This window comes from Pristiophorus japonicus, chromosome 9 (assembly GCF_044704955.1).
Source record: "Pristiophorus japonicus isolate sPriJap1 chromosome 9, sPriJap1.hap1, whole genome shotgun sequence".
NCBI classification, from domain to species: domain Eukaryota; kingdom Metazoa; phylum Chordata; class Chondrichthyes; family Pristiophoridae; genus Pristiophorus; species Pristiophorus japonicus.
In genome coordinates, this window is record NC_091985.1 from 158,508,937 (window position 1) to 158,653,115 (window position 144,179).

At 47.8% G+C, this 144,179-nt stretch overlaps 1 protein-coding gene across 1 annotated transcript; it reads left to right on the forward strand.

The window, feature by feature from the left end:
- The first annotated feature begins 6,524 nt into the window (after nucleotides 1–6,524).
- nt5e (5'-nucleotidase, ecto (CD73)) lies at nucleotides 6,525–103,013 on the forward strand. Its single transcript, XM_070888831.1, has 9 exons — nucleotides 6,525–6,909; nucleotides 53,888–54,110; nucleotides 54,193–54,381; nucleotides 70,377–70,571; nucleotides 87,132–87,286; nucleotides 91,443–91,551; nucleotides 96,057–96,206; nucleotides 101,094–101,294; nucleotides 101,819–103,013. Exons 1-9 carry the CDS (start codon nucleotides 6,583–6,585, stop codon nucleotides 101,986–101,988), a joined length of 1,719 nt encoding a protein of 572 aa, XP_070744932.1. The 5' UTR covers nucleotides 6,525–6,582; the 3' UTR covers nucleotides 101,989–103,013.
- The last annotated feature ends 41,166 nt before the right edge of the window (nucleotides 103,014–144,179 follow it).

Sequence of the window (144,179 nt, forward strand, 5' to 3'; positions counted from 1 at the left end):
GATCACCGGTCATGACATCATCGAACACTGCACAACCTGGAAGAGGTTCGAAGTTGACTAGGCAGAGTGGGACTCAGGCTGAAACGATCGACGTGTGTTGTCCTGGTGCCAGAGGTCGAATTTTTGGGGAGCAAGATTGTGGCAGACAACATCAGACCCACGGATTCAAAGACAGAGGCCATCAAGAATGCACCCAGACCACAGAATGTGAAGGAGCTGCGTTCATTCCTGGGACTCCTCAACTATTTTGGTAACTTTCTACCTGGGTGAAGCACTTTCCTGGAACCATTGCACATGTTGCTACGTAAGGGTGATGACTGGGTTTGGGGTAAATCTCAAGAGGCAGCCTTTGAGAAGGCCAGAAACCTACTTTGTTCTAATAAGTTACTTGTACTGTATGACCCGTGTAAACGATTAGTGCTAGCTTGTGATGCATCTTCATACGGGGTCAGCTGTGTGTTACAGCAAACAATGTATTGGGCAAACTTCAACTAGTTGCATACGCATCTAGAAGTCTGTCTAAGGCTGAAAGAGCCTACAGTATGGTCAAGAAAGAGGCATTAGCATGTGTATATGGGATTAAGTAAAGGCATCAATACCTATTTGGACTTCGGTTTGAGCTTGAAACTGACCACAAACCGCTCATTTCGCTGTTTTGAGAAAGCAAAGGTATAAACACCAATGCTTGATCCCGCATCCAAAGATGGGCACTAACATTGTCCGCCTATGACTATGTTGCCCGCCACAGACTAGGCATGGAGAACTGTGCTGATGCCCTCAGTCGGCTACCATTACCCACCACCGGGGTGGAAATGGCGCAGCCCGCAGACTTGCTTCTGGTCATGGATGCTTTTGAGAGCGAGGGGTCACCCGTCACTGCTCGCCAGATCAGGACCTGGACCAGCCAGGATCCTGTGCTATCACTTGTAAAAAAGTTGCGTCCTAAATGGGAGCTGGTCGGCCATTTCCAGGGAAATGCAAGATGAAATTAAGCCGTTTCACCGACGCAAAGGTGAAATGTTCATCTGGTTGGATTGTCTCTTATGGGGTAATCGCGTGCTTTTGCCAAAAAAAGGCAGGGAAACGTTTATACGCGATTTATACAATACCCACCCAGGCATAGTCATGATGAAGGCTATAGCCAGGTTGCACGTTTGGTGGCCCGGCATTGACTCGGACGTAGAGTCATGCGTACACCAGTGCAACACGTGCTCACAATTGAACAATGCACCAAGGCAGGCTCCATTGAGTCTGTGGTCATAGCCCTCCAAACCATGGTCCATGATCCACATAGATTTTGCTGCCCCTTTCTCGGAAAGATGTTTTTAGTTGTAGTGGACGCTTACTCTAAATGAATTGAATGCGTAATCATGTCATCCAGCACATCCACTGCCACCATTGAAAGCCTCCGGGCCATGTTCACCACCCATGGCTTGCCCGACATCCCTGTCAGTGACAATGGACCGTGTTTCACCAGCTTGGAATTCAACGAGTTTATGACCCACAATGGCACCAAGCATGTCAGGTCTGCCCCATTTAAGCCCACATCCAACGGTGAAGCGGAGCGGGCAATCCAAACTGTCAAGCAGAGCTTGAAACGTATGACGGAAGGCTCCTTGCAGACCCGCTTATCTCGGGTTCTGCTCAGCTACTGGATGCGACCCCACTCGCTCTCTGGGGTTCCCCCGGCAGAATTGTTAATGAAGAGAGCACTCAAAACCAGGCTCTCCCTCGTCCACCCAGATCGAAATGATCATGTGGAAACCCGGCGTCATCAGCAAAACTTGTATCACGATCGCGCGGCTTTATCGCGTGACATTGATGTTAAGGACCCCGTGTTTGTCCTTAATTACGGTCATGGTCCTAAATGGGTTGCTGGCACTGTCTTGGCCAAGGGGGGGAATAGAGTGTTTATAGTCAAACTATTGAATGGACAAACGTGCAGAAAGCATTTGGATCAGACCAAACTGCGGTTCACCGACAACCAGGAACAACCTGAAGAGGACATCACCATCATCGATCCACCAACACACACCCAACCTGCAATCGACCTCGCTGTCAATCAAGAGGATGAACCCACCATTCCCAACAGTCCTGTCAGACCAGCCGTGCCACAGTGCAGCCATGGTCCGACCAACTCACCCATGCCAGAGTTTGAACTCAGACGATTAACCAGGGAGCGTAGGGCCCCGGATCGTCTCAACTTGTAAATCATTTGTACCAAAGACTTTGGGGGGGAGTGAAGTTATGTATGTAAACATTGTAACTGTGTAAGACTTGCCACCAGAGGGCACAACTGTTGGATCAAAGGGTCACCTGCACACCTCATGCAAGGGTGTATAAAAGGTTATCTGCCATGTTGCTTAGGCACTCTGGAGTTGTATTAAAGAGACTACGGTCACATCGGTTTTAGCTCACAGTACTCAGTCTTGTGGAGTTCTTCCATACTTAACAATTCCCACTCCAGCACATAGCTCTAGGCTGACACTACAGTGTAGTGCTGAGGGAGTGCCGTGTTTCTGATGGGGCATTAAACCGAGGTCCTGTCTGCCCTCTCGGGTGGATGTAAAAGATCCCATGGCATGATTTTGAAGAAGAGCAGGGGAGTTATCCTCGGTGTCTTGGCCAATATTTACCTCTCAATCAACATCACTAAAACAACACGATTATCTGGTCATTATCACATTGCTGTTTGTGGGAGCTTGCTGTGCGCAAATTAGCTGCTGGGTTTCACACAGTGGAACAGTGACCACGTTTCAAAAATTGGCTGTAAAGCACTTTGAGAGGACCTGAGGTTGTGAAAGGTGTTACATAAATGCAAGTATTTTTATTGTCGGTGTCGGTGAATGGGCATCGGGCTGGGACGGCCAAGGGATCAGCATGTGGCAGGGAGAGCTCGGCACCTAGGCTTTCTGCACAGGACATGTCTGGAGACCTTGAGGGCACAGCCTATAGAGGCTAATGGGTGACTATACAGCGGGACCTTCTAACTGCGCTGGGCGGCCTGACAGAAAGCTTATACACAAAATAGCACAGAGCATGGAGGAATAAGAACATAAGAACATCAGAAATAGGAGCAGGAGTTGGCCATTTGGCCCTTTGGTCATTCAACGAGATCATGGCTGATCTTTTGCTTCAACTCCACCTTCCCGCACTATCCCCAAGTCCCTTAATTCCCTTCATTCCCAAAAATTTATCGACCTCCATCTTGAATATACTCAACAACTGAGAATCCACAGCTCTCTGGGGTAGAAAATTCCAAAGATTCACAACCCTTTGAGTGAAGAAATTTCTCCTCATTTCAGTCCTAAATGGCCGACCCTTTATTCTGAGACTGTGACCCCTGGTTCTAGACTCCCCAGCCAGGGGAAACATCCTCCCTGAATCTACCCTGCATTAGATCACATCTCATTCTTCTAAACTCTAGAGACTATAGGCCTAGTGTACTCAATCTCTCGTCATAGGGCAATCCCCTTATCCCAGGAACCAGTCTAGTGAACCTTTGTTGCACTCCCTCTAGGATAAGTATATTCTTCCTTAGGTAAGGAGACCAGAACTGTATACAGGTGAGGCCTCACCAATGCCCTGTATAATTGTAGTAAGACTTATTTATGCTTATACTCTAATCCCGTTGTTACAAAAGCTAACATACCATTTGCTTTCCTAATTGCAAACTGTACCTGCATGTTAACTTTCTGTGATTCATGTACAAGGATACCCTCTTAATGCAAACATTTCTCAGCACTCAACAAGTATTCTGATTTGTTTGTTTTTCCTACTTCACACTTGCCCACGTTGTATTCCACTTGCCATGTCCTGCCCACTCAGTCACCCTGTCTGCATCTCTCTGCAGCCTCTTTGTGTCCTCCTCACTGCTTACTTCCAACTCTAGCTCATGTGGGGTCCTCCAACGTGACATTCAGACCATGCAGTCAATGTTTGACAGGAGTGGTCAGCTCCATGAACACTGCAGTGGGGCCCAATTCAAATTTGCCCCCCTTTGTCTGAAGGTGGGGCCCATAATCAATGTTTGTGTGGGGCATCAACAGGCCACGCCTCAGTGGTGACGGCACAGGTCTGCAGACATTGCCAACCCTCGCGGACTATCCTGGAGCATTCAAGAGATTTATGAGAATGGTTCCAGGGATGAGGGCCTTCAGTTACGTGGATAGACTGGAGAAGCTGGGGCTGTTCTCCTTAGAGCAGAGAAGGTTGAGAGGAGATTTGATAGAGGCGTTCAAAATCATGAGGGGTCTAGACAGAGTAGATCGAGAGAAACTGTTCCCATTGACGGAAGGGTCGAGAACCAGAGGACGCAGATTTAAGTGATTGGCAAAAGAACCAAAGGCGATATAAGAAAAAACTTTTTTACGCAGCGAGTGGTTAGGATCTGGAATGCACGGCCTGAGAGGGTGGTGGAAGCAGACTCAATCATAGCTGTCAAAAGGAAGTTGGATAAGTGCCTGAAGGAAAAAGAATTGCAGGGATACGGGGAAAGGGTGGGGGAGTGGGACTAGCTGAAGTGTTCTTGCAGAGAGCCGGCCCAATGATCTCCTTCAGTGCTGTAACCCTTCTATGATTCTAAGATTCAGCAATTAAAGATTAATCTCCCTCCTGCCAATAGCCTGGAATACTAAACCCTGAATCAGATTTATCCTGTTATCAGCTTCTGATCAGGTTCAAACATTCCTGGAAACACTTTGTCAAATGTCAAGGCAATGCCTGCTTGCCCACTCTCAGCTGATACGAGTATATCAGTGCTACGACTTACAATGTTATCGTCAGTGTCGTCTCACGTTACAGTTGTAACTCTGTCTCGTGATGAAGCCTCCAGGAACACGCTCGGCTGGAGCTAGCAACCTGAGCTTTCTCCTCCGGCTCACTGAGACTTCCATGCTCAGTTAAAGCTATCTGGCGCGGTTAAACAGAGGGACGGATGCCTCGCCCTTGCCGAGTGGCTTCACAAGACCATCAGAGAATGAGGATCAGAGTTTACCAGAAATTGCATTCCCATAGAGCCTTTCTTTTTTTATTCATTCGCAGGATATGGACATCGCTGGCAAGGCCGGCATTTTTTGCCCATCCCTAATTGCCCTCGAGAAGGTGGTGGTGAGCTGCCACCTTAAACCGCTGCAGTCCGAGTGGTGAAGGTGCTCCCACAGTGTTGACTTTGTGGTAATGGTTTGCTACAACTGAGTGCCATTTCAGAGGGCAGTTAAGATCCAACCACATTGCTGTGGGTCTGGAGTCACATATAGGTCAGACCGGGTAAGGACGGCAGATTTCCTTCCCTAAAGGGCATTAGTGAACCAGTTGGGTTTTTACGACAACCCGATAGTTTCATGGTCGCCATTACTGACACGAACTTTTTAATTCCAGATTTATTTAATTAACTGAATTTAAAATTTGAACTCTCTTCTCTGGATCATTAGTCCAGGCCTGTGGATTACTAGCCCAATAATATAACCACTATGCTGAACTAGTAATCCATACGTAATATCAGCTGTGCCTCAGTGTGTAGCATTCTCATCTCTGAATGAGAAGGTTGTTGGTTTAAGTCCCAATGCAGAGACTTGAGCACAAGAATCTAGGTTGACACTCCCACTGCAGTGCTGAGGGAGTGCTGCACTGTCAGAGGTGCTGTCTTTTGGATGAGATGTTAAACCAAGGCACCATCTGCTCTCTCAGGTGGATGTAAAAGATCCCAGGGCAGTATTTTGAAGAAGAGTAGGAGAGTTATCCCCGGTATCCTGGACAATATTTATCCCTTTATTATCATCATAGGCAGTCCCTCGGAATCGAGGAAGACTTGCTTCCACTCTTAACATGAGTCCTTAGGTGGCTGAACAGTCCAATACGAGAGCCACAGTCCCTGTCACGGGTGGGACAGATAGTCGTTGAGGGAAGGGGTGGGTGGGACTGGTTTGCCGCACGCTCTTTCCGCTGCCTGCACTTGATTTCTGCATGCTCTCGGCGACGAGACTCGAGGTGCTCAGCGCCCTCCCGGATGCACTTCCTCCACTTAGGGCGATCTATGGCCAGGGACTCCCAGGTGTCAGTGGGGATGTTGCACTTTTTTTTGTTATGTCAAGCAACATAAAAAAAAAAGATTATCTGGGTCATTATCACACTTTTGTGGGAGCTTGCTGCGCGCAAATTGGCTGGCGCGTTTCCCACATTACAACAGTGACTACGCTCCAAAAGTACTTCATTGGCTGTAAAGCGCTTTGGGACGTCCGGTGGTCGTGAACGGTGCTATATAAATGCAAGTTTTCATCTGTGGCTGGTGAAAAGTTCCAGCCACCTTTGGGGGAAATGTTGTCGTTTTTTTTTTAAACGGCAAAAAATGCTGACAGGAGAGTTGGGGCCATGGATGAGCTGCCGTGTGTCCTGAGTTTGAACGGAGCCAGTCGGTGCAAAAACAGGTGGCCAGCGAGCTCCTCCCACACCCTGTGTGTGTTATGTGTGTTTGGGGGAGAGTCTTAAGGCTCAGGTTCCTTTATAGCTGGAGGAGCGGCGGGTCAGCCTGTCTGTCTGTGTGTGTGTCTCTTTCTCTCTCTCTCCCTCCCTCCCTCGCTGGCCATGGGCTCTCTGTCCACATTGCTGCCCTGCCTGGCGGTGCTCAGCGCCCTGAGCCCCGGCAGCTCCGTGCCCTTCCAGCTCAGCATCTTGCACACCAACGACGTGCACGGCCGGGTGGAGGAAACCAGCAAGGACTCGAGCCAGTGCATGTCCGATTGCTACGCCGGGGTGGCCAGGAGATGGACTCAAATCTGCCGCATCCGACGCAGCGACACCAACGTGCTGCTCCTGGATGCCGGGGACCAGTACCAGGGCACCATCTGGTTCAGTTACTACAAGGGCGCCGAAGCTGCACACTTCATGCAAAAGCTGGGCTACGATGCAATGGTGAGTAACGATGAGAAGCAAGTGCTCTGTACTACGGTGCTCCGCTCTCTCCCCTCGCTCTCTGGGAAATGCCTGCTTTGGAAATTTCTAAATACAACTCGGATACAAAGTCATTGGTAGAGGGTGTAGAGGGGATTTAAAAAAGACTTGGATTCACTTCTTCAGAGAGTTGTTAACCTGTGGAATTCCCTACCACAGAGAGTTGTTGATGCCAGTTCGTTGGATATATTCAAGAGGGAGTTAGATGTGGCCCTTACGGCTAAAGGGATCAAGGGGTATGGAGAGAAAGCAGGACAGGGGTACTGAGGTGAATGATCAGCCATGATCTTATTGAATGGTGGTGCAGGCTCGAAGGGCCGAATGGCCTACTCCTGCACCTATTTTCTATGTTTCTATACAGCGCCTTTCACGACCACCAGACATCTCAAAGCGCTTTGCAGCCAATGAAGTACTTTTGGAGTTCAGCCACTGTTGTAATATACGAAGGAGCGTGCGGCAAACCAGTCCCACCCACCCCTTCCCTCAACGACTATCTGTCCCAGGGACTGTGGTTCTCGTATTGGACTGTTCAGCCACCAAAGAACTCACCTCAGGAATGGAAGCAAGTCTTCCTCGATTCCGAGGGACTGCCGATGATGATGAGTGTATGAAATGCAGCAAGCTCCCACAAACAGCAATGTGATAATGACCCAGATAATCTGTTTTTTTGTTACGTTGATTGAAGGATAAATATTGGCCAAGACTTCGGGGATAACTCCCCTGCTCCTTTTCAAAATAATGCCATGGAATCTTTTACGTCCACCTGAGAGAGCAGACAGTGCCTCAGTTTAACATCTCTTCCGAAAGGCAGCCCCTCCGACAGTGCAGCACTCCCTCAGCACTGCAGCGTCGGCCTAGATTTTTTTGTGTTCAAGTCCCTGGAGTGGGACTTGAACCCACAACTTCCTGACTCAGAGGCAAGGGTGCTACCCACTGAGCCATTGGCTGATTTGAGGAAAAATTTCTTCACCCAGAGGGAGGTGGGGTTCTGGAACTCACTGCCTGAAAGGGTGGGAGAGGCAGAAACCCTCACCACATTTTAAAAATACTTGGATGTGCACTTGAAGTGCTGTAACCTACAGGGCTACGGACTAAGAGCTGGAAAGTGGGATTAGACTGGATAGCTGTTTGTCGGCCAGCGCAGACACGCTGAGCCGAAATGGCCTCCTTCCGTGCTGTAAATTTCTATGTTTCTAGGAAACCATTGTAAGAGTATGTGCATGTTCCCCTTGGAAATCCTTTCTGTATTAAAGCCGGTCTGTCTGTCATGATCAAGTGATAAGCAAGCTTTACTTTCTCATTTCCTTTCCATACATGAAAGAAAGATTTGCAATAATATAGTGCTTTTCACAATCTCAGGATGTCCCAAAGCGCTTTACAGCCAATGAACTACTTTTGACGTGGGAAACATGGCAACCAATGTGCGCACAGCAAGCTCCGACAAACAGCAATGTGATAATGATCAGATAATCTGTTTTAGTGATGCGGCAAACCAGACTCCCCACCTAACCTTTCCCTCAAAGACTATCTGTCCCACCTGTGACAGGGACTGTGGCTCTTGTATTGGACTGTTCAGCCACCTAAGGACTCATGTTAAGAGTGGAAGCAAGTCTTCCTCAATTCCGAGGGACTGCCTATGATCATGATTGAGGGATAAATATATTCCAGGACACCAGGGATAACTCCCCTGCTCTTCTTCAAAATAGTGCCATGGGATCTTTTACGTCCACCTGAGAGGGCAGACGGGCCTTGGTTTAACGTCTCATCCGAAAGACGACACCTCTGACAGTGCAGCACTCCCTCAGCACTGCACTGGGACTGTCAGCCTGGATTTATGTGCTCAAGTCTCTGGAGTCACGGTTAACATCCAAGAGCCGAATTCCATCCCGCATTGGCAACCAGTCTGCACATCTGCAGCGCTCTTTTGATTTGACTTACTGCGCTAACAGCTGCAAGAAACTCAATAGAGCTTGTCATGCAAACCCACCTCCCCTTTCCAAAAGCATAATCACAGCCTGTGGCACAAGGAATACTGCGTGCAGATTTGGTTTCCATATTTACGAAAGGATATACTTGCTTTGGAGGCAGTTCAGAGAAGGTTCACTAGGTTGATTCCGGAGGTGAGGGGGTTGACTTATGAGGAAAGGTTGAGTAGGTTGGGCCTCTACTCATTGGAATTCAAAAGAATGAGAGTTGATCTTATCGAAACGTATAAGATTATGAGGGGGCTTGACAAGGTGGATGCAGAGAGGATGTTTCCACTGATGGGGGAGACTAGAACTAGGGGGCATAATCTTAGAATAAGGGGCCGCCCATTTAAAACAGAGATGAGGAGAAATTTCTTCTCTCAGAGGGTTGTAAATCTGTGGAATTCGCTGCTTCAGAGAGCTGTGGAAGCTGGGACGTTGAATAAATTTAAGACAGAAATAGACAGTTTCTTAAACGTTAAGGTTTTATGGCGAGCAGGCGGGGAAGTGAAACTGAGTCCATGATCAGATCAGCCATGATTTTATTGAATGGTGGAGCAGGCTCGAGGGGCCGTATGGCCTACTCCTGTTCCTATTTCTTATGTTCTTATGACTCTTTGTGGCAGTACACTCGGCTGTCCATTTGATCAGCTCCCAGATTCCCACCGGCCACCCATGCCACAGACCAGTAAAAGCTTTAGAAACGGTGAGTAGGAATCGAACAGCCACATGTAGGAAAACTTTACATGCAAAGAAAATGTATTGTGTTCCTAACACAGATGAGGCTGCACACAGGGAGGTTAAAGTAACAGTGACCTCAGTCTTTAATAAGACACTCCAGAGTGAGGAACAGGCCTTCGGGGTCGGCTTATATACAGTGCTCCCAAGGGATGCTGAGATCCCTTGGGACTTCAGGGGATGCGCTCCCTGGTGGTGGAACATGGGAGTGCATGCTTTACAGATACACAACATCACTCCCCCCGCCCCCGGCCCCAAAGTCAAAGTGAAAACTATTTACAAGGTGAGGCGGTCGGGAGCCTTTCTTTCCCTGGTGGACCACCTCGGTACAAATGTCTGTTCTGGTGTGTTGGCTGTGCCCTCGCTCGGCTGGCATAGAAACATAGAAAATAGGTGCAGGAGTAGGCCATTCGGCCATTCGAGCCTGCACCGCCATTCAATGAGTTCATGGCTGAACATGCAACTTCAGTACCCCATTCCTGCTTTCTCGCCATACCTCTTGATCCCCCTAGTAGTAAGGACTACATCCAACTCCTTTTTGAATATATTTAGTGAATTGGCCTCAACAACTTTCTGTGGTAGAGAATTCCACAGATTCACCACTCTCTGGGTGAAGAAGTTTCTCCTCATCTTGGTCCTAAATGGCTTACCCCTTATTCTTAAATTGTGACCCCTGGTTCTGGACTTCCCCAACAGGGCTGCTGGCCCTGCAGGGCTGCTAGGTGAGCCTGGCCTTGCTGGGCTGTTGGGCGTGATGGATTAGATTTTCTGGTCTTACGTGGTGTCGTTGATCCTTTGGGTGTGTGTTGTGTGCTCGAAAAAGGTGGTGCCTGCTGTGGGTTGTTCAGGGCAGTCTATGAACCGCAGCCTCATTTGGTCCAGGTGCTTTCTGCAAATTTGTCCATTGTCTAGTTTGACTACAAACACCGTGCCCGCGATCCACTTGGGACCATTTCCATAGTTTAGCACATACACAGGGTAATTCAGATCAATTTCCCGTGACACAGTGGCGCGACCATTGTTTACATTTTGTTGCTGCCGCCTGCTCTCTATCTGATCATGCAGGTTGGGGTGAACCAGCGAGAGTCTGGTTTTAAGTGTCCTTTTCATGAGTAGCTCAGCTGGGGGCACCCCTGTGAGCGAGTGGGGTCTCGTGCGGTAGCTGAGCAGTACTCGGGACAGGCGGGTTTGGAGTGAGCCTTCTGTGACTCGTTTAAGGCTCTGTTTGATGGTTTGTACTGCCCACTCTGCCTGCCCATTGGAGGCTGGTTTAAACGGGGCTGAGGTGACATGTTTGATCCCATTGCGGGTCATGAATTCTTTAAATTCGGCACTGGTGAAACATGGCCCGTTGTCACTGACCAGTATGTCAGGCAGGCCGTGGGTGACAAACATGGCCCTCAGGCTTTCAATGGTGGCGGTGGCGGTGCTTCCTGACATTATTTCACATTCAATCCATTTTGAAAAAGCATCCACCACCACCAGGAACATTTTACCGAGAAATGGGCCTGCATAGTCAACATGGATCCTCGACCATGGTCTGGACGGCCACGACCACAAACTTAGTGGTGCCTCTCGGGGCCCGTTGCTCAATTGAGCACATACGCTGCATTGCCGTAAGTCAGAGTCTATACCAGGCCACCACACATGGGATCAGGCTATCGCTTTCATTATTACTATACCCGGGTGTGTGCTGTGGAGATCCGATTTCAACGTCTCCCTGCCCTTTTTGGGTAGTACTACGCGGTTACCCCACAACAGGCAGTCTGCCTGAATGGACAGCTCGTCCTTTCGCCGCTGGAACGGCTTGATTGGCTCTTCCATTTCAACGGGGATGCTGTCCCAGCTCCCATGCAGTACACAATTCTTTACTAGGGACAGCAGAGGATCATCGCTGGTCCAAGTCCTAATCTGGCGGGCCATGACAGGTGATTTATCATTTTCAAACACTTCCATGACCATCAACAAGTTTGCGGGCTGCGCCACCATCAACAAGTTTGCAGGTTGCGCCATTTCCACCCCCGTGGTGGGCAATGGTAGCCGACTGAGAGCATCCGCACAGTTCTCGGTGCCTGGCCTGTGGTGGATGGTATAGTTATACGCTGATAGCGCGAATGCCCATCTTTGTATGCGGACTGAGGCATTAGTATTTATCCCCCTGTTTTCAGCAAACAGGGATGTAAGAGGCTTGTGATCGGTTTCCAGCTCAAATTCGAGGCCAAACAGGTACTGATGCATTTTCTTTACCCCGAACACAAACTGTCTACCTCTGTCTTAAATTTATTCAATGTCCCAGCTTCCATAGTTCTCTGAGGCAGCGAATTCACAGATTTACAACCCTCTGGGAGAAAACATTTCTCCTCGTCTCTGTTTTAAATGGGCGGCCCCTTATTCTAAGATTATGACCCCTAGTTCTAGTCTCCCCCATGAGTGGAAACATCCTCTCTGCAACCACCTTGTCAAGCCCCCTCATAGCCTTAAACGTTTCGATAAGATCACCTCTCATTTTTCTGAATTCCAATGAGTAGAGGCCCAACCTACTCAACCTTTCCTCATAAATCAACCCCCTCATCCCCGAAATCAACCGAGTGAACCTTCTCTGAACTGCTTCCAAAGCAAGTATATCCTTTCGTAAATATGGAAACCAAAACTGTACGCAGTATTCCAGCTGTGGCCTCACCAATACCTTATATAGCTGTAGCAAGACTTCCCTGCTTTTATACTCCATCCCCATTGCAGTAAAGGCCAAGATTCTATTGGTCTTCCTGATCACTTGCTGTACCTGCATACTATCCTTTTGTGTTTCATGCACAAGTACCCCCATGTCCCGCTGTACTGCAGCACTTTGCAATTTTTCTCCATTTAAATAATAACTTGCTCTTTGACTTTTTCTGCCAAAGTGCATAACCTCACATATTCCAACATTATACTCCATCTACCAAATTTTTGCCCACTCACTTAGTCTGTCTATGTCCTTTTGCAGGTTTCTCCTCCTCACACATTGCTTTTCCTCCCATCTTTGTATTGTCAGCAAACTTGGCTACGTTACACTCGGTCCCTTCTTCCAAGTCGTTAATATCGATTGTAAATAGTTGGGTTCCCAGCACTGATCCCTGCGGCACCCACTAGTTACTGATTGCCAACCCGAGAATGAACCATTTATCCCGACTCTCTGTTTTCTGTTAGTTAGCCAATCCTTTATCCATGCTAATATATTACCCCCAACCCCGTGATCTGGAGCTGTGAGTTCAAATCCCACCATGGCAGATGGGAAACTTAAATTCAGTTAATTAAATAAATATGGAATTAAAAGCTCGTATCAGTAATGTTGACGATTAAAGTACTGCGTTGTCGTTAAAAACTCACCTGGTTCACTAATGCCCTTTAGGGAAGGAAATCTGCCGCCCTTACCCGGTCTGGCCTATATGCGACTCCAGACCCACAGCAATGTGGTTGACTCTTGACTGACCTCTGTCGTATCAAAAAAAACCTGCTACAATGGACTGTAGTGGTTCAAGAAGGCGGCTCAGCCTCACTTTCTTAGGGGCAATTAGGGATGGGCAATAAATGCTGGCCTTGCCAGCGATGCCCACATCCCGAAAATGAACAAAACAAAGGAATCGGAAGTAAAATATTTTGAGGTCAGCTAATTATTTAAACCTGCCCCTCACCACATAGGCAGCCATGTGTTTGGAACTGGTTGACTGATAATTAGGTTTTAATTTAACAAGACAGTAGTTCAGTAATTCAGTAAAGCTACTTTCATCTTAGGACTGCCTAACAACCACCAAACAAGCTCAGTTGTAAGGTGTCAGCTGTGCCTCAATGGGTAGCACTCTCACCTCAGAGTCAGAGGGGCCAAAAGTGATCAAATTTCCCGGCCACTCCCGCCGACATTCCTTTGCAAGATCTGCCCGGCGCCACTTTCAACGTGGCCTGGAGCGGGCGGGAGGGGAGAGCCGCCGGGAAGCGCCCACAGATGTCAGCGGACGGGCCAAGTGGCGCAACTGAGCTCCCGCCCGCCGAGCTCCCAGATTCCTGCCGGCGGAAGTCGGCGGGACTCGGCGGCAGAACAGGGGTGGACCGCTGGCTGGAGGCTGGTCTGTCCCTGAATCCAAAGATCCTGAAAATAGGTTAGTGAACATTTTTTTTCCCCACAGCGATGTACCTGGATGGGGGTCCCCTGAAGGTCTTCCGATAGTTTTTTTTATTTTTTGCTGATGATTTTTATTTTCAGCTGTTCGACCCTCCGTGGGCCCGACTCCATCCTCGGTGGCATTGGGGAGGCAAGCACCTCTGCCACCAAGAATGAGATCTCCCGCCCACTGCCGCCCAGATTGGCGGCGTACGTCGTCCATTTGCCGCCCACTGACCTTCGAGGGACCTCGGCGTTGAAAACCCTGCCCAAAGTACCATCCAGTACCTCGGCGGCACTTTGGTCAGCACTTGGGCGGGTGGAGGCCTTCACCAAATTCGGCCCCAGAAGGTTCAAGTCCCACGCCAGAGACTTGAGCAGATATCCTAGGCTGAAACTTCAGTGCAGCGCTGAGGGAGTGCTGCACTGTCAGAGGTGCGCTCTTTCAGATGAAACGTTAAACCAAAGCCCAGTCCACTATCTCTTGCGTGGGCGTAAAAGATCCCATGGCACTGCTTCAAACAGCAGGGGAGTTCCCCCCAATATATATTCCTAAACCAACATCACCAAGAAGCAGATTATCTGGTCATTATCTCAATATTATTTGTGGGACCGTGTTTACAAATTCGTTCCTGCACTCCCTACATTACAACAGTGACTGCACTCCCTACCTAATAAGAACATAAGAAATAGGAGCAGGAGTAGGCCATACGGCCTCTCGAGCCTGCTCCGCCGTTTAATACGATCATGGCTGATCCGATCATGGACTCAGGTCCACTTCCCTGCCCACTCCCCATAACCCCTTAATCCCTTATCGGTTAAGAAACTGTCTCTCTCTGCCTTAAATTTATTCAATGTCCCAGCTTCCACAGTTCCCTGAGGCAACGAATTCCACAGATTTACAACGCTCTGAGAGAAGAAATTCCTCCTTATCTCAGTTTTAAATAGGCAGCCCCTTATTCTAAGATTATACACCCTAGTTCTAGGAACATCCTCTCTGCATCCACCTCGTCAAGCCCAATCATAATCTTATACGTTTCGATAAGATCACCTCTCATTCTTCTGAATTCCAATGAGTAGAGGCCCAACCTACTCGACCTTTCCTCAAGTCAACCCCCTCATCTCTGGAATCAACCTAGTAAGAACCTTCTCTGAACTGCCTCCAAAGCAAGTATATCCTTTCGTAAATATGGAAACCAAAACTGCACACAGTATTCCAGGTGTGGCCTCACCAATACCCTGTATAACTGTAACGGGACTTCCCTGCTTTTATACTCCATCCTCTTTACAATAAAGGCCAAGATACCATTGGCCTTCCTGATCACTTGCTGTGCCTGCATATTAACCTTTTGTGTTTCATGCACAAGTACCCCCAGGTCCCGCTGTACTGCAGCACTTTGCAATTTTTCTCCATTTAAATAATAATTTGCTCTTTGACTTTTTCTGCCAAAGTGCATAACCTCACATATTCCAACATTATACTCCATCTGCCAAATTTTTGCCCACTCACTTAGCCTGTCTGTCTTTTTTCAGGGTTTTTGTGTCCTCCTCACACATTGCTTTTCCTGCCATCTTTGTATCGTCAGCAAACTTGGCTACGTTACACTCGGTCCCATCATCCAAGTCGTTAATATAGATTGTAAATAGTTGGGGTCCCAGCACTGATCCCTGCAGCACCCCACTAGTTACTGATTGCCAACCTGAGAATGAACCATTTATCCCAACTCTTTGTTTTCTGTTAGTTAGCCAATCCTCTATACATGCTAATATATGACCCCCAACCCCGTGAAATGTTATCTTGTGCAGTAACCTTTTATGTGGAACCTTGTCAAATGCTTTCTGGAAGTCCAAATACACCACATCCACTGGTTCCCCTTTATCCATCCTGTTTGTTGCATCCTCAAAGAATTCAGGCAAATTTGTCAAACATGATTTCCCATTCATAAATCCATGCTGTCTTTGCCTGACCAAATTATGCTTTTCCAAATATCCTGCTACTGCTTCTTTAATAATGGACTCCAACATTTTCCCAACCACAGATGTTAGGCCAACTGGTCTATAGTTTCCTGTTGTCTGTCTGCCTCCTTTTTTAAATAGGAGTGTTACATTTGCAGTTTTCCAATCCCCAGAATCCAGGGAATTTTGGTAGATTACAACCAATGCATCCACTATCCCTGCCGCGACTTCTCTTAAGACCCTAGGACATAAGCCATCAGGTCCAAGGGATTTATCTGCCTTTAGTCCCATTATCTTACTGAGTACCACCTCCTTAGTGATTATGATTGTGTTAAGTTCCTCCCCCCCCCCCCCCCCCCCGCCATAGCCCCTTGACTATCTACTGTTGGGATATTTTTAGTGTCCTCTACCGTAAAGACTGATACAAAATATTTGTTCAGAATTTCTGCTATCTCCGTGTTCCCCATTACTAATTCCCCGGTCTCATCCTCTAAGGAACCAACATTTACTTTCGCCACTCATTTCCTTTTTATATACCTGCAGAAACTCCAGTTATCTGTTTTTATATTTCGTGCTAGTTTACTTTCATAGTCTATCTTCCCTTTCTTCATTTTTTTTGTCATTCTTTGCTGGCTTTTAAAAGCTTCCCAATTTTCTGTCCTCCCACTAGTTTTGGCCACTTTGTATACCCTTATTTTTTTATTGGATTCCTTCCTTTATTTCTTTAGTTAGCTACGAATGACTTCTTTTACACCCTGCAATCCAACAGTAACTGCACTTCCTGCATTACAACAGTAACTGCACTCCCGACATTCCAACAGTAACTGCACACCCTACATTACAACAGTAACTGCACTCCCTACATTATAACAGTAACTGCACTTCCTACATTACAACAGTAACTGCACTTCCTACATTACAACAGTGACTGCACTCCCTACATTATAACAGTAACTGCACTTCCTACATTACAACAGTGACTGCATGCCCTACATTACAACAGTAACTGCACTCCCTACAATCCAACAGTAACTGCACTCCCTACATTCCAACAGTAACTGCACTCCCTACATTATAACAGTAACTGCACTTCCTACATTCCAACAGTAACTGCACTCCCTACATTCCAACAGTAACTGCACTCCCTACATTATAACAGTAACTGCACTCCCTACATTCCAACAGTAACTGCACTCCCTACATTATAACAGTAACTGCACTCCCTACATTCCAACAGTAACTGCACTCCCTACATTCCAACAGTAACTGCACTCCCTACATTATAACAGTAACTGCACTTCCTACATTACAACAGTAACTGCACGCCCTACATTATAACAGTAACTGCACTTCCTACATTCCAACAGTAACTGCACTCCCTACATTATAACAGTAACTGCACTCCCTACATTATAACAGTAACTGCACTCCCTACATTCCAACAGTAACTGCACTCCCTACATTATAACAGTAACTGCACTCCCTACATTCCAACAGTAACTGCACGCCCTACATTATAACAGTAACTGCACTCCCTACATTACAACAGTGACTGCACTCCCTACACTATAACAGTAACTGCACTTCCTACATTACAACAGTGACTGCACTCCCAACATTCCAACAGTAACTGCACTCCCTACATTATAACAGTAACTGCACTTCCTACATTACAACAGTAACTGCACTCCCTACATTATAACAGTAACTGCACTCCCTACATTCCAACAGTAACTGCACTCCCTACATTCCAACAGTAACTGCACTCCCTACATTATAACAGTAACTGCACTCCCTACATTCCAACAGTAACTGCACTTCCTACATTCCAACAGTAACTGCACTCCCTACATTCCAACAGTAACTGCACTCCCTACATTATAACAGTAACTGCACTCCCTACATTCCAAAAGTAACTGCACTCCCTACATTATAACAGTAACTGCACTCCCTACATTATAACAGTAACTGCACTCCCTACATTCCAACAGGACCTGCACTCCCTACATTATAACAGTAACTGCACTCCCTACATTCCAACAGTAACTGCACTCCCTACATTATAACAGTAACTGCACTCCCTACATTCCAACAGTAACTGCACTCCCTACATTATAACAGTAACTGCACTTCCTACATTACAACAGTGACTGCACTCCCTACATTACAACAGTAACTGCACTCCCTACATTATAACAGTAACTGCACTCCCGACATTATAACAGTAACTGCACTCCCTACATTCCAACAGTAACTGCACTCCCTACATTATAACAGTAACTGCACTCCCTACATTCCAACAGTAACTGCACGCCCTACATTATAACAGTAACTGCACTCCCGACATTACAACAGTGACTGCACTCCCAACATTCCAATAGTAACTGCACTCCCTACACTATAACAGTAACTGCACTTCCTACATTACAACAGTGACTGCACTCCCAACATTCCAACAGTAACTGCACTCCCTACATTATAACAGTAACTGCACTTCCTACATTACAACAGTGACTGCACTCCCTACATTACAACAGTAACTGCACTCCCGACATTACAACAGTAACTGCACTCCCTACATTATAACAGTAACTGTACGCCTAAATTATAACAGTAACTGCACTCCCTACATTCCAACAGTAACTGCACGCCCTACATTATAACAGTAACTGCACTTCCTACATTACAACAGTAACTGCACTCCCTACATTATAACAGTAACTGCACTTCCTACATTATAACAGTAACTGCACTCCCTACATTATAACAGTAACTGCACTCCCGACATTCCAACAGTAACTGCACTCCCTACATTCCAACAGTAACTGCACTCCCTACATTATAACAGTAACTGCACTCCCTACATTCCAACAGTAACTGCACTCCCTACATTCCAACAGTAACTGCACTCCCTACATTATAACAGTAACTGCACTTCCTACATTACAACAGTAACTGCACGCCCTACATTATAACAGTAACTGCACTTCCTACATTCCAACAGTAACTGCACTCCCTACATTATAACAGTAACTGCACTCCCTACATTATAACAGTAACTGCACTCCCTACATTCCAACAGTAACTGCACTCCCTACATTATAACAGTAACTGCACTCCCTACATTCCAACAGTAACTGCACGCCCTACATTATAACAGTAACTGCATTCCCTACATTACAACAGTGACTGCACTCCCTACACTATAACAGTAACTGCACTTCCTACATTACAACAGTGACTGCACTCCCAACATTCCAACAGTAACTGCACTCCCTACATTATAACAGTAACTGCACTTCCTACATTACAACAGTAACTGCACTCCCTACATTATAACAGTAACTGCACTTCCTACATTACAACAGTAACTGCACTCCCTACATTCCAACAGTAACTGCACTCCCTACATTCCAACAGTAACTGCACGCCCTACATTATAACAGTAACTGCACTCCCGACATTACAACAGTGACTGCACTCCCAACATTCCAATAGTAACTGCACTCCCTACACTATAACAGTAACTGCACTTCCTACATTACAACAGTGACTGCACTCCCAACATTCCAACAGTAACTGCACTCCCTACATTATAACAGTAACTGCACTTCCTACATTACAACAGTGACTGCACTCCCTACATTACAACAGTAACTGCACTCCCGACATTACAACAGTAACTGCACTCCCTACATTATAACAGTAACTGTACGCCTAAATTATAACAGTAACTGCACTCCCTACATTCCAACAGTAACTGCACGCCCTACATTATAACAGTAACTGCACTTCCTACATTACAACAGTAACTGCACTCCCTACATTATAACAGTAACTGCACTTCCTACATTATAACAGTAACTGCACTCCCTACATTATAACAGTAACTGCACTCCCGACATTCCAACAGTAACTGCACTCCCTACATTCCAACAGTAACTGCACTCCCTACATTATAACAGTAACTGCACTCCCTACATTCCAACAGTAACTGCACTCCCTACATTCCAACAGTAACTGCACTCCCTACATTATAACAGTAACTGCACTTCCTACATTACAACAGTAACTGCACGCCCTACATTATAACAGTAACTGCACTTCCTACATTCCAACAGTAACTGCACTCCCTACATTATAACAGTAACTGCACTCCCTACATTATAACAGTAACTGCACTCCCTACATTCCAACAGTAACTGCACTCCCTACATTATAACAGTAACTGCACTCCCTACATTCCAACAGTAACTGCACGCCCTACATTATAACAGTAACTGCATTCCCTACATTACAACAGTGACTGCACTCCCTACACTATAACAGTAACTGCACTTCCTACATTACAACAGTGACTGCACTCCCAACATTCCAACAGTAACTGCACTCCCTACATTATAACAGTAACTGCACTTCCTACATTACAACAGTAACTGCACTCCCTACATTATAACAGTAACTGCACTTCCTACATTACAACAGTAACTGCACTCCCTACATTCCAACAGTAACTGCACTCCCTACATTCCAACAGTAACTGCACTCCCTACATTATAACAGTAACTGCACTCCCTACATTATAACAGTAACTGCACTTCCTACATTCCAACAGTAACTGCACTCCCTACATTCCAACAGTAACTGCACTCCCTACATTATAACAGTAACTGCACTCCCTACATTCCAAAAGTAACTGCACTCCCTACATTATAACAGTAACTGCACTCCCTACATTATAACAGTAACTGCACTCCCTACATTCCAACAGGACCTGCACTCCCTACATTATAACAGTAACTGCACTCCCTACATTCCAACAGTAACTGCACTCCCTACATTATAACAGTAACTGCACTCCCTACATTCCAACAGTAACTGCACTCCCTACATTATAACAGTAACTGCACTTCCTACATTACAACAGTGACTGCACTCCCTACATTACAACAGTAACTGCACTCCCTACATTATAACAGTAACTGCACTCCCTACATTATAACAGTAACTGCACTCCCTACATTCCAACAGTAACTGCACTCCCTACATTATAACAGTAACTGCACTCCCTACATTCCAACAGTAACTGCACGCCCTACATTATAACAGTAACTGCACTCCCGACATTACAACAGTGACTGCACTCCCAACATTCCAACAGTAACTGCACTCCCTACACTATAACAGTAACTGCACTTCCTACATTACAACAGTGACTGCACTCCCAACATTCCAACAGTAACTGCACTCCCTACATTATAACAGTAACTGCACTTCCTACATTCCAACAGTAACTGCACTCCCTACATTATAACAGTAACTGCACTTCCTACATTCCAACAGTAACTGCACTTCCTACATTACAACAGTAACTGCACTTCCTACATTATAACAGTAACTGCACTTCCTACATTCCAACGGTAACTGCACTCCCTACATTATAACAGTAACTGCACTTCCTACATTATAACAGTAACTGCACTCCCGACATTCCAACAGTAACTGCACGCCCTACATTATAACAGTAACTGCACTCCCTACATTACAACAGTGACTGCACTCCCAACATTCCAACAGTAACTGCACTCCCTACACTATAACAGTAACTGCACTTCCTACATTACAACAGTGACTGCACTCCCAACATTACAACAGTAACTGCACTCCCTACATTATAACAGTAACTGCACTTCCTACATTATAACAGTAACTGCACTTCCTACATTCCAACAGTAACTGCACTCCCTACATTATAACAGTGACTGCACACCCTACATTACAACAGTAACTGCACTCCCTACATTCCAACAGTAACTGCACTCCCTACATTATAACAGTAACTCCACTCCCTACATTATAACAGTGACTGCACACCCTACATTACAACAGTAACTGCACTCCCTACATTATAACAGTATCTGCACTTCCGAGATTACAACAGTAACTGCACTCCCTACATTCCAACAGTAACTGCACTCCCTACATTATAACAGTAACTGCACTCCCTACATTATAACAGTGACTGCACACCCTACATTCCAACAGTAACTGCACTCCCTACATTACAACAGTAACTGCACTTCCTACATTACAACAGTAACTGCACTTCCTACATTATAACAGTGACTGCACGCCCTGCATTACAACAGTAACTGCACGCCCTACATTATAACAGTAACTGCACTTCCTACATTACAACAGTCACTGCACTCCCTACATTCCAACAGTAACTGCACTTCCTACATTACAACAGTAACTGCACTTCCTACATTACAACAGTAACTGCACTCCCTACATTATAACAATAACTGCACACCCTGCATTACAACAGTAACTGCACTCCCTACATTACAACAGTAACTGCACTTCCTACATTACAACAGTAACTGCACTTCCTACATTCCAACAGTGACTGCACGCCCTGCATTACAACAGTAACTGCACTTCCTACATTCCAACAGTAACTGCACTCCCTACATTACAACAGTAACTGCACTCCCTACATTATAACAGTAACTGCTCTCCCTACATTACAACAGTACCTGCACTCCCTGCATTACAACAGTACCTGCACTCCCTACATTACAACACTAACTGCACTCCCTACATTATAACAGTAATTGCACTCCCTACATTACAACAGTAACTGCACTCCCTACATTCCAACAGTAACTGCACTCCCTACATTCCAACAGTAACTGCACGCCCTGCATTACAACAGTAACTGCACTCCCTACATTCCAACAGTAACTGCACTTCGAAGATACTTCATTGAATGGGCAGCACTTTGGCGCATCCTGAGGTGCTATATAAATAAAGTTCTTTCTTCTTTCGACTAGCATGGCTTTAATACTTGCCAGGGGATAACTATCCACTTGGGTGGGCACCCTGATACATAGAGCGGGACTTTCAATGGGGGCAGGGCAGAACCCCTACCCTCCAAACGATTAAATTGAGGTCATAGATTTCATAACGGGGAACAAAGAAATGGCAGACCAATTGAACAAGTACTTTGGTTCAGTATTCACTAAGGAGGACACAAGCAACCTTCCGGATATAAAAGTGGTCAGAGGGTCTAGTAAGGAGGAGGAACTGAGGGAAATCTTTATTAGTCGGGAAATTGTGTTGGGGAAATTGAAGGGAATGAAGGCCGATAAATCCCCAGGGCCTGATGGACTGCATCCCAGAGTACTTAAGGAGGTGGCCTTGACAGTCATTTTCCAACATTCCATTGACTCTGGATCAGTTCCTATCGAGTGGAGGGTAGCCAATGTAACCCCACTTTTTAAAAAAGGAGGGAGAGAGAAAGCAGGGAATTATAGACCGGTCAGCCTGACCTCAGTAGTGGGTAAAATGATGGAATCAATTATTAAGGATGTCATAGCAGCGCATTTGGAAAATGGTGACATGATAGGTCCAAGTCAGCATGGATTTGTGAAAGGGAGATCATGCTTGATAAATCTTCTGGAATTTTTTGAGGATGTTTCCAATAAAGTGGACAAAGGAGTACCAGTTGATGTGGTATATTTGGACTTTCAGAAGGCTTTCGACAAGGTCCCACACAGGAGATTAATGTGCAAAGTTAAAGCACATGGGATTGGGGGTAGTGTGCTGACGTGGATTGAGAACTGGTTGTCAGACAGGAAGCAAAGAGTAGGAGTAAATGGGTACTTTTTGGAATGGCAGGCAGTGACTAGTGGGGTACCGCAGGGTTCTGTGCTGGGGCCCCAGTTGTTTACATTGTACATTAATGATTTAGACGAGGGGATTAAATGTAGTATCTCCAAATTTGCGGATGACACTAAGTTGGGTGGCAGTGTGAGCTGCGAGGAGGATGCTATGAGGCTGCAGAGTGACTTGGATAGGTTAGGTGAGTGGGCAAATGCGTGGCAGATGAAGTATAATGTGGATAAATGTGAGGTTATCCACTTTGGTGGTAAAAACAGAGAGACAGACTATTATCTGAATGGTGACAGATTAGGAAAAGGGAAGGTGCAACGAGACCTGGGTGTCATGGTACATCAGTCATTGAAGGTTGGCATGCAGGTACAGCAGGCGGTTAAGAAAGCAAACGGCCTTCATAGCGAGGGGATTTGAGTACAGGGGCAGGGAGGTGTTGCTACAGTTTTACAGGGCCTTGGTGAGGCCACATCTGGAGTATTGTGTACAGTTTTGGTCTCCTAACTTGAGGAAGGACATTCTTGCTATTGAGAGAGTGCAGCGAAGATTCACCAGACTGATTCCCGGGATGGTGGGACTGACCTATCAAGAAAGACTGGATCAACTGGGCTTGTATTCACTGGAGTTCAGAAGAGTGAGAGGGGACCTCATAGAAACGTTTAAAATTCTGACGGGTTTGGACAGGTTGGATGCAGGAAGAATGTTCCCAATGTTGGCGAAGTCCAGAACCAGGGGTCACAGTCTAAGGATAAGGGGTAAGCCATTTAGGACCGAGATAAGGAGAAACTTCTTCACCCAGAGAGTGGTGAACCTGTGGAATTCTCTACCACAGAAAGTAGTTGAGGCCAATTCACTAAATATATTCAAAAGGGAGTTAGATGAAATCCTTACTACTCGGGGGATCAAGGGGTATGGCGTGAAAGCAGGAAGGGGGTACTGAAGTTTCATGTTCAGCCATGAACTCATTGAATGGCGGTGCAGGCTAGAAGGGCTGAATGGCCTGCTCCTGCACCTATTTTCTATGTTTCTATGTTTCTATAACAACAACAACTTGTATTTAAATAGCACCTTTAACATAGTGAAACGTCCCAAGGCACTTCGCAGGTGTATTATGCGATAGAAATTTGACACCGAGCCGCATAAGTAGAAAATAGCGCAGGTGTCAAAGAGTTAGGTTTTAAGGAGCATCTTGAAGGAGGAAAGTGAGGTAGGGAGGTGGAGAGGTTTAGGCAGGGAGTTCCAGAGCTTGGGGCCCAGGCAACAGAAGGCACGGCCACCAATGGTTGAGCGATTATAATCAGGGATGCTCAGGAGGGCAGAATTAAAGGAGTGCAGACATCTTGCGGGGGGTTGTGGGGCTGGAGGAGATTACCGAGAAAGAGAGGGGCAAGGCCATGGACTTGAAAATAAGGATGAGAATTTTGAAATCGAGGTATTGCTTAACCGGAAGCCAATGTAGGTCAGCGAGCACAGGGGTGATGGGTGAGCAGGACTTGGTGCAAGTTAGGACATGGGCTGCCAAGTTTTGGATCACCTCTCGTTTACGTAGGGTAGAATGTGGGAGGCCAGCCAGGAGTGCGTTGGAATAGTCAAGTCTAGAGGTAACAAAAGCACGGATGAGGGCTTCAGCAGCGGATGAATTGAGGCAACGGCGGAGACGGGCGATGTTACGGAGGTGGAAATAGTTATGCTGCGGATATGTGCCAACAGATCCCCTCGCAATTTTATAAACCAGGTGTGACACCTCACTGGATTTAAACTCGATGTGGTGTTGAACCAAAGTAATGTGAGAATCCCTCCCCTCCCCCACTCCCCACAAGGCTCAGGGTTCGGACCAGACTCCAGATTGGCGCTGCAAGTGTATTCTGGAATTTCTGGTACTGGTGCTGACCCTACAGTATCAAAGCGTCTTTCTGCAAGTAACACTTGCAGCAACCCCTGGGGTGTGACGAGGCGGGCAGAAGTTCCAATTCGTTTTGACGTCTTTACTTGTTTCTTTACAAATATATCTCCTCCTTTAACGTTTCACATCCCCCACACCCTCATTTTTGCTATCTTCCTTGTCATTATCGTTTCCGTCTTTGCCCCTCCCCACCCTTTACTGGGTTTCTTTTTGTCCAGCTTTCCCTTTGGTTGAGTGGCCGTCCATTTGTTCAAACGGTATTTGCCTGCCTGTTCACCTGTCCTTGCTGAGATGGCCTTGCACACTCGGACAAGCAGAATATTTGATGGGCCAATTCTCTGGCGGTGCAGGGGAGGGCCGCCTGGAATTTCCGGGCCAGTAGGAGGTGTTCCCTGATCTTCTACCGAAATTCTGGCGGAAGATGGGTGCATGATCTCCCAGAAAAAAGGGTAAAACAGCCATTTAAGATCATAACAATTAGGAGCAGGAGTAGGCCATTCGGCCCCTCGAGCCTGCTCCGCCATTCAGTGAGATCATGGCTGATCTTCTACCTCAACTCCACTTTCCTGTACTGTCCCCATATCCCTTGATTCCCTTAATATCAAAAAATCTATCGATCTCTGTCTTGAATATACTCAGACTGAGCCTCCAAAGCCCTCTGGGGTAGAGAATTCCAAAGATTCACCACCCTCTGAATGAAGAGGTTTCTTCTCATCTCAGTCCTAAATGGCCGACCCCTTATTCTGAGACTGTGACCCCTGACTCTAGACTCCCCAGCCAGGGGAAACATTCTCCCTGCATCTACCCTGTCAAGCCCTGTAAGAATTCTGTATGTTTCAATGAGATCACCTCACATTCTTCTAAACTCTAGAGAATATAGACCTCGTCTGCACCATCTCTCCTCATAGGACAATCCCCCATCCCAGGAATTTTTTCAGGGTTTCCACTAATCTACCAAAATAATGGAAGGAGGTCAGGAGAACCCGGCTACAATTCCTGTTTCTTTGTCCTTGTTAGAGAATCCCTTCAGGATCATCCCTTTTAGTAGGTCAGGCCACAGGTTGTACTCCGATCTTTCCTTTGTCAACCTGCCCTCTCCCTTCATTGTGTGGAAGGTGGAGGTGTGTGAGTGATATTTGTTAATGGCGATTCGTTGTGCGGACCTCCGTAACATCGCCCGTCTCCACCCTTGCCTCAGCTCATCCGCTGCAAGAAGCTCTCATCCATGCCTTTGTTACGTCTAGACTTGACTATTCCAACATACTCCTGGCTGGCCTCCCATGTTCTACCCTACGTAAACTAGAGGTGATCCAAAACTTGGCTGCCCGTGCCCTAACTCGCACCAAGTCCTGCTCACCCATCACCCATTTGCTCGCTGACCTACATTGGCTTCCGGTTAACATAAGAGCATAAGAAATAGGAACAGGAGTAGGCCATTTGGCCCCTCGAGCCTGCTCCGCCATTCAATAAGATCATGGTTGATCTGATCATGGACTGAGCTCCACTTCCCTGCCTGCTCCGCATAACCCTTTACTCCCTTATTGCTCAAAAATCTGTCTCCACCTTAAATATATTCAATGACCCAGCCTCCACAGCTCTCTGGGGCAGAGAATTCCATCGATTTACAAACCTCAGAGAGAAGAAATTCCTCCTCATCTCAGTTTTAAATGGGCGGCCCATTATTTTAAGACTATGTCCCCTAATTTTAGTTTCCCCTATGAAAATATCCTCTCTGCATCCACCTTGTCAAGCCCCCTCATTATCTTATAGGTTTCAATAAGATCACATCTCATTCTTCTGAACACTGTGTATAGGTCCAACCTACACAACCTATCTTCATAAGTCAACCCCCTCATCTCCGGAATCAGCCTAGTGAACCTTTGCTGAACAGCCTCCAATGCAAGTATATCCTTCCTTAAATACGGAGACCAAAACTGTACGCAGCACTCTAGGTGTGGCCTCACCAATACCCTGAACAGTTGTAGCAGGACTTCTCTGCTTTTATACTCTATCCCCCTTTCAATAAAGGCCAACATTCCATTTGCCTTCCTGATCACTTGCTGTACCTGCATACTAACTTTTTATGTTTCATGCACAAGGACCCCCAGATCCCTCTGTACTGCAGCACATTGCAATATTTTTCCAATTAAATTTTAATTTGCTTTTCTATTATTTCTGACAAAATGGATAACCTCACAATTTCCCAAATTATACTCCATCTGCCAAATTTTTGCCCACCCACTTAGTCTGTCTATATCCCTTTGTAGATTTTTTGTGTCTTCCACACAATTTGCTTTCCCACCCATCTTTGTATCATCAGCAAACTTGGCTACATTACACTCGGTCCCTTCATCCACATCATTAATATAAATTGTAGATACAGGCAACTCTCAATTATCCGGGCCCCTCGGGAATTGGGCTATGCCGGGTAAACGATTTCTCCGTTAGAGCGAGTTGACATTATAAAGTTAAAACTTCAATGAATAAATACTGTGCAATCAGCTACAAACAGTAACAAGGCAGTTAAGTATGGACATTACCAACATTCATGCAGATGGTTTCGAGGAGGAGATTGTCTAGCTCCGGGATTCCGGAGCGCTCTGCCTTCCCAGGCCAAAAGGTCTCTGAATGCACCGGCCCGATGCCTTCCCGAGCCAAAGGACTCCGAGGTCAGCGGCGGCCGTGAGAGACAGCGGCTGCAGCAGCATGCACACATACAGAATTTTAAATGCCATTGCAACGGCTTCCCGTTACATCCGTGTGCGGATAATCGAGAGTTGCCTGTAGTTGAGGACCTAGCACCAATCCCTACGGCACCCCACTAGTTACTGATTGCCAACTGCAAAATGACCCATTTATCCCGACTCTCTGTTTTCTATTAGTTAGCCAATCCTCTATCCATGCTAATATGTTACCCCCAACCCCGTGAGCTCTTATCTTGTGCAGTAACCTTTTATGTGGCACCTTATTGAATGCCTGCTGGAAATCCAAATACACCACATCCACTGGTTCCCCCTTATCCATCCTGCTCGTTACATCATTAAGTAACACCTCGATTTCAAAATTCTCATCCTTGTTTACAAATCCCTCCATGGCCTCGCCCCTCCCCCTATCTCTGTAATCTCCTCCAGCCCCACAACCCCCCGAGATGTCTGCGCTCCTCTAATTCTGCTCTCTTGAGCATCCCTGATTATAGTCGCTCAACCATTGGTGGCCATGGCTTCAGTTGCCTAGGTCCCAAACTCTGGAATTCCCTCCCTAAACCTCTTTACCTCTCCACCTCTCTTTCCTCCTTCAAGACGCTCCTTAAAACATACCTCTTTGACCAAGCTTTTGGTCACCTGCGCTAATTTCTACTTATGCGACTCGGTGTCAAAATTTTAATCTCATAATACTCCTGTGAAGCGCCTTGGGACGTTTCACTACATTGAAGGCGCTATATAAATACAAGTTGTTGTTGTTGTTGTTGTACATCAGCTCCAGAAGCAATGAGCTCATGAGTTTGATATTCTTTTTGCTGTTTATGACGTACACTGGTTATTACATTGGGATTAAATTCTCCTGTGATCTACTTAACTAAATTATGATTCCATTTAGAATACATAGGTTTGTGACTCCCAAAGTAATGTTGACATGACCAGTACAATCAAAACAATGTCTGGAATCATAGACGCATAGAATGGTTACAGCACAGAAGGAGGCCATTCGGCCTATCGAGCCCGTGCCGGCTCTCTGCAAGAGCACCTCAGCTAGTCCCACTCCCCCGCCCTTTCCCCGCAGCTCTGCACATTTTTTCCTTCAGCTACTTATCCAATTCTCTTTTGAAAGCTGCGATTAAGTCTGCCTCCACCACCTTTGCAGGCAGTGCATTCCAGATCATAACAACTCCCTGCATAAAAAAGGAATTTCATCCCCCCTAATGTTCATAAACTATTGAAGATTACATGAGCGGAACTTTTAGATTGGGTTACAGCCAGCACTTCTCTCCCATGTAGCTATGGAATTAAATATAAACAGGGTGATCAGTCTATTGCACTGACTCAGTCTAAGTGATAACTTAATCACTAATTGATTGGGTGCAAAGGCCAAGTGCCACTGGAGTTTGCCCAGGAACAATAATACAGGGGCAATCATATGGCAACCCAGAGAAAGTGATTTCACAAAGTAGCTGTTGTCACTGTCTATAAAGGGCAGTCAACATACCTGAGGATCTGCTCATGTGGATCCATGCTACAGTATCTGACCTGGTGATACATCACGACTGTAAGGAAACACACTCTCATACCATCATCATCATAGGCAGTCCCTCGAAATCGAGGAAGACTTGCTTCCACTCTAAAAGTAAGTTCTCAGGTGACTGAACAGTTCAATACGAGAATTACAGTCTCTGTCACAGGTGGGACAGACAGTGGGTTGAAGGAAAGGGTGGGTGGGGAGTCTGGTTTGCCGCACGCTCCTTCCGCTGTCTGCGCTTGTTTTCTGCATGCGCTCGGCGATGAGACTCGAGGTGCTCAGCTCCCTCCCGTAAGCTCTTCCTCCACTTAGGGCGGTCTTTGGCCAGGGATTCCCAGGTGTCGGTTGGGATGTTACATTTTATCAGGGTGGCTTTGAGGGTGTCCTTAAAGTGTTTCCTCTGCCCACCTGGGTATTGCTTGCCATGTAGGAGTTTCGAGTAGAGCGCTTGCTTTGGGAGTCTTGTGTCGACCGGGAGCCTGAGGAATAGGGTGTTCGATGACCAGGTCCTCAAATTTGGCACCGAGCTTATGGTCTACAGGGCTGTAGTGATACCTGCTCTCTTATATGACTCAGAGACATGGATCATATACAGCAGACACCTTATATCGCTGGAGAATACCACCAACGCTGTCTCCGCAAGATCCTACAAATTCCCTGGGAGGATAGACGCGCCAACTTCAGTGCTCTCGACCAGGCCAACATTCCCAGCATCGAAGCACTGACCACACTTGACCAGCTCCGTTGGGCAGGCCATATCGTCCGCATGCCCAACACAATACACACAGTCACACGAGCACACGCGCGCGCGCACAGACGCACACACAGACTCTTCAGAGCTTATTGATGCACAAAGGAACAATGACAGATAGGAAAAGACCCTCTGTCCATCCAGCCTGTTCCACACAATTGTGATACCTTGTGTCACAATACATACAGTCCCCACCCCGCGATCTCCTGGGAGAGGCGAAGAACCAGATCAAAAGCCCCTACGCCGAATTAGGGGAGAAAAATGAGTGAAATTCCATTCCGACCCCGAGGCGATCAACACCAGTCCGGGAGAGGCCGGCTGGGAACCCGTGAGGCTTGTGGAGAACTTTCCTTTGGAAGAACGATGAAGATGTTAATCTAAGCGGGTAGTCCATCTTTCTTCCGCCTTCCCCCATGGGCCACCGGAACACAGCAAAGTAGGAAGAGTTTAGCAGGAGGGAGGATTCACCTATTGGGCTTCCACATTTGTCGATAGGATGGATCCGCCAGGGGCTAGATCTGGAGAAGTTGTCCATTAATCCCCCTCTAAACCAACCTCTCTTTCCTCCTTTAAGAGGCTACCTCTTTGACCAAGCTTTTAGTCAGCTGCCCAATTTCTTCTTATGTGACTCGATGTCAAATTTATTTGTTTTGTCTTATAACACTGCTGTGAAGCGCCTTAGGACATTTTTTTACGTTAAAGGCGCTATATACATACAAGTTGTTGTTGTTGCATAGTTTTTTCCAATTGTGAGGCAATTCTTCGTGCAAGTTAACTTGATAGGCACAGGATTAAAGAAGTGTAAAACAAGGCCATGGAATGGGTGTAATGGGCTTCAAATCTGAGTTCATTATCAGCGGAGAATGCCTCTCACCACTCACCTCTAGTTAATGTCTTGGGCTCCATTAGAAATCAATAGCTGTTGTAACTGGTGGAGAGGTTTTAGACAATTGGTGTAAATTTGCAGGCACCCCAGAACTGGAGCATGGATAAAACAAAGCAATAATAAGTTTCTGATTGAAATTAAAGCAAGGTGATGGAAATTAGGATGATTTTAGACTAACCCAGTTGTCTGCCAGGCACAGACAGGTTTGCGTCCCTTGGACTTTGGGGAGCTGTATGGGGTCTGTACTGGGGGAACAGCGAGGTTTGGAGATGGTGATATTTTGCTGTGGGTGAGGTGGAGGTGAGGGAGTGGTTGAGCACGTCAAACGCTGCAGAAGTATTATGGAGAACGGAGGGCCAAAGCCTGGACAGCCTTAGGAGCTCTTGTGCATTGTGTCCCTGGCCAAAGACCGCCCTAAGTGGAGGAAGAGCATCCAGGAGGGCGCTGAGCACCTCGAGTCTCGTCGCCGAGAGCGTGCAGAAATCAAGCGCAGGCAGCAGAAAGAGCATGCGGCAAACCAGTCCCACCCACCCCTTCCCTCAACTATCTGTCCCACCTGTGACAGAGACTGTAATTCCTGTATTGGACTGTTCAGTCACCTGAGAACTCACTTTTAGAGTGGAAGCAAGTCTTCCTCGATTTCGAGGGACTGCCTGTGATGATGCTGATTGTGTATTGCTGCCAAGCCCCATGTGGACAGTACAATGGGAACAGAAGAGGGTTTGTAGTGGATGCACACAAGTAATGACAATAAGGTGTTGTTTGATGCTCAGAATACAGGAAGCATCTCGTGCCCCTGTCTTACCTACAAGCACTGTTCGGTGAGCCCTCGGGTCGGTGCAGACTGGCCGGCGAGTTGCTGTGGAGGGGCCGCCATTTTGAACATCGCCCTCCTTCACTTTTGGAGCGGTGTAGGGGACCGCTCTGCCGTTTTCCCACCGCGGCATCCCCGCGCCGACCCCTTAGCGACCGGCGCCGACCCCGATGAAATTGCCCTGTGGGAGTTGCCCCCGCCACCGGTCGGTGCTCCCGGCAGCTTTTGCCGTCGGCACGGCTGGCTGTGGATTGGCACCACGGCCGCCCTTCAAGGGGAGGTGGCACTGCCGGCGACTCCATGTGTTTTCTTTTGTCGGCCGACTGCCAGGTCGGGTCGACAGTTGTGGCCGCGAGTTCGGCTGGGCCGCCAATGGGTAGCCTGGCACCCCCTCTTGGATGCCAGGCCGCTGACCCGGCTGAAAGCCTCCCTGGTGGCCCAGTGTTTGCCACTAAAGTGGCTGCAGAGTTTACAGCGGCCCTCTCTTTTAACTGAAGGGGAGGGACGCTGTGACGCGTCAGAGCAATGACGTCATCAGCGCGGCGCTGATGTCTTGCAACGTCGGTCACTCCATCCCACCCCCACCTCCGCCCCGATGATGAGGTCACTCTGTCCCACCCCCACCTCCGCCCCAATGATGAGGTCACTCTGTCCCACCCCCACCTCCGCCCCGATGATGAGGTCACTCTGTCCCACCCCCACCTCCGCCCCAATGATGAGGTCACTCTGTCCCACCCCCACCTCCGCCCCGATGATGAGGTCACTCTGTCCCACCCCAACCTCCGCCCCGATGATGAGGTCACTCTGCCCCACCCCCACCTCCACCCCGATGATGAGGTCACTCTGTCCCACCCCCACCTCCGCCCCGATGATGAGGTCACTCCGCCCCGCCCCCACTCCCCTCCCCCCCCCCCCCCCCGCTAGTGTCGCCCACTCTGCACCGCCCCCACTTCCGCCCCGATGATGAGGCCAATTCCGCCACGCTTAAAAATGAATTTCTCCCGATAGGCCGCCCCGTGCATTAGGATAGACGGGACACATCGAAGGTAGGTACGACTCGTTTCGGGAGGTGGGCAATTTCAGCCCCCTAAGCTAAACTGAGCATTGTGACGTGAAACAGCATTGATGTCACATCAGTGTTTTCCGCATCTTCGTAAACAGCTGGCGACCGGCTCCTGGGAGTGTAAGGTCAGTGATAAATGTTTGGAGTGTCCCCCAAATCGGGGGCACTTGATTTAATGTTTATTTTGTCTCCCTCAAAAAGAGTTGTAAGGTCAGTGATGGTTCAACCATTGGAACATTCGCAGGACAACGAGGCCCTCTCGTCCTGGGAGCACTGGATCGTGAAGCACATTGTAGTGACAGTAATGTCAGATCTTGCGCAGTGTGCACAATATATTGGGAAGGAGCCAGATCTTGGCAGTCCCATTGTGTAAATAAACAGATAGATGAGCTGCCGTCCATGAAATTGTTTTGGCTCCGGCCGGCACTTCCATTGGAGAATCTTGGCTTGCGATCGGCACAATGCAACCCGTGCGACTAACCAAAGGTACACACCCTTCTTTGGCTAGTCTCCCTGGCACATTGCCCCTGTCTTCAGAGTGAAACTAGCGTGACGCCACATCTCTGTTACATATAATCAATTATGTTCCATTTTAAGAAATATTATTCCTACTCACCACAAACAAAGCATGTGAAACGCCGTATTGGACCATGCTTCACTCTCAGTGCTCCTGAGCATGTAATTTGAACTGTAGAATCATAGAATGACACAGCACAGAACGAGGCCATTCGGCCCATCGTGTCTGTGCCGGCTCTTTGGTGGAGCTACCCAATTAGTCCCACTCCCCTGCTCTTTCCCCATAGCTCTGTAAATATTTTCCCTTCAAGGAGATCACATGGTTTCGGATGGGGCGGAGTGTACATGCTATGATACACAAGGTATCGCAATTGTGTGGGACAGGCGCGATGGATGAGATGGTCTTCACCTGTCCGTCATTGTTCGTATGTTTGTATGTTTCATACGTTCGTATGTTTCATATGTTCGTAAGTATTTATCCAATTCTCTTTTGAAAATTACTATTGAATCTGCTTCCATCACATTTTCAGACAGTGCGTTCCAGATGATAATACTTTTCCATGTTTAAAAAAAAATAGTTTCCTCATGTCATCGCTGCTTCTTTTGCCAATCACCTTAAATCCGTGCCCCTCTGGTGACCGACCCTCTCCCACTGGAAACAGTTTCTCCTTATTTACTCTTTCAAATCATTTATGATTTTGAACACCTCTATCAAATCTCCTCTTAGCATTCTCTGCTCCAAGGAGAACAACCCCAGCTTCTCCAGTCTATCCACGTAACTGAAGTCCCTCATCCCTGGAATCATTCTCGTAAATCTCCTCTGCATCCTCTCTAAGATCTTGAGATGCTTCCTAAAGTGCGGTGCCCAGAATTGAACACAATGCTCCAACTGAGGCCTAACCAGTGTTTTATACAGGTTCAGCACAACTTCCCTCCTTTTGTACTCTATTCTGCTGTTAATAAGCAAAGCATCAACCTGCCCTGCCACCTGTAAAGATTTGTGTACATACACCCCCAGGTCTCTCACTTCCTGCACCCCCTTTAAATTGTACCATTTAGTTTATATCACCTCTCCTCAGTCTTCCCACCAAAGTGTATAACATCACACTTCTCTGCGTTAAATTTCATCGACCATGTGTCTGCAATTTCACCAGCCTGTCTATGTCCTCCTGAAGTCTGTTACTATCCTTCTCATGCTTACTGCATTTCCAAGTTTTGTAACATCTGTAACCTTTCAAATTATGCCCTGTATGCCCAAGTCCAGGTCATTAATATACATCAAAAGGAGTAGTGGTCCCAATACCGACCCCTGAGGGACACCCATGTATCCTTTCCTCCAGTCTGAACAACAACCTTTCACCACCACTCTCAGCTTCCTGCCCCTGAGCCAATTTTGTATCCACACAGCCACTGTCCCTTTAATCCTATGGGAATTAATTTTGCTAACAAGTCTATCATGTGGTACTTTATCAAATGCCTTTTGAAAGTCCAGATACACAACACCAACTGCCCTACCCTCATCAACCCTCTGCGTTACTTCATCAAAGAATGCGATCAAATCCGTGCTGACTGTCATTTATTCACGCATGTCTTTCCAAGTGACAATTAATTTGGTCCCATTCTGCTTTCTCTCAAAGTTTCCCCATCACCGACGTTAGGCTGACTGGCCTGTAGTTACAGGGTTTATCCCCCTCCCCATTTTTAAACAGGGGTGTAACATTGTCAACCTTCCAGTCCTTTGGCACCGCTCCCATATCCAAGGAGGATTGGAAGATTGTGGCCAGAGCCTCTGCTATCTCCACCCTCAGTAACCCAGGATGCATCCCATCCAGACTGGGTGACTTCTCTAGTTTGAAGATTGCCTTCCTCTTTATCTATTTTCATCCTATCCTATATTACAGCTGACTCATCGTCTACTGCTATATTGGCAGCATCCTCTTTTCTACTAAAGACAGATGCAAAGTATTTATTTAGTACCTCAGCCGTACCCTCTGCCTCCACAAGGAGATCTTTTTGGTTCCTAATCGTTCCCACCCCTCCTATGCCTACGCTTTTGCTATTTATGTGTTGATAAAATACTTTTGGGTTATCTTTTATGTTAGCTGCTAATCTATGTTCATAATCTCTTTTTGCCCCTCTTAGTCCCTTTTTATAGATCTACTCTGTACGTTCCATATTCATCTTGGTTCTCTGCTATATTATGAACCTTACAATTGTCATAAGCCTCCTTTTTCTGTATCACTTTAATCTCTGTATCTTTAGTCATCCAGGGAACTCTACTTTGGATCCTCTTCCTATCCCTCTTATGGGAATGTGACTACTCTGTACCCGAACCATCTCCACTTTGAAGATCTCCCCATTGTTCGATTACTGTTTTGCCTCCCAATTTTTGATTCCAGTCCACCTAAGTCAGATACTTTTTCAACTCACTGAAGTTAGCCCTCCTTCAGTTAACTAATTTTACGTTTGATTGTACCTTCTCCTTTTCCATAACCTGATTATATTATTACAAAAGCTAAATACTACGGGGGTGCTGGAATCTGAAATAAAACCAGCGAATGCTGGAAATCTCAGTGGGTCAGGCAGCATCTGTGGAGAGGAAGCAGAGTTAACGTTTCAGGTCGATAACCCTTCGTCAGAACTGCTGAACGTTTAAAAAGAACAAATTCTTAAGAAGTACTGAAAGGGGGGAGGGGAAGAAAGAACAAAAGGGGAAGGTCTGTGATAGGGTGGAAGGCAGGAGAGATTAGAGAGACAAAAGGGATGATGGGCCGACTTGAGATGGTAATGACCGGAGTTAGCAAAAGGTTAGTCTCGATAGGGTGTAAATGGCCGAATAATAACCAGCTGCCATTGGAGACAAAGAGAAAAAACATAAAGTCGAGGGTGAAAGGGATTATATTATGATCACTGCTCCCCCACTGAAGCATGCTCCACTTCCTCACTTCAATCCCCAGGACTACATCCAGCTCTGCTTCCTTCCTCATTGGGCTGAAACGTTCTCTTGTACACATTCCAGGAATTCCTCCCCCTCTTTGAGCTTTACATTGGTACATAGAAACATACAGAAACATACAGGAGAAACAAACATAAACTTTTGCTAACTCCGGCCATTACCATCTCAAATCGGCCCATCATCCCTTTTGTCTCTCTAATCTCTCCTGCCTTCCACCCTATCACAGACCTTCCCCTTTTGTTCTTTCTTCCCCTCCCCCTTTTCAGTACTTCTTAAGAATTTGTTCTTTTTAAACATTCGACAGTTCTGACAATTGGTCATAAACATTTACAGTGCAGAAGGAGGCCATTCCGGCCCATCGTGTCCGCGCTGGCCGACAAAGAGCCACACGGCCCTTGGTCAGCAGCCCTGAAGGTTACATATAAACCTATGAACAATGACGGAAAGGCAAAGAGCACCCAGCCCAACCAGTCCGCCTCACACAACTGCGACACCCCTTACACTAAAACATTGTACACTCCACCCCAACCGGAGCCATGTGATCTCCTGGGAGAGACAAAAACCAGATAAAAACCCAGGCCAATTCAGGGAGAAAAAATCTGGGAAAGTTCCTCTCCAACCCATCCAGGCAATCAAAACTAGTCCAGGAGATCACCCTGGCCGTATTCTATTCCCTGCAGCACTTACCATTATATCTTCTCCGTCCAACAAAAGGTCATCCAGTCTAATCCCAATTACTAGCTCTAGGTCCGTAACCCTGCAGGTTACTGCACTTTAAGTGTCCATCCAACTATCTCTTAAAAGTGGTGAGGGTTTCTGCATCCACCACTCTTCCAGGCAGCGAGTTCCAGATCCCTCTGCGTAAAGAAGCCCCCCTTCAAATCTCCTCTAAACCTTCCACCAACCACCTTAAAACTATGCCCCCTCGTAATCGACCCCTCTATCAATGGAAATAGGCCCTTACTATCCATTATGTCCAGGTCCCTCAATATTTTGTACACCTCAATGAGGTCTCCACTCAACCTCCTCTGTTCCAATGAGAACCTATCTAATCTATCCCCATAACTAAGATTCTCCATTCCAGGCAGCATCCCAGTAAATCTCCTCTGCACCCTCTCTAGTGCAATCACATCCTTCCTATACGTCGACCAGAACTGCACGCAATACTCCAGCTGTGGCCTAACCACCCTGCTCTTATATTCTATGCCTCGGCCAATAAAGACAAGCATTCCATATGCCTTCTTAATCACCTTATCCATCTGGCCTGCTAATTTCAGGGATCTGTGGACAAGCACTCCAAGGTCCCTTTGTTTATCTACACTATTAAGTGACCTACCGCTTAATGTGTATATCCTTTCCTTATTAGCCCTCCCAAAGTGATTCACCTCACACTTGTCTGAATTAAATTCCATTTGCCACTGCTCTGCCCACTTGACTTGAGATTGATATCCTCCTGCAGCCCATGACTTTCCTCTTCATTATCAACCACACAGCCAATTTTAGTGTCGTCTGCAAACTTCTTAATCATACTCCCTATATTCAAATCTACATCGTTGATATATACCACAAAAAGCAAGAGTCCCAGTACTGAGCCCTGCAGAACCCCACTGGAAACATCTTTCCAGTCACAAAAACATCCATCAATCATTACTCTTTGCTTCCAATCTCCAATCCAATTTTAGATCCAACCTGACACTTTGCCCTGTATCCCATGGGTTTTAACCTTCATGACTAGTCTAGCACTACCCTCATCGACCCTCTTGGTTACTTCCTCAAAAAATTCAATCAGGTTAGTCAGACACGATCTTCCCTTAACAAATCCGTGCTGACTGAATAAATACATGGCTTGCGCAGTGGTGCAAGAGGGAGGGATTCAAATTCCTGGGACATTGGAACCAGTTCTGGGGGAATTGGGACCTGTACAAAAGGAACAGTCTGCACTTGGGCAGGACTGGAACTGATGTCCTAGGGGTAACATTTGCTAATGCAGTTCGGGAGTGTTTAAACTAATATGGCAGGGGGATGGGAACCTATGCAGCAAGACAGGGCGAAGTCATATGGAGTCAGAAACAGATGGTAAAAAGCTAAAAAGCAATAGTGGAAGGCCGAGTAAACAAAGGCAAGAAACAAAAAGGGCCACACTACATCATAATTCTAAAAGGACAAAGGGTGTTAAAAAAACAAGCCTGAAGGCTTTGTGTCTTAATGCAAGGAGTATCCGTAATAAGATCGATGCATTAACTGTGCAAATAGATGTTAACAGATATGATCTGATTGGGATTACAGAGACGTGCTCCAGGATGATCAGGGCTGGGAACTCAACATCCAAGGGTATTCAACATTCAGGAAGGATAGAATAAAAGGAAAAGGAGGTGGGGTAGCATTGCTGGTTAAAGAGGAGATTAATGCAATAGTTAGGAAGGACATTAGCTTGGATGATGTGGAATCTATATGGGTAGAGCTGCAGAACACCAAAGGGCAAAAAACGTTAGTGGGAGTTGTGTACAGACCTCCAAACAGTAGTAGTGATGTTGGGAAGGGCATCAAACAGGAAATTAGGGGTGCATGCAATAAAGGTGAAGCAGTTATCATGGGTGACTTTAATATGCACATAGATTGGGCTAACCAAACTGGAAGCAATACGGTGGAGGAGGATTTCCTGGAGTGCATAAGGGATGGTTTTCTGGACCAATATGTCGAGGAACCAACTAGGGGGAGGCCATCTTAGACTGGGTGTTGTGTAATGAGAGAGGATTAATTAACAATCTCGTTGTGCGAGGCCCCTTGGGGAAGAGTGACCATAATATGGTGGAATTCTACATTAGGATGGAGAATGAAACAGTTAATTCAGAGACCATGGTCCAGAACTTAAAGAAGGGTAACTTTGAAGGTATGATGCCTGAATTGGTTAGGATAGATTGGCGAATGATACTTAAGGGGTTGACAGTGGATGGGCAATGGCAGACATTTAGAGACCGCATGGATAAACTACAACAATTGTACATCCCTGTCTGGCATAAAAATAAAAAAGGGAAGGTGGCTCAACCGTGGCGATCAAGGGAAATCAGGGATAGTATTAAAGCCAAGGAAGTGGCATACAAATTGGCCAGAAATAGCAGCGAACCCGGGGACTGGGAGAAATTTAGAACTCAGCAGAGGAGGACAAAGGGCTTGATTAGGGCAGGGAAAATAGAGTACGAGAGGAAGCTTGCAGGGAACATTAAAACGGACTGCAAAAGCTTCTATAGATATGTAAAGAGAAAAAGGTTAATAAGGACAAACGTAGGTCCACTGCAGTCAGAATCAGGGGAAGTCATAACGGGGAACAAAGAAATGGCAGACCAATTGAACAAGTACTTTGGTTCGGTATACACTAAGGACACAAACTACCTTCCGGATATAAAAGAGGTCAGAGAGTCTAGTAAGAAGGAGGAACTGAGGGAAATCCTTATTAGTCGAGAAATTGTGTTGGGGAAATTGATGGGATTGAAGGCCGATAAATCCCCAAAGCCTGATGGTCTGCATCCCAGAGTACTTAAGGAGGTGGCCTTGGAAATAGCGGATGCATTGACAGTCATTTTCCAACATTCCATAGACTCTGGATCAGTTCCGATGGAGTGGAGGGTAGCCAATGTAACCCCACTTTTAAAAAAAGGAGGGAGAGAGAAAACAGGGAATTATAGACCAGTCAACCTGACATCAGTAGTGGGTAAAATGATGGAATCAATTATTAAGGATGTCATAGCAGCGCATTTGGAAAGAGATGTCATGATAGGTCCAAGTCAGCATGGATTTGTGAAAGGGAAATCATGCTTGACAAATCTTTTGGAATTTTTTGAGGATGTTTCCAGTAGAGTGGACAAGGGAGAACCAGTTGATGTGGTGTATTTGGACTTTCAGAAGGCTTTCGACAAGGTCCCACACAAGAGATTAATGTGCAAAGTTAAAGCACATGGGATTGGGGATAGTGCACTGACATGGATTGAGAACTGGTTGGCAGACAGGAAGCAAAGAGTAGGAGTAAATGGGTACTTTTCAGAATGGCAGGCAGTGACTAGTGGGGTACCGCAAGGTTTTGTGCTCAGCTGTTTACATTGTACATTAATGATTTAGATGAGGGGATTAAATGTAGTATCTCCAAATTTGCGGATGACACTAAATTGGGTGGCAGTGTGAGCTGCGAGGAGGATGCTATGAGGCTGCAGAGTGACTTGGATAGGTTAGGTGAGTGGGAAAATGCATGGCAGCTGAAGTTTAATGTGGATAAATGTGAGGTTATCCACTTTGGTGGTAAAAACAGAGAGACAGACTATTATCTGAATGGTGACAGATTAGGAAAAGGGGAGGTGCAACGAGACCTGGGTGTCATGGTACATCAGTCATTGAAGGTTGGCATGCAGGTACAGCAGGCGGTTAAGAAAGCAAATGGCATGTTGGCCTTCATAGCGAGGGGATTTGAGTACAGGGGCAGGGAGGTGTTACTACAGTTGTACAGGCCTTGGTGTGTACAGTTTTGGTCTCCTAACTTGAGGAAAGACATTCTTGCTATTGAGGGAGTGCAGCGAAGGTTCACCAGACTGATTCCCGGGATGGCAGGACTGACATATCAAAAAAGACTGGATCAACTGGGCTTGTATTCACTGGAGTTCAGAAGAGTGAGAGGGGACCTCATAGAAATGTTTAAAATTCTGACGGGTTTAGACAGGTCAGATGCAGGAAGAATGTTACCAATGTTGGGGAAGTCCAGGACCAGGGGTCACAGGCTAAGGATAAGGGGTAAGCCATTTAGGACCGAGATGAGGAGAAACTTCTTCACCCAGAGAGCAGTGAACCTGCGGAATTCTCTACACAGAAAGTTGTTGAGGCCAATTCACTAAGTATATTCAAAAAGGAGTTAGATGTTGTCCTTACTACTAGGGGGATCAAGGGGTATGGTGAGAAAGCAGGAATGGGGTACTGAAGTTGCATGTTCAGCCATGAACTCATTGAATGGCGGTGCAGGCTTGAAGGGCCGAATGGCCTACTCCTGCACCTATTTTCTATGTTTCTATGTCCCTAATTAATCTTTGCCTTTCCAAATGCAGATTTATCCTGTCTTTCAGCATTTTTTCCAATAATTTTTCCACCACTGACATTAGGCTGACAGGCCTGTAATTACTCGGCCTATCCCTTTCTCCCTTCTTAAGCAAGGGTACTACATTAGCAATCCTCCAATCCTCCGGCATCATGCCCAATTCCAAAGAGGAATTGAAAATGATGCTCAAGGCCTCTGCTATATCCTCTTTTACTTCACTCAACAACCTGGGATGCATTTCATCCGGGCCTGGGGACTTATCTACTTTCAAAGCTGCTAAACCCCTAATACTTACTCTCTCACTATATTTATTTCATCCAGAGTATCACACTCCTCCTCGATAGCAGTATCTGCATTGCCCCTTTCCTTTGTGAAAACAGATGCAAAGTATTCGTTAAGAACCCTCCCAACATCTTCCACCTCCATACAACGATTACCCTCATGGTCGTTAATAGGCTCTGGCCCAGTCTATATTAGGATAATTGAAGTCCCCCATTATCATTACTTTTTGTTCTTACATTTTTCTGTGATTTGCCTGCAAACTTACTCCTCTATCTCCTTCCCACTATTTGAGAACCTATCGTATAGTTTGGGAACCCAGTTGTGTATCAGCTCCCCTATTGTTCCTCAGCTTTAACCAAATAGATTCTGTCTTTGCCCCCCCCCCCCCCAACTACATCATCCCTTTCCAGTGCAATAATTGTTTATTTGATCAATACTGCCACCCTACCCGCTCCCCTCGTTTTTATCCTTCCCTATCCTTCCGGAATACCTTGTAGCCAGGAATATTAAGTTCCCAATCCTCTCCTTCTTTGAGCCAGGTCTCTGTTATTGCCCTACATTATAGTCCCATTAGTCGGTTTGTGCCTGCAGCTCATCAACCTTATTTAGCACGCGTCATACATTTACACACAAGCACGCCAAGCCCATCTTAGACTGCCTCCCATTTACCACCAAGCTGGTCCTTATTCTTTACTCTAGTGCTATTTGTCTCTTCCAGTCCTCTGTGCATGCTAATGTTTCATCGTGCTGCCCACCACCCCCCAGCCAAATTAGTTGAAACACTCCCCCACAGCACTAGTTAAACTTCCCACGAGGACATTTGGTCGGGTTGTAAAGGTGCAACCCGACCACATGCCCCGGGGCTGGTCCCAATGCCCCAGGAATCTGAAGCTCTCCCGACTGGTTATGCTTGAACTGTATAAAACACTAGTTAGGCCACATCTAGAGTACTGCGTGCATGTGTCAGTATTAGTAAGGAATTCCCTGCTAATACTGACACATTCCCAGGGTCGCCCAAATCCAGGTCGCTGATTACAGTGCGGGCAGGTACAGCAGGAGCAGCGCGGTCGGGGTGAAGGAGTGGCAAGAGTTCATAGAGGGATGTGATCGGGGCCTAGGAGAGGTGTGAGTTTGGGGCCCAGAAGAGGCGAGGGCCCAGGGGCAGCACAGGCCAGCCCACACTGCGATGTGTGCGCGCACTAGGTCCATGCAGCAGAACTGGTCTCCAGTCGTCTTGGTTAATCCTTGCCACTGGACCAAGACCTAGCTCTGTCAAGCCCGTGTGGTGGCTGGTGTACAACGGCCAGCACACATTGAAAAAATCCATGCACAGGCATCTTCCACCCTTCAGGATGTAGTTCAGGGCCTGGAATATTAGATCCTTCATTGAAACACCTGTGAACTCATCTCTTTTTGGCGTGGAAGCAAGTCATCCTCGCTTCGAGGGACTGCCCATGATGATGTCGGTGTGCAGTTCTGGTCACCGCATTACAGGAAAGATGTGATTGCACTAGAGAGGGTACAGAGGAGATTTACGAGGATGTTGCCTGGACTGGAGAATTTTAGCTATGGGGAAAGATTGGATAGGCTGGGTTTGTTTTGCTTAGAACAGAGGAGGCTGAAAGGAGACTTTATTGAGGTGTATAAAATTATGAGGGGCCGAGATAGAGTGGATAGGAAGGACCTATTTCCCTTAGCAGAGGGGTCAACAACCAGGGAGCATAGATTTAAAGTAATTGGTAGTGGTTTAGAGGGGATTTGAGGGAAAATGTTTTCACCCAGAGGGTGGTGGGGGTCTGGAACTCACTGCCTGAAAGGGTGGTAGAGGCAGAAACCCTCACCACATTTAAAAAGTACTTGGATGTGCACTTGAAGTACCGTAACCTACAGGGCTACGGACCAAAAAATGGAAAGTGGGATTAGGCTGGATAGCTCTTTGTTGGCCGGCACGGACACGATAGGCCGAAATGGCCTCCTTCCGTGCTGTAAATTTCTGTGATTCTATGATTCCATAACTGCACCATTTCTCTAGCTACACATTAACCTGTCTTATACTACAATTGCTATGCTCACTAGTGCGTGGAACTGGTGTAATCCAGAGATTACTACCTTTTGAGGTCCTGCTTTTTAATTTCCGCCCCAGCTCCTGAAACTCTGACTACAAGACCTCAACCCTCTTCGTCCCTATGTCATTGGTTCCCACTTTGTTCTCTATTATCTCCTGAGCTCTGACCATGATTTTAATCGCTAAAGTAGATTATCTGGTCATTATCATATTGCTGTTTGTAGGAAACTTGCTGTGCTCAAATTGGCTGCCGCCTTTCCTACCCGACAACAGTCACTACACTTCAAAAGTATTTTAATTGGCTGTATAGCGCTTTTGGACATCATGAGGTTGAGAAAGGCGCTATATCAATACATGTTCTTTCTTCTTTCAAATGGGATCTGGACTATCTCCTGAGATAGCATGACATCACTAGTAACAAAGGGTAAATTGTGGTATAGGGTATAAGGTGTCACCCGGAGAAAGGGAGTGCTTGGCCATGGGCATCTTGCTTGGGGTTCCCCTTCGTCTCGACAAGGAATGGGAGGAGGACCTGAGGCCAGGCAAAGCAACTCCTGCTGCTGGAGGAGAGAGGGACAGGAGGGTGAGGTGGTGTCATAAGAACATAAGAAAAAGGAGCAGGAGTCAGCCATTTGGCACCTCGAGCCTGCTCCGCCATTCAATAAGATCGTGGCTGATCTGATCTTCGGCTCAGCTCCACTTCCCTGCCTGCTTCCCATACCCTTGACTCCCTTATCGCTCAAAAATCTGTCTATCTCCGCCTTAAATATATTCAATGACCCAGCCTCCACAGCTCTCTGGGGCAGAGAATTCCAAAGATTCACAACCCTCTGAGAGAAGAAATTACTCCTCATTTCCGTTTTAAATGGGCGACCCCTTATTCTGAAACTGTGCCCCCTAGTTTTAGATTCTCCCACGGGGGGAAACATCCTCTCTGCATCTACCCTGTCAAGCCCCCTCAGAATCTTATACGTTTCAATAAGATCATCTCTCATTCTTCTAAACTCCAATGAGCATAGGCCCAACCTGCTCAACCTTTCTTCATAAGACAACCCCTTCATCTCAGGAATCAACCTCGTGAACCTTCCCTGAACTGCCTCCAATGCAAGTACATTCCTCCTTAAATAAGGAAACCAAAACTGTACGCAGTATTCTAAGTGTGGCCTCACCAATGCCCTGTACAGTTGTAGCAGGACTTCTCTGCTTTTATACTCTATCCCCCTTGTAATAAAGGCCAACATTCCATTTGCCTTCCTAATTACTTGCTGTACCTGCATACTAACTTTTTGTGTTTCATGTACAAGGACTGGTTCTTTTCCCTGGTTACTGATCCTCTGTTACTGGAAGCATTTGCTCCTTATTTACTCTATCATAACCCTTCAAGATTTTGAATGCCCCCACCAAATATCCACTTAACCTTCTCTGTTCTAGGGAGAACAATCTCTGCTTTCCAGTCTCTCCACATATCTGCAGTCTTTCATCCCTGGTACCATTCTAGTAAATCTCCTCTAAGGCCTTGACATCCTTGCTAAAGTGTGGTGCTCAACTTAAACACAATTCTCCAGCTGCGGCCTAACCAGTGCTTTATAAATGTTCAGCATAACTTCCCTGCTTTTGTACTTTATGCTTCTATTTATAAAGCCCAGGATCCCATATGCTTTTTAACAGCCTTTTGAACTTGGCCTGCCGTCTTCAAAAACATGTGTACATATACCCCCAGGTCTCTCTGTTCCTGCAGCCCTGTAAAATTGTACCCTTTAGTTTATATCGCCTCTCCTCATTCTTTCTACCGAAATTAATCATTTCACAACTTCTTTCTCTGCATTAAATGTCATGTGTTTGCCCATTTCACCAGACTGTCTTGGTCCTCCTGACGTTTGTCACTGTCCTCCTCACTTTAATACATTTCCAAGTTTTGTGTCATCTGCAAACTTTGAAATAATGCACTGTAATCTAAGTCCAGGTCATTAATATACATCAAAAGGAGCAGTGATCTGAATACCGCCCGTATACGATGGGAACATCACTGTATCCTTCCCCCCAGTCTGAACAACAACCATTCACCACGACTCACAGCTTCCTGTGCCTTAACTAATTTTGTATCCCTTTAATCCCATGGTCCCGGCCTGCAAGACCATCAGCAGGCCGGGACCATTGGAGGGAGCAGCGTGCGGCCGCGTGCCACTGCAGGGATCAACACGTGCTGTTGCAGGAGGGCGACGGCTGACTGCAGTGTGGGCAGGTACAGCAGGAGCAGCGAGGCCGGGACGAAGGAGTGGCGAGGGATTGTAGAGGGATGTGATCGGGGCCCAGGAGAGGCGAGGGTCCAGGGGCAGCACGGTCCAGCCCACACTACGATATGTGTGCACTAGGTCCGTGCAGCAGAGCTGGCCTCCAGTCGTCTTGGATAACCCTTGCCACTGGACCAAGACCTAGCTCTGTCAAGCCCGTGTGGTGGCTGGTGTGTAACGGCCACCCCACGTTAAAAAAAATCCACGCACGGGAATCTTCCACCCTTCACTATGTAGTTCAGGATCCGGAATATTAGGTCCTTCATTGAAATACCTGTGAACTCATCCTTTTCAGCGTGGAAGCAAGTCATCCTCACTTCGAGGGACTGCCTATGATGATGCTGATGAATCCCATGGGAATTAATTTTGCTAATAGATCTATTATCTGCCATTTTATCAAACACCTTTTGAAAGTCCAGATACACATCAACCGCCCTACCTTCATCAACCCTCTCTGCTACTTCATCAAAGGACTCAATCAAGTTAGTCAAACACGATTTGCCTTTAACAGATGTATGCTGGCTGTCATTTATTAACCTACATTTTTCCAAGTGCCAATTGATTTTGTCCCAGATTACTGTCTCTAAAAGCTCCCCCACCACTGACATTAGGCTAACTGGCCTGTAGTTACAGAGCTTATCCATCGCCCTTTTTTCAGCATGGGTGTAACATTGTCAACCCTCCAGTCCTCTGGCACCACCCCCATATCTAAGGAGGATTGGAAGACTGTGGCCAGAGCCTCTGCTATCTCCCTCAGTAACCCAGGATATATCCCATTCAAACTGGATGACTTTTCTACTTTGAGGGCTGCCAGCCTTTTAACTACCTCCTCTTTATCTATTTGTAGCAACAGCAGAATAAAGCAATCAAACTGTTCTGTGTTTAGTAAAAAGATGCATATTTGTGGTTTGCTAACTGCATATTAATGGAGTAACGATGGCTTGATTGCTGCCTGGGTCTTAGAATTGCTGGAGCAATCCGATTTGAATTGCTCTGCAAACGGTTCCTGCTCTTTCTCTCTCTCTCTCTTCCCATTTCTTCAGGCAGCATTTAGTGAGAGCAATTTCACAGTGGGTGGAAAATGAGGGTGTTACAACAGGAAGCCTGTAACATTATTCATCAGCAGTCTTCATCTCTGTAACTTCCTGTCATTCCATATTTCTCATGCTTTAAAAACCGGCACTGAGTATAAATACAGGAATGGTGGAGGGAGTTATTTGTGCAGTATTGTTGACATCAGTTGTCTGCCTGTGACAAGAGAGACATAATAATATATATTTATATAATATAAATATATATATATATATGTTCAGGATTGAACTCTGTCTGGAAAAGTTTTGTGATGTAACTGTTATTTACTGTCCATTACTGTTATTTAAGTAAGTCTAGTCATACACAACTTTTTGTCCATTCCATACAGCGGGATTTCAGTGGATTTTAGCACAAGCCTGCAAAACCTCTGGTGGTAGAAATTCACCTCCGCCCGAAAGGTGTTGCACCCACTGCTGTTGATGTGTTTTCACCGCCACGGTGGATGGGGTGGCCTCTTGAGTGAAATTCTGCTCTTTGTCTTTTTTTTCCAAGCGGACCACAAGTCGGTCACAATGGGGGCGGAATTGGGGGCGGGACGGAGTGTCCGTCGCGTAGCGCTGATGATGTCATCATTGCTGACACGTCACCATGTCTCTCCCCTTCACTTAAAGGGGAGGGCCGCTGCGAACTCTGCCATTATTTAAGTTCAGTCCAATGGGCCACCAGGGAGGGTTTCGGCCGGGCCAGCGGTCTGGCACCTAAGAGGGGGTGTCAGGTCGCCTGTTGGCGGCCCGGCCAAACGTGGGGGGGGGGGCCATGATTGTCCGGCCGATCGGGAACTCAGCTGTGGCAATGCGCCCTCCCTTTTAATGGCGGCCGCACGTTATTTTGCACACACTGCAAACACAGCGTACCGACAGGAAAAACTGTCGGGGGCACCGCCCGGCGGCCGGAAGATTTGTTTTAGGTGAATTTTCCTTGCGGGGCGGGAGATCGGCGGTGCGCGCTTTGATGACACACTTAGGAGGCAGCGGGATGGGAAAAACCACTGAGGAGAATTTCGCGAGCGGTGGCCAGTCGACAAAAAAATCGGCGGCCATTCGACACCGCCGCATGGGCGCCGCTTTGCGGCAGTAACAGGCAGTAACAGACCTTATCGGGAGGCTGAATTTCGGCCCCCTGAACTTTTCATTTAGTCTTTCACTTTAAACAGTACTACAAAGTTAAGGTTCACACAGCAAGCACTGAAAGTTCTCAAACCCCAGATACTTGCACAAAAATAAAGCTGCACTCATTAACACAACAATTATTGACAGTAAGCTACACTCATTAACATGACAATTATTGACAGTAAGCTGCTCTCATTAACATTACAATTATTGACAATAAGCTGCTCTCATTAACATGACAATTATTGACAGTAAGCTGCTCTCATTAACATGACAATTATTGACAGTAAGCTGCTCTCATTAACATTACAATTATTGACAATAAGCTGCTCTCATTAACATTACAATTATTGACAGTAAGCTGCTCTCATTAACATGACAATTATTGACAGTAAGACAATCATTTACTGTACTTTCCAGATTGTCTGCTCAAACTGAAGCAAAAACGGACTTTCTTATGACAAGATCAAAAAGGAAGAACACGTGGGAATGTGACGGATTGCTTGCTCCTTCCTGTAGATTACAATAGTTCTTTCCAAGTACCACTTCCCCCTTTCAACACCGCTGTTGTAACAGGACTTTAGATGCCAATAATCTGTAATATATCCAAGTCTGCTGATGATACAAAGCTAGGTGGGAATGTAAGTTGTGAGGAGGATGCAAAGAGACTTAAAGGGGATATAGACAGGTTAAGTAAGTGGGCAAGAACATGGCAAATGGATGGTTTCTCGCAGGTCAGGGCCTCCACGGTTTATTAGCACACACAGGCATCTTCCACCCTCGAGGATGTAGTTCGGGTTCTTCATTCGAAACACCTGTGAACTCATCCTTTTTTTTGGCGTGGAAGCAAGTCATCCTCGTTTCGAGAGACTGCCTATGATGATGATGATGAGGCAAATGGAATATTATGTGGAGAAATGTGGAGTTATCCATTTTGGTAGGAAAAATAGAAAAGCAGAGTTTTTCAAATGGTGAGAGATTGGGAAATGTTGGTGTTCAGAGGGACCTGGGTGTCCTTGTACATGAATCACTGAAAGTTAACATTCAGGTACAGCAAGCAATTAACAAAGCAAATGGCCTTTATTACAAGAGCGTTTGAGTATAAGAGTAAAGACGTCTTACTGCAATTATATAGGGCCCTGGTGAGACCACACCTGGAGTATTGTGTACAGTATTGGTCTCCTTACCCAAGGAAGGATATACTTGTCATTGAGGGAGTGCAACAGAGATTCACCAGACTGATTCCTGGGATGGGGGATTGTCCTACGAGGAGAGATGGAGTAGACGAGACCTATATTCTCTAGAGTTTAGAAGAATGAGGTGATCTCATTGAAACCTAGAAAATTCTTACAGAGCTTGACAGGGTAGATGCAGGGAGGATGTTTCCCCTGGCTGGGGAGTCTAGAACCAGGGGTCACAGTCTCAGAATAAGGGGTTGGCCATTTAGGACTGAGATGTGGAGAAACTTCTTCACTCAGAGGGTGGTGAACTTTTGAAATTCTCTACGCCAGAGGGCTGTGGATGCTCAGTCTTTGAGTATATTCAAGGCGGAGATCGATAGAATTTTGGATATTCAGGGAATCAAGGGATATGGGGACAGTGCAGGAAAGTGGAGTTGAGGTAGAAGATCAGCCATGATCTTATTGAATGGCAGAGCAGGCTCGAGGGGCCGAATGGCCGACTCCTGCTCCTAATTGTTATGTTCTTATGTGCCTCTGCCGGCTCTTTATAAGAGCTATCCAATTAGTCCCACTCCACTGTTCTCTCCCCATAACCCTGATAAGTTTTTCACATTAACAACTTGCGCACTATGGAGATGCTAGAGTAGCTGGGATTGTTCTCCTTAGAGCGGAGGCGGCTAAGGGGAGATTTAATAGAGGTGTTCAAAATCATGAAAGCTTTTGAGTAAGTAACGAGAAACTGCTTGCAGTGGTAGAAGGGTCGATAACCAGAGGACAGAGATTTAAGATATTTGGCAAAGGAATCAGAGGGGAAATGAGTAGAATTTTTGTATTCAGTGAGTGGTTATAATCTGAAATGCACTGCCTGAAAGGGTGATGGAGGTAGATTCAATAATAAATTTGAAAAGGGAACTGGATATACACTTGGAAAGGAAAGATTCGCAGGGCTATGAAGATAGAGTAGGGGAGTGGGACTAATATGGTAGAACAGGGCCATCAGCAGCAACAGAATTGTATTCCACCACAATCTGTAACCTTAAGGCCCGGCATATCCCTCATTCTACCATTACCATCAAGCCAGGGGACCAACCCTGGTTCAATGAGGAGTGTAGAAGAGCATGCCAGGAGCAGCACCAGGCGTACCTAAAAATGAGATGCCAACCTGGGGAAGCTGCAACACAGGACTACATGCATGTTAAACAGCGAGAGCAACATGTTATAGACAGAGCTAAGCGATCCCACAATCAATGGATCAGATTGAAGCTCTACAGTCCTGCCACATCCAGTCGTGAATGATGGTGAACCATTAAGCAACTGACAGGAGGAGGAGGCTCCATGAACATCCCCATCCTCAATGATGGTGGAGCCCAGCACGTGAGTGCAAAAGACAAGGCTGAGCATTTCCAACCATCTTCAGCTAGAAGGTATCGAGTGAATGATCCATATCGGCCTCCTTCTGAGGTCCCCACCATCACAGAAGCCAGTCTTCAGCCAATTTGATTCACTCCACGTGATATCAGGAAACGGCTGGGTGCACTGGATACAGCAAAGGCCATGGGCCCTGACAACATCCCAGCTGTGGTCCTGAAGACTTGTGCTCCAGAACTAGCCGTACCTCGAGCCAAGCTATTCCAGTACAGCTACAACACTGGCATCTACCCAACAATACAGAAAACTGCCCAGGTATGTCCTGTCCACAAAAAGCAGGACAAATCCAATCCGACCAATTATCGCCCCATTAGTCTACTCTCAATCATCAGCAAAGTGATGGAAGGTGTGGACAGTGCTATCAAGCGGCACTCATTCACCAATAACCTGCTCACCGATGCTCAGTTTGGGTTCCACCAGGATCACTCGGCTCCAGACCTCATTACAGCCTTGGTCCAAACATGGACAAAAGAGCTGAATTCCAGAGGTCAGGTGAGAGTGACTGCCCTCGACAACAAACTTAACTGGACCAGCCACTTAAACATGTGGCGACAAGAGTAGGTCAGAGGCTGGGTATTCTGCGGCATCCTCCTCCTGCATGTTCCTCTCCCAGTCACACACCATCCTGAATTGGAAATATATCGTCTGTTCCTTCATCGTCGCTGGGTCAAAATCCTGGAACTCCCTCCCTAACAGCACTGTGGGAGTACCTTCACCACTCGGACTGCAGCGGTTCAAGAAGGCGGCTCACCACCATCTTCTCAATGGCAATTAGGGATGGGCAATAAATGCCGGCCTTGCCGGCAATGCCCACGTACCGCGAATTAATCTTTTTAAATGGTGGAGTGCAGGTTCGGGCTCCGTAGCACCCTGATTGCCATTTTGGGTTATAGCTGGGCAAAGCTTATTCCGTGTACACTCTGGCCAGTTTTACCCAGCAGTATAACAGCAGACGACCAAAAGCAGTCATTTTGAAATTAATTTTGTGGGGCCTGGTTGAACATGGGCTCCACTAGAATAACGTGAGCTACTGCCACATCCCCCTTCCCTTCCACCCCCCCCTCCCACCCTGCGGACTTACCTCGACAGGTCAGTCTCTGGGTTGCCTGATATTACATCAGAAATCTGCAGCCGGATGCCCATTTGGCCCCCCAGCGGCCTGGTAATGAGGCTAACCCTCAAAATGGGCAAAGTCACTGGGACTATCAGCTAGCTGGAACAATTCACCAATATATGGAAAAACATCGCTCCAATAGATCATGCAGCTCAGGCTAAAACTACTCATTCGAATTTATTCTACGATGTAAATTTCTACAGAGTAAAATGATTCAGCAGGTGAAGTATTAATGCAGGACTAAAATCTCACAAGGACTTAAAACTGTGTAATAACAGCAACATCGTGGACCCTTTCAGAATCACTTTGCAGAGTCCTTATTGCTGTCCTTTCTTAACAAACAGTTCGAGAAGATTTTGGGTAATTATAACTTCCAGTAGCGAGCGTATAAACTGCTGCCTCCTCCCCACATCAATCAGTCTGGCCTGTTTCCGCTGACTGCCCTATCAAACAGCTAGGTTGTTTTCAGATAGACTGCCACATGGAAGGGAGAGTGAAAGGGAGCCTCTACTTAGCAAAGACAACAAACCCTTTCAGTGTTGGCTGTGAGTAAAGACAAATGACAGCAGGATTAGGAACTAACCAGTTGTTGCCCCTCAGTAACAGCTTTAGGCTGAATTTGTGGATTTGTTATCTCTACAGGCTATCCAGCCAAAAGATAAAGTTAACAGAAACTATTTTCGGCTTTGATGGTTTCGGACGGTAATGGCGGCGGGGCGGGAAAGTTAGCGCCCGGGAACAGTTTGCGCCTCAGTCAGTAACATTGGGCAGCTAGGCCCGGAGTCAGGGGATGCAGCGCTAAAGGAAGGCGTGGTACACTTCTCTCGGGGCGTTAGGGTGGGAAACTCCTGAGATAAAGAGCCGGGCTGGGAGCGCTCCGAGAGACGCCTGGGGAGAGGAAAAAAAAACTTGAAAAAAACCCACAAACACATTCCCAAAACAAAGCCCTCGCCACCACAACATAAATCACAAAAATAATTCAAAGAAAAAACAATCGCACTTACCTTAGGACGGCATTATTTACCTCACTGCTGTCGGTATCGTTGGATCACCTGATTTCCCAGGCGGTCAGTGCGGGGTGCACTTCGGGGCGGACGGGTCGGGCAATAGTCCAAACTCACGCCAGTGCAGCTCTTCCGGACGGTGCTGCTCCGCGCCGCCGCTAAACCGGACCCGAGGATCGCCGCGGGGTGCTGGAGGCTGACTGCCCGCCCAGAACACCTCACCGCCGCCATTGCCCCCCTCCTCTGGAGCACAAAGTGGAGCGCAGTCAAGCGGAAAATCCGCCCCAGTGTCTATGTCCCTATTGTAAAGGGAAATTCTAGCAGCCGGCCCTCATTATAATTCACATGTAAAAATATAGCAGTAAACTATTATCCGCTGGAACACGGCCAGCCTCTCTTTCTGCTTTTTCCTTTACTTTATTGGGAGTGAACGTGTCAGCCAGTGGGTTGGAGGGGGCAGCGGTGGGACTTGTGGGTTTAAAGTTGCAGAGTCCCTGAACTCGTGACCAAACTGACAGTAGTTTCCCCCTCCTTCACCACTCGCACTGACTGTTCAACATTAGCCAATTCAGCAAAGTGCATCGTCATAAAGACAAGTGGGTAGGAGGTTGTGTGCAGTGCTGTGAACAGGACAGTTTGTTTCCCTGAATGGGTCTGGTTACTCTGTAACTCTGTAACTTGGCTGCTGTTCCCTTCTGTAGGCTCTGGGAAACCATGAATTCGACAATGGTGTGGATGGCCTCTTAGACCCCTTTCTCCGCAACGTTACTTTCCCAGTGCTGAGCGCGAATATAAAACCTGATGAACAGCTATCGCACACCCTCACTGGCTACTATCTGCCGTATAAGATCCTGACCGTTGGCGAAGAGAAGATTGGTGTGGTTGGGTACACCACCATAGAAACTCCGCTGATCTCCAACCCAGGTGGGTACCAATAGAGCCTGAGACTGACTGTGTTACGGAGCTCTGAAACAGACACCAAACAAGTTTCTTCTTAAAATTCCAGGGCCGCATCTCATCTTCGAGGATGAGGTTGAGGCAGTGCAACGCGAAGTCAACAAGCTCAGAACTCTGGGGGTGGACAAGATTATCGCCTTGGGTCATGCTGGCTTCGAGACCGACAAACTAATTGCAAAGAAAGTCAGGGGAGTTGACGTTGTGGTGGGAGGACACTCCAACACTTTTCTTTACACAGGTAAACTTCTCATTCAACTCTCTCCATCATAGAATCTTACAGCTCAGAAGGAGGGCATTCGGCCCATCATGCCTGTGCCAGCTCTGTCAAAGAGCTGTCCAATTAGTCCAACTCCCGTGCTCCATTCCCCATAGACCCGCAAATTTTTCCCCTTTTGAGTATTTATCCAATACGCTTTTGAGAGTTATTATTGAATGGGCCTCCATCATTGTTTCAGGCAGTGCCTTCCGGACCGTAGCAACTGGCTGTGTAAAAAGAAATGATGCACAAAATGACACACTCCAGGCACCACGCTGGGTGAGTGCCGTCCAATCACACCTCCCTCTTTGCTGGGTCTCTATCAGCACAGTTCAACGCTCGGTGAATCGCCGCGGGCAACAGACGCAGCCTGGACAATAGCGCCTTACGCTACGGGTCAATTCTCCAACCCGGCGTTTGCAGTAGGCAGCATTGCCCACTGGGAGCAGATGGCGGAAATTCTGGGGCGTGCGGTCAGACAATCACGCAGCTTACATCTGAGTTTCCAGTATCTGACCCGGGGCGGGGTGGGAGCAGGTGAGGCATTTGCCCCAGGGTATGTGTGTTGGTAAGCTTTGGATATCTCTCACTGACGAGTACCACAGATGAAAGTGTGTTGGGTGCTCTTTGTTTGGGTTCAGGGTCCCTGCACTTTGTAGTTTAGTGTTGTTTCATTATCACTTTCATTTTGACTCTTTTTTTATATGTTACTAGTAACCCAGAAGATGAATATCAGAATTAGGGAAGGCAGGCAAATTTCACTCACCTCAGTCATTCATCCAATCATAGAATTTTCAGCGCAGAGGGGGGAAATTCGGTCGCGCCTCTGTTGCGGCGTTAACCCGGGTGGAGCGGTAAGTTTTGCGCCGGGAAATGGTTTGCATATCCGACCGCAAAATTCACCAGCTGGGCCCTGAGTGTGGGGCGGAGCGCTAAGGGAGGCGTTCCACACTTCTCTCAGGGCACTAGGCCGGCTGAGCAAGTGAAAATCCCCAGCTCGACAGCCGGCCTCGGAGTGCCCTGAGAGAGGCTTCCGTGGGGGAAAAAATATCTGGAAAACAAACACCAAGGACATTCCCAGTACATTACTGACATCATATCAACATTAATCGCAAAAATAAAAAAACAATCACATGTACCTGAGGTCGACATTCCTTCCCTCGCTACAGCTCGGGCCGCCCGCTTTCACAGGCGTTGCCAGCAGGGGGCGCTCTACGGAGCGCTACGGGTCGGCCGAGTATCAAATATTGAGCTGGTCTCGCAACCAGAGGCGTTGCACACCGGCTCGCCTCTCCCGGCCGGTAATGCTCCACGCCCCCACAAACCCGGTACCCAATGTCCCGGCGGGGCAATGGAAGATGGCTGCCCGCCCGGAGGTGTTTCCCGCCGCCATTGCCGTCCCTCTGGGGCGCTAACGGGGGCAGCAAGAGACCGAAAATCCAGCCTTCAGACTCTCACTTGTACTGACTCAGAAAGAGCTATTTATCCACTCCCATCCCCCTGCCCTTTCCCTGCACCCCTTTTCATTTTTTCTTTTCTAAGTATTTAGTCACTTCATTTTTTAAAGTTGCAATGAGCTCTGCTTGCACCACTTTTGCTGGTTCCACATTTCATGCCCGGCATGAAATAAATTCTCCAAACCTCGCAATTTATTTTCCACACTGATCATAAATTCGAGTTACCGACTCGCCAAGTTTTTCATGGTTTGTCAAATCTTCTTAAAATTCTGAACAACCTTCCATCAAATCACCTTTTGTCAGCACCCTCGCTTCTGAGTCAGAAAGTTGTGGGTTCAAGTCCCACTCCAGGGACTTGAGCACATAAATCTAGGCTGACATAATGTGCAGTCCTGAGGGAGTGCTGCACTGTCAGAGGTCCTGTGTTTTGGATGAGACGTTAAACCAAGACCCCGTCTGCCCTCTCAGGTCAACGTAAAAGATCCCATGGCACTATTTCGAAGAAGAGCATGGTAGTTATTGCAGGTGTCCTGGCCAATATTTATCCCTCAATCAACATACCAAAAACAAATTATCTGGTCATTATCACATTGCTGTTTGTGGGAGCTTGCTGTGCGCAAATTGGCTGCCGCGTTTCCCACATTACAACATAGAAACATAGAAAATAGGTGCAGGAATAGGCCATTCAGCTCTTTGAGCCTGCACCGCCATTCAATATGATCATGGCTGATCATGCAACTTCAGTACCCCATTCCTGCTTTCTCTCCATACCCCTTGATCCCTTTAGCCGTAACTCCCTTTTGAATATATCTAACGAACTGGCCTCAACAACTTTCTGTGGTAGAGAATTCCACAGGTTCACAATTCTCTGAATGAAGAAGTTTCTCCTCCTCTCGATCCTAAATGGCTTACCCCTTATCCTGGTTCTGGACTTCTCCAACATCGGGAACATTCTTCCTGCATCTAACCTGTCCAATTCCGTCAGAATTTTATATGTTTCTATGAGATCCCCTCTCATTCTTCTAAATTCCAGTGAATATAAGCCTAGTCGATCCAGTCTTTTTTCATATGTCAGTCCTGCCATCCCGGGAATCAGTCTGGTGAACCTTCGCTGCACTCCCTCAATAGCAAGAATGTCCGTCCTCAGATTAGGAAATCAAAACTGAACACAATATTCCAGCTGAGGCACCAAGGCCCTGTACAACTGCAGTAAGACTTCCCTGCTCCTATACTTAAATCCCCTCGCTATGAAGGCCAGCATGCCATTTTTTTTCTTTACTGCCTGCTGTACCTGCATGCCTACCTTCAGTGACTGATATACCAAGACACCCAGGTCTCGTTGCACCTCCCCTTTTAGTAATCTGTCACCATTCAGAAAATATTGCCACCAAAGTGGATAACCTCACATTTATCTACATTATACTGCATCTGCCATGCATTTGCCCACGCACCTAACCTGTCCAAGTCACCCTGCAGCCTCTTAGCATCCTCCTCACAGCTCACACCGCCACCCAGCTTAGTGTCATCTGCAAACTTGGAGATATTACATTCAATTCCTTCGTCTAAATCATTAATGTATATTGTAAATAGCTGGGTCCCAGCACTGAGCCCTGCAGTACCCCACTAGTTACTGATTGCCAACCCGAGAATGAACCATTTATTCCGACAACAGTGACTCCAAAAGTACTTCATTGGCTGTAAAGCAATTTGAGATGTCAGGTGGTCATGAAAGGCAGCAGAAATGCAAGTCTTTCATTCTTCTTAATCTTCTTTGGTTGAGCAGGGTGGATAAGGGGGATCAAGTGGATGTGGTGTATTTGGACTTCCAGAAGGTATTTGATAAGGTGCCACATAAAAGGTTACTGCACAAGATAAAAGTTCACGGGGTTGGGTGTAATATATAGGCATGAATAGAAGATTGGCTAACTAACAGAAAACAGAGAGTCGGGAAATGGTTCATTCGCGGGTTGGCAATCAGTAACTAGTGGGATGCCGCAGGGACCTCAACTAATTGCAATCTATATTAATGACTTGGATGAAGGGATCGAGTGTAATGTAGCCAAGTTTGCTGATGATACAAAGCTGGGTGTGAAAGCAAATTTTGAGGAGGACACAAAAAATCTGCAAAGGGATATAGACAGACTAAGTGAGTGGGCAAAAATTTGGCAGTTGGAATATAATGTAGGAAAATGTGAGGTTATCCACTTTTTCAGAAATAATAGAAAAGCAAATTCTAATATAAATGGAGAAAAATTACGAAGTGCTGCAGTACAGAGGGATCTGAGGGTCCTTGTGCATGAAAAACAAAAAGTTAGTATGCAGGTCCAGCAAGTAATCAGGAAAGCAAATGGAATGTTGGCTTTTATTGCAAGGGGGATAGAGTATAAAAGCAGAGAAGTCCTGCTACAACTGTACAGAGTATTGGTGAGGCCACACCTAGATTACTGTGTGCAGTTTTGGTCTCTGTATTTAAGGAAGGATATACTTGTATTGGAGGCAGTTCAGAGAAGGTTCACGCGGTTGATTCCGGAGATGAGGGGTTTGACTTATGAAGATAGGTTGAGCAGGTTAGGTCTATACTCATTGGAGTTCAGAAGAATGAGAGATGATCTTATCAAAGCATATAAGATAATGAGGGGGCTCAATAAGGTGGATGTAGAGAGGATATTTCCTCTCATAGTGGAAACTAAAACTAGGGGACATAGTCTCAGAATAAGGGGCCGCCTATTTAAAACTGAGATGAGGAGGAATTTCTTCTCTCAGAGGATTGTAAATCTATGGAATTCTCTGCCCTCGAGAGCTGTGGAGGCTGGGTCATTGAATATATTTAAGGCGGAGATAGACAGATTTTTGAGCGATAAGGGAATAAAGGGTTATGGGGAGCGGGCAGGGAAGTGGAGCTGAGTCCATGATCAGATCAGCCATGATCTTATTAAATGGCGGTGCAGGCTCGAGGGGCCGTATGGCCTACTCCTGCTGCTATTTCTTATGTTCAATGAAACGTCTCCTGATTGCCCCCTCGCCTAGGACGTGCCTGCTGTCCTCAGCCAGCCGAACAAGTGTGCTGCCCCCGCGGTCAATCAGCTGCCTCTGGGCCATCACTGGGACCCGCAGCCCGCCGGTAATATGCAAATGAGGGCAGCGGACCAATCTCCCGTGGTGACGCTGGCTATCGGCTCGCCTGCATCACACTTGAGTTTCACTGCGATCCAATCTCTAGGTGTGTGTGATGATGTTCTCTGACCTCTGGAATGTTAATCACACATCAATGCCATTCGTTGGCCAGTCAAATGTCCAACATGCACGGCAACCCATCACTGAAATTCCCGCTAAGCTGCGCAGCCACACAACGCTCTGTAGCTCCCGCGCAGCCGGCTAAATGGAAAAACCGCGCATGCACGGAACTTCGAATGGGCTGCATAGCCCGTTAAAGGGGCCACGCAGCCCGTTAAAGGGGCCACGCAGCCCATTAAAGGGACCACGCAGCCCGTTAAAGGGGTCAGGCAGCCCAAAAGAAAATTAGTGAGAACATTGTCCATTGCCATCTAATCGTGGGCAATACTGTGGCAGATAAATTTCAGTGTGGCAAGATGTGAGGTCATCCACTTTGCACTGAAGAAGCTAGGAATTGTGGAGGAACAGAGAAATATAGTGGTCGCTAAATCATTAAAAGCTGGTGGACAGGTATGACAAATAATTTAAATGGGGGTTGTAACACCTACGGGTGTGTGATATATTCTTTACGACATCACCAATACACATTACAGGCTCTACAGGAACTTGCCAGGTGACCTTATCACATTTTATTGTATTGTATGAGTAGTGGTTGCATTACCACAGTAGTCCACTAGGTGGAGCAGTAGTCCACTAGGTGGAGCTATATTATACTTCTTCCTCCTTAATGAAGAAGTAATCATAACAAATAATCATCATACATAACTTGCATGTTTATATACAACAAAAGATATGGACTTATTTTGCCATATTTACGAATCAAACTTAACTACTGGTTTACTGTTTCGAAGAGGATACCTTCGCTCTTGAACAGAACTTTCCAAACATAGTATCAAACTTAAACTCATTCTCGGCTGAGCCTGAGGAGACTTTTTTCTCCAAGGGAAACCCTTGATTTATATTTTGACTCTCTACAGTTTCAGACTGTTTGTCTGCCTGACTCGGACTCAAACTTAAATTCTGACTTTCTCTTGGGCTTGTTTCTAGTACAACTGATGTAGGATTTGCTACTGGTACTCTACTTGCAACAAAACTATCTGACTCATCAGAAATAATCGAATCATTCCAACTTTCAACACCTGTTGGTAAAATATGATCAATGTGAACAAACCTAACCTTTCCATGGTCAAACATCTTGATCAAATATGTGCGAGGACCACATATCTTCAACACTCTTCCTGGTAACCACTTTAACCATTTATGGTGATGATTCTTCACTCTCACCTTCTGATTCAATTTCACACTTCTAACTCTTACTCTACCTTTATCACGATTCTCATTCTGTCTTAATTGTTTCTCTTCTACTGACTGTGCCAGGTTTGGCTTTAACAATGAGAACCTGGTTCATGGCTGTTGTTTGAGAAACAATTCTGCTGCTGTACTACCAGTAGTTGTATGAGGAGTATTACGATAAGTAATCAGAAAATTTGCCAATTTGTGGTCCACCAATAACTACTATTTCTTTGGATTTGGATCCAACATTTGCTTGTTGCGGGCCTGTTTTATAATTTGTACTCTGCGCCCTGCTGCACCATTTGAAGCAGGGTGATACGGTGGAACTTTGGTATGTTTCACACCATTTCTTCTGAACAAAATTGCGGCCCATTATCAGACACAATTTCTTCTGGGAGGCCGTTTGAAGAAAACAATCTTCGCAAATTGTCTAGTGTTTTACTTGTTGTTATTTTCCGCATCGGAAACATTTCTACCCACTTCGAATGGCTATCGATCACAATGAACAATTGTTGTCCTTCTAGCTCATCAAAATCTATATGTAACCTTTGCCACACCCTGGGAGATAATTTCTATGGCTGTAATGGTACTGATGGTGGTTTCTTGCTTACTGATTGACATGTCGTACACTGACTGACGATGTACTCTATATCTTTATCTAGACCTGGCCACCATAAGTAACTGCGCGCAAAAATCTTGGTCAAGCACATTCCCAGGTGCTGGTCATGAAGATCTCCTAACAATTTGGCTCAGAAATTATCTGGGATAACCACTCTTGCACCCCACATGATACAATCTTTATCCACTACTAACAAAGTATTAATGAATATCTTTCTCTCATACTTGGCTTGGCCAGCCTTTGGCGATGTAATCATACACCTTTGACATAAATGGGTCATGTTTGATTGCTCTACCAATCTCTTCAGCTGTGACTGGCAGTTCATCAATGTATGAAAAATAGAACACTTGTTCTACCTTAGAGATAATCTTCTCTGTTTCTAGTATTTTGAGTTCTTGCTCAACTTTCTCCTTGAGTGCATATGGTACGGGATGTGACTTGCAGTAAACTGGTCTAGCGTCCTTCTGTACCCTGACACTCACCTTGAAGCCTTGGATCGGACTGCCTGTTTCACAGAACACCTTTGGATACTGCTTGATGACATCATCCTTCGATACAAATCTCGTTTCAACACGAAAAATCTTATTCCAATCCAGCTTCAGTGATCCCAACTAATTTCTAAATATTAAGTCAGGCATGTCTCCTGCCACTACCAAGACAGGCAAGCTGTCAAACAGATCCTTGTATTTCACCGGTACGGTAATACATCCTACCACAGGGATTTGCTCTCCTGAGTAGCTTCGCAGCTATATCTTCGACTTCTCCAATGGAACATCACTCAACTTGTCGAGATATAGCAATTTCGATACTATACTCATAGATGCACCAATGTCAATTTCCATGGGTATCCTAGTTTCTGAAACATCTACTTGGATGACGATACATCGCGAATCGTTGTTAGATACTCTTGAGCTCCTGATGACGTATCTCCAAACCTCCTCATTCTGTTGCTTCTCTTCAATGCTATATAGTCTCTGGCGATTTCTACTTCTAGCATTCAACATCGGTTTACTCTTCAGTCAGCATGCCTTCGCAAGATGCCCAGTTTTCTTGCAGAAGAAACACTCTGCCTTCACATATGGACAGTTTTCAGCAATGTGTTGTCCCAGGCATCGATAGCACGACTTCACTGCACTGTTACCTTGGCCAGTTGCTGAGGCCTTGGGGCCCAACTACCTTGTACTTTTAATCTGAAAGTGATTCACCTCAATGGCGCGAAATTCTCGGGAGTATTGGTCGGCCATATCCATTGACATAGTTGTCTGACAAGCTAAATCAAAAGTCAAGTTAGTGGTTGTCACAACTTTCTTCTCATTGCTTCATTTTCATCCTACAAACAAAGCGGTCATGCAATGCTCAGTCCTGAAAGTTTCTGAAATGACACAATGTACACATCAATTAATTGATGTCATATTCCAAAATGATAACTTTCAGCAATTTCCAGGGGCTCAGGACTGTAGTGCTGGAATCTCTGTCAGTGGCGCGTCCTTTAGCTTGACAGGAACAAGCACATTTTTCAGGGTTTCATACACCTTGGGGCCTGCTTCAGTCAGGAAAATAGCCCGTTTTCTTTCTAACACCACCCCATTACGGTTTTCATCATCAGGGACTTCGATGATACTCTTTTCAGTGAAAAACATTTCTAGCTGCTCCACGTAAGCTCCGAAAGTCCTACGGTCATGATGGAACTCACCCAAGTGCCCTATTATTCCCATAGGAGTGGCCATTTGGACTCTGACTATTCAGCTAAGTGTGCTTGTAATTTACCTTGGAGTTTTAGCTGTTCTGCAAAACAAAGAACCTCTCAAAGTATCTCTGTCGGTTGGTTGAATCATACTCCGACAAAAATTTCACCTAGGGAATCTGATTATCCTATCCTACGCTGCCAATGTGATATATTCTTTATGACATCACAAACACACACATACACAAGATGGCTCCACAGGAACTTGTCAGGTGACCTTGTCACATGATCCTTTTATTGTATTTACATGAGCAGTTGCATTACCACAGTAGTCCACTAGGTGGAGCAGTAGTACACTAGGTGGAACTATATTACACTTCTCCCTCTTTAATGAAGAAGCAATCATAATGAAATAATCATCATACATAACTTGCATGTTTATACACAACAAAAGATATAGACTTACTTTGCCACATTTACAAATCAAACTGAACTACTGGTTTTCTGTTTCGAAGAGGATACCTTTGCACTAGGTGGAGCTATATTACTGGTTGAAAGTTATGTTACAGTTTATCTGAAGCTCTGGTGAGACCCCTTCTGTAGTGTTGCATTCAGTTCTGGGCACTGCATCTCAGGAAGGATATATTGGCCTTAGAGGGGGGCCATGCAGAGTCACCAGATTGATATTTCAGCTAAAAGGGTTAAATTATGATGACAGGTCGCATAAAGCAAGCATTGAGGGTGATGGGGTGATCTAATTGAGGTGTTCAAGATGAACTATTTCCTCTGGTGGGGGGGCCCAGAACAAGGGAGCATAACCTTAAAACTAGAAGCAGGCCATCCAGGGGTGATGTCAGGAAGCACTTCTTCACACAAAGGGCAGTGGGAATCTGGAACTCGGGCGGTTTAATAAAAGTGATGTTCAGCCCTTGAGTGATGCTGAAAAGTTCTCTTGTTTGCTTTCCCCCTCTGCTAATAACTTGGATGCTGTGTCTTCATTTGCTTTGCCCAAATTTGGAAAGAGTCAGCACCTCACCGCTAACTGCCCATTCCCGCCGACACACAGCATGTAGACCAGATGGCAGCTTAAAATTGTTGCTGCTAGCATAGAAACAAAAGTGACATTGTTGTGAGTAATTGAACAAATACTCTGTCGACTGATCCCAAACATATAAGCTGTAGCTTGGCTGAAAGCTTTCTTTTCAACACTGAGCCCTTCTTTTTAAGGCTTCGTTTTTAAAAAAAATACCATTTAAAAATAGTGTTGGACTTTTGATAAAGCTTCCTGTGCCAGGCCTTCAATGTTGCAATCTGAACTGGTGGATAAAGTCTCCCAGGGATTTCAGGGGAAATCCCAGGCCCCGGCTTCTGTTCAGCTCCAGCCGGAGAATGTCTGACCATGGCAATTGCGTGACAAGTCCCTGGGGCCGATTTTCAACACCTCACCGCCCGCTGCCACTGACATTCCTCCTGTAGATCCGCCCAGCGCCACTTTCAGGGTGGCCTGGAGCGGGCGGGAGGGGAGAGCCGCCGGGAATCGCCCGCTGACGTCAGCGGGCGGCCGAATGGCGCAACTGAGCTCCCGCCCGCCGAGCTCCCAGATCCCTGCGGGCGGGAGTCGGCGGCAGAACGGGGGTGCACCGCTGGCTGGAGGCTGGTCTGTCCCCGACGGTAAGTCTGAAGAGCCTGAAAAAAAGGGTCAGTGAACATTTACTGTCAACAGCGACTTACCTGCATGGTCCCTGAAGGTCTTCCGATATTTTTTTTATTTTTTTGCTGTTGTTTTTTTTCCAGGTCTTCGACCCTCCGTGGGCCCGACTCCATCCTCGGCAGCACTGGGGCGGCAAGCGCCTCTGCCGCCGAGAATGCGACCTCCCGCCCGCTGTCGCCCAGATTGGTGCCGTACGTCTTCCATTTGTCACCCGCCGCCCTTCGAGGGACCTCAGCCATCATTGTCCCGCCCAAAGTACCGTCCGGCACCTCGGCGGCCATCGGCGGCACTTGGGCAGGCGGAGGCCTTGCTGAAAATCGGCCCCCTTGAATCTTATCTGCAGGCTTGCAATGGCCAGTCAATAAAGATGTGTTATTCTGCAGCCCCACTCACTCTCTCCTAGCACAGAGCTCTGCTGTGCCCTGCCTCAGAGAATTTCTGTCGGGACAGAGCGCTGGGAGTGACCACTTTGTCCCTGCATTACAAATATTCCACGCAAAATGCCAACAGATGACAGGAGGTGCACTGGGGCACCTTGGCATGTTTTAAGTATTTTATTTTAGCGCCAAACATAAGTTACACCAGGTTGATTCCTGAGATGAATGGGTTGTCTTATGTTAGGCAGGTTGGGCCTATACTCATTGGAGTTTAGAAGAATGAGAGGTGATCAAAACGTATAAGATTCTGAGGGGTCTTGACAGGGTAGATGCAGAGAGGATGTTTCCCCTCGTGGGGGAATCTAGAACTAGGGGGTAGAGTTTCAGAATAAGGGGTCGCCCATTCAAAACGGAGATGAGGAGGAATTTCTTCTCTCAGAGGGTTGTAAAATCTGTGCAATTCTCTGCCCCAGAGAACTGTAGAGGCTGGGTCATTGAATAAATGTAAAGTGGAGATAGACAGATTTTTGAACGATAGGGAGTCAAGGGTTGTGGGGAGCGGGCAGGGAAGTGGAGCTGAGTGCATGATCAGATCAGCCATGATCTTATTGAATGGTAGAGCAGGCTCGAGGGGCCAAATGGCCTACTCCTGCTCCTATTTCTTATGTTCTTACGTTCCATACAGTAGCTGGTGCCAAGTCGAGGTAGAGGATGTAGTGGAGTCGGTGGTCGTCTCATGCACGGCTTGGTTTTAGTGGACTCAGCTGATAGATTGGGACCTGATAGCTGAGTTATTCTGCCAATGTTCAGGTCAATGGTCACTTGAGACTGTTTCCCATAACAGCAGAGCAGCAATATAACGGCCCCTGAAGTAAGGCATCTGATTTCTCAGTTGTTAATCCCAGGTGGATAGATGGGACAGTACACAATAAAAGCCAGACATCTCCCACATTGACAAATGGGACGTCAAAGGCTGAGTCAACTTGAGATACTTTGTAGCTTTGGCTCAGTGGTAGGAGTCTTGTCTTTGAGTCAGAACATTGTGAGCACATAATCTAGGCTGACACCTCAGTGCAGTACTGAGGGAGTGCTGCACTGTTGTAGATGCTGCCTTTCGGACGAGACTATTTGTAGTTCTCCCCGGTGTCCTGGCCAATATTTACCCCATAACCAACATCACTGAAGCAGATTATCTGGTCATGATCACATCGCTGCTTGTGGGAGCTTGCTGTGCGCAAATTAGCTGCCGCGTTTCCTACATTACAACAGTGACTACACTTAAGTATTTCACTGGCTGTAAAGCACTTTGGGACGTCCTGAGGTTGTGAAAGGTGCTGTATAAATGCAAGTGAGCGACCTGCTTTGTTGGTTGTGGAACTGAAGGATTAAATGAGGGAGTAAATAACCGTTAGAAACTGAGAAAAGCATATGGGATTCTTGGCTTTATAAATAGAGACAGTACAAAATCAGGGAGATTATGCTAAACCTTTATAAATCACTGGTTAGGCCCCAGCTGGAGTATTGTGTCCAATTGTGGGACTACACTTTAGGAAGGCTGTCAAGGCCTTGGAGAGGGCGCAGAGGAGATTTACCAGAATGGTACCCGGGATGAGGGTGTATGGTTATGTGGCAAGACTAGAGACTCTGGGGTTGTTCACCTCGGAGCACAGGTTAAGGGGGGAATGAATAGAGATGTGCAAAATGATGAAGGGTTTTGCTTGAGTAAATAGGGAGAAACTCCTCTGGCAGGAGGGTCAGTAGCCAGAGGACACAGGGTTTAAAATCATTGGCTAAAAAGCCAGGGGGAGGTAAGAAGAATTTTTTTAACGTAGCGAATTATGATCTGGAATACACTGCCTGAAAGGGTGGTGGAAGCAGATATACTGGTAATGTTCAAAGGGAATTGGATTGCTTACTTAAAAATGAAAACTTTACAGATTCTGTGTGTAATGTATTTGCTTCATGGGTTCTTTGCTTAAGAATTCATAGCAACACATTGCTATTAAGAACTAGTTGGTTTACGAACAAAGGTTTAACAATCACACTACACATTACTAGTTCATTCACCCAGCTCACATCTGCATAACTCATCGTGGATGGCCTAGACCCAACTGGCTGGGGTTTTATTGAGTCGTGTGAACATCACGTGACTGACTAAGCCACTCACAATGCAACAGCTCTACAACTATTTTTGTTGCAACGTAAATCAAATGCCCGCTTTTGGCAAGGGCACTAGAACCCACAAATTAACGTTTTGAACTTTAATGAAACCTTAACTCAAATTAAAATTTGGTTGCCAGGGGTGACGATGCACTCCAGTCCCTCCGGCGCCCACCTCTCATGGAAGGCCGCGAGCGTACCGGTGGAAACCGTGTGCTCCATCTCCAGGGACACCCTGGCGCGGATGTAACCGCGGAAGAGAGGTAGGCAGTCAGGCTGAACGACCCGCTCGACCACCCACTGCCTGGACCGGCTGATGGCCCCCTTGGTCATGCCCAGGAGTAACCCCACGAGGAGGCCCTTCAACCTGCCCATTCCCCTCTGCACAGGGTGCCCAAAGATCAGGAGTGTGGGACTGAAGTGCAACCAGAATTTGAGGAGCAGCCCCTTCAAATAATGGAACACGGGCTGCAACCTCACACATTCCATAAAAACATGGAACACGGACTCTTCCAGACCGCAGGGAGCCTGTGAACCAACTTAAAAATTTCTTGCAAGGGACTGCTCCGTGCAACACCCTCCAGACCAAGTCCCCAATAAATAGAGGGAGGACTCCCGCGTAGAGTGCACTCCATCGAGGACCCCCGCCTCCTCTGGACGGCAAGATGGTGCGCCATGGCGTGTCCAGACGGCAGATGAGGATGGCAAAGTGGAGAGTGTGCAAAAGCAGCCCGTACAGGAAACCCCTCCACGCGGAACTGAAAGGCACGGAGGGGATTTCCCCAAGGAGGCTCAAGTTGTGAGGCGCCGGCTCCTGAGGGAGGTTTCAGGGCTTGGCGCCGATGAGGAATTCCGTCCGGACGGGGGTCAGTTCAGACGGGATCTCTCCACGTGCTTGAGCATCCTCGACACACCTAACGGAGTCAGGGCCCAGTGCTCTCAACAGCTCTACAACTATTTTTGCAGAAAACAATTAAATCAAATGCCCCCTGATTAAAGGGGGGAGGGAGCACACTCCAAAGACTTTCAAACAAGTGCACCCTTGTTTTTTTTTTGAGGGCACTAAAAACATACATTTTACAAGTGCCCCCTGACTAAAATGGTGGGGGGGGGGGGTGCACTAAACCAGGCACAATAAACAAATTAAACTTTAGACATTAACATCAAATTAAAATTTGGTTACCGGGGTGATGATGTACTCCAGTCCCTCCGGTGCCCACCTCTCGCGGAAGGCCGCGAGCTTACCGGTGGACACTGCGTGCTCCATCTCCAAGGACACCCTGGCGCGGATGTACGCACGGAAGAGAGGCAGGCAGTCAGGCTGAACGACCTCCTCGACCGCCCGCTGCCTGGACCGGCTGATGGCCCCCTTGGCCATGCCCAGGAGCAGTCCTACGAGGAGGCCTTCCGACATGGCCGCTCCCCTCAGCACAGGGTGCCCAAAGATCAGGAGTGTGGGACTGAAGTGCAACCAGAATTTGAGGAGCAGCCCCTTTAAATAATGGAACAGGGGCTGCACCTCGCATATTCCATAAAAACATGGAACACGGACTCTGCCAGACCGCAGAAATTGCAGGCGGCCTGGGAGCCAGTGAACCAGCTTAAAATCTTATTGCACGGGACTGCTCCGTGCACCACCCTCCAGGCCAAGTCCCCAATAAATAAAGGGAGGACTCCCGCAGAGTGCACTCCATCGGGGACCCCCGCCTCCTCTCAGACGAGGATGGCAAAGTTGAGGGTGTGCAGGAACAGCTCGTACAGGAAACCCCTCCACGCAGAACTGAAAGGCACGGAGGGGATTTCCCCGAGGCGGCTCAAGTTGTGAGGCGTCGGCTCCCGCGGGAGGTTTCAGGGCTTGGCGCCGATGAGGAATTCCGTCCGGACGGTGGTCAGTTTGGACGGGATCGCCCCACATGCTTGAGCCTCCTCAACACCCCCTAACAGAGTCAGGGCCCAGCACCGTTTTTAGCGACTCGATGGCATCGGCCGCGTGCCGGACGTCGGCCCAGTTTAGGCGCCGCGCCAGCATGTCTGGCGCCATTCAGCCCGCTCCTCCGCCATCAAGTAGGTCCCTGACCCTGGTCACCTCACCAGCCACAGCCCTCTCGTTTGCCTGCCTCCTAAAACCTCGGTCGTGGAGGTACGGATTCCTGAGCAGCGGCTCCTGCAGGACAGCCGCCACTCCAGCCGGTGGAGAGCTGCGCTTGGTGGAGACTTTGTTCCAGACCCTGGTGAGTTCCTTGTAAAAGACAGGCAGCCCCTGGACGGCGGTCCTGATGCCTCCCAGGCTCACAAACAGGAGCTGCGTGTCGTAATTGAGGCCGTGCTGCTGGCGGAAGAAATACGTCGCCAGCGCACGTCAGCTAGGAGGGGGCTCAACGTAAAGGTATCTCTGCAGGGTCTGAAGACAGAAAGTCGCGAGCTGGGTGCTGACTCACACCAACGACTGACCACCCTCCCTAAGCGGGAGACTCAAGACCGCGGCAGAGACCCAGTGCTTCCTGTTGTTCCAGAAGAAGTCCACCAGCTTCTTCTGTATCTTGGCGACAAACGCAGGGCAAATCTGTGAGCATACTCACAGGTGCATACATTACAGTAGGGAAAGAGCAAAGGGGTAAAACTAATTTCAAAGAGGCATAATGGGCTGAGTAGCCTCCTTATAATTTAAATGGAGAAAAATTGCAAAATGCTGCAATACAGAGAGACCTGGGGATCCTTGTGCATGAAACACAAAGTATACAGGTACAGCAAGTAATCAGGAAAGCAAATGGAATGTTGGCCTTTATTACAAGGGGGGTGGAGTATAAAAGCAGAGAAGTCCTGCAACAAATGTACAGGGTATTGGTGAGGCCACACCGAGAGCACTGCGTGCAGTTTTGGTTTCCGTATTTAAGGAAGGATATACTTGCATTGGAGGCTGTTCAGAGAAGGTTCACTAGATTGATTCCAGAGATGAGAGGGTTAACTTATGAGGATCAGTTGAGTAGGTTGGGCCTATACACATTGGAATTCAGAAGAAGTGAGAGGTGATCTTATTGAAACATATAAGATAATGAGGGGGCTCGACAAGGTAGATGCAGGGAGGATATTTCCATTCATGGGGGAAACTAAAACTAGGGGACATAGTCTTAGAATAAAACTGAGATGAGGAGAATTTTTTTTCTCTGAGGGTTGTAAATCTGTGGAATTCTCTGCCGCAGAGAGCTGTGGAGGCTGGGTCATTGAATATATTTAAGGTGGAGGTAGACAGATTTTTGAGCGATAAGGGAGTGAAGGGTTATGGGGAGCGGGCAGGGAAGTGAAGCTGAGTCCATGATCAGATCAGCCATGATCTTAATGAATGGTGGAGCAGGCTCGAGGGGCCCAATAGCCTACTCCTGCTCCTATTTCTTATGTTCTTATGTTCTCTGCTGTAAGATGCTGTGAGAGCAAATAAATAGATCCAAGCTGTTGCTGTGCATGTCTATCTGCAGTGCTTACATTGTTTGTTTTAACTTGACAGGCGCAGCTCCTTCCAATGACGCCCCGGCTGGGCTTTACCCGTTCATGGTATCGTCAGACGATGGCAGAGAAGTTCCTGTTGTACAGGCCTACGCCTACGGGAAGTACCTGGGATATCTGAAAGTGACCTTCAATGAAGGAATAGTGACCAAAGCTGAGGGAAATCCAATATTGTTGGATAGCAGTATCCCTGAAGGTAATGGGACAGACCTTTCATTGCACATAAACGAACACGCAGTTTTTGGAGCCACTTTTCTAAATGGTGCCACTTGTGTGATGACAAAGTTCCACTAAAAGACTTCGACCAAATTGGATATAAACCCTAATACAAAAGCAAAATACTGCGGATGCTGAAATCTGAAATATAAACAGAAAATGCTGGAAATCCCAGCGGGTCAGGCAGCATCTGTGTGGAGAGAAGCAGGGGTAACGTTTCGAGTCGGTGAGCCCCTCGTCAGAACTGGAGAAGTTCGAGAAGTAACAGATTCTTCAGGAAGTGCGGGGGCAGGGAAAGGGGGGAGGGGAGGAAAGGACAAAAGGGGAGGTCTGTGATAGGGAGGAAGGCAGGAGAGATTAGCGAGACAACAGGGATGGTAACGGCACAAGTTAGGAAACAAAAGATGAGACTAGATGGGGTGTGGATGGTGGAATCATCACCAGCTGCCGTGGGAAAGAGAAAAATGGAGGGGGGGGTTGTAAAAAAAAAAAAGGAGGAAAGGGAAATAAATATGGGCAGAGGTTATGGTCTGAAATTGTTGAACTCGATGTTGAGTCCCGAAGGCTGTAAAGTGCCTAAACGAAAGATGAGGTGCTGTTCCTCGAGCTTGCCTTAAATGATCAATCGATGTTTATGCTCAGTATTTTTGAAGAAGGGTTGACTTCGGTTGATGATGACAGTCTTCAGTCTCTTGCACCATTGTTCAAGCTGTCTTCAGTTTCAGAGTCCTAACCTGTGTGTGTATTAATGGTCCCGCAGGCTACACCATCTTAGCTGACTTTCCCTTTATATTTGAATTTTATTTCCTTGATATTGAAGATACAAATAGTACTGTTGATTGAGGGATAAATATTGGCCAGGACACCGGGGATAACTCTCCTGCCCTTCTACGAAACAGTGGCCGTGGGATCTTTTACTTCACCCAAGAGGGGAGACTCAGTTTGTACGATAGCCCAGAATTTGCGGTCGGAGGCTTCCCGCGGGCGGATACCTCCGACCTGAAAAACGTCTATGAATCTACCTGGTGGTCCTGGAGGTTTGGAGGCTTGCAGTCCTGGGCCTGTACGCGAAGACCTGTGTCGAGACCCACCTATCCCAGGAGCGTAAGGGTTTCCTACGCATCAATGGGGTCACATGGGCCGGCCCAACCTATCAGTCGGGGGATCCCCATTCATACTTCTAGTAATTCCGTGTTTGCCATAAGTATGAATGGGAATACGCCCAAAAAACACACAACACTGAAAATAACTTTAAAAAAACATTTCAAATGAATAAAAGTGGAATTTAATTAATTATTTAAAACAAAAATTTTATTTTTTTGAAAAATAAATGTATGTAATTTAAAGGGTCTAAAAATAAGCTTACTTTATTTAACAGGATTTTAAATGTTTAAATTATTTTTCGATTGTATTTTTCTGCACTTTAAAAGTCTTACGCTACCAGTCATAAGAATGTGAAGCACATTCGCTGGGCAGGGGTTTAGCAAATAGCCCAGCTCTCCGCCCGCAGAGGCCCTTTAGGACCGGAACCAATGTCCTAGGGGGAGTGTTTGCTAGTGCTGTTGGGGAGGATTTAAATTGATATGGCAGGGGGATGGGAACCAATGCAGGGAGACAGAGGGAAACAAAAAGGAGGCAAAAGCAAAAGACAGAAAGGAGATGAGGAAAAGTGGAGGGCAGAGAAACCCAAGGCAAAGAACAAAAAGGGCCACTGTACAGCAAAATTCTAAAAGGGCAAAGGGTGTTAAAAGAACAAGCCTGAAGGCTTTGTGTCTTAATGCAAGGAGTATCCGCAATAAAGTGGATGAATTAACTGTGCAAATAGATGTTAACAAATATGATGTGATTGGGATTACGGAGACGTGGCTCCAGGATGATCAGGGCTGGGAACTCAACATCCAGGGGTATTCAACATTCAGGAAAGATAGAATAAAAGGAAAAGGAGGTGGGGTAGCATTGCTGGTTAAGGAGCAAATTAAGGCAATAGTTCGGAAGGACATTAGCTTGGATGATGTGGAATCTATATGGGTAGAGCTGCAGAATACCAAAGGACAAAAAACGTTAGTGGGAGTTGTGTACAGACCTCCAAACAGTAGTAGTGATGTTGGGGAGGGCATCAAACATGAAATTAGGGGTGCGTGCAATAAAGGTGCAGCAGTTATAATGGGTGACTTTAATATGCACATAGATTGGGTTAACCAAACTGGAAGCAATACGGTAGAGGAGGATTTCCTGGAGTGCATAAGGGATGGTTTTTTAGACCAATATGTCGAGGAACCAACTAGGGGGGAGGCCATCTTAGACTGGGTGTTGTGTAATGAGAGAGGATTAATTAGCAATCTCGTTGTGCGAGGCCCCTTGGGGAAGAGTGACCATAATATGGTGGAATTCTGCATTAGGATGGAGAATGAAACAGTTAATTCAGAGACCGTGGTCCAGAACTTAAAGAAGGGTAACTTTGAAGGTATGAGGCGTGAATTGGCTAGGATAGATTGGCGAATGATACTGAAGGGGTTGACTGTGGATGGGCAATGGCAGACATTTAGAGACCGCATGGATGAACTACAACAATTGTACATTCCTGTCGGTCGTAAAAATAAAAAAGGGAAGGTGGCTCAACCGTGGCTATCAAGGGAAATCAGGGATAGCATTAAAGCCAAGGAAGTGGCATACAAATTGGCCAGAAATAGCAGAGAACCCGGGGACTGGGAGAAATTTAGAACTCAGCAGAGGAGGACAAAGGGTTTGATTAGGGCAGGGAAAATGGAGTACGAGAAGAAGCTTGCAGGGAACATTAAGACGGATTGCAAAAGTTTCTATAGATATGTAAAGAGAAAAAGGTTAGTAAAGACAAACGTAGGTCCCCTGCAGTCAGAATCAGGGGAAGTCATAACGGGGAACAAAGAAATGGCGGACCAATTGAACAAGTACTTTGGTTCGGTATTCACTGAGGAGGACACAAACAACCTTCCGGTTATAAAAGGGGTCGGAGGGTCTAGTAAGGAGGAGGAACTGAGGGAAATCCTTATTAGTCGGGAAATTGTGTTGGGGAAATTGATGGGATTGAAGGCCGATAAATCCCCAGGGCCTGATGGACTGCATCCCAGAGTACTTAAGGAGGTGGCCTTGGAAATAGTGGATGCATTGACAGTCATTTTCCAACATTCCATTAACTCTGGATCAGTTCCTATGGAGTGGAGGGTAGCCAATGTAACCCCACTTTTTAAAAAAGGAGGGAGAGAGAAAACAGGGAATTACAGACCGGTCAGCCTGACATCGGTAGTGGGTAAAATGATGGAATCAATTATTAAGGATGTCATAGCAGTGCATTTGGAAAGAGGTAATATGATAGGTCCAAGTCAGCATGGATTTGTGAAAGGGAAATCATGCTTGACAAATCTTCTGGAATTTTTTGAGGATGTTTCCAGTAGAGTGGACAAGGGAGAACCAGTTGATGTGGTATATTTGGACTTTCAGAAGGCTTTCGACAAGGTCCCACACAAGAGATTAATGTGCAAAGTTAAAGCACATGGGATTGGGGGTAGTGTGCTGACATGGATTGAGAACTGGTTGTCAGACAGGAAGCAAAGAGTAGGAGTAAATGGGGACTTTTCAGAATGGCAGGCAGTGACTAGTGGGGTACCGCAAGGTTCTGTGCTGGGGCCCCAGCTGTTTACACTGTACATTAATGATTTAGACGAGGGGATTAAATGTAGTATCTCCAAATTTGCGGATGACACTAAGTTGGGTGGCAGTGTGAGATGCAAGGAGGATTCTATGAGGCTGCAGAGCGACTTGGATAGGTTAGGTGAGTGGGCAAATGCATGGCAGATGAAGTATAATGTGGATAAATGTGAGGTTATCCACTTTGGTGGTAAAAACAGAGAAACAGACTATTATCTGAATGGTGACAGATTAGGAAAAGGACAGGTGCAAAGAGACCTTGGTGTCATGGTACATCAGTCATTGAAGGTTGGCATGCAGGTACAGCAGGCGGTTAAGAAAGCAAATGGCATGTTGGCCTTCATAGCGAGGGGATTTGAGTACAAGGGCAGGGAGGTGTTGCTACAATTGTACAGGGCCTTGGTGAGGCCACACCTGGAGTATTGTGCACAGTTTTGGTCTCCTAACCTGAGGAAGGACATTCTTGCTATTGAGGGAGTGCAGCGAAGGTTCACCAGACTGATTCCCGGGATGGCGGGACTGACCTATCAAGAAAGACTGGATCAACTGGGCTTGTATTCACTGGAGTTCAGAAGAATGAGAGGGGACCTCATAGAAACGTTTAAAATTCTGACGGGGTTAGACAGGTTAGATGCAGGAAGAATGTTCCCAATGTTGGGGAAGTCCAGAACCAGGGGACACAGTCTAAGGATAAGGGGGAAGCCATTTAGGACCGAGATGAGGAGGAATTTCTTCACCCAGAGAGTGGTGAACCTGTGGAATTCTCTACCAGAAAGTTGTTGAGGCCAATTCACTAAATATATTCAAAAAGGAGTTAGATGAAGTCCTTACTACTCGGGGGATCAAGGGGTATGGTGAGAAAGCAGGAATGGGGTACTGAAGTTGCATGTTCAGCCATGAACTCATTGAATGGCGGTGCAGGCTAGAAGGGCCGAATGGCCTACTCCTGCACCTATTTTCTATGTTTCTATGTTTCTATGATGCAGTGGATTTTTGATAGATCGCAAGTGCTGGGTTTAGGTGCATGCGCTTCGTGTGCACACCTCGTACGCGCCCATGGGGAGCGCCATATCAGGGCCATTATTGTTGTTGTTTATGATAATGTGTGTCTGAGCACTAACTGCTTCAACGACCCTGCTGAATGGATAGGCTAGAATTCAGTTTGAGGCAGCTGTTTTATCAACATTTCCATGGTGCATTGCTTCCACCAAGAACGGTGCCTGTTGCTGTGTAAGGTGTCAGCCGTGGCTCAGTTGGTGGTGCTCTCACCTCCGGGCCAGGAGATTGTGAGTACAAGTCCCACTCCACAGGCATGAGCACATTATCGAGGCAGATACTTCAGTGCAGTGCTGAGGGAGTTAAACTGAGGCTTTGTCTGGTCTCTCAGGTGGACGTAAAAGATCTCACGGCATCCTCTGATATCTCTGCGCTCCTCTAATCCTGGCCTCCTGCACATTCCCGATTTTAATCTCTCCACCATTCAGCTGCCTTCAGCTGCCAGGACCTTAACTTTGGAATTGCCTTCATAAAACTCTCCACCTCTTTACCTGTCACACCTCCTTTAAAATGCTCCTTAAACCCATCTCGTTGGTCATCTGTCCTAACATCTACTTACGTGGATTGGTGTTTGTTAGCGTCATGTGAAGCACATTTTGCTACGTTAAAGGTGCTATATAAATGCAAGTTGTTATTTCGAAGAAGAGCAGGAGAGTTATCCCCGGTGTCCTGGCCAATATTTATCCTTCATACAACATCACTAAAATGGATTATCTCGGTCATTATCACATTGCAGTTTGTGGGAGCTTGCTGTGCGCAAATTGGCTGCCGCGTTTCCCACATTACAACAGTGACTACACTCCAAAAGTACTTCATTGGCTGTAAAGTGCTTTAGGATGTCCTGTGCAATATTCCCACTATTTTGGTAGTGGGTAAATTTTACTACAACAACTGTTACAACAACAACCACTTAAAAGCATATTTATGGAAATATATAAAGATATATCAGTAATGCCATTTAACCAGCCCACCGTTTCAAATCATGAGACAATCAGACAAACTCTTCAAAATCAGTCAGCCTTTGGTTATTGGTAGCACTCCTCCCTCTCAGTTAGAAGGTGAAGGGTTTGAGGCCCGCTAAAGACAACCCCGGTGAATGGATGAGGGTGTTGTTTTATGAAGAAAGGTTGAGCAGGTTGGGCCTACACTCATTGGAGTTTAGAAGAATGAGAGGTGATCTAATTGAAACATATAAGATTCTGAGGGGGCTTGACAGGGTGGATGCAGAGAGGATGTTTCCCCTCGTGGGGGAATCTCGAACTAGGGGGCATAGTTTCAGAATAAGGGGTCGCCCATTAAAAATGGAAATGAGGAGGAATTTCTTCTCTCAGAGGGTCATGAATCTTTGGAATTCTCTACCCCAGAGAGCTGTGGAGGCTGTGTCATTGAATATATTTAAGGTGGAGATTTGTGAACGATAAGGGAGTCAAGGATTATAGGGAGCGGGCGGGGAAATGGAGTTGAGGCCAAGATCAGATCAGCCATGATCTTATTGAATGGCGGAGCAGGCTCGAGGGGCCAAATGGCCGACTCCTGCTCTTATTTCTTATGTTCTTATGTATGGATATATATATTCCTGTATACAAAACAACAGCATAGAAACATTTAAACTGCCATAGTTTTTATCAATTACTTTAGCTGCTGGATGTACCCTGTGCCTCCACAGAAACTTTCTACAAGCTTTGAAAAGCAGTAGAACATCAGAACATAAGGTCTAATTTGGAACCAGATCTACTAAACAAAACATAAACATAGAAACATAGAAAATAGGTGCAGGAGTAGGCCATTTGGCTCTTCGAGACTGCACCGCCATTCAATAAGATCATGGCTGATCATTCCCTCAGTACCCCTTTCCTGCTTTCTTGCCATACTCCTTGATCTCTTTAACCGTAAGGGCCATATCTAACTCTCTCTTGAATATATCCAATGAACTGGCATCAATAACTCTCTGCGGCAGGGAATTCCACAGGTTAACAACTCTCTGAGTCAAGAAGTTTCTCCTCATCTCAGTCCGAAATGGCCTACCCCTTATCCTAAGACTATGTCCCCTGGTTCTGGACTTTCCCAACGTCGGGAACATTCTTCCTGCATCTAACCTGCCCAGTCCCGTCAGAATCTTATATGTTTTTATGAGATCCCCTCTCATCCTTCTAAACTCCAGTGTATAAAGGCCCAGTTGACCCAGTCTCTTCTCATATGTCAGTCCAGCCATCCCTGGAATCAGTCTGGTGAACCTTCGCTGCACTCCCTCAATAGCAAGAACGTCCTTCCTCAGATTAGGAGACCAAAACTGAACACAATATTCCAGGTGAGGCCTCACCAAGGCCCTGTACAACTGCAGTAAGACCTCCCTGATCCTATACTCAAATCCCCTAGCTATGAAGGCCAACATACCATTTGCCTTCTTCACCGCCTGCTGTACCTGCATGCCAACTTTCAATGACTGATGAACCATGACACCCAGGTCTCGTTGCACCTCCCCTTTTCCTAACCTGCCGCCATTCAGATAATATTCTGCCTTCATGTTTTTGCCCCCAAAATGGATAACCTCACATTTATCCACATTATACTACATCTGCAATGCATTTGCCCACTCACCTAACTTGTCCAAGTCACTCTGCAGCCTTTTAGCGTCCTCCTCACACCGCCACCCAGTTTAGATTGTCATCTGCAAATTTGGAGATATTACATTCAATTCCTTCATCTAAATCGTTAATGTATATTGTAAAGAGCTGGGGTCCCAGCACTGAGCCCTGCTGCACTCCACTAGTCACTGCTTGCCATTCTGAAAAGGACCCGTTTATCCCGACTCTCTGCTTCCTATCTGCCAACCAGTTCTCTATCCACGTCAATATATTACCCTCAATACTATGTGCTTTGATTTTGCACACCAATCTCTTGTGCGGGACCTTGTCAAAAGCCTTTTGAAAGTCCAAATACACCACATCCACTGGTTCTCCCTTGTCCACTCTGCTAGTTACATCCTTAAAAAAATTCCAGAAGATTCGTCAAGCATGATTTCCCTTTCATAAATCCATGCTGACTTGGACCGATCCTGTCACTGCTTTCCAAATGCGCTGCTATTTCATCCTTAATGATTGATTCCAACATTTTCCTCACTACTGATGTCAGGCTAACCGGTCTATAATTACCCGTTTTCTCTCTCCTTTTTTAAAAAGTGGGGTTACATTAGCTACCCTCCAGCCCATAGGAACTGACCCAGAGTCGATAGACTGTTGGAAAATGATCACCAATGCTTCCACTATTTCTCGGGTCACTTTCTTAAGTACTCTGGGATGCAGACTATCAGGCCCCGGGGATTTATCGCCCTTCAATCCCATCGACAGCAATAGAATACACCTCAAGGTCACAATTGATAGGCTAAGCTCCTTTTTGTCGCAGGTTCTAACTGCCAGAGATAGCTCATCTAACATACCTTTCTCTGAATATTCCAACCAACTCAACTCTAGTGGGAAATGGGAAGGCCTCTCCTCCCACGAGTGGGCCTCCTGATATAGAGGGTCGACGCTCGCCCCAACCCACGTAGCAGTTCTCGAAGTTAGCAGACAGAGACAGGTGGCAAGGTATAATGATCTTTAATTACGAACGTCCGGGAACACTTCTCATCACAGCCGCCTGTGAGTGGAGATGTTCTCTAAATAGCAACATTCTACATCATTTATACATTTCATAGATCCCTTCGCACCGCCCGCCCCCCCGGTACGACCTCCCTCGATCTCTAATTGGGTTACCTTATTAATAATATTTTGGATTGACAGACGAAGATCTCAAGGCAACTTTTAGACCTTAACTGGGATGACCTCATTGGGTTAGAATTTGCTGATCGTACGTAGCACCTAAAAGTCTGTTTAGAGTGTTTCACAGAGTCTTATCTGGTCAGACTGGACGTACCTTAATGTTATCTGGTGTTTTGGTACATCAGTGTACCTCTGGGTCCTTGGTGCTTGAATATGTTAGAATGTGAGGGCAGCCACAGACCTTCTTCCCCTTTTGCTGAGCCGATGTAGAAGCCGGCACTTTAAACTTATTTCGCTTATCCCCCTAATGCCAAATTTCTCTTACAATTCCCCCCTTTGGCCCTTGGCTATACGCCAAGTAGGCCATATTCCCCAGAAACTACATCCCTGTGGGCAAGTTCCAGATATGTCCGCTCGTCTGAGTCACCATCTCCCAAACTTCAGGACCTCCTGTGACTTCTCCCACAGAGCTATATAAGGTAAGTCCTTCCTGCAGGTCTGTTTAAATTTTCGTCCCTTATTGTCTTAAGCATAGTGCGTGCCCTAACGTGTCATTTGCCCTGTTTAATTCGTGCACAGGTTAACCCTACCAGTACCATCAGGACCAGGCCCTGTATTACTACAAGTACATGTGATATAATCCTTATCCATGGGTGGATCTGAATATTAAGTCCAATGTCCCATAGTTTTGAGTACCAAGGCTGGTCGGCCAGCATCGCGTTATTGTCTCTTTGTAGGTTGTCTATTTCTTCCATCAGCCGGATATACTGTCGTCTTTGGTTTTGGATTCCTTGCACCAATTGTAATTGTTCCTCATTTAATTCGGGAATCTGTTTTCCTTGCGGTTCCCATACCGCCTCCTTGTACGCTTCTCGAAGGGTATCTGTGACCATTCCGTGGATAATTTCCGTTGCCTCGGGATGTATGTGGTATCCACTAATGTCTATTTTTCCCTTGGGCCTGAAACAGAAGTTAGGGTTGGTGATGACACAGGGGGTGACTCCTCCTCTGGTCTTAATCGTCGGGTTGGCTGCTCCTGTGCTCACGCACCAAATCTCCATTCCCTTGTGGAGCAGCGATTGTTTCGGAATCGTGTTTGAGAGGAGTGATACTCAGCATGCATCCATTTGTTTGGTGGTATCCGCAATCATCGTCCGTCATTCTTAGCGTGCCTCGACATAAAACCACTTGGTTATTTTTATAGCAGTCGGTTATGTCAATGCCTTTGGTACTATTGTTAATTTTAATCACCTGTCTGGAGGGTTGATGGTAATGCAACCGTGTTCGGTTTCTTACTTCACCGATATTGTCAGTTTGGTATAAGGGGTCTCCTTTTGTTACGTTATACTGTGGTATGGACAACACGAATCTGATGATATTCACATGTCCAGTAATACATCGAAATTTTGGCACCCATGCGTGACTATTTTTCCGTACCTCGCACGTGTTGTTCATGTTTTTGTCTCGAGTCCAATTATTAAATATGTCGTTTGGGATCCAATCTGGTATGTACCCATTCTGGAATTGCTCCAGGTTATGTTGTACCTCACTGAGTATCCAGGCCCCATACCCAGAGCAAACTATCTCAGCTTACTAAATGACGAGAATTTGAATTTCTAAGATACTCCGTTCTACACCAGTTGCTCCAAAAAATCAGCAGCAACTGAGGCCGAAACTTGGGCCCTATAAGCCTATACCAGAACCTGACACAACGAATCCCCGAAGACCTGGAATCCACTACCCTGAGATTTAATGTCAGAAAGGGAACAGAACAAAGTCGAACGAAAAGGGGAATGCTATCTCAGGTTCTGGTATAGACTTATAGGGCCCAAGTTTCGGCCTCAGTTGCTGCTGATTTTTTGGAGCAACTGGTGTAGAATGGAGTATCTTAGAAATTCAAATTCTCGTCATTTAGTTTGCTCCAGTTCTAGTCAGTTAGAACAGTTTCACTTTGGAACAGAATTTTTTTTTCAAAAGGGGGCGTGTCCGGCCACTTACGCCTGTTTTCAAAGTAATCGTTTACTTAGGTCATTCCCCATTGCGTGGATCAAATTTATGGTCTTGACGTGTTCCTGTAATGTGTGGGCCACTTGTAACAGTTACACTTCCGCGCCATCTCCCAACTGCGCTTGTAGGGCTTGGCTATCTATTTCCCTCCCCAATAAACCCCTTAAGATTTGCGTTAAGGTGTTAACCTGGTTGTCTATTGCAGACAGGTCTATGGAATTCATCCTCGCAACCCCCGCCGCATAGCCCGTGCCTAGTGTTTCCAGTATTCCCCTTTTCGTTCGACTTTGTTCTGTTCCCTTTCTGACATTAAATCTCAGGGTAGTGGATTCCGGGTCTTCGGAGATTCGTTGTGTCAGGTTCTGGTATAGACTTATAGGGCCCAAGTTTCGGCCTCAGTTGCTCCTATCTTTTGGAGCAACTGGTGTAGAACGGAGTATCTTAGAAATTCAAATTCTCGTCATTTAGTTTGCTCCAGTTCTAGTCAGTTAGAACAGTTTCACTTTGGAACAGAATTTTTTTTTCAAAAGGGGGCGTGTCCGGCCACTTTCGCCTGTTTTCAAAATTTCGGCAGTGAAAACTTACTCCAAACTAACTTAGAATGGAGTAAGTGAAGATTTTTGTACGCTCGAAAAAACCTTGTCTACACTTTAGAAAATCAGGCGTAGATTACAAATCAGGCATAGGGAATGGGGGGGGGTGGTTAAAAGGGAAGTTTACAAACATTAAACACTTCAATTTTACAAAAAGAGTCATCATCAATAATAAATGATAAAAACATCAATAAATCAACCAGTAAATCAATCAAAAAAAATTAATAAAAAATGAATTTTAAAAAAAGTCAGAAGGGAGGGAGGGAAGGGGGGGTGAGAGAAGGGAGGGAGGGAGGGGAGGGGTGAAGAGAAGGGAGGGAGGGGAAGGAGGGAGAGAAGGGGGGAAGAGAGAGAGAGAGAGAGAGAGAGAAGGGTGAGAGAGAGAGAAAGAAAGGAGAGGGAGGCTGAACGGGCCGGGCCCGGCCGGGCCCAAAACTTCGAGCTTAGACTTACCGGATTGACAGGTAGGTGGCGTCGGGTCCGGGGTCCGGGGGGGTCGGGAGCGCGGATCCGGGGGAGCGTGGGTCAGGGCAGAGGGGAGGGGGGGGTCGGTCGGGGGGGGGCGGAAATCGGTCGGGAGCGGAGGTCGGTCGGGGGGGGGGGGCGGAGATTGGCTGGGGGGGGTGCGGGGGGAGATCGGTCGGGAGCGGGAGGTCGGTCGGGGAGGGGGGGTAAGGTTGGGAGCGGAGGAAGCAGAGGTCGGGTCGGGGGGGGGCGCAGCGGTGGGAGCGGGAGTCAAGTCCGGTCCAGTCCGGTCCGGAGGAAGCAGGAGCTGGGTGTGGGAGGCAGCCTTACACACGCAGCCCCAGTGAGGCCATTCGGCCAGGGCTAGGGCCTGCGTGCTTCGGGCCCCTCCCACACAGTTTTGGGCGCCTGGAGCTACTGCACATGCGCGCCCACTGTAGCGCGCATGTGCAGAGGTCCCGGCACTGTTTTCAGCGCAGGGACCTGGCTCCGCCCCCTACAGCTCATGCTGCGCCGCACCGAGCTGCAAACGACCTGTAGGGAGCCGGAGAATCTGGAAGGTTTTTTTAGGCGCACTTTGTGGCGCGAAAAACTGGCATCCAGGTCGGGACTGCGCCGTTCTAGGCGCGGCCCGAAACTTGGGCCCAGAGTTTCATTTCCACAGAAGCTAGGAAGGATGATATCTGTTCGGTTTAGGACTACCGTAAGTAGTCGCTGACGCACCCCAAATTATATCCTTTAGATTCCTTTATTACTGGCCCCCCTTTGCCTCCAGTCTTTATGGACGGGCATATGGGGAGGGCTTGCGTGATTGTGCTGGGAAGAGTTGTTGTCCCCAGGATGGTTGTCGGGGCGGCGGTAGGGTGTCTTAATCTTGGACAAGGATGTCCCAACACCACTGGTCCGTACCCACGCACGGGGAGGCCAGACATACCTTCCACCTGGTATCCCATTGTCGTGGCCTTCCCGAGAATTGAGTCAAGACGGGTGTGCACCTTATCTGTATCCCCTCCCTACGAGTGCAACTTCCTCATTCTTCTTCTAACACGAAGCATACTGCAGTCTCATTTTTATGCCCTTGTTATTGTTCCACCCCTACTGTAGGTTGGAATCTCTGTTAAGTTGTGTTATGCCGAATGCTACAATTTAAATCTACCATTGTGCCGTCTATGACCATTAGGGTTTTTGAATCGGGATCACAGCTAACGTTTTCCGACGTCTTATAATATAGGCCTTGAGGTCCATTACTTTCTTCATCAGTGGATGTTCCGGAAGGATAGGATCCTGTAAAACGCAACGTTTTCCAGTGGTTAGGATCCAAATCGTTTCAACTGGGTCCAATGTTTCCATTTGCCTACACCTCCCAAGTCTATGTAAGCGCACGTGTCACTAACCATAATCACCTGGTGGGGTCCGGTCTATTTTGGTGAGATTCCGGGTCTTTCAGGATTTATCTTTACCATGACCCGGCTCCCTATTTGAGGTACCTGAACCCTTTGTTCCTTCGTGTCCCTTTCGAGATCCCAAATAATTTGTTGGTCTCTGGCTTGTGCTCGTAATTCATGTGATTGTTTACAGACTTCCATCACGAACATCCCTATCTTATCCTTGTAGGGCCCAATGTCATCACTTCCAGTGACCAGCACTTCCGGCAGCCTCATGGCTCTTCCTGTCATTAGTTCAAAGGGGGTCAGTCAGGTAGTCCGGTTAGGGGTAGCTCTTAATTTCATTAGGATTCGTGGTAGTAACTCAACCCACCCCTGTCCAGTCTCCTTGATTACCTTAGCCAGTGCTGTTTTTAAAGTCCTATTCATTCGCTCTACCATTGCGGAAGACTCCATCTTTTTTAAGACTTCTCTAATTCCCAATTTTTTCCTTCCTTTGCTGAGTTTGCATAACTTGGATTTTTTTTTTTCCCTTTTGAATCTGAACTTAATTTTTCTTGATGACCTTCCTCCAGTCCATAGTTAGACATCTTTGTTTCTCTTTCTCGCCACAAAACTTCTGTGTCGGGTTTAACTCGTAAGTTTTTAATATTTAAACCAATATCGTTTTCACAGCCAATTTAAATCTCCTTTCTTCAAATTAGCTTTTGTATTTTGATGATCTTCCTCCAGTCCATTTTCCTAAAGATCTTTGTTTCTCTTTCTAGCAGCTGCAGCTTTCAAGGTCACATTTTTATCTTTTGATAAAAACACGCTGTCCTTTGTAAATTCAATGTGTTTTTCCAGCAGTTTTACTTTTCTTTTCTTAATTTTCCATTTTTCTCAGCTAGCATTTTATCCCAGTGGCCAGTTTTCCTCGGATCCTGGGGACGCACCCCACCTTTTAGGTTGTATTCCTTCTTGTTTGCGCTGCGTACGATCAATACCGGCTCTCCGTGTTATTACCGTGTCACGCTTCGGGACATACACCTTATTTAGTAGAGACCCTTTTGGCCCCCAGTTACATTCTTCCTGCTTTTTTTTCTGGCCTGTGTTCCTGTTCCCTCATTGGTTTTATTCGCCTTTTTACTAACCGGGTTACGCATCTTACTTTTGGGGAAAGTGTAGGGGTCTTGGGCATTCCCTTTAATTCATGTTTGGGATGCAGGACATCGTCTCTATGTCTCCCCTTGGCGCCGTACACTCGTACTGCCACGCCTCCGGGTCAATATGTCTCGTCCCTGCGCCGTGTGCTCGTACCGCTTGGGTCAATAGGTCTCGTCCATATGTCTTCCCTTGCGTCGTACCCTCGCACTGCCATGCTTCCTACACGCGCGTGTCTCAGAGTCTGCCTTTTAACCCCCTCCCACTCCTAGATCGTCCCTGCCCTCTGTCCCTCCTTCTACAGATGGTTCTTTGTACAGATGTCCTTCCCTCCCGGTTTACAATGCCACAGCTCTAACTTGAAGGTGGTAAATTAAACCATACTCACCCCAACAGCTGGATCATTGTTCCGTTCGGGAAGTTCGTGTACCCTGCTCGCAGCGCCAAAATGTAGGGGGAAATGGGAAGGCCTCTCCTCGCACGAGCGGGCCCCCTGATATAGAGGGTCGATGCTCGCCCCAACCTGCGTAGCAGTTCTCGAAGTTAGCAGACAGAGACGGATGACAAGGTATAACGATCTTTAATTAACAACATCCGGGAACACCTCTCATCACAGCCGCCTGTGAGTGGAGATGTTCTCTGAATAGCAAAATTGTACATCATTTATACATTTCATAGATCCCTTCGCCCCCCCCGGTACGACCTCCCTCGATCTCTAATTGGGTTACCTTATTAGTAATATTTTGCATTGACAGACCAAGATCTCAAGGCAACTTTTAGACCTTAACTGGGATGACCTCAATGGGTTAGAATTTGCTGATCGTACGTAGCGCCTAAAAGTCTGCTTAGAGTCTTTCACAGAGTCTTATCTTGTCGGACTGGACGTATTTTAATGTTATCTAATGTTTTGGTACATCAATTGTACATCAATGTTGAATCAGAGGCCTCTGGGTCCTTTGTACTGGAATGTGTGAGGTCAGCTGGAGCCTTTTTGCCCCTTTTGCTGAGCCGATGTAAAAGCCGGCACTTTAAACCTTATTTCGCTTATACCCCTAATGCCAAATTTCTCTTACATCAACTCAATAATTTGAACAAATAAATTATTTCAGTGTCCCTCAGTTACCAGAGCTTAGCTGATTTGAATAACTCCCAGTCATATACATTTTAATGTATATATAAGGGACCCAGGGGCAGCACGGGCCAGCACACACTGCGATATGTGTGCGCACTGGGTCCGTGCAGCAGAGCTGGTCTCCGGTCATCTTGGTTAACCCTTGCCACTGGATCAAGACCTAGCTCTGTCAAGCCCATGTAGTGGCTGGTGTGCAACGACCACCACACGTTAAAAAAATCCACGAACAGGCATCTTCCACCCTTCAGGATGTAGTTCGGGTCCTTCATTGAAACACCTGTGAACTCAACCTTTTTTGGCATGGAAACAAGTCATCCTCGTTTCGAGGGACCGCCTATGATGATGATGATGATATTTAATGTCCTTGCTTCATGGGGTCTTTGCTTAAGAATTCATAGCAACACATTGCTATTAAAAACTAGATGGTTTATGAGCAAAGGTTTAACAATCACACTACACATTACCAGTTCATCCACCAGGCTCACAAATAACTGCCTCATTATTGATCCCCTGAATGGTATGATTGCACTTGGAGGAGAGTGAGTGTGATTGAATGTCAGAATAAATTTGGGCATGGCCCCTTTAAGGAAACCGGCTGATGACATAACCAGACCCGCTTCCTCTCATTGGCCATTATCGTAAAATCACGACAACAGAGCGGGCGGGACCAGCAGTGGGGTCGGACTCCACTACCGACCCCGGCCTCACCAAACACTTAGGACTGAGATGAGGAGAAACCTCTTCACTCAGAGGGTGGTGAATCTTTGGAATTCTCTACCCCAGAGGGCCGTGGAGGCTCAGTCTTTGAGTATAGTTCAGACAGAAATCAATAGATTTTTGGTATTAAGGGAATCAAGGAATATGGGGACAGTGCAGGAAAGTGGAGTTGAGGTAGAAGATCAGCCATGATCTTATTGAATGGCAGAGCAGGCTCGAGGGACCGTATCGCCGACTCCTGTTCCTATTTCTTATGTGCTTATGTTATGTTCTTAATCCATGGCGTGCATTGAGTTCCTGGCCATTCCCACTGGGGGAAGCTAGCTGAGGCTGGAACGTGGTACCTCCTGCGGTTGAAAAGCCTGCCGGCGCTCAGTACGAAGGGTCACACAATAATGGTGCCGCCTTGGGGAGGACATCACACCCCGGCATGGGGTCAATACCCCGAGGAGAAAACTGGAGAGGAATATCATTTAATTCTATAAATCCAGGGGCTAGAAATTGGTCTCGGGGTGTTGGGGTGGGGGGGCGGTGACACAAAGCCATTATACACAGTGTTATATTCAGTCTAATTGCCCTTGTCTCCTGTCTGACCTGCAGATGTGAAGTTGCTGGCAGAAGTAAACGACTGGAAGAAATCCCTGGCCAATTTTGGAAAGGACGTGCTTGGTCAAACACTGGTGTATCTGAACGGCACCACTCAGGAGTGCAGGAATCGGGAATGCAACATGGGCAATTTAATCTGTGAAGCTATGGTAAGAAACACTTGTACGGCCACCCCCAGTGCATTCACTTCATGGGCACAAACCCAGCCGTGTGTGACTATCACCGAGGTACAGGAGGGCTTCCCTCACTTGATTTTCTCTCACTCGTTCAGGTAATCTGAGCTTTGCATTGCTGAGTGATATAGACCAAAGATTTATCAGCCTCATATTTAGACTCTCTCTCCTCCTCCACTTTCCTACCTGTAATGTATTTGCTCCATGGGTTCTTGGCTTAAGAATTCATAGCGACACATTGCTATTAAGAACTAGTTGGTTTATTAGCAAAGGTAGAACAAGCACACGACTCATGACCAGTTCATCCACCAGGCTCACAACCACCTGTCTCATCATGGAACCGCCCCCCCCCCCCCCCCGCGAACCCAACTGGCTGGGGTTTTATTGAGTCTTGTGAACATCACGTGACTGGCTAAGCCACTCCCAACTCAACAGCTCTACAACTATTTTTGTTGCAAACATTAATCAAGTGTCCCCTGATTAAAGGGGGGGGGTCACACTCCAAAATCTTTTCAAGTGCCCCCTTGTTTTTTTTTTGAGGGCACCAAAAACACAAATTATACAAGTGCCTCCTGACTAAAAGGGGGGGGGGAGCACTAAAACCGACAAAGTTAGACAAATTAAACTTTGGACATGTGGATCAAATTAATATTTGGTTGCCAGGGTTGATGATGAACTCCAGTCCCTCCGGCGCCCACCTCTCTCAACAGCTCTCCAAACCTGTGAGTATACTCACAGGTGCGGACGTTACACTACCCGTCCCACTGCTCTCTTCTGACAGGTGGGAACCTGTTCCGGGATCTGTTTCCGCATCCCATGCCTTTCCCTTCTGGCCATTGTCCAGTGTGTGTGAGCACAGTCTGTGACTGCTGACCAACTAGAGGCCGACACTGTCATTTCCCCCCATCAGCAGTCAGTCGTGGCTCAGTGGGTAGCACTATCACCTCTGATCACCTCTGAGTCAGTGGCTTGTGGGTTCAAATCCCACTCCAGGCAGTTGAGCACATAAATCCAGTCTGACACTCCTGTGAAGTGCTGCACTGTCAGAGGTGCTGTCTTTTGGATGAGACGTCAAACCAAGGCCCCGTCTGCCCTCTCAGGTGGATGTAAAAGATTCCATAACATTATTTTGAAGAAGAGCAGGGGAGTTATCCCCGGTGTCTTGGCCAATATTTATCTCTCAATCAACATGACTAAAAAAACAGATGATCTGTTTTCCTCAGCAGAGGGGTCAATAACCAGGGGACGTAGATTTGAAATAGTTGGTAGAAGGATTAGAGGGAAAAAAAATTCATCCAGAGGGTGGTAGAGGCAGAAACCCTTATCATATTTAAAAAGTACTTGGGTGTGCCCTTGAAGTGTCGTAATCTACAGGGCTACAGACCAAGAGCTGGAAGGTGGGATTAGGCTGGGTGGCTCTTGGTCGTCCGACACGGACACAATGGGCCGAGTGGCTGCCTTCCGTGTCATAATTTTTCTATGATTCTATGATCTGGTCATTATCACATTGCTGTTTGTGGGAGCTTGCTGTGCACAAATTGGCTGCCACCTTTCCCACATTACAGCAGAGACTACACTCAAAAAGTACTTCATTGGCTGTAAAGCACTTTGGGACGTCCAGTGATCATGAAAGGTGCTATATAAATGCAAGTCTTTCTTTTTGTTTTATCCACGTACGGCCACATCTATCAGAGCTCCATGGAAGCTAATCACGAGCAGGAAACGTGGCCAGTATTTCCTCTTCGCCAGGTGATGAGGTGATGATGTTTGGTAGGAGCCTCGAGGAAGCGATTGATGCTCCAGACATAATATGAGGGGCTCAAGTTTCGGCCTGAGTTGTTCCTATTTTTTTGGAGCAACTAGTTTAGAATGCAGCATCTTAGAAATTGCAATTCTCGGCATTTAGTTTGCTCCAGCTCCAGTGAGTTAGAATAGTTTCATTTTAGAACAGATTTTTTTTTCAATAGAGGGCGTGTCCAGCCACTTACGCCTGTTTTGCAAGTTTAGGCAGCGAAAACTCACTCCACACTGACTTAGAATGGAGTAAGTGTAGATCTTTGAACGCTCAGAAAAACCTTGCCTACACTTATAAATCAGGCGTAGAGAACAAGAGATGGGGGAGGGGGAAGTTTACAAACATTAAACACTTCACTTTTACAAATGAAGAGCCCTCATCAATAATAAATGATAAATAAATCAATAAATCAAAAAAAATTGAAAAGAATTTTAAAAATCAATCAATAAATAAAAAAATTAAGTTTCTACTCACCTACTGCAGCACCGGGAGCCCTCCAACAGAGTGCTGGGACAGGGGGCCCCCAGTCTCTCTCTCTGTTTGTGTCAGTGTTTCTCTGTGTTTCTGACAGCGAGGGGTGGGGGGAGAGAGGGAGGAGTGAGGGAGGGAGGGAGGAGGGGGGAGGGAGGGGGAGGAGGAGAGCGAGGGAGGGGGGAGACGAGTGAGAGGAGGGGGAAGAGGAGGGGAGGGAGAGGAGGTGGGAGGGAGGGGGAGAGGAGAGGGGAGGGAAGGGGGGAGAGGAGGAGGGGGGAGGGAGTGGAAAGGGTTGAATGAGAGGGAGGGAGGTTGAGGCTGAACGGGAGGGAGGAGTGAGGGAGGGAGGGAGGAGGGGGGAGGGAGGGGGAGGAGGAGAGCGAGGGAGGGGGGAGACGAGTGAGAGGAGGGGGAAGAGGAGGGGAGGGAGAGGAGGTGGGAGGGAGGGGGAGAGGAGAGGGGAGGGAGGGGGGGAGAGGAGGAGGGGGGAGGGAGTGGAAAGGGCTGAATGAGAGGGAGGGAGGTTGAGGCTGAACGGGAGGGAGGGGGGGAGGCTGAACGGGAGGGGGGTGCGGGTGAGGATGAATGGGAGGGAGGGGAGGGGAGCTGAATGGGAGGGAAGACCGAGTCCCAATCTTCAATGCCCGGTGAGCCCGTTTGGCCAGGGCTAGGGAAGGCGTGTTTCAGGCTCTTCCCACACAGTTTTGGGCGCCTGGAGCTACTGCACATGTGCGCACACTGCAGAGCGCATGTGCAGAGGTCCCTGCACTGTTTTCAGCGCCAGGACCTGGCTCCACCCCCGACCCCTTGTGCTGCGCTACGCCGAGCACGAAGACGTCCTGGGGAGCGCGCAGAATCACAAGGTAAGTTTTCGGCGCCCTTTTTATTCCGGAAAGTCGGCGCATCTTATGGAGGCGCGCCGTTTTTACGGAGGACGGAAACTTGGGCCCGAGGTGTGCATCGCACCCCCAAATTTGACCTTCTAGGCCTGCCCTGAACTCTGATGATAGTTTTATCCTGCTGGTTTTAACAGTGGTCCCTCTATGTTGGGTTAATAACTTCACTGAAACAGCTGAAAGAATGAGTTTGAGGTGAAGGAAAGTGACATGCACTAGCACACTGGAATCCCCTGACATTATCTCGAAGAAGATCAGGGCAGTTGCCCTACCCTGTCTAGCTGTGTGCGAAATTGCAATTTTACTGCAAAATCATGGGTCTGGGCAGAGTAGATCGAGAGAAACTGTTCCCAATGGTGGAGGGTCGAGAAGCCGAGGACACAGATTTAAGGTGATTGGCAGAAGAACCAAAGGCGACGCAGGAGAAACCTTTTATACGCAGCGAGTGGTCATATCTAGAATGCACGGCCTGAAAGGGTGGTGGATTCAGATTCAATCACCACTTTCAAAGGGGAGTTGGATAATTACCTGTAGGAAACAAGGCTACGGGGAAAGGGCGGGGGAGTGGGACTAGCTGAAGTGCTCTTGCAGAGAGCCGGCACGGGCTCGACGGGCCGAATGGCCTCCTTGCGTGCTGTAACCATTCTATGATTCTACGAATTGGAGGCCATTTTGTACTGTGGGCAAGATGCACTGCGGGACTATCCATTGCAACAGCTCCATTTCTCATATACCCTAATTATATCAATTTAGAATAAAACGCAAATTATTTGTATAGGTTTGACAATGATGATTGAGTCATGTATGTTGGGATGTCACTAGCTGGGAGATGGCTGTAACAATGTACATGTGGAGAGCGCAATGGTGGGAAAGAATGTCCTACAGACGTGGGGAGTAGGAATAGTCTCAGTGAGTGTCAGTACCTACACCGCTCACCTCTCTCTCTCTCTCTCTCTAATGGTTTCAGATCTACGAAAATATCCGAAAACCAGACGATCGCTTTTGGAGCCACGTTTCCATCTGTTTGATGAATGGGGGCGGAATCCGTGGTCCCATCGATGAGCAGACTAACAACGGTACGTGGGTCAGGTAATGTTCCCACAAATACTTCCATCTCCAGTGAACAGAGCCACCTTTGGTTAAAACTCATCTCGACGAGAAATGGCCCAAATTTGAGCAATTTGAAAAGTATTAATGAATTGAAAACATACATTTTTTTTGTCAAATTCAATTTGTGCCCAGCCTTGAGATTTAGTGAGATTTAAGAGTTGTTGGGCATTTAGCCTGAAGGAGAAGAACAAACCTCTTGGCGGATGCTTCAGTAATGGAGGAGATTCTAGTTGTGAATTGAGGAGACAGTGAGACCAAGAATGTTAAGCAATGAAGAATTAGGAAGGGTGGAGCAACAACAACAACTTACATTTATATCGTGTCTTTAACGTCCCAAGGTGCTTCACAGGAGTATTATGCGATAATAATTTGACACCGAGCCGTAAAAATAGAAATTAGCGCAGGTGACCAAAAGCATGGTCAAAGAGGTAGGTTTTAAGAAACAGCTTGAAGGAGGAAAGCGAGGTAGAGAGGTGGAGAGGTTTAGGGAGGGAGTTCCAGAGCTTGGGGCCCAGGCAACAGAAGGCACGGCCACCGATGGTTGAGCGATTATAATCAGGGATGCTCAAGAGGGCAGAATTAGAGGAGCACAGACATCTCGGGGGGGGGGGGGGGGGGGCGGGGGGGGGGGGGCGAGGGTTGTGGGGCTGGAGGAGATTACAGAGATAGGGAGGGGGTGAGGCCATGGAGGGATATGAGTTAGGTGCGAGTTAGGACATGGGCAGCCGAGTTTTGGATCACCTCTAGTTTACGTAGTCAAGTCTAGAGGTAACAAAGGCATGGATAGGCTTCAGCAGTGGCTGAGCTGAGGCAAGGGCGGAGACGGGCGATGGTACGGAGGTGTAAATGGGCGGTCTTACTTATGCAATGGATATGTGGCCGAAACTCATTTCAGGGTCAAATTTCAAGAACCACTAAAGGTAAGAGCTTGACTGGTGGTTGGATGTTGAAGACACATGGAGACACGGTGTAATTGAACAGGTTAAATCAGAGCTTTGTAGGGCATGGGGGACATCAAGGTGTGGTAACTCAGTCGGTGCATTGCGAGAGGAATGGAAGTTTGACTTGAATTCTGATCCGGGGGCAAAACGACTGAGTATCATCCACAGTCCTGTTTAATCTCCCTGACTGTGCCTTTAAACATTCATTGGTAAACTAGGATTAGTCTGCAAACACATATGTACAATCAAAGGTCCAATTAATTAATCAAAGTTCACCACTACTGTATATTAGACTGAGCTAGCTGTTAATCAGCTTCTGATCCATGGTGAGCAGCCTAGTAACACACGAGATAAATAGAAACTAAATTAAAACTTAAAAGAAAGACATAGGGGTAGAGATTCCGGCTTGGGATCAGCCGGCAATCTCGAGGCAAGTTGCACCCAGAATTGCGCCCGTTTTGATGTTCTTTTCTCGAGTTTCCGCTCAAACACGTTTGCTTATCGCCGAACACAGAATCTGCCGTGAATTCGCGCAATCGGGCAGCGTTTTATCACATCAGGTTTTTAAAAAATGATGCCTTAAAAATAATTCCTTGATATCTTTAAGTGGTAACTTGGGGTGCAATTTGATTAACACAGCTGACAATGGGTTTATCACAAAGAATAAGCATTTTAAATCCATCCAGCACCTGTGAGTAACCTGATTTTAAACGACTGAGAATTACTTTCAGAAACTATGCAGAACCATTTGCTAATTCTATTGGGGTACAGCAGTAATTTTCTTAGCAAATTAAAAAAAATTATTCACAACCTTTTCAAACGTGCCTGTACGTGTCCTCGCGCCCAAAAGAACCAGTTTAATTTTTGGAGCTTCCTCGAAGACCTGCAAACGAGTGCAATTAGCGGGAACTCGCCGTGGTGATTGATTCATCCTCTGGGTGTGGCCAGCTTTGTAGGCGGGGCCAGCTTCGAACGCGATGTTTCTTAAACTAGTGCGAAAGAAACTCGAATGGCGCTGAACAGAATTCGCGCTTAAATTTCCGCGATTTTGTTTGTGCCGATTTCAGGGAGGGTTGGGCTGAAAGAACCAGTGCCCACGAGCGAGAACTCTACCCCCGTGAGTTAACAATACTGAATAAAATCCTGAGGAATAGGGAGGTGTGGTCGAGAAGTGAGCAGGGAGATTAAAGCGCTAAAAGGGAATAAGGGAAAAAGGCACGCCGATAATGTGACAGGAAACAGTAAAGGCTTTTATAATCATATAAACAGTAAACGAATCGTGAAGGAGAGTGTCGGACCAGTCAGGATTGAAGGAGGGAGCCTGATTGTAGAGAATGAAGGTATGTCGGAGATATTAAATGAATATTTTGTAGCGGTTTTTACAAATGATGGAAGCGATACTGTAGGTGTATAGAGGAGGAGGATATGGAACAGTTATTGGGGATAACTGTAGAAATCATGAGCAAAACTCAAGATGGATGGGTCACGGGCCCTGAGGGATTGCACCTGGGCTGTTGAAACTTTTCAATCCGCCCTCAATATAAAAGCATCACATAACATCTTGGTTTACTAAATTAGACAAGGATAAAACAGGGAATTATCGTCCAGTTAGTCCAATGTAGTTTGTGACAAACCCTCAGAATCCATAATTTGAGATAAAATTACTAAGCATTTAGGATTGCATGGGTTAATCAACAGCAAAAGAATACAAATCCGTTAACGGCAAGTTTTGATTAACAAGCTTAATCGTTTTCCGAAGAAATGATTGTTGGTGAGATGAAGGGAACGCAGTGAATGGAATATATATGGATTTTCCGAAGGTGTTAGATAAGTTGTCCAACAAAGAGGTTTGGGGCGTTTTGATACTTTAAAGGCACTATATAAATGCAGGTAGTTGTTGTTAGAAAATTCAGGCGTACGGTATAAGAGGAAATGTAGCAGCACGGACAGAAAGTTGTTTGATGGACAGGAAGCAGGGTTTGGGTGAATGGATGTTCGGTAGGTTGGAAGTGGGTTACCCCAGGGGCCAGTGCATCTTTCCTATGGTTGGGACTTGGGTGTAGGGAGCACAATCTCAAAACCTGCAGGTGACAAAAGTAAGGGTTTGGTAAACAGTGAGGAGGATCGCAAGAGACTTAAGGAAGACTCAGGATTCTGAGGGTTTGTCACAAACTACATTAGACTAATTGGACGATAATAGATTTTTATCTGATCGCATCCCTGTAAAGCGTCTGGTGACTTTTTATGACATCAAAGGCACTATATAAATGTAAGTTGTTATTGTTGTGGTACAAAGCGGGAGATAGGTGGTTGATGCACTTTAATGTGGTACATGTGAGCTAATACATTTGGGAAGGAAGAACAATGAATGGGGGAATACACTCGATGGAAAGGCAGGTGAATAGAGAGATCCCAGGTTCAAATACCTCATTCCCTGATGTGAGAATGTCGGAGGATAAAGCCTTAAAAAGGGCAACAGCGTTTGTTTTTATAAATAGGGGTGCAGACTACAAGAATAAAGAAGTAATGATAAATTTTTACGAAACATTGTTAAGGCCACAGTTAGTCCGTGTGCCATTTTTGTTATTAGTTCAAAGGATGTGGGCATCGCTGGCATTTATTGCCCATCCCTAATTGTCCCCTTGAGAAAATGGCAGTGAGTCACCTTCTTGAACCGCAGAGGGTAGTTAAGCATCAGCCGCGGTACTGCGGGTCTAGAGTCACATATAAGCCAGACCAGGTAAGGACGGCAGATTTCCTTCCCAAAAGGGCATCAGTGAACCAGATGGGTTTTTACAACAGTCCAGTAGTTTCATGGTCACCATTACTGACACTAGTTTTTCATTCCAGATTTACTTAATTAACTGAATTTAAATTCCCCAGCTGCCATAGTGGGATTTGAACTCATGTCTCTGGATTATTAGTCCAGGCCTCTGGATCACTGGTCTAGGAACATAACCACTGTGCTACCGTACCCTGTTTGGGTACCCCATTCGAGAAAGGACATTAAAGCCATACAGTGTGGATTGACCAGAGGTGTACCGGAGATGGGAATCTGTAGGAACAAACAGAGACTTGAAGTACTGCGACTATTCCTACTGGAGCAGAGAAGGTGAAGAGGTGATTTAATAAGATTGTGTTTAATTATGCAGCGTGTTGAATAGGGAAAGGTGAGCCCCACTGGTTGGGGAATGAATGATTTAGAATTATTACTAGGAGAATGAGGAGAGAGGTTGGGAGAACCAGCATTACACCGAGTGTTGGAAGTCGGTGGTATACTTTGCCACAGCAAGAGTTTGCCACAAGCAGAGACCACTGCAGTCTTTTAAAGGAAAACTGGATAAATATTTGATGGCGAGATAACTAACTAGGTGGACTTGAAATGTAAAAGCCTTCAGTTTGGAATACAAAAACTCAACTGAATGAATGTAAAAACCTGAAAGTGGGAACAGAGGAAGAGTCATCTGTGACTAAAATGGCCCATTGCAATCAGATAAAGTAATGGGTTCACTTTTTCTCCCTATACACAGGAACAATACTGGTAGAAGATGTTTTAAGTGTTTTGCCTTTTGGAGGTACAATTGATCTGCTTGAGCTCCGGGGTTCAACGCTAAGAGCGGCTTTTGAGCATTCTGTCAGAAGATACGGGCAGAACACTGGGGAGTTCCTGCAGGTGTCCGGTAAGGTCATTCGTACTGCGACACATTTTGTAATTAATTCCTGGGATGTGGGTGTCGCTGGCAAGGTCAGCATTTATTGCCCTCCCTTTTTGCCCTTGAGAAGATGGTGGTGAGATGCCTACTTGAACCGCTGCAGTCCTTGTGGTGAAGGTACTCCCACAGTGCTGTTAGGGAAGGAATTCCATGATTTTGACCCAGCGACGATGAAGGAACGGTGATATATTTCCAAATCAGTCATCACGCTCACCCCCACTCCCCAGTCTCTCCCCCAGTCCCCACACTCTCCCTCAGTCTCAGCCCCCAGTACCCACACTCTCCCCCAGTCTCCACACTCCCGCAGTCTCTCCCCCAGTCTCTCCCCCAATCCCCACACTCTCCCTCAGTTTCTCCCTCAGTTTCTCCCTCAGTCTCTCCCCCAGTCTCTCCCTCAGTCCCCACACTCTTCCCCCAGTCCCCATACTCGCCCCCAGTTTCTCCCCCAGTCCCCACACTCTCCCCAGTCTCTCCCCCAATCCCCACACTCTCCCTCAGTCTCTCCCCCAGTCTCTCCCCCAGTCCCCACACTCTCCCCCAGTCTCCATACTCTCCCCCAGTTTCTCCCCCAGTCCCCACACTCTCCCCCAGTCCCCACACTCTCCCCCAGTCCCCACACTCTCCCCCAGTCTCTCCCCCAGTCCCCACACTCTCCCCCAGTCTCTCCCCCAGTTCCCACACTCTCCCCCAGTCCCCACACTCCCTCAGTTTCTCCCCAGTCCCCACACTCTGCCCCCAGTCCCCACACTCTCCCCCAGTCTCTCCCCCAGTCCCCACACTCTCCCCCAGTCTCTTCCCCAGTTCCCACACTCTCCCCCAGTCCCCACACTCCCTCAGTTTCTCCCCAGTCCCCACACTCTGCCCCCAGTCCCCACACTCTTCCCCCAGTCTCTTCCCCCAGTCCCCACACTCTTCCCCCAATCTCTCCCCCAGTCCCCACACTCCCCCCCAGTCTCTCCCCCAGTCCCCACACTCTTCCCCCAATCTCTCCCCCAGTCCCCACACTCTTCCCTCAATCTCTCCCCCAGTCCTCACACTCCCCCCCCAGTCTCTTCCCCAGTCCCCACACTCTTCCCCCAATCTCTCCCCCAGTCCCCACACTCTCCCCCAGTCCCCACACGCACCCCCAATCTTCCCCCAGTCCCCACACTCTCCTCCAGTCTTTCCCCCAGTCCCCACACTCTCCCCACACTCTCCCCCAGTCTCTCCCCCAGTCCCCACAATTGTCCTGTGTTTATTTTGTTTTATCACAGTTATATAAATTGTTTATTGTAGAACAGCTTTTCCCTGTTGTGTTTAGAAAGCAATCCCATTGGTTTTCTTAACCAAGTATTAAACCATTGATACTTTTGGTATCTTAGTATCATTCCATCAGTTTAGTCCATGCCCACAGTATTGAGAAATGTCAACTTTAAGGGTTAGCTGAGGTGAGGGTGGGGTGACTGGCAATATTCAGGGCAATGCCAATGTGCCTCTTAGTCAAATGACAGAAGGCTACAAGAGTGCCTCGTGCTGACTGCAAGTGGTTTAGGGGGAAGGGATATAGGGGTGGGATTCAGGGGGAAGTGTTTAGGTGAGGGGTTCAGGGAAAGGGTTTTAGGGGGAGGATTTGGGGAAGGGGTTTGAGGGAAGAGTTTAGGGGAGGGGTTTGGGGGGAGGGGTTGGGGGAGGTGTTTAGGGGGAAGGGTTTGGGGGAGGGATTTAGGGGGATAGGTTTAGGAGAAGGTGTTTAGGGGAGAGGTTTATGGGAGGGTTTGGGTGAGGTGCTTAGAGGGAAGGGTTTGGAGGAGGGATTTAGGGGAGGTGTTTAGGGGAAGAGATATAGGGGAAGAGTTTAGGGCGTTGTGGTTTGGGGGGAGGGATTTAGGGGAGGGGTTTAGTGGGGAGGGTTCCAGTGATGGCGTTTGGGAGAAGGGGTTTAAGGGAGGGGTTTAGGGGGAGGGGTTTAGGGGAGGGGTTTAAGGAAGGGGTTTGGGGGGTGGGGGTTTATGGGGGAGGGCTTTAGGGGAGGGGTTTAATGGGGGTTGTGTAGGGGAGGGGGTTAGGGGGAGGGGTTTAGGGGAGGAATTTAGGGGGAAGGGTTTAGGGGAGGGGTTTAATGGGGGTTGTGTAGGGGAGGGGGTTCGGGGGAGGGATTTAAGGGGAGTGGTTTAGAGAGAGGGGTTTAGTGGGAAAAGTTTCGGGGAGGGGGTTTAGGTGGATGGGTCTGGGGTAGGGGGTTTATGAGGGGGGTTTTTGGGAGGGGTTTAGGGGAGGGCATTTAGGGATGTTAGGAAAGGGATTTAGGGGGTGGTGTTTAGGCAGAGGGGTTTAAGGGAGAGTTTTAGCGGAAGGGTCTATGGGAGGGGGTTTAGGGGAGGTGTTTATGGGTGGGGTTTAGTAGACGGTTTTAGGGGGAGGGGTTAGGGGAGCGGTTTAGGGGAGTTGTTTAGGCAAAGGAGTTTATGGGAGTGGTTTGAGGGAGGTTAGGGGAGGGGTTTGGGGGGGGTTTTAGGGGAAGGGTTTTATGGGGGAGGGTTAGGGGAGGGGTTTAGGTGAGGGGGAGGGGTTTAGCGCGAGGGGTTAAGGGAAGGGGTTTGGAGGTTGGTTAGGGGAGGGGTTTATTGGAGGTGTTTAGGGGAGAGATTTAGGGGGCGGGTCTAAGGGAGGGGTTTGGGGGAAGGAGTTTCGGGGAGGGGTTTAAGGGAGGGGGTTAGGAGAAGGGTTTATGGCAGGGGGTTAGGGGAGGGGTTTAGGGGGAGGTGTTTAAATGGAGGGGTTTATGGAAGGGGTTTGGGAGGGTGTTGGGGAGGGGTTTAAGTGTAGTGTTGGGGAGGGGTTTAGGGGGATTAGTGGAGGGTTTTGGGGGAGGGGTTTGGGGGAAGGGTTTTTGGGGGAGTAGTTTAGGGGAGGTGTTTAGGCAGAAGGGTTTGGGGGGTTGGAGGGGGGTTAGGGGAGAGGTGGGGAAGGATTTTATGGGACAGGGTTTAGGGAAGGAGTTTGGGGGGAGGGTTAGGGGAGGTGTTTAGGAGGAGGGGGAGTGATTTCGGTGGAGGGGATTAGGGATAGGTTTAGGGAGGTGGGATTCGGCGGCCTTCGGGGAGGGACTTATTGGAGGGGTTATGGGGAGGGGTTTGGGGGATATGGGCGGGGTTTAGGAGGAGGGGTTTGGGGGAGAGGTTTATGGGAGAGGGTTAGAGAAGGGGGTTAGAGGAGGGATTTAGGGGAAGGTGTTTAGGCGGATGGGTTTATGGGAGGGCTTTGGGAGGGTGTCGGGAAGGGGTTTAGGAGAAGTGTTGGGGAGGGGTTTAGGGGAGGTGTTTGGGGGGGTTAGGGGTAGGTATTTAGGCGGAGGGGTTTATGGGAGGGGTTTGCAGGGGTGTAGGGGAGGGGTTTAAGGGAGGGTTTTGCAGGGGTGTAGGGGGGGTTTAAGGGAGGGATTTTCAGGGGGTAGGGGTGAGGGTTAAGGGAGGGGTTGGAGGAAACTTTATGGGAGGGGGTTTAGGGGGAATGTGTTTCGGTGAGGGGTTATGGGGGAGTTGTTTAGGGGAGGGGTTGGGGGGATGTTAGGGGAGTGGTTTAGGGGAGGGGTTGGGGATGTTAGGGGAGTCGTTTAGGGGAGGGGTTTAGGGGGAGGTGGAGGGGTTTAGCAGGAGTTTAAGCGAAGGCTTTTAAGGGGGGAGTGTTTTAAGGGGATTGGGGGTGGTTAGGGGAGGGGTTTGGGGGGTTAGGGGGATGAGGCTAGGCGAAGGGTTTAGTGGGGTAGGGGAGGAGTTTATGGGAGGGGGTTCATGGAGGGGTTTATGTGAGGTGTTTAGGGGGACAAGTTTAGGGGAGGGGTTAAGGGGGGTAGGGGAGGAGTTTAGGGGATGGGTTAAGTGGGGGTAGGGGAGGGGTTTATGGGAGGGGGTTCAGGGAGGGGTTTAATGGAGGTATTTAGGGGGACGAGTTTAGGGGAAGGGTTTAGGGGAGTAGGGGAGGGGTTTATGGGAGGGGTGCAGGGGAGGGGTTTATGGGAGGGGTTTATGGAGGCGTATAGGGAAGGCGTATATGGGAGGTGGAAGCGGTTTATGGGAGGGGGGTTTGGGGGCATGGGTTGGGGGGGTTTAGGGGAGGGGTTTAGGGGAGGGGCAGGGGTTTAGGGGAGGGGTTCAGGGGAGTGGTTTTGGGGAGGGGATTCGGGGGTTTATGGGAGTGGTTTATGGGAGTGGTTTATGGGAGGAGTTTAGGGGACTTGTTTAGGGGAATTTATTAGGGGGGGGGGATTTGGGGAGGGGTTTTATGGGAGAGGTTTAGGGGAGGGGTTTATGGGGAGGTTTAGGGGAGGGGTTTATGGGGTGTGTTTATGGAAGGGGTTTAGGGGAGAGGTTTATGGGAGGGGGGTTTGGGGGCGGGGGTTGAGGGGTTTAGGGGAGAGGTTTATGAGAGGGAGGTTTGGGGGCAGGGGTTGAGGGGTTTAGGGGAGGGACAGGGGTTTAGGGGAGGGTTTTAGGGGAGGGGTTCAGAGGAGTGGTTTTGGGGGAGAGTTTTATGGCAGCAGGTTTGGGGGGTTTATGGGAGTGGTTTATGGGGGGGGTTTATGGGGGGATTATGTGTGGGATTATGGGGTGGTTTAGGGGGGGGTTTGGGAGAGGGGTTTATGGGGGGATTATGTGAGGGGGTTTAGGCACAAGGGGTTTATGGGGGGGCAGTTTAGGGGCGGGGGTTGGGGGGATTGGGGGGTTTAGGCGCGGGGGGTTTGGGGGGGTTTAAGGGAGGGGTTTAGGGGGGGTTTAGAGGATGGGTTTAGGAACACCCCCATGATGTGCCGGAAGTGATGGTGTGTAACATTGATTCTCGCTCTGCTGCCATGTCTGATGTGTTGAATGCCCCTAGGTGTCCACGTAGCCTTCGACTTGAGCAAAAGGCCGGGACACAGGGTGATGAAGCTGGAAGTTCTGTGCTCCGACTGCCGTATGCCGCACTACCAACCGCTCGATGACTCCAAAGTTTACAAAATCGTTACCAACTCCTACATTGCGGGAGGTGGAGATGGGTTCACCATGCTCAGGGAAGAAAGCTTGAAACACGACACTGGTAAACGCACATTTTCAAACGATGGTCAGCCCAGCTGCGATTTACTGCCGATATTTATATGAAATATTTCTTTCACCCCTGTGCTCGCTAACCTACATTGACTCCCAGTTAAGCAACGTCTCGATTTCAAAATTCTCATCCATGTTTTCAGATCCCTCCCTATGTCTGTAATTCCTTCCAACCCCACAACCCCACCCCGAGATATCTGCCCCCGTCAGCATCCCTGATTATAATTGTTCAACCATTGGTGGCCGTGCATTTGATGTCTTGGCCCCAAGCTCTGGAACTCCCTCCCTAAACCTCTCCGCCTCTCTACCTCTCTTTCCTCCTTCAAGACACTGCTTAAAACCTACCTCTTTGACCAAGCTTTTGGTCACGTGCTCTAATTTCTCCTTTTGCACCTCGGTGTCAAATTTTTTATCTCATAATACTCCTGTGAAGCACCTTGGGATGTTTCACTACATTAAAGGCGCTATATAAATATATGTTGTTGTTTAATAAGGATTTTATTTCTGTCGCTCCAGGTAGCACTGATCTTTCAGTCGTCTCAAGTTACATCAAAGATATGACGCGGGTCTATCCTGCAGCTGATGGAAGGATATCATTTATCGACAGCGCTGGTACACGGCTGGGCATTGATCTGAAAATTGGATTGTTTTTTGTCTCACTTTATGCCTGGTTTTCCCAATTTTGACAATTATGACCAGTTATTTAGTTGTTATAAACGTATTCGGTGAAGTCGCTGTTTGCCTTTTTTAAATTTTAATGGTAATTTCCACATCGGGAGAGATGTTAATCTTAGTTTCTGTTAGTCGCACTGATGGGTTGATCCCCTGCCTAGCTGTCCTTTCCCCACAGCAACAACCGTTTCAGGGTAACGGACTGGGGCCGTACAATGCAAAACGAAAGGCTTACATTTCTATAGCGCCTTTCACAATCTCAGGATGTCCCAAAGCGCTCGACAGCCAATGATGTACTTTTGAAGTGCAGGCACTGTTGTAATGTGGGAAATGCAGCAGCCAATTTGCGCACAGCAAGCTCCCACAAACATATGTGAGATAATGACCAGATATAATCTGTTGTTGGTTGATGGAACACCAAAATAGTGCCATGGGATATTTTATGTCTACTTGAGAGGGCAGATGGAGCCTTGGTTCAACATCTTGTTATAAAGATGGCAGCCCCGACAGTGCAGCACTCCCTCAGCACTGCCTGGATATTGTGCTCAAGTCTCTGCTGTGGGACTTGAACCCACAACCTTCTGACTCAGAGAGCGAGAGTGCTCCCCACTGAGCCACAGCATGGCAATATCATGTAGCAGCAAGACCAGTACTCCACCCGTAACAAGTGCACAGCCCTGAATTTAACAGCTTGCTGGTGACAGGATCGGTGTGAAATTCTGGAATAGATAGTACCTTTAACTTAAATCCCTTGTGCTGTACAAGTCAAGGAATGTTTCCTATGTTGAGACCAAGACACTTTAATCAAAGTACAGAAGTCATGATTTACCAAAGATATTGTAGCTATATGGAAATCAGATTTGGCATAGTGCCAGTAAAGATTGATAAAACAATTCCGGAATCGTTTTATGATGAAGCTGACTGACCGCCTGTGGTCTTGCTCACACGCACTAGTTTATAATGATAGAATTATGACACCTGCAATATTTGTGAAATTTGATTGAGCAGTGCCCTGAACTTTTATCTATTAAAGATAGTTTGAATAAAGATTTGTAGTTATATGTTTGCTTTGGGTAGTTGGTTTTCTCTAAGCCTGACTCTGGCAAAAACAAAAGTGTTCCTTTTTTTAAGCTCTGCAAAATCTGTACAAATGAAGACACAAGAGTTGGGAGTGTGGAGGTGCAGTGGATTTGGGCCTTTGACCCAGGGAGCTAGGTTCAAATCCAGCCCTTACCGATGGGATAAAACTCTGCTCCTACAACCATCGGACTCCAAGGGCAGAGTGACCTCTGACCCACAGCTGACCATCGGACTCTGAGGCCAGAGTGACCTCTGACCCACAGCTGACCATCGGACTCCGAGGGCAGAGTGACCTCTGACCCACAGCTGACCATCGGACTCCGAGGGCAGAGTGACCTCTGACCCACAGCTGACCATCGGACTCCAAGGGCAGAGTGACCTCTGACCCACAGCTGACCGTCGGACTCCGAGAGAAGAGAGAGCTGACCCACAGCTGACACCATATGGCCTCGACTGTTGGCTGGATGTGAAATGGATTTGCGCAGTCTAAATCCAGCTCTGAAAGGGGATCTGCCTATGGAGCCAAAGTGTCCATAATGATAAGTGGCAGTGTCGTAGGCTGCAGGGTGGTGAAAGTTGAGGTATCATCACACTGCTGCAGTAGGGAGTCCATGTCTGAGGTTGGGGCTGGGGCATGTTGTTACATAACATAAGAACATAAGAATTAGGAGCAGGAGTCGGCCATTCGGCCCCTCAAGCCTGCTCCGTCATTCAATGATGTCATGGTTGATCTACCCCAACACCACTTTTCTGCTCTATCCCCAGATCCCTTGATTCCCTTAATATTCAATAATCTATCGATCTCTGTCTTGAGTATTCTCAAAGACTGAGCCGCCACAGCCCTCTGGGGTAGAGAATTCCAAAGATTCACCACCCTTTGACTGAAGAAGTTTCTCCTCATCTCAGTCCTAAATGGCCGACCCCTTATTCTGAGACTGTGACCCCTGATTCTAGACTCCCCAGCCAGGGGAAACATCCTCCCTGCATCTACCCTGTCAAGCCCTATAAGAATTTTGTATGTTTCAATGTGATCATCTCTCATTCTTCTGAATGCTGGAGAATATAGGCATGGTCTGCTCAATCTCTCCTCCATGAGACACAATAGAGGGAGCTTCACTCTCTATCTGGCTGTGTTATAGCTGACCTGTGAGCACTTGACGCTGATACTGATTGCCTCAAATGGAAAGACCTCCTTCCCCAGCACCAATATCCCTTACCATAATGAATCCAAAAATGAAGTCTTGCCATTGAGAGGTTTATCAGACATGTCTTTCAGCCACTTTAATAAGTCCTTCTGTTCTGAGAACATCGGGCTAGAACCTCCACTTTTTTTGCCCGCTTAATGCCCACTTAACGCCCATTTTACCAGTGAAATGACATATAACGCTCATATATCGCCCATTTTGGCATAAAATGGAAATTTACAGGCTTTTTTTTTAGGAGATTTATCATGAAGCGTTACTTTCCCCATGTGCTTAACAGCGAGAAAAAATATTACCGCCCGCCCCCTTACGCGGAATCAGCAGAATGGGCGATTTCAACGGCCATAATATCATCTAGCAGTACTTTCCTCACGGACTTAACGCCAAGATTCAATATTAACGCCCGCCGACTGTTTTTTGTCGTAAAGGGCATATTTACCCAAACTAGTGGTCATAGGGATCGCCCACCGTCAATTTCACCACCTCGCACACATTTCGCCCAAAATGTCGTCCGCTCAAAAAACCACCCACAAAAGGAGGAACTAACCGGGACGGACGCCAGCGGTGTGGCTGGCATTCGTTACAGTTGTACAGGGTATTGGTGAGGCCACATCTGGAATACTGCGTGCAGTTTTGGTTTCCATATTTACGAAAGGATATATTTGTTTTGGAGGCAGTTCAGAGAAGGTTCACGAGGTTGATTCCGGGGATGAGGGGGTTGACATATGAGGAAAGGTTGAGTAGATTGGGCCTATACTCATTGGAATTCAGAAGAATGAGAGGTGATCTTATCGAAAGGTATAAGATTATGAGGGGGCTTGACAAGGTGGATGCAGAGAGGATGTTTCCACTGATGGGGAAGACTAGAACTAGAGGGCATGATCTTAGAATAAGGGGCCGCCCATTTAAAACAGAGATGAGGAGAAATTTCTTCTCAGATGGTTGTAAATCTGTGGAATTCGCTGCCTCAGAGAGCTGTGGAAGCTGGGACATTGAATAACTTTAAGACAGAAATAGACAATTTCTCAAATAATAAGGGGTTATGGAGAACGGGCGGGGAAGTGGAGCTGAGTCCATGATCAGATCAGCCATGATCTTATTGAATAGCGGAGCAGGCTTGAGGGGCTGTATGGCCTACTCCTGTTCCTATTTCTTATTTTCTTTTGTAAATCCCACTCTTACATGAGGAGCTGATATCGGAAAGATTTGACTGAAAGAGCGCTGATTTGAGTGACAACGCTGACACACTGCTGTGTGTGTGCAGCTCAGACATCAATGGTGCCCATCAAAGTTTACTTTGATTGATGTTAAGTTGTATTTAACCATTTCAGGTAAGGAATCACCAGTGTGTAACGGTCCAACTAACTGAGACAATGCGCAACAAGGTTATGTTCAATAACAAAAGTTTAATACCAACATTGGTCTGAAATCATAAGTATCACAGCCAATGACACCCAGCCCCGCCCACACCCCACTTTTTCCACCATTGACATAAATCACATGGTCAACATGTCCAGCAACACAGAATACAAAGGCAAAGCAGGAGCATGGTCCCCAGCCCCCATACATTGCAACAAATTGCATACACCCAGATGAAAATATAACACAGCCATCACCTGCGCACATGCACCTCACTTTCATTCCCCCCCTCCCCTTCTGCTCCCCATCTCTACCTCTTACCCTCCTCGCTCCATGGCACTTGGCTCCTCAGGCGGTGCCTCATTGGGGGGGATGAAGGCAGATGCAGTCGTTGCACGGGTAGGGGAGCGGGGTGCCGAGGGGGCAACATTCTCTGATGCAGAAGCAGGATCTTGGTCCTTGCTCTCATCTGTCATTCGCAGTGGTGGAGCGGAACCTAGGGGTGGAGTTCCGCGCTCTGGGACCACTGGGAGGGCTGTGGCAGCAGTGTTCCTGGCTATCGCATCCAGGGCCTCCACCATCCGTGGAATGTACTCAGTCATGGTGGCCAGCTGTCGGGATATGCCCCCCAAAGCTTCGATGAGCTGGTCACCAATGTCTGCAGGACAACTGAACCATCTCTCCGCTGTCATGTCGCGCTCCGTGGAACAGACCTGCCGTATCCATGGGACCTCCACGGGGTCGGCGCCGTCCTGGGGACAAATGGGGTGCCCTGTAACGAGGTGCTTGGGGCTGGCACCTCCAGAGTGGAAGCGGGAATGACCGGAGGACCACTAGATGGCCATGGGGTGGAATGGCTTCTGGAGCATGGCGATGCAGGTTCTTCAAAGTCCGCGCTCTCATCCGTTGAAAATAGACCCAGCGGATTGACGGGCGACAAGCAGAGCTCCTCAGCACCAGATGTAGTAGGATCGTCCGGAGAGTCGGGCCCCGCGCCCCCACCTTCTGGCCTCTGTGGCCTTGCCTGGGGCCGCACTGCTGGCTGAGCTGCAAGACACAAATGAGGTTGTTAGAGGAGAAGGGGGTGCTAGGGTGATAAGATGAGTCCAGCGCGACACACAGCATATGCACGACAAAAGCACCACCGCTCTCAAACTCTTCGCAGATATCACATTTCATGACCTTCAACACATTGTGGATTGCAATGATTTTCATTAGGCCAGCATTATTTCTAAGATTTTTGGTGGTCAAGGCCTCAGCTATTTCCTCTTTTACTTCGCTCAACAGCCTGGGATGCATTTCATCTGGGTCTGGGGACTTATCTACTTTCAAAGATGCTAAACCCCTTAATACTTCCATCCTCACTATAGTTATTTCATCCAGAATATCAAACTCCTCCTCGATAGCAGTATCTGCATTACCCCTTTCCTTTGTGAAAACAGATGCAAAGTATTCGTTAAGAACCCTACCAACATCTTACACCTCCACACAAAGATTACCCTCATTGTCTCTAATAGGCCCTACCCTTTTTTTAGTTACCCTCTTACTCTTAATATATTTATAGAACATTTTAGGGTTTTCCTTAATTTTACTGGCCAAGAATTTCTCATGCTCTCTCTTAGCATTCCTAATATCCTTTTTAATTTTGCCTCTTAACTTTCTATATTCCTCTAAAGATTTTATAGTATTTAGCCTTTGATATGTGACATAAGCGTCCCTTTTTTGCTTAATCCTCCCCTGTAAGTCCCTAGACATTCAGGAGGCTCTAGAATTATTTTTCCCAATCTTTTTCTTTAAGGGCACATGTTTGGCCTGAACTTTCTGGATCTCCTCCTTGAATGCCTCCCACTGTTCCGACACTGATTTACCCACAAGTGGCTGTTTCCAGTCCACTATGGCCAAATCACTCCTTAACTTAGCAACATTAGCTTTTCCCCAATTCAGAACTTTTATTCCAGACCTATTCTTGTCCTTATCCATAACCAAATTGAATCTGACTGAATAATGGTCACTGGCACCCAAGTGTTTTCCCACTAATACCCCTTCAACCTGCCCAGCTTCATTGCCCAAAACTAAATCCAAGACCACCCCCTCTCATGTTGGGCTTGCTACATACTGACTAAAAAAGTTCTCTTGAATGCATTTCAAGAATTCCGCACTCTCTATACCCTTCACACTAAATTTGTCCCAATCAATATTTGGATAGTTAAAATCCCCTACTATTACTACCCTTTGGTTTTTGGACTACACAGCAATTTGCCAACATATTTGCTCCTCTATCCCCCTCCCACTGTTTGGGGGTCTATAATACACGCCCAGCAATGTGATCACTCCTTTTTTATTTTTCAATTCGACCCATATGGCCCCATTTGATGATCCATCTAACATATCCCTACTCACCGCTGTAATAGTTTCTTTAATCAATACTGCGACCCACCCCCCCCCCTTTTTACCCCCTCTCTATCTTGTCTAAAAATCCTGTAGCCAGGAATATTGATCTGCCAAACCTGCCGCTCTTTCAGCCATGTTTCTGTAATGGCTAGAATGTCATAACTCACCGACCTCTATGGCCTCCCGACCTCTGAGGCCTCCCAACTCCCAACTCGCCAACTTCACAGGGCCTTACTGACTCACCGACCTCAAGGCCTTACCGACTCACTAACCTCAGGGCATAACCTACTCGCCGACCTCAGGGCCTTACCGACTCACCAACCTCAGGGCCTTACCGACTCACCAACCTCAGGGCCTTACCGACTCACTAACCTCAGGGCCTTACCGACTCACTAACCTCAGGGCATAACCTACTCGCCGACCTCAGGGCCTTACCGACTCACCAACCTCAGGGCCTTACCGACTCACCAACCTCAGGGCATAACCTACTCGCCGACCTCAGGGCCTTACCGACTCACTGACCTCAGGGCATAACTTACTCGCTGACCTCAGGGCCTTACCAACTCACCAACCTCAGGGCCTTACCAACTCACCAACCTCAGGGCCTTACCGACTCACCAACCTCAGGGCCTTACCAACTCACCGACCTCAGGGCCTTACCGACTCACCAACCTCAGGGCATAACCTACTCGACGACCTCAGGGCCTTACCAACTCGCCGACCTCCCAACTCACTGACCTCTGGGCCTTACCGACTCACCAACCTCAGGGCATAACCTACTCGCCGACCTCAGGGCCTTACCAACTCGCCGACCTCCCAACTCACTGACCTCTGGGCCTTACCGACTCACCAACCTCAGGGCATAACCTACTCGCCGACCTCAGGGCCTTACCAACTCGCCGACCTCCCAACTCGCTGACCTCTGGGCCTTACCGACTCACCAACCTCAGGGCATAACCTACTCGCCGACCTCATGGCCTTACCAACTCGCCGACCTCCCAACTCGCTGACCTCAGGGCCTTACTGACGCACCGACCTCAAGGCCTTACCGACTCACTGACCTCAGGGCTTTACCGACTCGCCGACCTCAGGGCCTTACTGACTCGCCAACCTTCCAACTCGCCGACCTCAGGGCCTACCGACTCGCCGACCTCAGGGCCTACCCACTCATCGACCTCAGGGCCTTACCGACTCATCGACCTCAGGGCCTTACCGACTCACCGACCTCAGGGCCTTACCGACTCACCGACCTCAGGGCCTTACCGACTCACCGACCTCAGGGCCTTACCGACTCACCGACCTCAGGGCCTTACCGACTCACCGACCTCAGGGCCTTACCGACTCACCGACCTCAGGGCCTTACCGACTCACCGACCGCAGGGCCTTACCGACTCACCAACCACTGGGCCTTACCGACCTCAGGGCCTTACCGACTCACCGATCTCCTGACTCGCCGACCTCTGGGCCTTACTAACTCACTGACCTCCCAACTCACCGACCTCTGGGCCTTACCGACCTCAGGGCCTTACCGACTCACCGACCTCTGGGCCTTACCGACTCACCGACCTCTCGACTCGCCGACCTCTGGGCCTTACCGACTCACCGACCTCCCAACTCGACAACCTCAGGGCCTTACCGACTCAAAGACCTCCCAACTCGACGACCTCAGGGCCTTATCGACTCACCGATCTCCTGATTTGTCAGAATTGCAATCCTCACTGACCTTCGGGCATCCTGCTCCTCAGACCTCCCAACCTCTCGATCTCTCGAACTCACGACCTCTCGGACCTCACGACCTACGTGCAAGATACAAAAACCTCTGGTGCCTGTTATGTATGTATGTAGACCTTACCCAAATGTAAGACTTGCCACTAGGAGGCACACCTGTGGGAGACCTAAGGGTCGCCTGTGCACCCTGGGGCAAGCAGGTATAAACTGCTGTCTGCCGAATCCCTCGATCACGATAGCCCAAGCCTTCATATCCACGAGCAATAACACAAAACAGATATCTTCACAGAATCCAAGCTCACCGGTGAGCACCGTGCACAAAATAATGTTTGTAGCAGGCAAAACGGCAGGGCCCATCCGATTGCAGAGGCCAGACCTAGGCCTAGAGTGACTCAGAGTCTACCGTGGGGCGTGAATGTGTATCCATTAGCACCATGTAGGCGCTGCAGGTGCAGCCATAGAGCTCATCAATGTTGACTCAAGCCCTATGTGTGCAAGGGCTGTGGACCAATGGGGCACCTCCAGTGAATGTGCAAATAATCTCTGACTCACCACGTGGCAGAGTCAGGAGAGGATGACTGATCTAGCGAGGATCACGATGAATGAGCAGGAGAGGCAACTGAACCTGAGGATGAAGAGGATATACACTTTCACCACCAAAAGCCCTCCGATAATATTAAAAGTTGAACTTAATGGCACTCCAGTCTCCATGGAACTAGACACAGGGTCGAGTCAATCAGTCATGAGCCAGAAGGCATTCGAGAGGCTGTGGTGCGATGAAGCCAAGCGACCCGAGCTGATCCCGATTCAGGCAAAGCTGTTCACCCTACACCAAGGAACTGATACCAGTTATTGGTAGTGCGGACATAAGAGTATCCCATGAGGGAGCAGTGCACAAATTACCACTGTGGATTGTTTCAGGTGATGGGCCAACGCTGCTTGTCAGGAGGTGGATGGGGAAGATTCGATGGAACTGGGAAGACCTCTGCATTCCTTCTCCGGCGAACGAGGCTTCCCTTTCCCAAAAGCCGAGCAAACCCCCACCTTCAGCTGAACCCGGCATCGAAGTGCAGATCCATTTTCAGATCCCCGAGGCACAGGCCACTCATCACAACCACGAGGAGGTAAAGTTCAACCGAGCAGAGGTACAGGCACGGTACCCACCACCCTAAGCTGACGACCCCTTCACAACGATGGAAGAGACTCGAGGTTGACCATGCGGAGTGGGACACCGGCCGAAACAATCCGAATGCGTCTTCCCGACGCTAGAGGCAAAATATCTGGGGAGGAAGATCATGGCAGTCGGCATCACGGACACAGACGAGAGGGCATCCAGACCACGGGACGAGAAGGTGTCCAGACCACGGGACGAAGGTGCGTCCAGAACACGGGATGAAGGTACGTCCAGACCACGGGACGAGAGAGCATCCAGACCACGGAAGGTCGCCGCAACAGAACGGAGGAATGTGTCGCCCAGCAAGGAAGATGACTGGGTTTGGTGCAAAGGTAAAGGGGTGGCCGCGGTGAAGGCCAGGAACCCATCACACTCAAATAAATTGAGTGCACCATGTAACCAGTGCAAGCGGTCTTTCGCGGCCAATTATGTACCATTGTATGGGGTTGGGGGTACCTTACAAGCCAAAGTAATGGACAAACACCAACCGGTCGTATATGTATCTGACAAAGTACTTGTAACAAGTGATGTGTTATCACACGGGGTCGGGTTTGTACAGCAAGCCAAAGTAGCGGGCGAGCCCCAACCAGTTGTATATATATCTAACAAAGTATTCATAGCAAGTGAGATGTTACCGCATGGGATCGGGCGTGTTGTGCAGCAAGCAAAAGTAGCGGGCGAGCCCCAAATGTTTGAACCTGTATCCAATAAGTTAAACAAAGCAGCTGTCTGTATTCACGGGATGAAAGAGACGTACCAAAGAATGTCCCAATGTGTGCTCGAGTCAGACAAGCTGCTCATCCTACAAGCTGGGGAGGGCAGAGGCACCATTATCGATGCGTTGTTTCGAGAATGTCCAACACTGTCGGTGCACTGTAACATGATCCGCCAGGGGCCAGGCACAGAGAGCGGCACCCATGCTTTCAGTTGGCCACTATTGCCCATCCCCGGGGTGTAAACGGCGCAGCCTGCAGACCCACTCGCGGTCGTGGAAGTGCTAGAAGGCGAGGGGTCAACCGTAGCGGCTCCCCAGCTTAGGACCTGGACCAGCCAGGATCCCATGTTACCGCCTGCCAAAGGTGAACTGCTAGACAGGATGTGGCAACCTATCCACCAAAGAGACGATAGAACCATCCCAACGTTACAAAGCAAGGCAGGGCGGCTACTCGTAGTCGGTGGTCCGGGGCCCCCATACTATGGCCCAATGTCCACGGGGACCACGAGGCCTCCTGCCACTACCGAAAGTCTCAAGGCCATTGCGGCCATCCTGGACTTGCCTGACCTCAGGGTCAGCGCCCAAATCACTAAACCTAGCACCACGCGTGTCACGGGAGACTCCCGACAGACCCAACTATCCTGGGTGTTACGCAATCACCAGACTGAATCACTCAGAACCGAGCCTTCCGTATGCCATCAGCAGAGAATGCACCATAAGTGCACGGCCCCTCCACGCAACATCAGAATAAGTGATGTAGACCATGTTCAGGGCCCCAGTCAGTCCGCTAGTACCGCATTAAACCAAGGGGGGAATGGAGTGTATGTGATGAAAACGGAGTGTTTCATTGTGAAACCATGTACCGGGCTAACGAGTAAAGCAGTGTGACAAGACCAAAATGCTGACGAGACCAAAATGCAAACGAGAGATAACCAGGAACCACACTGAAAGGATCTGGTCCCCAGCGACCCACTAACATGATCAACTTCACCGTCAACCACGAGGATGAACCCACCATGTCAGGACTTCAACCCAGGCAATCGACCCAGGGGTGCGGGGCGCCAAATCGCCTCAACTTGCAAATAACTTGCACAATAAGACTTTGGGGGGGAGTGATGTTCTGTATGTATGTAGATCTTACCCAAATGTAAGACTTGCCACCAGGGAGCAGACCTAAGGGTCACCTGTGCACCCTGGGGCAAGCAGGTATAAAAGGTGATTCACCATGCAGCTTCCTCACTCTGGAGTCTGAATAAAGAGACCAAGGTCACAACCGTTTGAGCTTGCGATATAGTCCTGTGGATTTATTCTGAACATAACAGTGCCAGAGGATTGGAGGACTGCTAATGTAGTGCCCTTGTTTAAGAAGGGAGAAAGGGATAGGCCAATTAATTACAGGCCTGTCAGCCTAACCTTGGTGGTGGGAAAATTATTGGAAAAAATCCTGAAAGACAGGATAAATCTGCATTTGGAAAGACAAGGATTAATTAGGGATAGTCAGCATGAATTTGTTAAGGGAAGATCGTGTCTGACTAACCTGATTGAATTTTTGAGGAGGTAACCAAGAGGGTCGATGAGGGTAGTGTGTACAATGCAGTATATATGGACTTTAGCAAAGCTTTTGATAAGGTCCCACATGGTAGACTGGTCATGAAGGTTAAAGCCCATGGGATACAGGGCAAAGTGTCAACTCGGATCCAAAATTGGCAAAGGGTAATGGTTGATGGATGTTTTTGTGACTAGAAGGATGTTTCTAGTGGGGTTCCGCAGGGCTCAGTACTGGGTACCTTGCTTTTTGTGGTATATTGAATATAGGGAATATGATTAAGAAGTTTGCAGATGACACTAAAATTGGCTGTGTGGTTGATAATGAAGAGGAAAGTCAAGGGCTGCAGGAGGATATTAATCTACTGGTCAGGTGGGCAGAGCAGTGGTAAATGGAATTTAATTCAGAGAAGTGTGAGGGGAGCACTTTGGGAGGGCTAATAAGGAAAGGGTATACGCATTAGGCGGTAGGCCACTTAATAGTGTAGATGAACAAAGGGACCTTGGAGTGCTTGTCCACAGATCCCTGAAAGTAGCAGGCCCGGTGGATAAGGTGGTTAAGAAGGCATATGGAATGCTTGCCTTTATTGGTCGAGGCATAGAATATAAGAGCAGGGAGGTTATGCTTAAATTGTATAATACTTTGGTTAGGCCACAGCTGGAGTACTGCGTGCAGCTCTGGTCGGTGTATTATAGGAAGGACGTGATTGCACTAGAGAGGGTGCAGAGGAGATTTACTTGGATGCTGCCTGGAATGGAGAATCTTAGTTATGAGGACAGATTGGATAGACTGGGTTTGTTCTCATTGGAACAGAGGAGGTTGAGAGGTGACCTCATTGAGGTGTACAAAATATTGAGGGGCCTGGACATAGTGGATAGTAAGGGTCTATTTCCATTGGTGGAGGGGTCATAGTTTTAAGGTGGTTGGTGGAAGGTTTAGAGGGGATTTTAGGGGGAGGCTTCTTTATACAGAGGGTTTTGGGGATCTGGAACTCGCTGCCTGGAAGAGTGGTGGATGCAGAAACCCTCACCACTTTTAAGAGATGGTTGGATGGGCACTTAAAGTGCAGTAACCTGCAGGGGTACGGACCTAGAGCTGGTAATTGGGATTAGACTGGATGACCTTTTGTTGGATGGAGCAGATATAATGGTAAGTACTGCAGGGAATAGAATACGGCCAGGGTGATCTCCTGGACTAGTTTCGATTGCCTGGATGGGTCGGAGAGGAATTTTTCCAGATTTTTTCTACCTAAATTGGCCTGGGTTTTTATCTGGTTTTTGCCTCTCCCAGGAGATCACATGGCTCCAGTTGGGGTGGAGTGTAGAATGTTTCAGTATAAGGGGTGTCGCAGTTGTGTGAGGCGGACTGGTTGGGCTGGGTGCTCTTTGCCTTTCCGTCGTTGTTCATAGGTTTATATGTAACCTTTAGGGCTGCTGACCAAGGACCGTGTGACTCTTTGTCGGCCGACGTGGACACAATGGGCCGAAATGGCCTCCTGCGCTGTAAATTTTTATGTTCTATGTTCTATGACACATTTCGAAATCATCTATCATATATGATTGGTTGGATATGAGTTGGTGTGGCATCTAAGGCCTTTACATTATGCAATGGTGTAAGCTTTACTCACGTGGCATCACTTCAGGGTCTGCAGATGCGGCCGTGGCTGTCCGGGTGTGCTTCCCCACGAGTGCGAGCACTCACTCCTCCATCTCTGTGATGTCGCTGGGGACTGGTGGCCTCCCACCCGTTCGCCTCGGCACGGACCTCATCGTCGATAGCTTTTTCTGTAAAAGGTGACAGGATGACATGGCATGAGATCATTGCATGATATCATTGCTAGGTACTTTCACAGACACTGATACAACACATAACCGACAGATGTAATCATGATTATTATGATTATTATTATTCTTTACCTAAAGACGTACACTGTGATCACAGGCTTTGAGTAAAACATTCCCAGTAAAAGTGAAAGACCTCACATCTGCTGATAGTCACTCATGACTGTTACAAATCAAATTATATAAATACATAAGTGCATGTAAATCAATGTAATTCTTACTCTTGCGGATCTCACAAGGTCGTTCCATCGTTTGCGACATTGGTTGCCCTCACTCACCTTGTTGGTCGCCAACGAGACCACCTCTGCTATCTCAGTCCATATCTTCTGGTAGGCCTTTGGGATGGGCTTCCCACGCCCTCTCGTGTCAAATTACCCCAGTGTAACTCGACCTCCTGCAGGAGGGAGGCATTTGCCTCGTCCGAGAACCTCCTGGCTCTTTTGCGGCCTCCAATGTGCTCCTCTCCCAGCTCACTGCTCTCTCCAGCATCAGTCTCCACAGCGTGCTGTGATGCCTCCTCCTCTCCCACTATTGTAGGCCAAATTCGGGCAAATGTGTGGCTGGTAACACCTACTTTTTGTTTGTCTACTTGCTGTGAAGCTCTAAAGTCTCCCTCCCTCCTCCCAAAGCAGCCACACCACACCCAGACACGCCTTCAGTCCCTCTGAGCTCCCTCTCTCTCTGTCTCCTCTTCTGCGCATGTCATGGTGACCCTTGACCTCCTGAATCGCAGGAATCGAGCGCTGCCATGCCGTTGCTAAGAGCGGCTACACTTTATGGCAGAAGGTCAGAAAAATTTAGCGCTACCACCCATTTGATATCGCTCACGGTAACGGCCATTTTCAAAAATGTAAACTAGGTGTTTAGAGAATGGGCGAGAAGCCGGCGATTTGAAAAGCCTTTTTTACCGCCCACGCCGGAAATATCGCCCAAGCTCAAAAGTGGAGGTACTAGTCCCATTGTCCTTAACATAAATGCTGCCATTGTCAGTGGCATTCTATGGTCACTGATTTGCCAATATTGGGGTAGATTATACGAACACAAGAACATAAGAAATAGGAGCAGGGAAATGCCATTGGGCCCCTCGAGCCTGCTCCGCCATTCAATAAGATCTGATCTTGACCTCAGCTCCACTTCCCTGCCCACTCCCCATAACCCTTGACTCCCTTATCGCTCAAAAATCTGTCTATATCCACCTTAAATATATTCAATGACCCAGCCTCCACAGCTCTCTGGGCAGAGAATTCCATAGATTTACAACCCTCTGAGGGAAGAACTTCCTCCTCATTTCCTATGCCCCCTAGTTCTAGATTTCCCCATGGAGTGAAACATACTCTCTGCATCTACCCTGTCAAGCCCCCTCAGAATCTTATACGTTTCAATAAGATCATCTCTCATTCTTCTAAACTCCAATGAGTATAGGCCCAACCTGCTCAACTTTTCTTCATTACACAACCCCTTCATCTCCAGAATCAACCTAGTGAACCTTCTCTGAACTGCCTCCAATGCAAGTATATCCTTCCTTAAATACGGAGACCAAAACTGTACGCAGTACTCCAGGTGTGGTCTCACCAATACCCTGTACAGTTGTAGTAGGACTTCCCTACATTTATACTCTATCCCCCTTGCAATAAAGGCCAACATTCCATTTGTCTTCCTGATTACTTCCTGCACCTGCATACTAACTTTTTGTGTTTCATGTGCAAGGACTCCCAGATCCCTCTGTACCGTAGCATTTTGTAATCTCTCCCCATTTAAATAATAATTTGCTTTTTTATTTTTCTTACTTCACATTTTCCAAAATTATACGCCATCTGCCATATTTTTGCCCACTCACTTAGCCTGTCTATATCCCTTTGCAGATTATTTGCGTCCTCCTCACAACTTGCTTTCCCACCTATCTTTGTATCATCAGCAAACTTGGTTACATTATACTCGGTCCCTTCATCCAAGTCATTAATATAGATTGTAAATAGTTGAAGCCCCAGCACCGATCCCTGTGGCATCCCACTAGTTACAGTTTGCCAACCTGAAAATGACTCATTCATCCTGACTCTCTATAGTCTGTTCGCTAGCCAATCCTCAAACCACGCAATATATTACCCTCAACCCCATGAGCTTTTATCTTGTGCAGTAACCTTTTATGTGGCACCTTATCGAATGCCTTCTGGAAATCCAAATACACTACATCCACTGGTTCCCCCTTATCCATCCTGCTCGTTACATCCTCAAAGAACTCCAGCAAATTTGTCAAACATGATTTCCCTTTCATAAAACCATGCAGACTCTGCTTGACTGTATTATGATTTTTTAAATGTCCTGCTACTGCTTCCTTAATAATGAATTCCAGTATTTTCCCAACGATAGATGTTAGGCTAACGGGTCTATAGTTTCATGCTTTCTGTCTCCCTCTTTCTTAAGTAGGGGCGTTACATTTGCAGTTTTCCAATCTGCGGGAGCTCTCCAGAATCCAGGGAATTTTGATAGATTACAACCAATGCATCCACTATCTGTAGCAACCTCTTTTATGACCCTAGGAAGCAGGTCATCAAGTCCAACGGACTTGACCACCTTTAGTCCCATTAGTTTGCCTAGTATTTTATCTCTAGTGATAGTGATTGTTTTAAGTTCCTCCTCCCTATAGTCCCTTCATTATCAATTATTGGGACGCTTTTAGTGTCTTCTACCGTGAAGACCAATACAAAATATTTGTTCAAAGTCTCTGCCATTTCCCTGTTCCCCATTATTAATTCCCAGTCACATCCTCCAAGGGACCAACGTTTACTTTAGCTACTCTCTTCCTTTTTATATACTCGTAGAATTTTATATTTCTTGCTAGTTTACTCTCATAATCTATCTTCTCGCTCTTTATTAATTTTTTTATTTGTCCTTTGCTGATTTCTAAAAATTTCCCAATCCTCTGGCATTCCATTGTTCTTCACAACAATGTGTGCCTTTGTTTTCAATTTGATACCATCCTTTACTTCCTTAGTTAGCCACTGATGGTCGATCCTTCTCTTAGATTCTTTCTTTCTCACTATAATATATTTTGCAGAGAGTTATGAAATATTAACTTAAATGTTTGCCACTGCTTATCTACTGTCTTACCCTTTAATATATTTTCCTACAAATCCCCTGGGAGGACAGACGCACCAACATTAGCGTCCTCGACCAGGCCAACATCCCCAGCATTGAAGCACTGACCACACTCGACCAGCTCCGTTGGGCAGGCAACATTGTCCGCATGCCAGACACGAGACTCCCAAAGCAAGCGCTCTACTGGAATTCCTTCATGGCAAACGAGCCAAAGGTGGGCAGAGGAAACGTTTCAAGGACACCCTCAAAGCCTCCCTGATAAAGTGCAACATCTCCACTGACACCTGGGAGTCCCTGGCCAAAGACAACCCTAAGTGGATGAAGTGCATCCGGGATGGCGTTGAGCACCTCGAGTCTCATCGCCGAGAGCATGCAGAAATCAAGCGCAGGTAGCAGAAAGAGCATGCGGCAAACCTGTCCCACCCACCCTTTTCCTCAACGACTATCTATTCCACCTGTGACAGGAACTGTGGTTCTCGTATTGGATTGTTCAGCCACTTAAGGACTCATTTTAAGAGTGGAAACAAGTCTTCCTCGATTCCGAGGGACTGCCTACGATGATGATGATTTTCCCAGTCCACTTATAGCTGTAAGTGCTCCTGGACTCAGCGCTGGGCTGCCAAGGCACCAGGATTGGAGCGAGGAGGGAAAACACTGCCAGTCAAGAATCCTCCATTTAATTCACTTTCCATTGGGCACAGGACGGCATTGTGCTGTGATAATGGCCGTGTCAGGTGACCAATGACAGGAGCGAGGGGACGGGGCTGTTGGAGACGGGAGGGTCATGTGATCATATCTCCAGGAATCTGTCCAGCATATCAGATATCGTCCTTCAGTCCTCCATCACCGTCCCTGGGTATGTCCTATCCCACCTGCAGGACAGACCCTCCGGAGATTGCGGCACAGTGGTATACGGGGAGGGAGGGAGTGGCCCTGGGAGTCTTTAGCATTGACTCCGGACCCCATGAAGTCTCATGAAACCTCCTGCTGATTACCACCTACCGCCCTCCCTCAGCTGATCAATCAGTACTCCTCCATGTCGAACACCACTTGGAGGAAGCACTGAGAGTAGCAAGGTCACAGAATGTACTCTGGGTGGGGGGCTTCAATGTCTATCACCAAGAGTGATAGCACCACTGCTGACTGAGCTGGCCGAGTTCTGAAGGACATAGCTGCCAGACTGCGCCTGCAGCAGGTGGTGAGAGAACCAACACAAGGGAAAAACCTATTCGACCTCGTCCTCACCAATCTACCTGTCGCAGATGCATCTGTCTATGACAGCATTGGTAGCAGTGATCATCACACAGGCATTGTGGAGACGAAGTCCAGTCTTCACAATGAGGACGCCCTCCATCGTGTTGTATGGTACTACCACCGGTGCTAAATAGGATAGATTCAGAACAGATCTAGCAGCTCAAAACTGGGCATCCATGGGCACTGTGGGCCATCAGCAGCAGCAGACACACCTGTAAATTAGTTTCCAACCTGGTGAAGCTACAACACAGGACTACATGCATGCTAAATAGTGGAGGCAACATGCTATAGACAGAGCTAAGCGATCCCACAACCAACGGATCAAACCAAAGCTCTGCAATCCTGCCACATCCAGCCGTGAATGGTGGTGGACAATTAAACAACTAACGGGAGGAGGAGGCTCAATGAATATCCCCATCCTCAACGATAGCGGCACCCAGCAGGCGAGTGCAAATGTCAAAGCTGAAGCGTTTGCAATCATCTTCAGCCAGAAGTGGCGAGTGGATGATCCATATCAGCCTCCTCCTGAGATTCTCACCATCACAGAAGTCAGTCTTCAGCCAATTCGATTCACTCCACGTGATATCAAGAAAAGGCTGAGTGCACTGTATACAGCAAAGTCTATGGGCCCCGACAACATCCCGGTTGTTGTGCTGAAGACTTGTGCTCCAGAACTAGCCGCGCCTCTCGCCAAGCTGTTCCAGTACAGCTGCAACACTGGCATCTAGCCGACAATGTGGAAAACTGCCCAGGTATGTCCCTGTCCACAAAAAACAAGATAAATCCAACTTGGTTAGTTACTGCCCCATCAGTCTACTCTCAATCATCAGCAGAGTGATGGAAGGTGTCGTCGACAGTACTATTAAGCAGCAATTACTCACCAATAACCTGCTCACCAATGTTCAGTTTGGGTTCTGCCAAGACCACTCAGCTCCAGACCTCTTTACAGCCTTGGACCAAACATGGACAAAAGAGCTGAATCCAGAGATGAGGTGAGAGTGACTGCTCGCGACATCAAGGCAGCATTTGACCGAGTGTGGCGCCAAGGAGCCCGAATAAAACTGAAGTCAATGGGAATCAGGGGGGAAACTCTCCGTTGACTGGAGACATACCTAGCACAAAGGAAGATGGGGATAGGGTGGGAAACTGGAATTAGAATCATAGAATAGTTACAGCACAGAAAGCCATTCAGTCCGTCGAGCCCGTGCTGGCTCTCTGAAAGAGAGCTTCAGTTAGTCCCACTCCCCCGCCCTTTCCCAGTAGCACTGCAATTTTTTTTCTTTCAGGTATTTATCCAACTCCCTTTTGAAAGCAGTGATTGAGTCTGCCTCCACCACCCTTTCAGGCCGTGCATTCCAGATCCTAACCATTCGCTGTGTAAAAAAGCTTTTTCTTAATCTTCGTCTTTGGTTCTCGACCCTTCTGTCAATGGGAACAGTTTCTCTCGATCTACTCTGTCTAGACCCCTCATGATTTTGAACGCCTCTATCAAATCTCCTCTCAACCTTCTCTGTTCTAAGGAGAACAACCCCAGCTTCTCCGGTCTATCCACGTAACTGAAGTCCCTCATCCTTGGAATCATTCTCGTAAATCATCTCTGCACCTTCTCTAAGGCCTTCACATCCTTCCTAAAGTGTGGTGCCCAGAACTGGACACAATACTCCAGTTGGGGTCAAACCAGCATTTTATACAGGTCCATCATAATTTCCACACTTGTACTCTATACTCTATTTATGAAGCCCAGGATTCCGTGAGCTTTTTAACCGCTTTCTCAACCTGCCCTGCCACCTTCAATGATTTATACATATATACCCTCAGATCTCTCTGTTTGTGCACCTCCTTTAGTATTGTACCATTTAGTTTATAGTTCTTCTCCTTATTCTTTTTACCAAAATGTATCACTTCACACTTTTCATCTGCTATGTATCTGCCCATTCCACCAGACTGTATATGTCCTCTTGAAGTCTATCACTATCATTCTCACTGTTCACTATACTTCTAAGTTTTGTGTCATCTGCACATTTTGAAATTGTGCCCTGTAAACCCAAGCCTAATTCATTAACATCAACAAAAGCAGTACTCCCAGTATCGACCGCTGGGAAACACCACGCTATACCTTCCTCCAGTCCGAAAAACAACCGTTCACCACTACTCTCTGTTTCCGGTCACTTGGCCAATTTCGTACCCATACTGCCACTGTTCCTTTTATTCCATGGGTTTCAACTTTGCCGGCAAGCTTATTATGTGGCACTTTGCTGAACGCCTTTTGGAAGTCCATGTACACCACATCAACGAGTTGATGTAGAAGTTCAGCCATGATCTTATTGAATGGTGGAGCAGGCTCCAGGGGCCGTGTGCCGACTCCTGCTCCTATTTCTTATGTTGCTATGGTGGTGGTTGTGGGAGGTCAATCATCTCATTCTCAGGTCGTCAATGCAGGAGTTCCTCAGGGCAGTGTCCTGGGTCCAACCATCTTCAGCTGCTTCATCAATGACCTTCCCTCCATCATAAGGTCAGAAGTGGGGATGTTCACTGATGATTGCAGTGTTCAGTTCCATTCGCAACGCCTCAGATAATGGAGCAGTCCATGCCTGCATGCAACAAGACCTGGACAACATTCAGGCTTGGGCTGATCAGTGGCAAGCAACATTCGCGCCACACAAGTGCCAGGCAATGACTATCTCCAACAAGCGAGAGTCTAACCACCGCCCCTTGACATTTAACGGCATTACCATCGCCGAATCCCCCACCATCAACATCCTGGGGGTCACCATTGACCAGAAACTTAACTGGACCAGCCACATAAATACTGTGGCTACAAGAACAGGTCAGAGGCTGGGTATTCTGCGGCGAGTGACTCACCTCCTGACTCCCCAAAGCCTTTCCACCATCTACAAAGCACAAGTCAGGAGTGTGATGGAATACTCTCCACTTGCCTGGATGAGTGCAGCTCCAACAACACTCAAGAAGCTCAACACCATCCAGGACAAAGCAGCCCGCTTGATTGGCACCCCATCCACCACCTTAAACATTCACTCCCTCCACCACCTGCACACCGTGGCTGCAGTGTGTACTGTCTACACGATGCACTGCAGCAACTCGCCAAGGCTTCTTCAACTGCATCTTCCAGTTCCCCTCCAAGTCACACCCCATACTGACTTGAACACATATCATCGTCGCTGGGTCAAAATTCTGGATCCCCCTCACTAACAGCACTGTGGGAGCACCTTCATCTCACAGACTGCAGCGGTTCAAGAAGGCGGCTCACCAGCACCTTCTCAAGGGCAATTAGGGATGAACAATAAATGATGGCCTTGCCAATGACGCCCACATCCTGTGAATAATAAAAAGATAAGGCAAATACCATTCCAGGATTCCCACCCACACATTACATTGCATCGCAAGAGTCACCCTATAGTAGTTGAAGCTGTAATATCTCATTAAGCACTCTTTATAGAATGATAGGTTCCAGTCTAAGGTTTGTCCAATTATCTTCCTTTGTTAATAAATAACACGCATAGCCTTAAACCTGAATGGGTATTATTTTGATTGTGGATTGTTGACACGCAGACGCCGGCCTTAACAATGCAAGGTATTTTAAAATAAATAACAGACAAAGGAACTACATGAAATCATTCATCCTGAATATCACACAGCATGATTTCAATCTTCCGGGGATTACTTGAGGGCCAAGTTGCCTGAAATCCAGAAGCCTCTGACCCCAAGCAGGCCTGGATCATGTTCCTCATGATCTGTGTCATCAGTGCCCTCGAACTTCAGGAGTCCATATTAGGCCGTAACCACAGCCTGTCGTATGCTCAAGCAGAAAGGATACTCTCTAACCCAAGGGAGGCCCAGCACCAACAGAAACACAGCACCAGGGGCAGCCCAGCATCAATAGAATCCCAGCAGCAGGGGAGGCCCAGCACCAATAGAATCCCAGCAGCAGGGGAGGCCCAGCACCAATAGAATCCCAGCAGCAGGGGAGGCCCAGCATCAATAGAAACACAGCACCAACAGAAACACAGCACCAGGGGAGGCCCAGAACCAATAGAAACACAGCACCAGGGGCAGCCCAGCATCAATAGAAACACAGCACCAGGGGCAGCCCAGCACCAATAGAAGCACAGCACCAGGGGAGGCCCAGCACCAGGAGAGGCCCAGCACCAATAGAAACACAGCACCAGGGGAGGCCCAGCACCAGGAGAGGCCCAGCACCAATAGAAACACAGCACCAGGAGCAGCCCAGCACCAATAGAAACACAGCACCAGGGGCAGCCCAGCACCAATAGAAGCACAGCACCAGGGGAGGCCCAGCACCAGGAGAGGCCCAGCACCAATAGAAACACAGCACCAGGGGAAGCCCAGCACCAGGAGAGGCCCAGCACCAATAGAAACCCAGCACCAGGGGAGGCCCAGCACCAGGGGAGGCCCAGCACCAATAGAAACACAGCACCAGGGGAGGCCCAGCACCAGGAGAGGCCCAGCACCAATAGAAACCCAGCATCAGGGGAGGCCCAGCACCAGGAGAGGCCCAGCACCAATAGAAACACAGCACCAGGGGAGGCCCAGCACCAGGAGAGGCCCAGCACCAATTGAAACACAGCACCAGGGGAGGCCCAGCACAATAAAAACCCAGCACCAATAGAAACCCAGCACCAATAGAAACACAGCACCAGGGGAGGCCCAGCACCAATAGAAACCCAGCACCAATAGAAACCCAGCACCAGGGGAGGCCCAGCACCAATAGAAACACAGCACCAGGGGAGGCCCAGCACCAATAGAAGCCCAGCACTAATAGAATCCCTGGTACCACCCTTGTAAATCTTCTCTGTACCCTCTCCAGTGCCTCTATAGCCTTTTTATGATATGGCGAGCAGATCTGTACGCAGTACTCTAAGTGTGGTCTGACCAAGGTTATCGAGCTTAGCATAACTTCCCTACTTTTCAGTTCAATCCCTCTTGAAATAAACCCTCGTGCCTGGTTTGCTTTTTTATGGCCTTTGTTGACCTGCGTTGCTACTTTTAGTGATTTGTATATCTGCACCCAAGATCCCTTTGCTCCTCTTCCCCATTTAGATTCTTATTTTCCAAGTAGTATGTGAGCTTCTTATTTTTCTTATCAAAAGGTACTACCTCATTGATGATAAAGTGATCCTTGTTTGGTCTAATGTTTCTTGCCCCAGCTTTAGTTGTTTTTTAATGAATTGCAACAGCAGGTGTGTCCAAGGTAAAGCTCTGAAAGTCTGAGCGGATTCAAGACTGGTGTTGCTATACTTTCACTGTGACTTTGCGAATTTGACTAGTGGTTCACAGTACTACAGCAATTAGATTCAGGTCTTTGAGTGTGGAAAATAATTGAAACAAGTCCCATCTATTCCAATGAAACACTTTAATAACACATAGTAAAAAACAAGCAAGCAAACCACACAAGCCTCACAACTTGTGTACTATATTACCCGTTTAAACAGTCTCCGCTCTGGTGTCCCGCTTCAAGTTCCTAACTTGAGGTCCCTGCTTCTTGAGGTGTTGCTCTGAGGTTCTCTCCGCTTGACTCGCCTTTTCTCTCCACTTTTATATCATGCTTAGACTTAGTCTACATGCCCCAACCTGCCTACGTGGTGACTCATGTCTGAGGCCACAGTCTTCCAGAACATCTTGTGGTAGTCACAAGGCATCCCACGTTTTCTTTGACCTGATTATGCACCCTATGGTTAGATGAAGGTTGGCGGCCTTTAAATTTCCGGTTGTTTGCTTTTGATGTTAATGTGATTATCACGTCCGGTTCCATTGTGACTTGTTGTCCCGTGTATGCCACATGTCCTGACCCCATAGTGGCTGCAGTATTTTCCACACTGGAAACAAAAGCGCTGTCTTCAGACCATTTTAATCAACTCGTTCTTCGCAGCTCAACTCTAGCCTGACAGCTAACATTTGTGGGGGGTCGGGGAGGGAGAATCTGGTGTTTATCCGGGAGCTATTATTATGATGTCAGACTTTATTCAGCGATCCCAGCGGGCAGCCTCTCTTGATCAGAGTGCTGTCAGAGAATCAGGGTCAGAGTGCTGCAGACCAGCGACTTTATGTGTCAAGTGTCGAAAGGCTGACATTGCCCTATAAACCATTCTCCCAAATTGGCCGAGAAATCCCGGTCGAGGTCTTCCCGCGGGCGATCGACTGAAAAAGTGGAAACAAAATGTGCACTTACCTGTTCCTGTTGCACCCGCTCGAGATCTCGGTCCTGAGGCCTCCACTGACTGCGCGTCGCAATGCGTGCACGTCGGGACGGACATAAGCTGGAGCTGCAGTCACATAGCTCTGGGCAGCCAATCAAGGTAGAGTATTTTCTCATTCATAATAATGGGAACTCCGTAAGTAGGATTGAGAAACCCCCCAAACACACAAAACACTAATAAAAAATAGAAAATATACATTACATATTTAAGATTAACTTAAATTAAAGTTATTAATGTCTTATATAAAAAAATATTTATCCAATTTTTTAAAACCGTTTTTTTAATTATTGTTTTAAATAAACTTACCGTAGTGGGCAGGGTTTTTAACAATAAAATGTGTTTATTAAATTTTATTTTGTTATGTTTTTGTATGTTTTAAAACTCTTACGCCTGTAAAAAGTAGGTTATGCATCTGCTTTTATCAGGCGCAAGAGTTTTGAGGCCCTTTGCTGGCCAAGATATGGGTAAATCCCGCAATCTTGCCCATGTGAATGTCCTGGCTGCCGAGATGCGGAGGATCTGTCAGGCTGGAGTTTGACAGATCGGAAAAGCTGGTTTTCAGCGCATGCACATTGCGCGCCGAAAACCGGCTTTTGCGATGCCTCCCCTGGTCCGTAGAAACTTCGTACACACTCCGTACACACTCCATATACACTCCGTACGGACTCGGAAGGCCAGGATTTCTGGGCCGTTGTTTTTTGATGCACGCTCACATCAGGTTGTAATCATGACATCGATTTACAGCCAGCCGGCACAACTGCTCTGTGCAGATGTTTATGCTCCACACGAGCTTTCTCCCACCATGTTTCATCTCACCCTATCAGCATAGCCTTCTGTTCCTTTCTTCCGCATGGACTTATCTAGTCTCCACTTAAAGGCATCAAGAATAAGATTTCCCCTGAATGGGCCCCAGCTTCAAAAACAACTCTCTCCCACTGCACCGATGTGGTATTTCCATTTCCTTCATCCAACATTCTTGCAAGCCCTCCATAGCAGGGGATTTACAGGAAGGATGTGATTGCACTGGAGAGGGTACAGAGGAGATTTAAGAGGATGTTGCCTGGACTAAAGATTTTTAACTATGGGATGTTGCCTGGACTGGAGAATTTTAGCTATGGGATGTTGTCTGGACTGGAGAATTTTAACTGTGAGGAAAGATTGGAGAGGCTGGGGTTGTTTTCTTGAAACATAAGAACATAAGAAATAGGAATCATTTGGAACAGAAGAGGCTGAGAGACCTTATTATTGAGGTGTATAAAATTATGAGGAGCTTGGATAGAGTGGATAGGAAGGACCTATTTCCCTTAGCAGAGGGGTCAATAACCAGGGGGCATAGATTTAAAGTAATTGGTAGGAGGTATAGAGGAGATATGAGGGGAAAAAGTTTCACCCAGAGGGTGGTGGGGGTCTGGAACTCACTGCCTGAAAGGGTGGTAGAGGCAGAAACCCTCACCACATTTAAAAAGTACTTGGATGTGCACTTGAAGTACCGTAACCTACAGGGCTACGGCCCAAGAGCTGGAAAGTGGGATTAGGCTGGATAGCTCTTTGTCGGCCAGCGTGAACACGATGGACCGAAATGGCCTCCTTCCGTGCTGTAAATTTTTATGGTTCTGTGCTTTCAAATGGTGCCAGCCAGGAACTGTATGGAGGCTGCCCAAATTCACTTCATAAATAGGCCTTCACAGTCGCTGACACAGAAGGCTTTCATCCCAGCTCTCGGGGCTGGATTCATCCAAGTTGCTGCAGTGAAAGGGCGCGTTGTAGTCCTCTATCACACTCACAGCTGTTAGCGCCCTGGCTTCTTAACACCAGCCAGCTACTGGATTTGTTTTTAGTTTATTTTTCCTTTCCATTCTGGAGAGGTACAATTGGCAATGCTGCTAAAAACAAACCTCTGAGCCCTTGGGTAAACCTTCGGTTCGTCGCTGAACAGAGCCAGATGTTGATGTCTTCGGTCATTATATTTCAGCAGTGTTTTAGTGGGAGGGAAGTGTTTTGTTGGGGGGGCTGTGGTGGGAGATTACCCAATACCAGTGTTGCTGCATCCATCGATGGGCTCGTGATTCGGGAGCAGCATGGACGCCTACTACTTCAGCGAGCAGCACGAGCTGGTGCAGGAGGGTGACGGCAGCGAAGAGTGAGGTCCAGGTCGGTGATTGGAGCGTGGGCAGATACAGCAGGAGCAGCGAGATTGGGGCGAAGGAGAGGCAAGAGGCTGTAGAGGGACGTGATCGGGACCCAGGAGAGGTGTGAGTTTGGGGCCAGGGTCCCAGGGGCAGCACGGGCCAGCCCACACTGCGATGTGTGTGCGCACTAGGTCCGTGCAGCAGAGTAGGTCTCCAGTCGTCTTGGGTAATCCTTGCCACTGGACCAAGACCTAGCTCTGTCAAGCCCGTGTGGTGGCTGGTGTGCAACGGCCACCACACGTTAAAAAAATCCATGCACAGACATCTTCCACCCTTCAACGTGTAATTCGGGACCTGGAATATTAGGTCCTGCATTGAAACACCTGTGAACTCATCCTTTTTTGGCGTGGAAGCAAGTCATCCTCGTTTTGAGGGACTGCCTATGATAATGATCCCGATGGTATCCCCAGCATCGAGGCATTGACCATGCTTGATCAGCTCCGGTGGGCGGGCCACATTGTCCGCATGCCTGATACAAGACTCCCGAAGCAAGCACTCTACTCCGAGCTATGTCATGGCAGGCGAGCCCCAGGAGGGCAGAGAAAACACTTCAAGCGCACCCTCAAAGCCTCCTTGAAAAAATGTGACATACCCACCGACTCTTGCAAATCCCTGGCCCAAGACTACTCAAAGTGAAGGAGAAGCCTTCGAGAAGAAGCCGAACACTTCGAGTTTCTTCGTCGGGAACACGCGGGAGCCAAACGCAAACAGCGGAAGGAGTGCAAGGCAACCCAAGCACCCCACCCACCCGTCACTCCAACCACCGTCTGCCCCACCTGTGACAGAGACTGTAGATCCCACATCGAACTCATCAGTCGCCTGAGAACTCATGTTAGTGTGGAGGCAAGTCTTCCTCGACTCAGAGGGACTGCCTATGAAGGAGACTCCAATAGTAGACACGTGGTTAGTGGGTAACACCATGTTCCTGAAAATGTTGCAAACACTAAGGGGGGGGGTATTCTTTGGGATGTGGGTGGGCATACAGTAGCGCGCAGAAACCCGGCAGTAAGTGCAGTGCGTTTGTGAACGGCCTTTTAACCCAGCCACCGTGTTATCTTATCATCTCCGGGTTTCCCGACCAATTAGGTTGAGCGAGCGTGATGACCACCCACCTGAGTCGATTTCAGCTGCGGCAATTAAAGGGACACTACAAGGGTCACAATTCATGGATTCTGGAGTTGGGAGCACAACACAGGGAATTGGCAGAATGGAACCCAGACGTTCACAGGCCGTGCCCCGCTTCACCAACGCCTCCCTGGATGTGCTGCTGGGGCTGTGAGGACCCGCAGGGAGATACTCTTCCCTAGCGATGGGAGGAAGAAGCCTGCAGGTGAGACAAAGCAGGCATGGTTGGAGGTTGCCCAGGAGGTCAGCAGCGGGAGTGTGGAGACACGCTCCTGGATCCAATGCAGGAAGTGCTTCAATGACTTAAGCAGAGCAGGAAAGGTGAGAGCAATGGTACATTGCCCTACATCCTGATGTGTGAATCACCCCAACCTCCTCACTCTGCCTTCTCACGCCTACTCCAGCACATCACTCCTCACACAAACTTACCTTGCAGGTAGAACTATCCCTCTCTGTCTATGCACTTCCTCACATTCCCATCTGACCATCCACCAATATGCAATGTCACGCCTCTCCCTCACAGTCACCCTCAACAAGTGCTGTCCATCTATCGGGCGAACACGTATCATGACTCTCACTCAGAGTTCTCTTCTTTCCCTGCTTGCAGGAGAGAGCACAGAACACGAGGGAGAGGCAGGGAACGGAGGTGGCCCTCCACAGATCTCAGAACTGACAGCTCCGGAGGAGGAGGTGCTAGAGATCAGTGGAGTCCCGGCATGTCTGACTGTCAGAGATGGGGAGGTGGGGGCCTTCCAACTACCTGGTGACAGAATTAAATATCGGACAGCCATGTGGCGTACAACACTCAGTCATGCTGACTTGTTATCAACAGCGAGTGAAATATGATCTTGTGCATAATGATAACTTTAAACATTCTTACCGTGACAGTTCCAATTCATGAGCTAGAAATTCATTGGCTTAGCTCCCCCCGCCAGCCCGGAGAGGGGCGCTAATGGGCCGCGAAGCACCGACCGCTCGAGCACCGTGCTGTGACATCTGCCGCCAACTTCATTGCTGCTTTAGCGGCGGTGCTGTCATTTAGCGTTGCACATGCGTGCGGTCGCCGCGTTTAATGCTCCAAGCAGGTGGCCACTCTTTCCGTGGATTATGACATCATCGCAAAGGCCTGTGACATCATGGCTGAGACAGACTCCTCCAATCTCTGCAAGCATGCCCAGTGCGGCTGGGCCCTGGGAGGGAGGATGGTGGAAAGGGACATGGGAGTGGGGATTGGCTCAAAGCGCTCCCACTTCTCACCCATTGCCCCCCCCCGCTCATCAGTACCCCACATGCTGCCCCGTGTCCCGATGACCCGGTCTGCCCCTGTACAGGTGCAGGTGGAGTAGTCTTTACCGGGGCCCTCACGGGCTCCAAAACCCAGGGGACGTCGGCCAAGAGCATCTCCGCAGTCAGGGTGAGGATCTGAGTAGCCTGTCTCTACCTCTGCTGAAGCCACAGGGGTTGCACCTCGCTGGAGAAATACCGCCAACGATGTGGAAGTGGTGGGGAAAGAAAGGGTTAATCTTTGTTGTTGCACAAGGGTTTGCACATGGGCAAGTTACACAATGTTAGATTGGCAATGTACTGTTTCATTCTTAAGCCACAGAAATATTATTGGCAAGGTCACACGCGTGCAACGCCCTCTTAGCGGTGCATTCACCAACGTGTCTGCTCCCGCCTGCCGTAGACGCCCGGCGCTACCCCCAACAGGCAGAGCTAGCGCGGCAAAGGATGATCCCGGGCCGATATCTGAGGGGCTGACCATGTCAGTGTTCAGGTTGCACTTACTGGCCTTTCTAACCTCTAGAAGACTGTCGCTAACGTTCCTTCCATTTCCTTGCAGTTTGTGCCTGGCCCACCTCGCCCCGCTTTAGGCACTGTGATGCCGGTGTCCCAGCACCTCAACTTCAGCAGCGCTCCCACGCTCCCGCTCCGTTAGTGCCCTAAGAGGAGTGTGGAAAGCTTCCCTCAGCACTGCACTCGCCCCTTGGAGCGCTAAAAGTCATTGGGCTCGACGTTCCATTATTTTTTCAAGCAAACCGCCCACTTAACGCCCATTTTAAAAAACATAAAGTTAGGGTTTTGAAAATGGGCAATAATCCGGCGATCGCAAAACCCATATTTACCGCCCACGCTGAAAATAACACCCATTTTTGGGCAATCAGCGCAAAAATGGAAAGTCTAGCCCATTATCCGGGTCGGAGGCGGTAAACATTGCCCGGCACTAAAGCTAGCGACCAGGCGGTGTCACCACCTCAATCCAGGCCACACTGAATATTTAGCCCATCATGTCTTGAATCTCCCACAGGGCCGTCACGCGTCCCACAGGAGGGGGTCCAGGAGGACGAAGACGGCTCCTCAGAGGAGGTCACTCACTGTGAGGCCTCATGCAGACCATGCACCAGCTCAGATACTCACACTCCAGTTGGGGTTTTCACCTGGTGACTCACACATCACAAGTGAGCAAGAGCAGATGTTGGAGACAAGGAGAGCAGTGGAGAGTCTGCGTCGGACGGTGCAGGATGCTCCAAACTCTCCTCTGCTGGACACAGGGGGGCCATTGACAAACAGGATACTTCTGGAGAGGCAATCACATGAGTGCATCCAGGCATTTACCAATGGCTTGCACACGATGAATCTCACCTCAATCAGGATAACTGATACCCTACCCTTGGTCGTTCACCGCCCCACTGATCTGCAGCAAAGTGCTCTCCAGCTCATTGCTAGCAGGGAAGGGCAGCTGGGCCCTGGGAGGGATGATGGTGAAAGGGGACATGGAAGTGGGGATTGGCTCAAAGTGCTCCCACTTCTCATCCTTTGCCCCCCCCCCGCAACCCCCCCATCAGTACCCCACATGCTGCTTTGTGTCCCGATGGCCCAGCCTGCCCCGGTACAAGTTCAGGTGGAACAGTGTTTGGCGGGGCCCTCATGGGCTCCAAAACCCAGAGAAGGTCGGCCAAGAGCATCTCCGCAGTCAGGGTGAGGATCTGAGCAGCCTGTCTCTCCCTCAGCTGAAGCCACAGGGGTTGCACCTCGCTGGAGAAATACCGCCAACGATGTCTCCGCAAGATCCTGCAAATCCCCTGGGAGGCAGACGCACCAACGTTAGCGTCCTCGACCAGGCCAACATCCCCAGCATTGAAGCACTGACCACAGTCGACCAGCTCTGCTGGGCAGGCCACATTGTTTGCATGCCAGACACGAGACTCCCAAAGCAAGCGCTCTACTCAGATCTCCTTCACGGTATATGAGCCAAAAGTGGGCAGCAGAAACGTTACAAGGACACCCTCAAAGCCTCCCTGATAAAATGCAACATCCCCACTGACACCTGGGAGTCCCTGGCCAAAGACCACCCTAAGTGGAGGAAGAGCATCCGGGAGGGTGCTGAGCACCTCGAGTCTCGTCGCCAAGAGCATGCAGAAACCAAGCGCAGGCAACGGAAAGAGCGTGCGGCAAACCAGTCCCACCCTCCCTTACCCTCAACGACTATCTGTCCCACCTGTGACAGAGACTGTGGTTCTCGTATTGGACTGTAACCTAAGGACTCATTTTAAGAGTGGAAGCAAGTCTTCCTCGAATCCGAGGGACTTCCTATGATGATGACCTCATGGAAGTGGTGGAAAAAGAAAGAGTTAAGCTTTGTAGTTGCACAAGGTTATATGCTCATGGTAAGTTATTGGTTCATTTTGAAGCCACAGAAATATTAGTTATTTCCACCAAGTCTTGCCCATTTATCGGCTCCTGCCTGGCAAGCGGCCTTTCTGCTTGTGATGAATGGTAAGACATGAATTGACCCCGAGCAATGGGGCCGTGAAAGGAAGGCTTGGCTGTCTGCAGGACTGCTTTGTGTTGGGGAAGGGCAGAGGGACAGGGAAGTGGATTGTGCATGTGGCTGCCAGATGGGTGGACTGGTGGAACCTAACTGAAGCTCGTAGTAATGAGGGTATCCCGGGAATCCCGAGTGGCAATGTACACTGCTGCTGGTGCATTGGCTGGGGTCAAGCAAGGCTGTGTCATTGCACCAACGCTCTTCTCAATCATTCTCGCTGCAATGCTTCATTTCACCTTTAACAAGCTCCCCGCTGGAGTGCAGTTAATCTATAGGACCAGCGGGAAACTGTTCAACCTCCGTCGCCTCCAGTCCAGATCCAAGGTTGCTCCAACCTCTGTTATTGAATTACAATATGCAGATGACGCTTGCATTTGTGTACACAAGGAGTCCTAACTCCAAACCATCATCAATACCTTCATCGAAGCGTACAAGAGTCTGGGCCTTACATTAAACATCAATAAGACAAAAGTCCTCTACCAACCTGCAATCCGATTATCAAGATCCATGACTATGAGGACCACCTCCCATACCTCAGGAGCCTACATTCAGCAAGGGCAGACATCGATGACAAGGTCCAACACCGTCTTCAGTGTGCCAGTGCAGCCTTGGGTCACCTAAGGAAGAGGGTGCTTGAAGACCAGGACCTCAAACCCGGCACCAAGCTCATGGTCCACAGATCATTGGTGATACCCACCCTCCGATATGCTTCAGAGACATGGACCATGTATAGCAGGCACTTCAAAGCACTGCCTCTGCAAAATCCTGCAAATCCACTGGCAGGATAGGCACACCAACGTCAGTGTTCTCGCTCAGGTCAACATCTCCAGCATCGAAGCATTGACTACGCTTGATCAGCTCCGATGGGTGGGCAGCATCGTCCGCATGCCCGATGCTAGACTCCCGAAACAAGCGCTCTACTCTGAGATCGTCACGGCAAGTGAGTCCCAGGAGGGCAGAGAAAACAATTCAAGGACACCCTCAAAGCCTCCTTGAAAAAATGTAACATCCCCACTAACTCTTGGGAATCCCTGGCCCAAGACATAGAAACATAGGAACATAGAAAATATGTGCAGGAGTAGGCCATTCAGCCCTTTGAGCCTGCACCACCATTCAATATGATCATGGCTGATCATGCAACTTCAGTACCCCATTCCTACTTCCTCTCCATACCCCTTGATCCCTTTAGCTGTAAGGGCCACATCTAACTCCCTTTTGAATATATCTAACAAACTGGCCTCAACAACTTTCTGTGGTAGAGAATTCCACAGGTTCACAATTCTCTGAGTGAAGAAGTTTCTCCTCATCTCGGTCCTAAATGGCTTACCACTTATCCTTAGACTGTGACCCCTAGTTCTGGACTTCCCCAACATTGGGAACATTCTTCCTGCATCTAACCTGTCCAATCCCATCAGAATTTTATATGTTTCTATGAGATCCCCTCTCATTCTTCTAAATTCCAGTGAATATAAGCCTAGTCGATCCAGTCTTTCTTCATATGTCAGTCCTGCCATCCCGAGGATCAGTCTGGTGAACCTTCGCTGCACTCCCTCAATAGCAAGAATGCCCTTCCTCAGATTAGGAGACCAAAACTGCACAAAATATTCAAGATATGGCCTCACCAAGGCCCTGTACAACTGTAGTAAGACCTCTCTGCTCCGATACTCAAATTCTCTTGCTATGAAGGCCAACATGCCATTTGTCTCCTTCACCACCTGCTGTACCTGCATGCCAACTTTCAATGACTGATGTACCATGACACCCAGGTCTCGTTGCACTTCCCCTTTTCCTAATCTGTCACCATTCAGATAATATTTTGCCTTCCTGTTTTTGCCACCAAAGTGGATAACCTCACATTTATCCACATTATACTGCATCTGCCATGCATTTGCCCACTCACCTAACCTGTCCAAGTCACCCTGCAGCCTCTTAGCATCCTCCTCACAGCTCACACTGCCACCCAGCTTAGTGTCATCTGCAAACTTGGAGATATTACATTTAATTCCTTCGTCTAAATCATTAATGTATATTGTAAATAGCTGGGGTCCCAGCACTGAACCTTGCGGCACTCCACTAGTCACTGCCTGCCATTCTGAAAAGTACCCATTTATCCCGACTCTTTGCTTCCTGTCTGCCAAAAAGTTCTCTATCCACGTCAATACATTACCCCCTATACCATGTGCTTTAATTTTGAACACTAATCTCTTGTGTGGGACCTTGTCAAAAGCCTTTTGAAAGTCCAAATACACCACATTCACTGGTTCTCCCAAAGTGCAGGAGAGTCATCCGGGAATGCGCCGAACACATTGAGTCTCTTCGTTGGGAGCACGTGGAAGCCAAGCCCAAACAGCGGTAGAAACACCCGAGAACCCAAACACCCCACCCACCCGTCCCTCTAACCACCATCTGCCCCACCTGTGACAGAGACTGTAGGTCCCGCATTGGACTCATCAGTCACCTGAGAACTCATGTTAGTGAGGAAGAAAGTCTTCCTCGACTCCGGGGGAGTGCCGAAGAAGAAGTAAGAAGAAGATTGGCCGTACCGTATTCCTCTTCCACCTCCTCCTCGGAATCGTCTGTACGTCTGAGGTTCTGTGCTCTGCACATTGGTTTGGATCTTCAGGAGGACCAATGTTATGCAGCGCATTCTGGAGACCCGGACTGCTGTGCACTGAAGGCTGCCTCCAGATCTGTCCAGGCACCTGAAGCACATCTTCAGCATGCCGGCTGCTTGCTCAATGACCACAAAAACAAGTGACTGCCGATTTTGGACATCTGAAATAAAAACAGAAAATGCTGGAAATACATCAGCAGGTCAGGCAGCATCTGTGGGGAGAGAAACTGAGTTACCATTTCAGACACGGACGAACATAAGAACATAAGAAACAGGAGGAGAAGTAGACCATTTGTGGCTGATCTGACCTTGGCCTCAACTCCACTTCCCTGCCCGCTCCCCATAACCCTTGACTCCATTATCTTTCAAAAATCTGTCTATCTGCACCTTAAATATATTCAATGACCCAGCCTCCACAGTTCTCTGGGGCAGAGAATTCCACAGATTTACAACCCTCTGAGAGAAGAAATTCCTCCTCATTTCCGTTTTAAGTGTGCGACCCCTTATTCTGAAACTATGCCCCCTAGTTCTAGATTCTCCCACGAAGGGAAACATCCTCTCTGCTTCTACCCTGTCAAGCCCCCTCAGAATCTTATACGTTTTAATAAGATCCCCTCTCATTCTTCTAAACTCAAATGAGTATAGGCCCAATCTGCTCAACCTTTCTTCATAAGACAACCGCTTCATCTCAGGAATCAACCTCGTGAACCTTCCCTGAACTGCCTCCAATGTAAGTATATCGCGCCTTAAATAAGGAGAACAAAACTGCACGCAGTACTCCAGGTGTGACCTCACCAATACCCTGTACAGTACCCTGTAGCAGGACTTCCCTGCTTTTATACTCCATCCCCCTTGCAATAAAGGCCAACATTCTGCTTGCCTTCCTGATTACTTGCTGTAAATGCATGCTAACTTTTTGTGTTTCATGTACAAGAACTCCCAGATCCTTCTGTACTGCAGCATTTTGTAATCTCTCTCCATCTAAATAATAATTTGCTTTTTTATTTTTCCTACCAAAGTGGATAAACTCACATTTTCTCACATTATACTCCATCTGCCAAATTTTTGCCCATTCACTGAGCCTGTCTATATCCCTTTGCAGATTATTTGCATCCTCCTCATAATTTGCTTTCTCACCTATCTTTGTATCATCAGCAAATTTGGCCACATTACACTCCGTCCTTTCATCCAAGCCATTAATATAAATTGTAAATAGTTGAGGCCCCAGCACTGATCCCTGTGGCACCCCATTAGTTACTGTCTAATTTTTCCTGACTCTGCTTTCTGTTAGTGAGCCAATCCTCTATCCATGCTAATGTATTACCCCCAACCCCGTGACCTCCTATCTTGTGCAGTAACCTTTTATGTGGCACCTTATCGAATGTTTTCTGGAAATCCAAATGCACCACATCCACTGGTTCCCCTTTATCTCTGCCGCCACTTCTTTTAAGACCCCCTAGGATGCAGACCATCAGGTCCAGGGGACTTGTCCACCTTTAGTCCCATTAGTTTGCCTAATACTTTTTCTATTGTGATAGTGATTGTTTTAAGATCCCCCCTCCCTATAGACCCTTGATTATCTATTATTGGGATGCTTTTAGTGTCTTCTACCGTGAAGACCGATACAAAATATTTGTTCAAAGTCTCCGTCATTTCCCTCTTCCCCATTATTAATTCCCCAGTCTCATCCTCTAAGGGTCCAATATTTACTTTAGCTACTCTCTTCCTTTTTATATACCTGTAGAAGCTCTTACTGTCTGTTTTTATATTTCTTGCTAGTTTACTTTCATAAGCTATCTTCTCTCTATCATTTTATTTTAATCGTCCTTTGCTGGTTTCTAAAAATTTCCCAATCCTCTGGCCTACCACTAATCTTCACAACATTGTATGCCTTTGTTTTCAATTTGATACCATCCTTAACTTCCTTAGTTAGTCATGGATGGTTCATCCTTCTCTTAGAGTCTTTCTTTCTCACTGGAATAAATCTTTGCTGAAAGTTATGAAATATCTCCTTAAATATTTGCCACTGCTTTTCTACAGTCTTACCCTTTAATCTATTTTACCAGTCCAATTTAACCAACTCTACCTTCATACCTTTGTAATTACCTTTATTTAAGTTCAGGACACTAGTTGAGACCTAGCTTTCTCACCCTCAATTTGAAATTCCATCATGCTATGATCACTCTTCCCAAGAGGATCCTTCACAATGAGATCATTAATTAATCCAGTCTCATTACACATTACCAGATCTAAAACAGTCTGCTCCCTGATTGGTTCCACAATGTATTGTTCCAAGAAACCATCCTGCATACACTCTATGAACTCTTCCTCAAGGCTACCTTTACTAATTTCATTTGCCCAATCAATATGAAGATTAAAATCGCCCATGATTATTGCCATATCTTTCTTACAAGCCTCCATTATTGCTTGATTTATACTCTGTCCAACAGAGTAGCTACTGTTCGGGGACCTATAGATTACTCCAACCAGTGACTTCTTTCCCTTATTATTTCTTATCGCCACCCAAACTGATTCTACACCTTGATCTTCTGAGGCAATATCATTTCGCATTACTGCCCTGATCTCATCCCTTATTAACAGAGCTACCCCACCTCCTTTTCCTTTCCGCCTATCCTTACAAAATGGCAGATACCCCTGAATATTCAGTTCTCAGCCTTGGTCACCTTGCAACCATGTCTCTGTAATGGCTATCATATCATACCCATTTATGTCTTTTTGTGTCGTGAACTCAGCTCGTTACGAATGCTGCGTGCATTCAGATAAAGAGCTTCTAATTTTGTCTTATCTATATACACTCAGTCCCTACTTGTCACACTTTGGTTATCATTACCCCGACCACTACCCTGCACTTTTGCCTTTTCCTTTCTCTTTGACTTTTTAAGTTTCCGTTCACCTGATTCCTCATCCCCATTATTTAGTTGAAAGCCCTATCTCCTACCTCAGTTATTCGATTCACCAGGACACTAGTCCCAGCCTGGTTCAAGAGAAGCCCGTCCCAACGGAACAGCTCCCTCATACCCCAGTACTGGTGCCAGTTTCCCATGAATTGAAACCCATTCCTCCCATACTAATCTTTGAGCCACGCCTTTATCTTTCTGATCCTATTTACACTATGCAAATTTGCTCGTGGCTCAGGTAGTAATCCCGACATCATTACCTTTGTGGTTCTGCTTTTTAATTTACGTTGTAACTATTTGTACTAAGTCTCCCATCTGCGCATGCGTCCATTGACACATGCGCAAAAGCGAGAGTTAGGACAAATATCACCAACTCCCTTTTTGCGCATACGTCCAACACCACGTTGCCTCCACTGAGCAGCCAAAAGGATCCGCCAAGCTCCCCACAGCCCCGAGCCCAGAGTGAGCCCTGAGCTCCGAGCCCCGAGCCCCGATTGGGCCCCGGGCTCCGAGTGGGCCCTGAGCTCCCCACAGCCCCGAGCCTCCCACAGCCCCGAGTGGGCCCTGAGCCTCCCACAGCCCCGAGTCCCAAGTAGGCCCTGAGCCTCCCACAGCCCCGAGTCCCGAGCCCCGAGTGGGCCCCGAGCCTCCCACAGCCCTGAGTCCCGAGTGACCCTGAGCCTCCCACAGCCCCGAGCCCCAAGTGGGCCCTGAGCCTCCCACAGCCCCGAGTCCCGAGCCCCGAGTGGGCCCTGAGCCTCCCACAGCCCCGAGTCCCGAGTGGGCCCTGAGCCTCCCACAGCCCCGAGTCCCGAGTGGGCCCTGAGCCTCCCACAGCCCCGAGTCCCGAGTGGGCGCCGAGTCCCCCACAGCCCCGAACCCCGAGTGGGCCCCAAGCCTCCCACAGCCCCGAGTCCCGAGTGGGCCCTGAGTCTCCCATAGCCCCGAGTCCCGAGTGGGCCCTGAGCCTCCCACAGCCCCGAGTCCCCAGCCCCGAGTGGGCCCTGAGCCTCCCACAGTCCCGAGTCCCGAGTAGGCCCTGAGCCTCCCACAGCCCCGAGTCCCGAGTGGGCCTCGAGTCTCCCATAGCCCCGAGTCCCGAGTAGGCCCTGAGCCTCCCACAGCCCCGAGTCCCCAGCCCCGAGTGGGCCCTGAGCCTCCCACAGCCCCGAGTCCCCAGCCCCGAGTGGGCCCTGAGCCTCCCACAGCCCCGAGTCCCGAGTGGGCCCCGAGTCTCCCATAGCCCCGAGTCCCGAGTAGGCCCTGAGCCTCCCACAGCCCCGAGTCCCGAGTGGGCCCCGAGTCTCCCATAGCCCCGAGTCCCGAGTAGGCCCTGAGCCTCCCACAGCCCCGAGTCCCGAGTGGGCCCCGAGTCTCCCATAGCCCCGAGTCCCGAGTAGGCCCTGAGCCTCCCACAGCCCCGAGTCCCGAGTGGGCCCCGAGTCTCCCATAACCCCGAGCCCCGAGTGGGCCCCAAGCCTCCCAAAGCCCCGAGTGGGCCCCAAGCCTCCCACAGCCCTGAGTCCCGAGTGGGCCCCGAGTCTCCCACAGCCCCGAGTCCCGAGTGGGCCCCGAGTCTCCCACAGCCCCGAGTCCCGAGTGGGCGCCGAGTCCCCCACAGCCCCGAACCCCGAGTGGGCCCCAAGCCTCCCACAGCCCCGAGTCCCGAGTGGGCCCCGAGTCTCCCACAGCCCCGAGTCCCGAGTGGGCGCCGAGTCCCCCACAGCCCCGAACCCCGAGTGGGCCCCAAGCCTCCCACAGCCCTGAGTCCCGAGTGGGCCCCAAGCCTCCCACAGCCCTGAGTCCCGAGTGGGCCCCGAGTCTCCCACAGCCCCGAGTCCCGAGTGGGCCCTGAGCCTCCCACAGCCCCGAGCCTCCCACAACGCCAGCGAGAGCGAGAGGCACGCAGGGAGAGCGAGAAGCGGGGACAGAGAGCTTGGGGTTGGGGGAGGGGCAGAGAGAGAGCTTGGGAGGGGGAGAGAGAGCTTGGGGGGGGGGGGCAGAGAGATAGCGAGCTTGGGGGGGGGGGTGGTGAAGGGAGCAAACCTGGGAGGGCAAGAGAGAGCCTGGGATGGGGGGGAAATCGGAGAGAAGAGATGGAACTCAGAAAAGACGGATCTTCCCCCTGGTGCGTGCAAGCTCGGTGCTTGTGTTACAAGGGACATCGTTGGGGTGGATGAAATCCAGAAGTCACGCCACTGTCACTAATCATTTCATACCCAATAAACAGGTTAACAATCCGCACACAATGCCCCATCTATGCAGGGAGTGGGGTGGGGGGGCGCAGTGGGGGTAAGGTCTTGCGCTTGGGTAAGGGGCTTCAGCTGGCGCAGGGATTGCTGGGGTAAGGGTCTTCAGCTGGCAGAGGGATTGCTGGGGTAAGGGTCTTCAGCTGGCTCAGGGATTGCTGGGGTAAGGGTCTTCAGCTGGCTCAGGGATTGCTGGGGTAAGGGTCTTCAGCTGGTGGAGGAATGCTCTTACACCGGGGTAATGGACTTTGGCTGGCACTTGGTGGCTTTTGGCGAGATCTATCCTCTGTGGCTTCTGCAGTCAAAATGGATTGAATTACAAATTGGAAATTCACTCAGAACTTGGGCTGGGCGGTTCCAGTTACACATTCCAGAGGAACTTCAGGGTGTGGCTTATCCTCTAAGGGGACCAACCAGCAACAAATCTGGAGAGCCAATCAGAGAAATGGCTGCATTTCAGTTAGTACAAATAGACGCATCCTTTAATTTGGCCCCTAACTGCTCATACTCCCTCAGCAGAACCTCTTTCTTTGTCCTATCTATATTGTTGGTACCCACGTGGACCAAGACAACTGGATCTTCCCCCTCCCATTCCAAGTTCCTCTCCAGCCCAGAGGAGATGTCCTTAACCCTGGCACCGGGCAGGCAACACAGCCTTCGGGACTCATGCTCTCGGCTGCAGAGAACCGTATCTATCCCCCTAATGATACTGTCCCTTATCACTACAACGTTTCTTTTTACTCCCCCCACTTGATTGACCCCCTGTACCACAGTGCTGTGGTCAGTTTGCTCATCCTCCCTGCCGTCCCTGCTCTCGTCCACGCAGGGAGTAAGAGCCTCAAACCTGTTGGACAAGAGCAAGGGCTGAGGCTCCTCCATCACTACCTCCTGGGTCCTCATACCTGCCTCGCTCGTAGTCACACCCTCCTGTCCCTGACCACGGACCAAATTTGAATTAATTAATCTAAGGGGTGTGACTACCTCCTGGAACGCAGCGTCCAGGTAACTCTCCCCCTCCCTGATGTGTCGCAGTGTCTGCAGCTCGGACTCCAGCTCATCAACACGGAGCCGAAGTTCCTTGAGCTGTAGACACTTGCTGCAGATGTGGTCGCCGTGGACCTCAATGGGGTCAACCAGCTCTCACATGCAACAGCAGAAACACATCGCCTGCCCTGCCATCTCTAATGTATTTAGTTAATTAGGTTTTCAAGTTTTTAATCCCGGCTCTTAAATTAAACCAATGTCCAAGAAAAAGAGAGAAACACTGGCCAACCAATCACTTTCCTGTGACGCCACACTTTGATTTCTTTGCACTTCTTACCCTCACAGGTCTGTTGGCGCTGCTCCAGGCTGGCAGTTTGGAGTCCCGCTGCTCTGCTCTCTCGCACTCTTTTATTTCCGGCCTGATCCCGATCTCCCGCTGTTTGGAGCCCACTGCTCTGCTCTCTCGCGCTCATGTCAACCACGGTACAGGGGAATCCTCAGTTGAGAAAAAAGGAAGACATGTCAGAGGCACTAGTGTGAAAGGTGGCGTCGTCAGAATAGATGCGACGGAGACGCAGAAACTGTGAGAATGGAATGGAGTCCTTAGAGGAAGTGATGTGGGAGGAAGTGTAGTCCAGCTAGTTGTGGGAGTCAGTGGGCTTATAGTGAATGTTTGTCGATAGCCTATCCCCAGAAATGGAGACAGAGAAGTCAAGGAAGGGAAGGGAAGAGTCGGAGATGGACCATGTGAAGGTGAGGGAAGGGTGGAAATTGGATGCAAAGTGAATGAAATTTTCAAGTTCAGGGAGAGAGCAGGAAACGGCACCAATACAGTCATCAATGTACCGGAAAAAGAGGTGAGGGAGGGGACCCGAGTAGGACTGGAACAAAGAATGTTCCACATATCTCACGAAAAGGCAGACATAGCTAGGACCCAAGAGTGTTCCCATAGCAACACCTTTAATTTGGAGGGAGTGAGTGGAGTTAAAGTAGAAGTTGTTCAAGTTCAGTCAGGCAGAGAAGGATGGTGGTGGATGGGGACTGGTTGGGCCTCTGCTCGAGGAAGAAGCAGAGCGTCCTCAGGCTATCCTGGTGGGGGTTGGAAGTCTAGAGAGATTGGACGTCCATATTGAAAAGGAGATGGTTGGGTGAGCAAGGCTGGGAACTCAACATCCAGGGGTAATCAACATTCAGGAAGGATAGACAGAAAGGAAAAGGACATGGGGTAGCGTTACTGGTTAAAGAGATTAACACAATAGTAAGGAAGGACATTAGCGTGGATGATGTGGAATCTATATGGGTAGAGCTGTGAAACACCAAAGGGCAGAAAACGTTAGTGGGAAATGCGTACAGACCACCAAACAGTATTAGGGGATAGCATCAAACAGGAAATTAGGGACGCGTGCAATAAGGGTACAGCAGTTATCATGGGTGACTTTAATCTACATATTGATTGGGCTAACCAAACTGGTAGCAATATTGTGGAGGAGGAGTTCCTGGAGTGTATAAGGGATGGTTTTCTAGACCAATATGTCGAGGAACCAACTAGAGAGCAAGCCATCCTAGACTGGGTCTTGTGTAATGAGAGAGGATTAATTAGCAATCTGGTCATGCGAGGCCCCTTGGGGAAGAGTGACCATAATATGGTAGAATTTTTCATTAAGGTGGAGAGTGACACAGTTAATTCAGAAAGTAGGGTCCTAAAGTTAAAGAAAGGAAACTTTGACGGTATGAGACGTGAATTGGCTAGGATAGACTGGCGAATGATACTTAAAGGGTGGATAGGCAATGGCAGACAGTTAAAGATCACATGGATGAACTACAACAATTGTACATCCCTGTGTGGCGTAAAAATAAAAAAGGGAAGATGGCTCAACTGTGGCTAACAAGGGAAATTAGGGAAAGTGTTAAATCCAAGGAAGAGGCATATAAATTAGTCAGAAAAAGCAGCAAAACTGAGGACTGGGAGAAATTTAGAATTCAGCAGAGGAGAACTAAGGGTTTAATTAGGAGAGGGAAAATAGAGTACGAGAGGAAGCTTGCAGGGAACATAAAAACTGACTGCAAAAACTTCTAAAGATGTATGAAGAGAAAAATATTAGTGAAGACTAATGTAGGTCCCTTGCAGTCAGAATCAGGTGAATTCATAATGGGGAACAAGGAAATGGCAGATCAATTGAACAAATACTTTGGTTCTGTCTTCGCTAAGGAAGACACGAACAACCTCTCAAAATTACTAGGGGACCGAGGGTCTAGCGAGAAGGGGGAACTGAGGGGAATCCTGAGGAAATGGTGTTAGGGAAATTGGAGGGACTGAAGGCCGATAAATCCCCAGGGCCTAATAGTCTGCATCCCAGAGTACTCAAAGAAGTGGTCCTAAAAATAGTAGATGCATTGGTGGTCATTTTCCAAAATTCCATGGACTCTGGATCAGTTCCTATGGATTGGAGGGTAACTAATGTAACCCCACTTTTTTAAAAAGGAGGGAGAGAGAAAACAGGGAATTATAGACCAGTTAGCCTGACATCGGTGTTGGGGAAAATGTTGGAGTCAATTAATAAAGATATAATAGCAGCACATTTGGAAAGCAGTGACAGGATTGGTCTAAGTCAGCATGGACTTATGAAAGGGAAATCATGCTTGACAAGTCTTCTAGAGTTTTTTGAGGATGTAAC

Bases quoted from the DNA above. Each gene is read 5' to 3' on its own strand.
- nt5e (XM_070888831.1), top strand. From the start codon at position 6,583: ATGGGCTCTCTGTCCACATTGCTGCCCTGCCTGGCGGTGCTCAGCGCC. The intron at 70,572-87,131 runs GTAATGGGACAG...TCTGACCTGCAG, and splicing joins GGATAGCAGTATCCCTGAAG to ATGTGAAGTTGCTGGCAGAA. The intron at 91,552-96,056 runs GTACGTGGGTCA...CCCTATACACAG, and splicing joins CGATGAGCAGACTAACAACG to GAACAATACTGGTAGAAGAT.